The sequence below is a fragment of the Plectropomus leopardus genome, chromosome 4, assembly GCF_008729295.1.
Source record: "Plectropomus leopardus isolate mb chromosome 4, YSFRI_Pleo_2.0, whole genome shotgun sequence".
In the NCBI taxonomy this organism is placed as follows: domain Eukaryota; kingdom Metazoa; phylum Chordata; class Actinopteri; order Perciformes; family Serranidae; genus Plectropomus; species Plectropomus leopardus.
In genome coordinates this window covers 30,013,663-30,157,274 of record NC_056466.1, presented here as the reverse complement: position 1 = coordinate 30,157,274, position 143,612 = coordinate 30,013,663, and the positions used below count along the sequence as shown (strand labels likewise).

At 39.6% G+C, this 143,612-nt stretch overlaps 10 protein-coding genes across 16 annotated transcripts in view; 3 read left to right on the top strand and 7 right to left on the bottom strand.

Moving 5' to 3' along the window:
- The window catches only part of chic2 (cysteine-rich hydrophobic domain 2), an 8,200-nt gene extending 481 nt beyond the window's left edge, over nt 1-7,719 (bottom strand). Inside the window, exons 1-6 of the mRNA XM_042485039.1 lie at nt 7,426-7,719; nt 6,205-6,259; nt 5,751-5,906; nt 5,559-5,615; nt 5,394-5,453; nt 1-3,127 (exon numbers count right to left, since the gene is read on the bottom strand). The exon at nt 1-3,127 is cut by the window's left edge and continues 481 nt beyond it. Coding sequence (XP_042340973.1) covers nt 3,077-3,127; nt 5,394-5,453; nt 5,559-5,615; nt 5,751-5,906; nt 6,205-6,259; nt 7,426-7,559 — 513 coding nt within the window. The 5' untranslated portion in view covers nt 7,560-7,719 and the 3' untranslated portion in view covers nt 1-3,076. The remainder of the gene's footprint in view (nt 3,128-5,393; nt 5,454-5,558; nt 5,616-5,750; nt 5,907-6,204; nt 6,260-7,425) is intronic.
- Nucleotides 7,720-9,028: 1,309 nt separating this feature from the next.
- Nucleotides 9,029-11,065, top strand: rhbdd2 (rhomboid domain containing 2). Its single transcript, XM_042485038.1, has one exon. The coding sequence runs from the start codon at nt 9,316-9,318 to the stop codon at nt 10,357-10,359; it is 1,044 nt and encodes a 347-aa protein (XP_042340972.1). The 5' UTR covers nt 9,029-9,315; the 3' UTR covers nt 10,360-11,065.
- Nucleotides 11,066-12,359: 1,294 nt separating this feature from the next.
- Nucleotides 12,360-16,899, bottom strand: LOC121942450 (OCIA domain-containing protein 1-like). The gene is made up of 8 exons (XM_042485664.1): nt 16,739-16,899; nt 16,424-16,508; nt 16,271-16,324; nt 16,131-16,178; nt 14,756-14,885; nt 14,493-14,671; nt 12,639-12,788; nt 12,360-12,505 (listed from the first exon to the last, which is right to left on the bottom strand). Exons 1-8 carry the CDS (start codon nt 16,790-16,792, stop codon nt 12,468-12,470), a joined length of 738 nt encoding a protein of 245 aa, XP_042341598.1. The 5' UTR covers nt 16,793-16,899; the 3' UTR covers nt 12,360-12,467.
- Nucleotides 16,900-21,094: 4,195 nt separating this feature from the next.
- slc34a2a (solute carrier family 34 member 2a) lies at nt 21,095-28,872 on the top strand. The gene is made up of 13 exons (XM_042485518.1): nt 21,095-21,118; nt 22,323-22,383; nt 22,513-22,617; nt 24,037-24,165; nt 24,708-24,851; nt 24,985-25,096; nt 25,503-25,695; nt 26,206-26,301; nt 26,383-26,503; nt 26,793-26,960; nt 27,051-27,167; nt 27,585-27,709; nt 28,306-28,872. Exons 1-13 carry the CDS (start codon nt 21,095-21,097, stop codon nt 28,870-28,872), a joined length of 1,962 nt encoding a protein of 653 aa, XP_042341452.1.
- A 5,193-nt stretch (nt 28,873-34,065) lies between these two features.
- Nucleotides 34,066-35,847, bottom strand: bglapl (bone gamma-carboxyglutamate (gla) protein, like). Its single transcript, XM_042485829.1, has 4 exons — nt 35,717-35,847; nt 35,137-35,628; nt 34,931-35,033; nt 34,066-34,700 (listed from the first exon to the last, which is right to left on the bottom strand). The coding sequence occupies exons 1-4, from the start codon at nt 35,775-35,777 to the stop codon at nt 34,598-34,600; spliced, it is 759 nt and encodes a 252-aa protein (XP_042341763.1). The 5' UTR covers nt 35,778-35,847; the 3' UTR covers nt 34,066-34,597.
- An 8,767-nt stretch (nt 35,848-44,614) lies between these two features.
- On the bottom strand, nt 44,615-53,297 carry LOC121942628 (endoplasmic reticulum resident protein 27). Its single transcript, XM_042485887.1, has 7 exons — nt 53,112-53,297; nt 51,073-51,158; nt 49,738-49,875; nt 49,503-49,619; nt 48,054-48,179; nt 47,699-47,896; nt 44,615-44,707 (listed from the first exon to the last, which is right to left on the bottom strand). The coding sequence occupies exons 1-7, from the start codon at nt 53,167-53,169 to the stop codon at nt 44,666-44,668; spliced, it is 765 nt and encodes a 254-aa protein (XP_042341821.1). The 5' UTR covers nt 53,170-53,297; the 3' UTR covers nt 44,615-44,665.
- Nucleotides 53,298-67,815: 14,518 nt separating this feature from the next.
- Nucleotides 67,816-69,056, bottom strand: LOC121942583 (retinal cone rhodopsin-sensitive cGMP 3',5'-cyclic phosphodiesterase subunit gamma-like). The gene is made up of 3 exons (XM_042485835.1): nt 68,969-69,056; nt 68,260-68,381; nt 67,816-68,165 (listed from the first exon to the last, which is right to left on the bottom strand). Exons 2-3 carry the CDS (start codon nt 68,367-68,369, stop codon nt 68,048-68,050), a joined length of 228 nt encoding a protein of 75 aa, XP_042341769.1. The 5' UTR covers nt 68,370-68,381; nt 68,969-69,056; the 3' UTR covers nt 67,816-68,047.
- A 4,575-nt stretch (nt 69,057-73,631) lies between these two features.
- Nucleotides 73,632-74,008, top strand: LOC121942627 (retinal cone rhodopsin-sensitive cGMP 3',5'-cyclic phosphodiesterase subunit gamma-like). The gene is made up of 2 exons (XM_042485886.1): nt 73,632-73,741; nt 73,891-74,008. Exons 1-2 carry the CDS (start codon nt 73,632-73,634, stop codon nt 74,006-74,008), a joined length of 228 nt encoding a protein of 75 aa, XP_042341820.1.
- Nucleotides 74,009-75,694: 1,686 nt separating this feature from the next.
- Nucleotides 75,695-123,342, bottom strand: rbfox2 (RNA binding fox-1 homolog 2). Of its 6 annotated transcripts, none has more exons than XM_042484826.1 (13): nt 122,272-123,340; nt 113,100-113,150; nt 94,190-94,396; nt 91,108-91,272; nt 90,525-90,578; nt 90,308-90,400; nt 86,434-86,521; nt 85,003-85,059; nt 84,737-84,881; nt 83,676-83,712; nt 80,501-80,589; nt 79,908-79,980; nt 75,695-78,715 (listed from the first exon to the last, which is right to left on the bottom strand). In XM_042484826.1, the coding sequence occupies exons 1-13, from the start codon at nt 122,521-122,523 to the stop codon at nt 78,671-78,673; spliced, it is 1,356 nt and encodes a 451-aa protein (XP_042340760.1). In that variant the 5' UTR covers nt 122,524-123,340; the 3' UTR covers nt 75,695-78,670. The 6 variants fall into 6 exon arrangements, with proteins under 6 accessions (XP_042340760.1, XP_042340758.1, XP_042340759.1 ...); XM_042484824.1 differs by lacking the exon at nt 83,676-83,712 and adding an exon at nt 84,139-84,184 and having other exon boundaries at nt 122,272-123,339; XM_042484825.1 differs by lacking the exon at nt 83,676-83,712 and adding an exon at nt 84,139-84,184 and having other exon boundaries at nt 91,108-91,269; nt 122,272-123,339.
- Nucleotides 123,343-126,153: 2,811 nt separating this feature from the next.
- Nucleotides 126,154-140,771, bottom strand: LOC121941554. Of its 2 annotated transcripts, XM_042484378.1 has the most exons (19): nt 140,328-140,771; nt 139,029-139,187; nt 138,153-138,271; nt 137,882-138,065; nt 136,530-136,642; nt 134,753-136,130; nt 133,258-133,382; nt 131,563-131,818; nt 131,179-131,306; nt 130,982-131,078; nt 130,738-130,860; nt 130,287-130,459; nt 129,097-129,194; nt 128,772-128,899; nt 128,331-128,511; nt 128,015-128,159; nt 126,567-126,643; nt 126,293-126,339; nt 126,154-126,201 (listed from the first exon to the last, which is right to left on the bottom strand). In XM_042484378.1, exons 1-17 carry the CDS (start codon nt 140,737-140,739, stop codon nt 126,569-126,571), a joined length of 3,894 nt encoding a protein of 1,297 aa, XP_042340312.1. In that variant the 5' UTR covers nt 140,740-140,771; the 3' UTR covers nt 126,154-126,201; nt 126,293-126,339; nt 126,567-126,568. The 2 variants fall into 2 exon arrangements, with proteins under 2 accessions (XP_042340312.1, XP_042340313.1); XM_042484379.1 differs by lacking the exons at nt 126,154-126,201; nt 126,293-126,339 and having other exon boundaries at nt 126,420-126,643.
- Between the last annotated feature and the right edge of the window lie 2,841 nt (nt 140,772-143,612).

The window sequence follows — 143,612 nt, the reverse complement described above, 5'->3', positions numbered from 1 at the left end:
TTTACAATTGCTCAGGAACAATGTGTAATCTGTACAGTATACTTGACCCTCTGGTGTAACTTTGGAACATGACAGTGAGATTTTTTTTTTGTTATACTCCCCTGAGTGTGACCCGTACGATCACTGGAGCTATGTGACCTAAAAAACTTTGTTCAATCTAAGTCTCTGCATGATTTTAGAAATCATAAGGTGTACCGAGAGGGAAAAGCTAAATCTACACCATCACCTTTGTGCTGGCAAGTGGTTGTTATGTTTCATTAAACTGAGATGTGCTTTGTGTGACTTTAACCGGCTGACAGTTTTAAAAAATACTCTTAGGTCTTAATGATGAAGCAGGATTGTTAGAAAGCAACATAACTGAACTGAGGAACAACCTGTTTGGTGTTTCCCACAGAATTAGAATCTATGTGTAGCAGTAGCAGATCACATCGATGGATGGGAAAAAACCGTTTAGTTTCACTTTGACTGCGCCTGACTTTCACCTGCTCCATCTGTGCCCAGAGTATGCTCTGCAGTATGTATGGTGTAAAACGGTGTATATATTTAAACAGTGCTCCACATTAAAAGTCCAGCTCCAAAAATATAAAATCAATAACTTGTTCTAAACATGACAGGCCACCAAAAATAAATGTGTGGGAAACCCTGTTTTTAGTGAACAGTTGCCTATTTTCACATCAAGTACACAGAGTAACATTAGTAGTTATTTGGCGTCACGTTTTTGGCCACCTGAGGACCGCAAAATCAAGATTTACTCCCCCTTTTGTTCTTTTGATGGTTTCTCTTAACTACCGCAGGAGTTATCTGGCTCTTCAGCTGCTATATGCTCCACCACATTCACCAGGTGGTTGCTAACTTTGTCTGTCTGCTGTCTGGTGGTGTGCAGTCAGAATACAGAGGGTTTACCAGAGTCAGGTGATAACTCTCTGTAAACAAACCACAAATATATTTTCTTTTTTTGGAGCAGGTTTGTTCATTGGGAAGCTATTAAAATAAATATACCATTTGGTTATTCATTGCATCACACTCTAGAGGGGCAAAGTGCACTCTGGGCAAAAATATTTCACTATACAGATGAAGCAGCAGAATGTCAGGCACATTGAAATTGAAACTTAACCATTAATTCGACTGGGTCTTCAAGTTTGCATTTACTCGCAGCAACTGCTTCTCAGCTGTGAACAGACCGACAGATCAATAATCCACCCTGTGACTCACAAAGTGCTGCTGAGGAACAAAAAGAACTGATGGAGAGCTCCAACTGCACTGTGTTCACAGACCCACAAAAACCTCTGAATTTAGAGAGGGGACACACAAATATAAAAAAGGGACACACGCATTTAAAAGAAAAAATTCAGCTTTGCTGTCAGTGTTGTCGTCCACTCACCCTTGTCATCAGCTAATGTCACACACGCACTCGGATTCTGTGGGGAAAAACTGGTACACATATCATTACAAGTAACTCCTTTCATATTACAGTCATTTTTCATGGTTACTACAAACAAACTGATTAGTGCATCTTTAAATTTGTGTTCCTAAAGTGGGAACAGCCTGATTTTACTCAGAGCAGTTACCATATCAAGCTACCTTCAGTAATCCTGCTTCATGATACGAAACCCTGGTATTACCTAATAAAAAGGACCTCATACTCTTGGTCACTCTAGACCTCTGAAAGAAATGAGTCAGATTATACTGTATCTAAAGCAGAGAAACATTCTCAGAGGAGCCACATCCTTAACACTCATTTAAGCAAGCCAAGGTCAGCAGATAAGGACGAGAGGCCATGTGAAGGTGTTAAGGACAAAGCTATTGTGTGCTTTAGTGTTGACACGGCCATTAGGACAAAAAAGGAAACAACCCATGGCATAACTTTGCAAAAAAAAAAATAAACAACTGAGGCCTATTTTACAAATGCACAGATTATATGCGCACCTGCGCATTTATAAATTACTACAACAAAAGTAACAAAGATCGGTTATGGCAAAAAAAAAAAAAAAACATCAAAGACAGAACCCTGAAGAGCATCTCTTCGTGTCTGATTTGTCTTTTTTTGCTTTCATTTCTCTCTCAGAAACACACACAACAGTGAAAAGTTTAGCAAGCATTAACTGCTTCTCTTTCACCGAAACAGTAAACAAAAATTTGAAGAAAAAAAAACATTCCTTCCCTTCATCACTAGTGGTTTTCTTTCCAGCTTACTTGTTCCACTGTGACTCAGACGCAGTTGCTAGGCAGCAAGTCCATCACCTGGACACACACACATAATGCTGAAGACAAGATGTTCCAGGTAAACTGTGTAGCATTAAGACCCCATTCATACAACGGAGAGTACAGTCAGAGTGTGTGATTGTCACTGGGTCAGGGGTGACGCACAGTGAAGTGTGCGGAGATATGAAAGAGGATGTCTGGGAGTTGATACGAGGAGTGACATTGTTGAGTTCAGCTGTTCTGGCCACTGGCCCAGCGTGCTCCTGTAAGACCAGTCTGTCTGCTACAGAGTTGATTTGGATGAAGGTTCCTTTGGAGTTCCATGTTGAGCACAGCCTCTAGTGCTGATCTAGAGCACCAAACCAACTGTTACAAAAGCACTGGGGTGTTTTTTTTGCAGGCGAAGTTGGCGGCGTGACAGTAGGTGACGTGAAAATGTTTTATCATGGTCTGACTGTGCCATGTGCTTAGGTTAGGGAAAATACAAGTGACAAAATTCCAGTCGAAGCTCAAAGAGTTTCAGAGTCCAGTCGTCAGCTCTAGTTCCAAAATCCATAATGCTGCCCATGGCTGGTTCGCTCTGACATCCCACAGGCTGGTGCCGGTTAGCATGGCTTAACAGTGAGCCAGCTCGCCCCGTAGGTCATGGTTCAATGGTAAATTCCCTCCAAAAACAAAGTGTTTGGGGTGCTGGATTTGTAAACAAGGGTGAAGAGAAGGTATGTGTGGGAGAACGGGTCAAAGAGGAGAGAGGGAGGATCAATGCTACCCTGTAAACAAAAGTATTGGGCTATTTATTCAGGAGCTTGACAGCCATTGTGGTTCTGTGGCAGAGCTGGGCAGCAGTGGAGGTTTAAGATCAGCCGCAGTTAGGCTAGTCCGGTCTGAAGATGGGGATCTTAGGTAAGAACTCTATTAGGATTACCTGCAGGGAATATGAGAAAAAAGCTTTTACTATGAGACAATACAGATTTTTCAAGTGGTACACTTTTTTGCTAGTGTTTCTATAAAAGCAGCTATCACTTTACTATCTAAGGGCATATGTTGCAAATCAGTGTGCAGGACTGCTTTATGGCAATACTGGATTTACAATTTTTTTGCATCATCACATTGATGATACCCAACTTATCAATGTACTTTATCACATTAAAGTACATTGATATGTTGGGTGTTTCATTCATTAGATTATCTAATATTACAATTCTACATCTGATAATACTATCTATAAACAGTTTTTGGCTGACTGAGTGAGTGATAGTTACACCATTGGTCAGAGTGAGTGATGACGCAAATCTTGGTATTTTCCCATTGGCCATTGCTTGCACGGAAAAAACTAGGGATATCCTGATCAAGTTTCTTTTTGCCCCCGATCCTTGTCATTTGCTATTGAGTATCTGCCGTTACCAAGTCCCGATTTGATTATTGTATTGACCTGGATAGTACAGCTGCACCATGCACACTTCAAGTGCTTTGAAGTTATAAAAATCAATCCAGTGTATATGGTTAGCAGTCTAATAGCTCTGCAATAAATAAAATAACAATGTGTGCATCCAAACAGTTCCTTATGGTTTTCTTTTAGTTTTTAAAATAACAAAGTAATCCAACTAAAAATATTTCATATAGCTCTTGTCACAATTCAATTTAGGGCAGCATTTGTTTTTACAATTAAAAAAAAACAAACAAAGTAGACAAACTAAAATGTGTCTTCAGAAATAGCTCTCAAATCTGCTAAGTGTAGCATTGTCAAGTGCAGAAAACTATAAATTACTAACAGAATCACAGTTCCACTTCAGAGCAGTGTTACAGCTGAACTTCAACGTCACCAGTGACAACAAATACAAATTGGTTACAATTCTACAATTACAATTAATGTGGTGAAGTATCTTAAGTTGAACAATTAAAAGGAAAATCTGTTTCTACTTACTGGAGTAGCAGCATTACAATAAATCCTGAAAATCTGCTTTTAATGGTGCTCTTCATTCACAACAACTGTGTGGCAGTGTACTTGAACAAAGCACCTAACTGGGAGCGTGTTCAAAATTACCGATCCTGATCAATTCAAAATTGTGTTGATCGAGCCAGGTACTGACTGTTATGATCTGACCAGAACATCCCCACAATAAATATTAGTATAAAAGCCTGGCAGAATTAGCATGCTAGCTAGCTAACTACTGTTGAAATAGCAGTTCTGAATGGAGAAACAGCTGATTAAGGGACAAGCCTTAGATTTATTTAAAAGTTACATATTATTACATGATACATTATCAGAACGGGTGCTGCCACTGTTATGAGGAGAAAAATGTGAATAAGACAGGGACTGAAATTTAAGTGAATATTACAAGTTACAACGTGGGAGCGGGTGCCACCATCATAATAGAGTTTTCATTTTTGTAATTGGTACTAATAGAAGATTTTACCAAACTATGAGTGTTGGCAGGACGTATAAAAACTCACACACTGCAATTTATACCCCACACCTTTGTGAAGTGTGTCACCAGGGATTAACTTGTAAATGGACTGTACTTGTATTTTCTAGTCGCAAAGCGCTTTTATACTACACTGTCACATTCACCCATTCACACACACATTCACACACTGGTGGCCGAGGTTACCGTACAAGGTGCCACCTGATACTCAGTAACTATTCACACGCACTCGCACTCTGCTGACGTAGCATCGGGAGCAATTTGGGGTTCAGTATCTTGCCCAAGGATATTTTGGCATGTTGCCCCGAAGAGCCGGGGATCAAACCTGCTAACCTTCCAATTAGAGGACGACCCGCTCTACCTCTGAGCCACAGCCGCCCCTTGTAAGGCCACATTTGAACCAGCATCAGTATTGTGAGCTCCGGCAAAAAAAGTTGAATAAAAAAGCATAGTTATCCATCAAATAAGCTGAACGTAGCTTAACTTTTGTTACAATGCAATGTGACATCAATGGCCACTGCGCTGAACAATCAAATACATCCAGGCACACATTCCACTGTAGATTACTATGCAACATGAACATTGCCATTGTACTACTTCCTTGCAAATGTTGCAATTCTGTACAAAATTATTGTAGCCCTGATTTATTTTGAGATGTAAAATGTTTGTGCTGTGCAGTGTATTGGTTTCAAGTAAGCCTTCAAAATCTCCAGTCTACAACTCACACCAACTTTCTTGTCCTGTATGTAATCAATAGATACTTACATATTCCATCATGTTGTTGGTTTCACACTTCCTTTTGCTCAGTCTCCAATGCAAACACAACTGCGAACAGTGTACGATTGTGATCAGATCAGATAGTTTCTAATACATGTTCTCATGAGACAGAGCTCTAATACACACATATTCCTTCATGTCTTCACTGCTCACCTTGTGGTAAAGTCTGCTGTTTTCCCACTCCAGAAGTTTCTCTATAGATCTTCTTGTCTGAAAAACAACAGTGACATTTGATGACATTCTTTATACCCACCAAGAATCGACACATTAACCTCTTAATGAACTGCTCATTGAGTTTGACTGACTGTGATGGTGTTCCAAATGCAACAGGGATGGGTATCTTACCCTCTTGCTGAGGCAGATGACAGGCCATAAACTGAAGCCCAATGTACAACAGCAGCAGAGGCAGCCACACAGGAGCCACCGCACATTCACTGGCAGCGTCTTCCTCAGGCAGCTGTTAACGCGGTTGATACTGGCTTTGAATTCCTCTGGTGCCACCTGAGGTCGAGCACATAGACGGTACAGTTATAATAGTAACATTAAGTGTTCTGAGATGGGAGATTTTGTTGGTTTAAGTAATGCTCACATCAATTTATCTACACCACAGAAATTTTGTTTTGTATTTGTGATCAGGTGAATGAACACAGCATTACTGCACTACCGAATATCAAGCAATTTAAAAATATAAATAATAAAAATTTGCATCACAATGTCAGCTGGATGGTAAATCTTGTAGAAAGTGATGTGAAAATTGCTTCAGTTAATATGCATTTGTGAATAACAACAAGACACTCACCTTTCCTGTAAGTGCTGAGGGAAATTCCGACTCAAATTTGTTACTAAGCCCGAACCTGTAAGGGTGAGAAAAAACAATTATCCATAATTATACAGACATACACTCTTTTGAGATAACTGCTTTACATAAACAAACACTAGTCAAAAGGCCAAAATTTACCACAATTTGCCATCCCAGGGCTCTTTTTTTACTTCACTCATTACAAAGATAAAACTACTGATACCAGCAAGTATCAGGGGTAAATTGTTACAAATTCTTCATACGTTAGGATAAAACGCCATCACAAGAATGCATCATCTCACTTTTGAAAGAGCCCCATAACACAGACACATTATGTCATGTATATTACATCATTCAAAGATATTTTTTTAGATTTCAAGTTTCTTATTGTGTCAAACATCTAAAACTGCCAACATAGCCACGTGCCCTAGACCTAAATCAAACCAAATGTGTTTGCCAACGGCGTGATACATTTTTGTTTACTTTGGGTTGATTTGCACAGCCACGTGTATAATGCAGTAACTAAACTGTGAGAAAGGGGAATGAGGAAAAACAATGTGATAACTCACTCAACACTGTTGATTTGACTGTACAACAGTAGTATAAACCCCAGACTTCTGAAACTCTCCGTGTGGTCCTCCCCACCTAACTGGACCAGACACAACATCCGGTAACATGAGTTCCTACTGCTACAACAACTTTGTACTGAGCATTATTTGTCTGTCGGTAGCGTCACTGGGGGTACAATCAGTACTTCCAGAGTACTCAAAATCAAACAGTATGTACTTCGTGACCAGTGGTAATTAGTCCAGGTTAAAGGTATCGATTTGACGTTGCACTCACTATCGAGCTTAGCACACAACACGAGTTTAAACCCATACTGTAGTCCCGAGATAGTTGAACAAATGACGAGGACAAACTGCCTTGTCAATTCAAAAGCAAACACAACATCATACCGAATTACGTGGTAGATTAAGAAATTGTTTATACTTTAAGGTCATGTAGCTACTTCATCTAAAACGAAAGCTAAATCCTATCAGCCACTCCTCGCCACAGTTAGCTCACTGCTAACTTGGTAGCTAACGCTAGCTGCTACGCTAGGTCACCAGCGGCAGCTAATTGAGCTAGCAGCCAGTTATCCACTGAACCCGCGGCTGCTACTCATTTAACGGTGACGGTAAACTTCTCTCTCGGTGTCCGCCAGTGTCGCCGTTTGCTTACACAGTGACGTGGCCGGACCCTCGCACCACCACCGGGTCCGGAGCATACTTGAGGAGCTGCTCCTCCGCGGCCCTGTCCTCGTCCTCCTCTTCCTCCTCCTCCTCCTCGTAGATCTCATCAAAGTCCTCCATCATCGCACGACTCGGTCTCGCGCTACCCGGGAGAGGCACCGGGACAGACACGATGCCGACGAACAGCAAAACCTTACCGAGAAAAGAGTACAAAAAGAACCGTGAAGACGACCACAGAAAAATATCAACCCGTCCCGCAGACGATACAGTTCACATCGTTCAGTTCAGCTAGCTCCGACACAAAACATCAACATCCGCCGCAGCAGCCTTACGACACCGGAAAGGGGGTAGACGTGCTTACGTCTGACGTTTTTTTTTTTTTTTTAATGGAAAAAATATGTTGTTTGATTGCTTTGGCCATAACGGTCGTATCTACTTGATACATTTTGTTATGAATATGGACATATTTCGTTTTCATAAAAGTAGTTAAACAAAAAAAGGAAATGTCACACTCTGAAAAAATCCTGTTTCATATATATATGTTTTTGGTTTTTTTTTTAAACTATCTGTACTACTGCTTACAGTGAAAATACAGAAGTTGTAAATACTGATATCATCGTGTGTGTGTGTGCATGTGGGGTCACCATGTCTTTATCTGTGCCTGACAAAAATCAGGGCAACCTATATGAAAAATTTCATTTACTGTGACCCACTGACTAGATGTGATAGAAAAATGTATCTCTACACTTGATGCATGGGACATACTTCTTCATAATAGATGTTTGTGCCATTTCTGTTTTTTCAAAAACATTTATATCAAAAGTCATTATATTCTTCAATAACTTAAGTGTAATGTGATCCAGTGACTCAGATTTAAAACCAAAATGTATCAGTACACTGGACACAGGACACATCTCTCCATATTGGATTTGACTTTTTTTCTCCACCTATTTTATATACCAGTATGCTTTATAAGATGATCATATGTTCTGCATTAAAAATCTTCACAAATCAGATAAATGTTGTTAAGGAGAAAGTACACTTTACTCTAAATTGTGGTGAAATGTAATTATAAAGTAGCTTTAAACGGAATGCCTCACTTATATAGAAACACATCAATTATACCCACAGCACTTCACAAGTTAATGCAAGCAGCCTGAAGTAGTTGGATTGAGGTCTGCACTGCATTGTAATGAAATAATAATAATATAACTTAAAATAATTAATCTTCATTGAATACATACATTGAATGGAGTATGTATGTTCCAATGGTAGTTATTATAACTGTCGAAAATATATTTCATAATATAAAAATGTTGTGAAATTAAACAAGGCGAAAGCGGAGATTGAGAAATGTTCCTTCAAAATACATTGACATTAGGAAATACCTGCATTTCACCTTTCTTTTAACCCTACACAATTTTGTAATACTTGCTCATATGCAGCGTAGATGCTTTGAATTTATATCACATTTTCACACATACAAAAAAATGCAATATGCGCTTTTATTTGTCAATACCATAGACTTTATGCAGTCTACATATGCAGTCTATGGTCAATACACATTTTATTCTGAAAGATCTGATCGGAAGTTGTATTTTCTTGACACTGAAGCTAGCCTGCTTCCGCAACTAGCTTACTTCTGGGAGCTGCGACTACACAAGGGTCGTACAAAATAATAAAATATTAGTGTTACTGCCAAAAGTTACTAGATTAGTGTAAACGTTTTAGTAATCCATCAAAGTCTACATCAATTCAAGAGGTTTACCGGGGACATCCGAAATCAGCCCAACGCAGTCTGGATATGACAGTAACGTTATTTCCGGTTTAGGATAAACTTTTGCTTTAGTTTATAAGCCGTGTAAAGTTATTTTGCAAGATGATAGGAACTGATACGTTTAAAATGAGATTTGAAGTGTTCAAAGACTTGGTTCCTGTCCTCACGAGCGGGATTCTAATCGTGACACTTGTATCGTGCGTGTTGTTTGGCATCCAAACATACTTCAGCTTCACTGAGGGGGTCTTCAGTGTTGGGGCCACCGTGTTTCAGCATGGACACCTCCACAGACTCTTGACGTACCCTTTCTACCACAAAACCTCTGCTCAGCTTCTCCTGAACATCACAGCCCTGGTGTTTCTGAGTGGCAGTCTGGAGAAAGGTGTTGGCACTGTCCGCTTCCTGTTCCTGTTCCTCCTGCTGTCCACCACCACAGGCTTGTTTTACAGCTTCCTGGATCTGATGCAGAGTGACGGCAGCCACAGTCACACAGAGGGGTTGGTTCCTGTGGTCCTGGCATGTGTGGCTCTAACTACCATGCACACAAAAATGACCAAGAGCTTCCTGTGCGGAGTGAGTTTCCCCACCATGGCTCTCCCTTGGGTGCTCCTCATGGTCACCACAGCCCTCATTCCTCACAGCGTGCTCCCCTGTAACGTTGTTGCTGTCCTGGTCGGGTGGATGTATGGGAAAGGATGGCTCTCTTTTCTGGACATGTCCGAGGCCAGGGCTGGCGCTCTGGAGAAGATGTTGCCTTTCAGGATGTTGAAAAGCATCAGGGGTGTAAAGTTTGTCCCTGCTTCCACGGAAGAGAGGAGGAAGACACTTCTTCCACAAATTAATCCAACACCTGGTTCCTACCCGGTCCAGGCTTACGCGCCATCATTCAGCGTTAACACTGCCAATACTAGGGCCACTGTTTATGAAGGCTGGTCCAATTCAACCAGTCCTCTGCCCAGTCCCACACAACCTCTCTATCCTCATGGACATGGCCCTGCACATAGCTTTGGGCTAAGTCATGGACACGGTTCAGAGCAAAGTTTTGGCCAAAGCTGCAGCCACAACCACAGCCATAGTCATGGTCATGGTCATAGTCATAGTCATAGTCATAGTCATAATCATGGTCATGGTCATAGTCATGGTTAGTCATTTGACTGCTTTACTCCAACCATAAATGACCCTTTATCTACAGTGTTTTTCATTGTTAAACACGTAGGCACGTGCAGCATCTTAGGTCATTGGATTGTGCCGTCTACAGTGTCAAATGACAGGACCAGGAGGCAGTTTCCCAGGCAGAAAAATGAAACCACTGGCCAAAACCTGCAGTTCATCTAATGACCACAAAATAGAGCCAATAACCATGTTAAAATGCTCAACTTAAAAGCAGAAATAAATCAGATCCATCCCTCGCTCCTCCACAGCCTCAGCCACTTGTCTAAATATTGTCACTTCTGGCTCAAAACAAAAAAAAAAAGCTGGCAATGGCCAAAATGCTGAACTCAAAGCTTCAGAGCAGCAGTCCACAGACCAGTGGCTGACATCACAGAAGCTACTTCCATTATTTATCCAGTCTATGGGTTGGACACATTGTTAAGCTAATATTACAGTACACTTCAACAGTATTCATAGATTGTCTGTCTTGCTGTATAACTTTTATTGATATTTTCATGAATGTTTAAATGTTACGGGTGACTTTTGTACTTACATTTAAAAATATACTTATTTTGTACTATTTTGTGCAAATTCAAGACTATATTTTCAGCATGTGCAGGATAACATATTAAAATGTTTTCAAACAACAGATGTGTGAATGTATGCAAACTGGAATAAAGTTCCCAAAATTTTCTTGAAATAGAAAAAGATAATGTTTTTGACCCTACCCTTGATCAGGCGTAACAATGGACGAGGCGTATCTGTATATGGGCACAAAACTAATTGTATCTGAAGAGATCAATCGACTGTCACTTCTTTAAATAGAATAACAAAAATGTAAAATTGTTGCAAAACCGTGTAAGAGTCACAAAAAATTATACATGCAAATTGTTTGAATGTATTAACCCCTTGAAACGTGGAGCAATCATTTTTCTGGCGCTGCTATCAGACGCCTTTCACAGGCACTTCACCTTTGAAACCTGAGCAAAGGCAGTAAGTAACTTGGTGTTACAAAATTATGTTACAAAATTATTGCTAATTTTTGGGTCATTTCTTCTTTCATTGCTTTCTTCCCACGTTTTTGAAAGAAATCAAGTTATTTACTACGGTTTCAAAGGGTTAATAGGGGAGCACATGGACGGTCGTGATACCTTTTGTTGCAGCACCTCTTACTCACTGAAATTTTGCTTGGGCTCTAAAATTTGGACACAAAATACCCAAATCTGTCTATTTCTGACAGTGATATTTCCAACTTTATCCTACATATACACTATATACTACACATATAGCCTGTATCCCAGTAAGAAAAGGATTCCCTTTAAGTTTTAGTGCTAAGTTTGAACTTTTTTGAATCAACTAATGTTTATATTGTTATTTAATTTATAATACCTGTTTTTAGGAGGTGCTACTGCCAACTCAGCTGCCCTACTTCCTGCATCCATGCTGTGCATAAAAAAATAATAGCCCAGAGATATTTTAAACAGTTTCTGCATTTTTGTAATACAAACTTGTTTCAAAGGTCTTCAAAGGTTTCAGGTTTTTTTCTCCCTAAAACAGAATTTTGACAGTCTTAAACAGGGTTACTTGATACATGAATACTAATTTTGTAGCCTGTGCTGCAAAACTTTCAACCTCTTCAGAATCAATGTTATGTGCAAAAACTGTTCACGTACAGCTCTGTTTAAAGAGCTTTTGCAGCCATGAATTAAGACATAAAAATACTCTGCTTGGAATGTGACTGTTATAGTTTTGTCCACTAAAAAACTTAATTTGCCCTGTAAAACCGTAGTACTTATGCTTTACTTTAAAAAAAAACTATGAATCAATAAGCTAGAAATACAGAGGTAGTTTTAGTTGTGTAATTTGGTTTAATTGACTCATTTACAAAGACATATATATATATATATATATATATATATATATATATATATATATATATATATATATATATATATATATATATATATATATATATATATATATATATATATATATATATATATATGGCTATATCAGAAGCACAACAACTTCATGACACATGAATCACACTGGCACAGCCTACTGTACTGCAGTATCAGAGATGCCAGCGTACAGATAACGTCTTAGTCCTCCCAGGTGTCTCCATAGATGTTCTTCTTCACTGTAACATAAGAAATGTATGAGGAGAAAGAGCTAAATTAGTCTTTTAGTTTCTGCAAAGACAGCAGATGTACTCAGATATTAACCCTTGACAAACCACTGTGCATTTTTAACACCTCGACAGTAAAGTTTACCTTCTTTCTTGGGTCTCCCGGGCTCCTTCTCAGGTGAAGTTTTGAGCAGTGTCTCGGCCTTTTGTGTGAGCGTGACCTCGTAGTTCTCTCTGTTCTTCAGCCTGAGGTCCTCATAGAGGATGGACTTCTTCCTGGGCTCCTCTTCTTCCACTGAAAGGGGTCAGGACAAGGAAAGGGACAGAGGGGTTATCTGGGAAAGTTGATATAATAGTTACTTACTGACAATAGAACTTAACAGAGGCAGGAAGGACATTTCTTAATAGGAAAGATTTGGTTAAATGGTGATTTCTGACAACCCCAGTCAGCATTAGTAACCTTTAGGAGTTAAATTTGTAACTCAGTTATGTATTTCCTTTGTGAAGGAGGCGTGCATCACAATTGTTAAATTTATGATTTCAAGAAGTAAAAGAAGAGTTTGCAAAACCAGATCCACCGAACGCTCTTACAATGATTATATGATATTGGAGTGTCTCTGTTTAGCACCGGAAAGAAGGTGTTTCACCACAGCTGCACACAGCTCTTTCTTCTTCTTCTTCTTCTTCTTCTTTGAGTGCAATGTTTTTTCTCCATTAACTTCATACAGCAATGCTTTTTTGAAAATGTTAAGCAGTATCAATATCCGACTGCAGAGCTGGGACTGTATATTTACCTTTAGCATCAGTACACAGTGCGTCGACTGTGTGCGTGACTTTGAAGATTTTTGTACAAATATCAGTATCAATAAAAACATACCAAATAATGCTATCAGCTCAGAAAAAAATGAGCCAAAGTGCTTCTTTCTTTTTCCTAGTTTGCCAAATTAAAGCTTTAGAACTAGCAAAGGCGAGGCTTTTATCACCCAAATTACTGTTTAACTAGAAAGGCATTCAGACATCTTCCACCACGGCCGATGTACCTGTCTTCTATGATAAGCTGATTTGCAAACACAACAATATGTCTGGATGTATTTCCAAAACTACTAGAATTATGTCAAAATACGGTTAAATAGCTAAATCCTCATCATCTCATCTCTGCATTTTCATGTAATTCTGAAGCGAAAATATTTCAAATACGTTACATTCATTTGTGAAAACCAGAAAACACTTCTCTCATGTATGTCTGTTCAAATATCAAATACTTAGACTAAAATAACATGTGTGTTTGCGTTTTTATAGCCACACTTCAGTTTGATACAAAAGCTTTGTTACAGTTGTGGTGGTGCTACAGATGTACCAGTTCTCTCATGGAACCACTGAGTGCTCCATAACGACTGCTTTCTGTACCAACTTTGAGCAACTACATGTTTAGGCTACCCCAGAGGACTACTAGTACCCTCTAATGTAGACTGTGATATGGTGTCATTGTATTTCTACAATTGGGAATGTTTTGTCACCATTTAACTTTCCTACCTATAACTGGATTTTAAGCCATATTGTATGGCACTTATTTCGCCAAGGCAAAATGTTAATGCAGTGTTGATGAAAAAAAATCATTGTGTGTTGGCCATGAACTGGATCTGCTCCAAAATGTAATGAATTCTTCCTTGACCCATGCTACAACAATCCACCAAAACCCTACCAGAAGAGCACCACTGTGAGGGAAGCATGTTGCTGTCTGACTCAATCCAGAAAACTGAGCCAGTATTTTTTTAACGTAATGCTGCAGAACAAAACCCAAATCGAACCAAATACATAACCTCCCCTTGGTGCTCATTATAAGTGCAAAGATCATAGTACTTATTTTCAAAAATTACTGTCCAAATGTTGGTTTACACTGGGCCCAAGATGTTGCTTTTCTCTCTCTCATGCATATTTGCAAAAAAGGATGGTCATTATCATGTGTCTGAAAGATGTGTACTGTAGCTCTCTGTGGTACCTGGAGCGCTGAGGTCATCTGCTTTGCCCATTGGCATGAGCGAGTCTGAACTGTGGCCATATCCATAATCTCTGTGGCTGATGGGCATCTGGCCGGGGGCCTCTGCTGGCGCGAACATGGCGTCAAATGAAGGGGTGTCTGGGTCACTCAACTCTGACTGAGGACCTTTGGAACTGGGACTGAGAGGACAGCAGAAAATTGGTCCAGGAGTTGTCGATGGATGAAAACATATAGAATCATAATCAAGTGTGTGTGGTACTCACTACTGAGGAGGCAGCCCTGTCCTCTGTCGGAGGGCCTCTCCCAGAGGGGAGTTCTCCAACCTCTTAAACTTCTCCTGGCATATCTTCATGTAAGACATTTTCCCAGCCAGGTAGCCACAGAAGCCAGCGACTAGAGACACAAACACATTGAAATTATCATTATTTTATATACCAATACCCCAGTAATAACTGGAGACAACACTGAGGCCATGACTATTTGCTCTATCATATATTTAATTTTAACTGCAGGAAGGTGATCGCCAAGATAAGTCTTGTTAGTGATGTAAATATGATACTGTAGCTAAACAGGTATGGGACTGTTCATGCAACTTAACTGGAGAGATAAGTTAAAAAATATGCACTATTTTACTGTAAGTCTCATATCATACTAACACATATTTCGCTGATTTCGCTTGTTAAGTACACCTAGTCAAAGAAACAGTGTAAGATTTAGGGAGATTTAGTGGCATCTAGTGGTGAGGACTGGAGATTGCAACAGGCTAAAACTTCTTCCACTCAGGCCTCTTTCAGTGCTCATTGTTCAAGAATTTTTTGACCAGGAGACAAATTATTCGCAAAGGTCTGATTAAAAAGGTGATTAAAAACGGGAAAAACATTCAATAAAGTAGTTTGACGTTTCATATCAGTGTTCTCCCACACTGTTCGGCACATTGGACATGGAGCGCTAGACCAGTACCTGCTAATGTGTGCTCACCTCATTTTCCCTGTTAATTTAGGAGCCAAGTTACCTACAGAGGCATCTTCCTCTCCAAAACAATCAGACCTGGTTATTTTAAGCGGTAAATCATGTGTGTTTTTGAACTCTCATCACAGACTGGCTTTTAACTAACAGGGCCAACAGAATCACCCTACCAAGAATCAGTGTTAGGCTTGTCTGTGCTAGTGGGCTACTGTAGAAACATGGCGGGGCAACATGATAGTCTCCATAAACAAGGACCTGCTCCCTATGTAGATATAAACAGCTCATTCTAAGGTAATGTAAACATAATGTTTCTTTTTTGTTTGTTTTTGTTTTTTACAGGTGATTATACACTAAAGAAAACATACTTATTATTCTATATTCCATTTCCACCAATATATCCCCCTAAATCCTACACACTCGACATTCAAAACTTATGCATTAAAATGCAACAGTTCTGTAATAAATCCTACCGTCATACGTATTACAATGTTTAATTTTAATTGAACTCTTTCAGAGGTTCTGATTCAGCATCACGTTTTTTTATAGTCTGTAGTTTGTATTGTTGTTGAATGTTATTTCAATATAGTAAGAGGTGTTTCCAATATTTATTCTACTCATTAATATGAGGCAACTGAGTGCATCATCTCCCAGCTTTAACAATCATGAACTTACAGACCACTTTGGGTAGCGATCCAAACCTTGGAGATGCAGACAGAGTCCCTGCAACAGAACAGGTCAATTTAAAATTCAGGATGTGTTTATTTTTATTTTTACAGTTATGTTGGTGATTCATTTACATTATGCACAGTTACCTTTGGCAACTAGGGCTTGAGTGATAGCCATGCTGACCACAGAGAAGGGCACCGCTGTGGAGGAAGCATGCTGGCATTAGACTCAAAACAGAAGGGTCAAGGGAGTAACATTTTTTTACACAAAATAACATCATTAACCTGAGCAAAACTTACACCTGTACCAAAAGCTCTCAGTGTTGCACTCCTGAAACACCCTCCTCTCCTCCTCTGTGGGGACGTACTCCATGCCCACTGGAGACTGCACATGAACACACACGAGCACACACAGCACCACTGCTAATTTTAATTCACTTCATTAATTAGCGCTAGGCTTGTTGGCAAACCACACAGACAGTCCAACCTCACAGTAAAACTGTTGCTATTTAAAACGGCAGACAGCGATAATAGCTGCAGTTCATCCAAAGTTGACGCTAGCAGGCTAACACGTTAGCATCCTGTTTGATAATGGCTGCTCATCGGTGTGTTTACCTGTGCCCCCCTGTGCTGCGCCTCCTCTGTAAAACCCGTGCTGGTGGGTGACATGTCGACGCTAATTTAAAGTTTCAAAGCATGAGAAATTACAAACTGTGAGCCACTTCGTGTCTGACTTGCTCTCTGTTTGGTACAATGTCATTGCTCCAGCTAGCCCTGAAATGACCCGGAAGTTCTTTTTTTTTTTTTTTTTAAATGAATTTTATTGTTGGTTAACTGAAACGAGAAAAGTGATGCTATTATAACAGTACTCGGAGCATATTATTTTTAAATAATCGTACGATACTGTTTTGAGGGTGAAACAAATCCAAAAAGGAGCATATCAGTTAGACGATTTGGCTTTAAACGGAGTCTTTTATTTTGGAAGTTCAAGACTCATTGCAAAGCTATGAGAATGTCGACTGCATCATCTAGTGGTTGGAAAAATAATTGCATGACAAAGTGGATGACTTTTACATGGCAATACAGAATAATAGTATAAGTACCAGTTACATAGCTAACACTATATTACAGTACATTCTGTTTTTATAATTTATAGGTTGTCAGTGTACAATATTAGCTATGTTACTGCTATATAACTTTTTATTATCTTTCTATATTATATTGTATGCTATACCATGGTAGTATTTTTTCCACTCTTATTGCATAGGCTACATTTCAACAGAACTGTTATTGTATATTTGTATGACATAAACTGAAAATATATACACACACGTATGACCTGATTAAAAAAAGTAAATAATGTCATAAAATATCTACTTGGGATTTTTGTTTGTTTGTTTTTTGTTATTTTGTAGCCTGTCACTGTGTTGCTGTAACATGTAGGACTTACTTTATATCAGTTGAGTTTACATAGTATTGACTACTACAATCCATGATGCTTTCCAAGTCAGGAAATACAGTAAGTTAGGTTATTTATTAGGGGTTAGAGGAAAGATCGATACAGCATAGTTTTGCAGTATTTTCTGTGGCAGTACTGAAGTATAGCTGAAGTATAGTTTTGTTTTTGTTTTTGTTTTGTTTTTTTTAGAACTATATGAATTATTAACATTGCAAATAAAAATGACACTTTTTGGCAGCCTATTATCATAACTAGATAATGCAGATACATAAATAAATTTTTCTGTATTAAAAACTAGTGAAGAGAGATGACCATACTGAAAAAATCATCTTGTTGGATGCAAAGGATTTTGACAAAATTTTTATTTGGTGACAAAATTTACAGTTGGAAAAGGGTAGGTAATCTCAATAAATCCCATCACATAATTACAATACTTAGCACATCACACAATATTTAAAATCAAAATAATATCGTATTCTGACTTAAGATTCCCACCTGTTATTTGTATGTCATTAATGTCAATAAGTTGCCAATAAGAATAGATTGGTACAATGTTGTAATGGCATTGTATGGTGCCTAGGTGATGCTGTTGTACTTGTGCAGTCGATAAGGAGACTTTGACTTCCTCTCATACATCATGTGGTTGGATAAAGTCAAAACAAAAAATCTTCTATGCTTGAAATCACATCTTGGTTAAGATAGAGCAAGTGTTTATCCACAAAGAGGAGGAAACAGAGCAGAAAAGAAGAGAATCAATAGCCTAACATTTATTGATTAAACTAAAAATAGGGGTGTAATTTTCCTTTGTTGTCCCAGATTTCACCCATTCAGATTTACTGGCAACATGACATGACAGGAAGCACCAGACCTAATTTCATTTGTGTCTGATCTGTGTCTGTTTGCGTGACAGAGGAGGGTTATGGTTCATTCGGACTGCAAAGGGGCACCTGTGACGGTCAGTTTTGTCATTCAGGGGTCAGTTGAGCTAACCAGGCACACTTATGGTGTGACATGTTGGGGCACTAGGGGTGCAAATTGCCTAATAGCACATTTTACATTGATGCTTTCAAAATGTAAGCGTTCAATAATGTGCACTACTGCCCCAAATAAACAAATAAATGGTCTTTATTCAACTTCTTGGTGATTTTGGAGGCTGTCATTTGTGGCGCTGTTTAACTGTGAGTGTTTCTATTATTTTGTCCAGATACCCAAATAACAAAAACACCTCTCTGTAAGATACATCAGCTCAACAGCATCACAAGCTATATCCAGAACATTATATATATGTATATATTATGAAGGCAGGATGTAATAAAAAGCTTTTGTACTGCATAGGTTTTCATTTGATGTACTGTACTTATAAAATGACAACTGAGTATAATAAAAGATAATTACACCCATTTTCAAAATGTACACATGGTATTCCCATGGTCAAAGACCTTCCGAAAACTAAAGTAAACACAAATAACTATCTCCCAAATCCAAAAATTAGATTGCTTAAAGTCAAATTTGGTATTTCATAGTAAATAAAGTCTGGAGCAGCTCCATGGGCAATAAATGGTGAAAGATGTTTTAGGTGACAATGGGAGCAACCAAGGGGATGTTCTGAGTATAGCCTAAATCACAATGTTTATTTACAATAACAAAATCAGTGTGTCATGTATTTTAAATAAAACTGCAGTGAGCAAAGCCTGCCACCTAAAAAGGCCCACCCCCCAAAAAATAGTATTGGCCAATATGTGTGTATGTTAACCTATATCTATAATATTTTCACCACTTGACCTTGCCGTTAGACAGCCTTTTTAGACAAGGACTGAAAAGCCACCAGAATCCATCCACAAAAACAGTCATTTATCTTTGCAGAACACTGGAGATTCAGGTCTGCCATAGCACTATTGGTTAATGTGTAAGGTAAAACTGAGCAAATATTCAAATACAGTGTAAACTTACATTGATATTAATTTTTATAGGTAACTAAAATACATTTTACTCCAGCCCCGTCTACACACTACATTGCTAAGCTTCCATGCCAGTTTGTCAAAGATGCTAACAAAGCAACCAAGGTCATGCTAAAAAAAAAAAAAAGCATAAAAGAAACATCGGACAGGTCTGATCACCGTGTTTAACTAGGTATCTTAAAATTTACAGTTACAGCTCAAAATGACAACAACTTTGCCAATTTCACATATTTCCACAATTGTAATTAACTGCCAGCTGTCAACTGGAAAGTGACTGTTGTTGTTGTTAGTGTGACAGTGTGGGATTCGGTCTATATGGGAACATTTTATATTTCATAACTGGGAACACAACAATAGAATAAAGCTCATTTGGGTTCAGCTAGAGCTTAATTTTATGGGTCCACAATCTATGGAGTCTATGGAGCAGCTCCAGACTTTATATCTCATGACATGGTAAGTTTGAGACTTACTTATCTGGTTTCTGGCTTTGAGAGAGGAGCCCATGTTCACAAATACTGATTGAACTTTTCTAGAATATTGAGAAAACATATAGGACTTATTAATTTAGGTGGTGTCCCCGTTTAAGATAGACATTAAGCATGGGGGTTGCTTTTTTATCAGGACTTGCCCTGGATAAATAGTGTTTTACAAAGTGCACTTGTAGATGCAGATGTAAAAGTGCAGTGCTGATGACTGTCAGTGGGTGAACCCTGACAGAAAGACAGATAGAGGTTGTAAAAGAGGGTGTCCTCACCTAACATTGTAAGGTCACAACTTCCATGGAAACTCAATGCCTCCATGTGGCCCAGGCTGACTTTCTCTCCTCTAAGTTCTCTCAGCTATCAGCTACACTTTCATAGGCCTCATTGATATGTTGAAGTATTGAACAATGGGTAGCTGTATTAAGAGAATCAATAGATTGCTACAAAAAGTCTCATTGTGTGCCAAAAATAGAACATCCCCACACACACTGTAGCACACAGTGCACATCCGGCAACCCGCCCCCCCACCTCCATGTGGTCTATCTGTTAGTGGGATAAACCTTTGCTAGGGGAGCCATTCTCTCTGCCACTCATCTCCCATGGGTTCACCAGCTGGAGCTATCATCACTCTGAGGGCTGCAGAGTGCTTTTGTTACAACAATACAGGCATTTCTCTGCAGGAGTTTCTATTTCACATGGATGGACACATTTGCAAAATGGAAGAACAAACATTATTATCTTATATGGCGTAAAACCGGTAAGGTATTCACAGAGATAGCAGGTGTAGGTGTAGGTGTAGGTGTAGGTGAAGGTAGATACCACCAACTCAAGACTTATCAGGTACCATGTGATGTGGATTGCACAAGTTGCAGAGAGATTAAAACTGTTTCAGGTAAGACCAGTCAAGGTTTGCAAGGTGTGTTCAGCTTATCTATGACACGAAGGTGTCTGCGATGATGTGAACGCTGCACATCACACTCTCCTCTGCCCTCCACGGACCCTCCTCCCGCCCCCGTGGAGGAAGCATTTGTAAACCTGAACCCCAGGTGAGCTCAGCACACACAGAGGAAGCATGGACTCACTGCGCCTGCCACAGGTAAGGACAAACATGGCTTCAATCGATCTGCACGCTTTATTACGGCTGTCACATAAAGAGCTTTGTAACTTTTTTTTTTGTTTGTTTGTGAATAATTATAAGATAAGTTTTAAAAAATTAAATATAAAGCCCATATGCCTGGGTACATTAAACAAAGAACTAACTAACTGCTATTATTAAGTTTATAATTAAAAGATACCCTAACAGATACACCAATTTCTTTTTTTTTTTTAAAGATTTGTATATGATGTAATTATTTGTGTTGTTATTATTCTGAATTACCAATTCATATATATATGTATATATATATATATATATATATATATATATATATATAATTTTATTTTACTTAGATCAAAACCAATGACATGACAGACTGGTAGAGACAAAATATGTATTATTATTATGATGATGATGATATTGATGATGATTCTTATTATTACTATTATTACTATTTATTATTATTATTATTATTATTATTATTATTATTATTATTATTATTATTATTATTATTATTATTATATTATTATCATCATTTGTTAATTTGGAATTGAAACATGAAATTATTGTTCATTAAAACTGTGTAATGATACTATTATCAACATACGTCATTACAGGAAGAAAGGGCTTCGGTAAATCATACATACAAGAGAATAATATGTATTTTAATATTACATATGCAAGAGAACTGTATCAATACTTTATAAACTATTCAAATATCAAACTTATTAAACATATCTCAGTCCAAGTGTAATACACTTTTAATCGATTTAGACTGGTCGCTTTCATTATTCTGTGTCATACTGTTGTGTGAATGGAATTTTACTGCAGCTGCACCATGTGATGATAAGATCAATACCCTGGCATGTGAGGAAAAGTGTGTGTGTTTCTGTGTGTCTGTGTGTGTGTGTGTGAGAGAGAGAGAGAGAGAGAGAGAGATTCCCAAACCTGATGCCCTGACAGTCAAACTTTAATGCTGATTTTATTATTCAGCCAACCACTAACAATGATCATATACAACTTATAGCTGTCAAATTGTAATCACTTTATACAGAAAGATTTTACTTACAGACAGGTCCTGGACAGAATCCTCTGTGACCTTTAAAAATTGACAAAACAAATGTTTGCACAGTAAGTTTATAGTATTGTGGAGTTAAATCCTTATATAATGTTTTTACTCTCTTTCTTTTTTCCTTTTTTTTAGCCAATGGCTGCTCAAAATTGTAAGGAAGACCACAATGAAAGGCATGGAAATATGAGTAAAGGTATGTTTCATATAATATGTCCTGCAACAGAAGGTTATTGATTCTTTCAAATAACAGTTACATATAATATAGTATATAGTTATACCAATAAAGGACAGTGAATGTATGAAGGCTTGTTGTCTGTCTTAGAGGTCAAAGCGAGCCCTGCACACTCCACTCTGGCTTTGATTGAGGGGGAGGACACAGACCCATGGGACCTGCCAGAGCTGAAGGACACAGGGGTCCCCTGGTCAGGTAAAGACTTGCAACATTATTACTTGAGCAAGTGTTGTCTTATCCTTGTATTTTACAGAAACGCGCGTGTCCTGATTAGATATGAAAAGTCAGTAAGAGAAGCACAGGCTATGATGGATTACATACAGCCTACTGTCAAGTGTCCACATAACGCTGTTGCATAACCCCACAGGAGCTACGGCTGTTTGTTTTTTTCCTTGCTGTAGATTGCTGTACATTACATATTAATACATTTATATTATATATAGGGGAGAGTGGGGTCAGCTGGGACAGTGCGTTTTTAGAGGTTAGACAGCAACCATGCCAGTCACTGTACTCATACCACTTCTTCATTTTCAACCACAAATTTGAGACCTTAGAAGTATTCTTAGTATTTCTTCCTAGGATTCCTAGGCATCCTTTAGTATGTCTAATTCCATATGCCAGTAATTTATGAAAGCATAATCTTTTTGCAAATGTTTATGTATCAAAAGACATTAGTGAATAAGTGACATTTTAAATGAAAGTTGTTTTAATTTGGACTACAACATTTGCAATTAAAATTGGTTGGTCTCTAAAAAATGATAAATTGTTAGCAGATACCAGTATCTACTCATGGATGAAATTATTTTTTATTACTGTTCAAGAAGTCTGTGAGAAATGGAAAGTTATATCATATCAATACAAAAGTGTCTCAGCTGAACCTGTTCTCCCCTACAGTATAAGTAAGTCTGGATGGAAAGTATTTTATATTTTTGTAAATAATTTAGATAACTTCCTTGAGAAAGCATTTCAATGTGACACAAAAATGATTATTTTTCAGTGTAAAAAAAAAACAACACAATTAATATGCTTTGATCCAATGTCATTTAACAATAAAAAATCAAAACGTCTGACAATGACATTACTTTCCTCCTTTACCTCTTTAGATGGACAATAAATCTAATAATTACATTTGATCAAATTATTTAAAAAGCATAGAGATCATTAATAATAGTGGATGTGATGAAGACAGCAGCCATACAGACAGCTGAGCTACCAACATACTGCAGGCACAGATCTGTTTCATATGACTCAACTCTGTGGGCTGTGCAATATGCATATTTATACAGCTGAGATTTTGGAGTGATCGCAAGAAAATCATGTGTGTGATTACTTATATTAATAAAGACTGCAGTCCATTTAGGTTTACCAATTGCAGGATCCCACTACTTTGCACACTGGCTCACTAATTAGCCACTCTTAAATAGAAGGAAGCCATTGTTTCTATTAATCACACTTGTGTTTCCCTGTTATAACATATGAAATTGTCTGCCACAAAAAAAGGCCCAAAATGGAAATGGATGAATCTGTAAAAAAAAAAAAAAAAAAAAAAAATTAAAAATGTCCTCCCCTTTTTATTCTGCGTCTAATCCCACTCATATCTTGTCTCTGTCCCAGCTCTGGATACCAAAGGGAAGGTGTTGAGAGTGTTGGTGTCAGTTGCAAAGCTGGCCCTGCTGTTGGGTTTCCTCTACATGTTCATCTGCTCTCTCGACATCCTCAGCTCCGCTTTCCAGCTTGTTGGAGGTAAACACACTAACTAACACTTGTCTGGAGCCACATAAACTTGCATGCTAAAGGCCTTTTTGACAGCAGACATTTTGACTTGTCAAAGTGGGAGTTGTTTCTAATAACATTAATGATTGTGGCGTCCCTAGGAATTTGTCATCGGGGTGGCCAGATGGGGCCACTGAAAATCTTATGGTGCCACACTAAAACCAAAAGCCATAACTAAATTAAATGGATTCTGTTATGGCGTTTAAGTATACAGCCTAGCTAAAAAGAAATATGTGAGTTGAGGAATCGCACGCTGATAGACTGTACTTTGAATTCAGATTTTAGAGTTAATGTGATTAATGATCTGATGTGCATATATTCATACTGGTACAGTTTACATTTTAAGTTCCACAACAATGCTGTTTTGATGTGTTAGGTATCTACTTACAAATGTGTTAGGGGATTCATTGTTCTTCAAACTGGCTGGTTGTCCTAAAAAAAGACAAATATACACCTTGAATTTGACAATGAAAACAAAACAAAGCACATGTTTCTGTATTCACTTCATCCAGGTAAAGCTGCAGGTGACATCTTTCAGGACAACACAGTTCTGTCCAACCCGCTTGCTGGCCTGGTCATTGGCGTTCTGGTCACCCTGCTGGTCCAGAGTTCGTCCACTTCCTCCTCCATAGTTGTCAGCATGGTCTCCTCTGGACGTGAGTGGGCCTACATACACACGTACACACACAGACACACATCCACACACATGCAAAATATGTATATATGAATGATAATGAAGTTAGAAGTGTGGAGGACTGATGATCAAGGAGACATGTGTTGCTTTGGCAGTGCTCACCGTCCAGCTGGCTGTTCCGATCATCATGGGCACCAACATCGGCACCTCTGTCACCAACACACTGGTTGCCATGACGCAGGCTGGTGACCGCAGCACCTTCCGCAGGTTTGTATTTGATAGATTGCTTCCTGTGACTCCCTTTCACTGCAGTTCAGAGGACCCACAAGACATCTCAGGAACACTGTGATGTGCTGTGAACTGCAGGAATACGCAGAGATAATCTGGGCACAATGTTACATTCACATGCAACAAAATGAATGACCCTGATGAATGATCTGTTATCATTGAAGTAAACAAACTGACCTGTTAAAAATAGACACTGAAATTCTTTTATTTATACAATGGTAACAAACTCCTACAACAGATGCATGAGAATATGCAGTGAGTTCAGCATTTAAGTAACACATCTCAGCCTTTTTAAGGTTTGTGGCAATGAGTCTTTTCCTGGACAACAAAAATGTGTGGCTCAAAATATTTACTTGCATATTTCTTCCTTTTACAATGTCCACAGGGCTTTTGCAGGGGCCACAGTGCACGACTTCTTCAACTGGCTCTCTGTGCTGGTGCTGCTGCCTCTGGAAGTTGCCACTGGTTATTTGTACGTCGTCACCAAGCTCATCATCGACTCCTTCAAAATTGAAAGTGGAGAGGCTCCGGACCTGTTAAATGTGATCACTGATGTCCTCACTGAGTCAATTATACAGGTCAAACATAATTTCTGATTATGGGGTTTTCATTTTTTTTTTTTTTTTTTAGCTAATTATTGGTATTGTTCAAATCCGAAAAGCAAGTTTTTTGCTTGCAATTAAAAATGAATTTAAAATGTCCAAAACTAAGCTTTGCAATTTTTTTTGTGAGGAAGGACATGCACTCAATATTTGTAAGACCTTGAGGATGCACACCATGTAAACATAACTTTTGTTTGTTAATAAGAAAACTCTTGTTTGCCTCAAAAGTAGCAAAAATAATGGAAACAGACGCCTGTGGTTTTTGCTCGCAGGGATTACTTTTACATGTTCAGCTCATTATTTGAAACTCTCGTCCTGTTTGATATGAACATCCAACACTAACATTTTATATATGACAGAAAATAAGGAAAAACATGATAGGTCCCCTTTAAAGAAATGACAAGCTTATCAGAGAGATAAGCTGCCTCGTAGCATTATTATCTTCTTCATAGTTTCACATTTCTGTTCTTTTCCCCTCTGACTTAGTTGGATCAGTCTGTCATCAGTGGGATTGCCACCGGGGACCCAGAAGCTAGGAACAAAAGTCTCATCAAGAAATGGTGCCAAACCTTCACCAACACAGTAAGAACAAAGTCAGCAGCAAACCAAATATTCAGAAACATCCAGATAAAAACCTTTTTGTCAACTGTCTTTGTGTTTCAGACCTTAATGAATGTCACAGTTCCTGGTCCAGAAAACTGCACGTCTCCGTCTCTGTGCTGGGTCGATGGCAACTACACCTTCACACTGAAGAACATTTCTGACACGCACAATATCAAGAAATGTAAGACCAGTTTTCACAGAATATATACTTTTTTTTTTTTTTTGATCTAATTTTCAAGAGCAGAAGACTGCTGCTTTTAGCAACAAAAAAAAGAACACAATACACATACAATCATACCTTTTTTTATGAGGTGAATGTAATTTTTGTTAGGTTGTTCCGGAGTTCTTCTGCCCCCAAGTGGCCAGAAAAAAATAAATTGACGCAGTTTTAAATCATGAAGGATAAAGGACATCGCCCGCTTGAGTCATTTCTGTAGAACTTCCTTATGTGTTTTCTTCTGTGTTCACAGGTACGCATCTCTTTGTGAATGTGAATCTGCCTGACCTGGCGGTGGGTCTCATCCTGCTGGCTCTTTCTCTGCTGGTGCTCTGCTCGTGCCTCATCCTGATCGTCAAGCTGCTCAACTCCATGCTGAAGGGACAGGTGGCTGCAGTCATCAAGAAGATCCTTAACACTGGTGAGCAGCACTGCACACTGTATGAATAAATTAAATGTGATAGTGTTGGTTAGTGATACATGAATGTTGTGTGTTTGTTTGTGTGTACAGATTTCCCATTTCCATTTGGCTGGGTCACAGGTTACATTGCCATTTTAGTCGGAGCTGGAATGACCTTCATTGTGCAGAGCAGTTCGGTTTTCACTTCTGCTATTACTCCACTTGTTGGTGAGGTCATCATCCATTCAACCATCCATCCATCCATCCATCCATTTCAGTCATTTTAAAAATCAATGTTCATGAAATTCAAGTAAATAGACAATCTGATTCTTCTTTTCTTAAGGTTACTGTAGCCTCTGTTGTTCTTCTCTCTGTGACATCTTAGGAAGTAAAACGATATACAAACACTGTCTCTTTAACAAAGATAGGTTGACTACACTACAGTGGTCAAGGGAGCACACATATTTTATTTGGATGGGGTTTTTTTTTGTTGTTGTTTTTGTTTTTAAACTCAAATTAGCAAAAATTGAGGTTTAGAAATGTAACTGACTTTCTGTTAATATAGGAGGGCCAAAGGATGTGATGGTAGACAAAGAGATGGTGTAAAAATATGTATTTTATTTTGTGTCCTGTTTGTTTGTATAGGTATTGGTGTCATCAGCATAGAGAGAGCATACCCGTTATCTCTGGGTTCAAATATTGGAACAACCACCACAGCCATCCTGGCAGCTATGGCTAGTCCTGGAGACACACTAGCTAATTCTCTGCAGGTCAGTCATTTACTTTCACACAAAAGGTGCAAACTTGTGGGATGACTATATTGGCAGGAACTTTACTTTATAAATGTCATTCTAAATGTATTTATTTTCATTGAAAATATGTCTTATATTTGCATTCACATTAAGAACTAACAAAATCCAAATTACCAATTTTGAACTGATACTTTTTGAAAGGTATGGCACATGAGGGATATCAATAATTGCGAAATCTAGAAGATATTTAAAAAATGAGGTGGTTTCCTGAAAATGGCATTTTGGTAAGAAGTACAGGGAAATCTCCTTTATTATTATTATTTCTAATTAGGGGATGTAACTGTTTATTGGAAAGTATTGCACTCTTAGAAACAATTTATGTTTTTGTGAATAGAATAAAGTTTTGATTTTTTAAAATAAATCCTGTCCTGATACTTATAATTACTTAGAGCAAAATACAGCATACATAGTTCTTACTTGTTCTGAGATTACCAACATGTAAAGTAAAATGTTAAGTAAATGTTTTCATATGTAAAAGAGTTCCTTTTTTTTAATTTTTGAGAGGAAAAAAATGACTGAATCATATCAATAAAATTTTTTGATGTTGTCTCCAGATTGCCCTTGTGCACTTCCTTTTCAACATCTCTGGCATCATTCTGTGGTATCCAATCCCCTTCACCCGCATCCCTATCCGGCTGGCTAAAGGCCTGGGAAACATCACCGCCTCCTATCGCTGGTTCGCTGCCGTCTACATCATCTGCTGCTTCTTCGTTTTACCACTCTTCGTCTTCAGCCTGTCACTGGCTGGCTGGCAGGTACTGGTGGGTGTTGGAGTACCTTTAATTGTCATGTTGATCATCATCGTGGTGATAAACGTATTGCAGAAACGGAAACCCGGGTGTCTGCCTGCAGCACTGCAATCCTGGGATTTCCTCCCCCTTTGGGCCCACTCCTTGGCTCCATGGGACAAAGTAGTTGGTGTGATTACCGCCAAATGCTGTTGCTGCTGCAAATGTTGCCAGCTTGCTGCTGACAACAAGGAACACAGAGACAAAGAGTCTGTGGAAAATAACAAGAAATCACACACTGCAGTGTATGATAACCCTGCAATGAGTGCAGAGAAGGAGGTGGAAAATGAAATCAATTTAGAGCTGAAGATTCTGAAAATTACCCGGATTTAAGATTTTATACGCGTGGGACTATTTGTGTATGAGGCAAAATAATGCATTGGTCATGGCACAAAGACCAGCCCCATTTTGGCAATAATCTCAAATTTCCATGATATTTAAGTTATTACTCTTACTGTAAGATGGGAAATGGTTATGTGTGGAATTCCGACTCTCAGCGTACCACAAGCCAGACAAAGAAATACACTGTGTTAACTGGAGTGACCTTTTAAGGATAAGGCTGGCAATATTCTTTTTTTGTGTTCTCATTGTCAACAAATCCCACAATGCATCAGTCATTTTTTTTTAGTACTTTCTGAGTTTCCACACCTTCTCTTTGGCTTTCAGTCTCGAGACATTTGGCTCCTGGTGAGGACATAAATGTTAGAAATAGCTGAAAAAAATGTGGTTTCGTTTTTAAAAAGGCAAAATAATTTCCTAAAGCAGCTGGGCGCTGTAGTTTATAATAAACATTACTCAAACAGAAGGAAATGGTAGATTTGTTGGGCATTATTTTTAGCTGTGGATTACAACTGTTCTTGTGAATATCTCACTGCAGCAGCAACTTTGTTGGACTGAGTAATAACAAACTACAGTGCCTCAGTTCATCATGATGAAAGAAGTTTTTACCCAGTGCAATGGTGTATTTACCCAATTAGCAAATACTTTAAAGTATTTTTAACTAGTCTACTTATTTTTTTAATTTTCTTTTTATTGCTCAGCACAAAGACTTTATGAGCTCCACTGTGGTGACAAATAATTTTGTGCACAAATGTAGCATATTTAATAATATACTGTTCATCATGACTAATTAGAAAATTATAGCATGCTAATGTTGGAAACTAGGAAGATAGTAAACATTATGCCTGGTAAACATCTGCATTGTCAATGTGCGTATGTTAGCATGCTAACGATAGCATGTATCTCATAGCATGGCTGTAGACTCTTAGGGCCATCTCTTACACACAGCATAGCGCATTTGTAATTACTAGTTTCTCATGTTGTGTAACCACCATCACTTATGCCCATCTATGCACTCATGGGCGTGTAGGTCTTAAAATGAGGTGTAATCAAGCGCATTGTTGGCAACAGAAACCTGATCAGAAGTCAAAATGGCGCAGTATTTTCCTGCTGTTTAAAGGGCACACAATTTTGCGTGTACTCTACTTACAAAAACAGGGACACCTACATTCTGTTCAGTGTGAACATAGCAGAGAGCAGAGCGGAGCAGCTGTCTAACTCTCCATTAAGAGAGACTCTGCACATTTATACACAAGGAGCAGATCAACTTCATTAATTATTACAGAAGCTAAAAGTTAAGTTCTGTTTCCCCTGTCAAATTTATCGTTACAGTCATGCGCAAAACACACCTATGATTAATTAAAGACTAATTGCCTTACTTTGCACCTTGTTTATGCACCAGTTAAGTAAAAATGGAGGTGGACATGCCACAAATGCACTTTAGACCATGCACTATAGATTGTTAATAGATAGATAAATAGTGCCCTTAGTCTTGTTGGACACAGAGTTTTACACGCAGGAATAATCAGACTTTGGCTTCACTGTTAATGCCTCTTTGTTTGATCATTTTTTTGTTATATCTGTTATTTTAATGGGATTTTCCTCTAATCAGCTAAACAAATTGTCACTTAGATAGCATAAAATTTAAAATTTTCCACATATGGTTATTGGATTTTATGTTTTAATGAGGTTCATAAAGTGATGAAATACAAACTGTGTGCAATGCAGAGGTTGTACTATATTCTCTATGTTGTTCAAGTGTAAAAAAACCCTGAGGATGCCATGGCCTTTGTTCACTAATATACAGTAGATTCAGTCGATCAGGATCACATCTGCAAAAAACCTTCAAGGCAGAGAGCAGGTTTAATATGATACTGACTGGAGAAAATGTTGATTATGTTTCCACAATTCTATCAGATTTCATCTTTTGCGCATTTAGTTGTTTTTTACATTGAACACTGTGTATAAAAGACACATTGAGATCCTTACCACATCGTTTTAAGGTGTAAAAAATATTTTATAATTGAGACGGATAATTGTATTCAAGGAATATGAATTTTGAAATTTGATGAATGTGCATCTGACTAAATGTTTTTAACTTTGAATGCTTAATGTTGAGTTGTACATTGTGTCACTGTAATACCTATGTAAACATTTAAAAATAAAAAAATTGAAAATAATACCTTATAGAAAGATTATGTTTTTTTTCTGCTCACCTGACAAAAAAACCCCAGACTCATCATTTTAAATGTACCTTCATTAGCAGAGCTATTATCTGACTCTGTCTAATGGGTACGATAAGAGACAATTTATTGCCCTTCTATCTCGGTTATCTGAATATTTTCTGAGTAAAGCATGTTGGGAATGAACAATTATGATAAAAGGGAGTAGATCAGGGGAAACACAGCCAGTGTCCAGGAAACAGTTGTGCTGACCGCTATATGGTCACATGTCACTAAACCATGTGCAAACAACAGGAGATGGATTATCAATATGTCAATATGGAGGGCGCGCAAGCAAAGCACACGGACAACCACGAGACACTTTCCACATGGCAAACTGACACTCAATCAAAGTATATGTACATTTATTCAAGTACTGTACTTCAAGCACAGTACTTCACTCTGAAATGCAGAGTAGTGGTATACTTTAAATGTACTTATACTTCACTTGAGTATGTCAGTTTAACAGGGAACTGCACCCATTTTCATTAATGTGCACTGCTGCCCCAAAATAAATAAGTAAATGGTGTTTATTTAACTTCCTGGTGATTTTGGAGGCTGTCATTTGTGGTGCTTTTTAATTGTAGGCGTTTCTATTATTTTGTCCGTATACTCAAATAACAGACACTTCTTTGTATAAAACAACAGTTCGACAGCATCACAAATTACCTCAGAACATTGTAACCTCCATGAAGTTAGGATGTAATACAAGGCTGCTGTATTAGACTGCATAGGTTTTTAGTTTGGTGTACCTACTAAACTGGCAACTGAGCGTATTAAAGGGAAACTATGAACATTTTCAAAATGCATACATATTATTCCTATAGTCTAAGACAGTCCAAAAACTTTAGTAAATCTCAAAAACTCTATTTAAATCCAAAAAGCTAAAAGAGCTAAAACTTAAATTTGTGATGTCATAAGGCTTATAGCCTGGAGTGCCTCTACAGAAAATGAATTGGTAAAGATGTTCTAGATAACACTAAGATGGGGATGTTTTGAGTATATAGGAACAATTTTTATTTCAGAACTGAGAACAGTACAATATAACATAGCTTATTTGGGTATTAGAAATATATACTTGGTGAGACTACGAAATTAGTCATCTAATTAATTCATTGTCTATGGAGCAACTTCAGACTTTATACCCTATGACATTGCAAATTTGAGACTTACTTCTCTGGTTTCTGGCTTAAAGAGAGAGTAGCTCAAGTTCACATTTATTGATTTAGCGTTCCTAAGCCATGGAAATAACATATCAGAATTCTTATTTTAGGTGCTTTCCCTTTAAATGAAACTTTATACTCCAACTCCACTGCATTTCAGAAATATTGTACTTTTTACTCCACCACATTTATTTAACACCTGTATTTACAAGTGACTTTACAGATTAAGATTTGAAAAGAGTGGTTTGTTTGGCCAGTAGTTAAGTCCCACTGAACCCCTAACCAAAAGCCTCAGTATTTCACAATGCGACTCAACACTCAACTATGTTTCTCCAGAGTTACATACTGCACTTTCAAGACCTTCTCAATATACATCATTAATAAAAAAGTAATTTGTCAAATTTCAGGTCAGATGTGTTTCGCACTTGACCTGTATGCTCTTCACTCTACCTGTCTATCATTTATTGGCATGATGTTAGTTTGTCAGTTAGTTTTGCCAATTACACTGCTTACTTGCTGTAATTATTTAAGTGCACACTAATTTCAGGGGAACTAGTTTGTCTGGTGCATCTGTTTTACTTTAGTGATCAAGTAATACATAAATATCCACTTGGAAAACATTTATTATAAGCAGGCCGATTGTTGAACTACAGAGGAAAGCAGGTGTAATAAGCTCCTGGACTCTTGTTCAAAAATCAGGAGCATGGTCTTACCCTGTTAATGATAAAACAGTGAACCCACCCACAGAGTCATGGTATCTCAGTGCATGACAGGGTGTGTCATTGCTACTGTATAACATCACAATCAGTGATTGAGCAGAGGGCACACCTGCTGATGAGGCTTACGCGCTGATAATATTATCGCATCAAGCTGTAACCGTTTTCATTATTAGGCATCTTTGAGGCGTACCCTATATTTAAGTCTCCAACATTTAGTTTAAGTGATCAAATGAAGTGAGAGAATGATACTTGACCGCAGTGTCGGCAGTCAGATTGGTCCAGCTTATTTGGCTGATTCTTGGGTGTCATTCAGTCTCAGCTGAGTCGGGCAAACAGAAGTCGCCCGATTTATTTCCTCCTGCCTACTGAGCTTGGGCCAAGGCTGAGCCAGGTCATTTTTATGACAACAGGCGTTGTTCAGCTGAAACTATTGGCCCAATTCTGGTGCGTCAAAAATAAGTGACGTTTTGAGATAAAAACACTTGAAACGTCACTTATTTTTCACAGAATAAAATCCTTTTAGGGGAAGCTCCCTGGTGTAACGACCTTTATTTTTTCATCAGTCATTTTTTGCCCATTGATTAGCCAGATAACTTTGGCTGACTGGGGTACTTGTAGTTTCCCTGCAAAACTAAATGAAATTTGCTCCAAAGCTTAATATTTTTTTCCAATTATTCCTTTTGGTCTTAGATGCAATGGCAACATTTCCGTAACCATAATACTTTTAAGTTTGGGGGTACTCTGTCAAGTTTTAAGTAAGCATATATCAACAATAAATTTCTGTTAGCACTGTAATTTGGTTATTATTATATTATATTCTTTCGGAGGGCTGAAGCGTTTTCATATATTCTCTATAGATACAGTCCAGATTGGTGGACTGAAACCTTGAGAAGATACAACCCGTTTGACTGATCAACACTGTCATCTAGTGGCAAATATGAGAACAGCATAAATGCTGACTGAAGGAGAGGTAAAAAACGAGGAAGATGCTGTTTGTATTGTGCATTTCGAAAAGGTAATGATGATGTCATTCCTTACGTCAGCTACCATAAAACATTTTAGTCATTAAAAACAAAACAACAATTGGACAAAACAAAATAATTTATTATTTTTAAACCCAGAGGCAATTTGTGGTTACAGTCATTACAGATTACAGACTGTTGTGCATTTTAAACACACTGTACACTACGACCACTAAACTACTAGAACTACAGTACCTCATTACTACATCCACTACTCACTAGAACTACTACTTCTAGTAAAAGTAAGGCTAAAGTACAACATACAGTAACAACATCAATACATTAACATACAATACATCTGCATTGTAGCACCATTCATTGCATTATACGTCAGACGTGAAGAATAATTTAAATCTAGTGTGGGCTACTGCATACTTCACAGGCTTGTGTTTCCATGTGCCTCTCTCTGAAAGCCTGGAAGAGGCCATTTCATACAGGACCGCTAAAGCTGGTCACTTGTGCAAGAATTTGGGGCAGGACCCTTATTTTTTTTGATTGTCTGTCCCATGTCTGTATTCAGGGGAGTTGTTGCACCATTCTATAAGAAAAAGACAGAGAAAACTTCTCATGTGGATGAAAGAGGAGTCTTTAACTTAGAAGGGGAGGGATCCATAGTGGGCGATATATGCAGCGACAATGCCTGCAGTGTCTGCCATCTCGTCGCAGGCAATGTTCAGCTCACACACCTCTCTCAGGCTGGATGGAAAAAGGAGAGATAAAAGGTAAGAAAGGATGTAAAATCTCTTCAACTTGAATTACGTATTTTTGTTCTGAGTTGGGTTTTTAGCGCCAGTCTAAAATGCAAGATGATGAATTGACCCTATGTTCGAAATAAATATATTGCAGCAAATGTCGAGTCAAACAATAGCTGTGCAAAAAATATTTTTGCTAAGTCTGTTTTATCCAATTCAAGAACATAGCTGTACCTCTCCAGCTGCAGAGGGGTGAGGTCTCCTGCAGGAACAGCTCTCCTTCTCCTCAGGAGGACAGAAGCCAAGTCTCTCTTCTTCACCACCTTAGCCGCTGCGGCTATAAACATCACAGACTTTCTTCAATTTTATTGTTTCACAGTCAAACTTGTCATTTCCGAAAGCATGCAAAGTTTCTTTCTGGAGGCAAAAATGTTGATTACCCTCAGCACTGGCTGACTCTGATGAAGATGAGGAGGAGGATGAAGAAGAAGAGGAAGAATCGGAGGAAGAGTCGGATTCGGAGGAGTTGGACTCGGAGGAGGAAGAGGAGGAGGAGGAGGAGGACTCAGAAGAATTAGATTCAGAAGATTCAGAAGAGTCAGAGGAGGACTCGGAGGACTCAGAGGAGGAAGAGGAAGAAGAGGAGGAGGAGGAGGAGGATGAGGAGGATGAGGAGGATGAGGAGGAAGAAGAGGAGGAGGAGGAGGAGGAGTTAGAATCAGATGCTGAGTCTGAGGAAGAGTTGGAGTCGGATGCGGAGGACGAATCAGACTCGGAGGAGGAGGAAGAGGAAGAGGAAGAGGAGGATGAAGAGGATGAATCAGGGGCGGCGGGGTCAGCAGCAGCAGCAGCAGGGTCGGCAGGTGCAGCGTCAGCGGTAGTGGCGGCAGCAGTGTCGGCAGCAGGGTCCACAACAACCTCTGGTTCAACAGCTGAAGGTCACGGAAAGTAATACTTTAATATACACGTTGATGCTTACAATGTTCCAGTGCCATAGAAGTCAACAGAGTTTGTCCTTACCTCCCATGGACCAGCACACAGACAGAAGAGCGCAGATGGCGAGGAGAGTCAGAGTCTTCATGATGCCTGGTAGTTAGGTTCTTGCTGTAAATGAGTTGCTTCCTTGAGTGCTTGCTCTTCTTAAGCTTTCCTTCGATGGATTGCTCTGCTTCTCTCCCCAAATTCGAGGTCAATATATACTGAAGTCCACCTCCTATGTCAGACCAGTCACGACCATCTGATTGGCTGGGGAATCAAATGTCACCGTTTCCGCTTCCACTTGTCATGACAGCTCCCCGAAACACCCACGCGGCCCTGGCACCAAAACTCCAAAAACTCATTCACCCGCGCATTGACTTACATAGCCACAAACATTTCTGGCATGCAGCTGTACATACAGTGCATGTATTGTATGTTAACCTCTATGTATGCATGTGGCCCACACTTGACATCAAAGACAGCCCAAGAAAAACAGAGTTACACAGGGAAAGACAGATTAACTTCAGGGTATTCCCCCTGAAATGTCCACACGCACAAATATTTTACCTTTAATTCTGAAGAAGTCTTATGATCCATAGATAGATGGCACATTTACAACTGAATTGATCTTAAAATAGCTTCTCTCTCTGGCTTTTGGGTAAACTGAACTGTAGTTTTCTTCTACTTTCTTCAACAAAAGTGCCATCATTTCCCTGTCAGTCATTTTCTGAGGTCAAACCGAATGATTTTTGTACTCGTCGTGTTTACCACTCCTGTAAATCCCCTTCTCGTCCGCTCACCCCTCATCGCTGGGGTAAAAATAATACATCAACCCCCTGAGAGTCCAAACCAGTGGTGTTACTGATCTCTATAAAATACCCTTCACATGTGATTGAATTTTAATCAGGGAGACCGTTGCAGGGTTTCCTCTTCAACATCAAGTTCCTCCATTGCTGTTATGTTGCTATACTCCTTTGCCCCAAATGTGATCTCCCACCCCCACAAACCCCAAACTATAGCCTGGGCCAACCTCAAGCTACTAATCGAGTGACACGGAACAGCAGTGAGCCTCGTTACGCGACAGAGCTTAATTAGTGTGTTGCAGAGTCCCACCAAAACCGCAGTCAGTCACTATTTACAGATGCATCTCGGTCCAGCTCCTGGCCAGATCCAGGCACGGCCACGGCTTACCAATGCTAACCAGCGGGCTCTATGCACGGCCCCAGGCTGGATGTATTTCAGCAGATATACGGCTAAATATAAGCAGCCCCTTTATGTGTTGGATGCACAGCGTTATGCATGCGGGTTTGGATGCAGCTTTGTGTTTGTGCGATACAGTTTAGACCTCAGCTGTGGTTGTTGATAAAAAAAAAAAGGTATTTGCAGTTTGCAGCTCGGTCCTAGACCATATTGCAACTTAAATACTGCCTGGATAACCGAAAGTTTATGCACACATATCACTTCACGTATATATATCTCAGAGGGCCCCCAAACAGCTCAATCTATCATGTAGGGAGAGATTCAGTGCTGCTGCAGGCTGCAGGGTGACCTTGGTGTCCTTCGTGTTTCATATAGTCTAGCGTTATTCCTGGTGTCAGGGATTTGTCTTGGACTGCATGACATGTAATTTCAATGTCTGGTCCAGTGTCCATTTTTGTGGATGCATTTCGGTGCGTGGGGGAGACGCACTTGAAGAAAACAATTGCCACTGCGTGTCTGCATTTCTACTTCTTTTTTGTTTTTGCATCTTGGCTCGGAAGTCACTTCATCTAGACAATGAGTAATGCACACTTTTATATTTGCTGTTGTCTGGGTTTACACACTTCCTGTTTGTCAAGCAGAAACTGGAAAACTTAGACGCACAGGTGCAAACATAGGGTATGATTAACAATATGCTGTGTATGATCTTAGCAGTCAGTAACATTTTGTCTTCTACTGTTTTTTAATGAAAAGGTCTGAGTTTCAGAATTTTGGAATATAATATTCATAACTAATACAATAATAATAACTTAATATAGCACCTTTAAAAGCACAGTTTACAAAGTGCTCTGACAAGCAAAGCAAAGCCAAGGCAATAAACCTTGGCAAAAACAGTAACAAAATAAAGACAGTAGACACCGAACATTGATAATAATGATAATAATAAGCAGGATCAAGACAGAATAAAAAAATAAGTCAAGAGTTAAATTAGAAGATAAAATCAAAAGACAAACTAAAAAACCAAGTTAAAAGGTGAATTAAAAGACAAAAACACAACAAAACTAGGTTTCCATTTGTATTAAACTACCTAAAACTAAAAATCGTTGTGTTTTCGCTACCTTAGTATGAGACAGTTTTATTTATCTAAGTATGGAGCATATCCTGCACCCTGCTGTATCTACAGTAGCCCTGAACGGACAAACCAAACACTGGCTCAAGACAAGGGCCATTCACGTTTTTGCATTTTCACACCAGACACCAGTTCTCCGTACACCCTTGGCACCCCAGAGATGTTTCAGTTGTTTGCAAACTGCAACCTCACCATTAGATGCCACTAAATCTTACACACTAGACTTTTTTAGTTGTTTTTTTTTTTTTTTTTTTTTTTATGTTTTTGCCTTTAATTGATAGGACAGCACAAGTGTGAAAGGGGGAGAGAGACATGGGGATGACATGCAGCAGAGGGCCGAGGCTGGAATCGAACCCACGCTCTATCCACTGAGCCATCACGCACCCCTGCACATTAGACTTTTACGGTACCGACTGAAATAACTCAGCACCAAGTAGTATTGAAACATCACCAGTCAAACGATACCTGAGTATCTAGTTCTAGATACTAACTGTATTGTTTGATTGGCCAACAACTGCAGCAGCCACAAACAGGTTGAGTCAAATATGGTTTATTTGATGGCGTTGGCAGTTCTGCGTTTTTAGGTGCCACCCAAAATAATCTGAGTACTTTCAAATCATATTCATGTGGAAATCATTTTGTTTGGAAATCGTGCTGGTGACTTTCCACACAACTGAATGCAGTTTTTCTACTTTAAATGAAGTTTCTGCTTTGAATTAAGTAGACAAGAAGGTGTCAAATTAAGTTTCTTCTTATTGTTATCCCTGCGTCTGTAAGGTTACTGATATTTGTACTGGTGTTCTATTTTTTTTAAAGGATACCTAACCCCCAATGAAAAGGCCCTGTCTGGACTACACCAGGACCCAAAGGAGAGAACATATGTTTTGAAGTCGCTTCATTGGTTATCTGTCAGTTTGTGTATTGATTTTGAATTTCTTTTTCTTTTTTTAAAGGGACTTCCCCTGAGGCCTGTCTTTTTGGTGCAGCAGGACAGAAACATTTGTTTGGGCAGCTTTTCATTTTTATCCCTGAGCCGTTGAGACATCCTGCCAAAGGACGTTAGAGAGGCGAAAACTGTTTTTAAACATAAACTTGACCTCTTCAGCCTGGATATTTCATTGAAAACTGAGCCTCTCCTTTACAGACATGCCCACTTCATGCTATACAGTTTGGCTATGCACATCTCTGCTTGCAGTACAGTTGTGTCTTTTTCACCTATTGTATATTTCTGCATACTGGTGTACCTAAACAGTCTTGGAATTAAGTGGAAAGCTAAGACTCTTGTGGTTTTTCCAACAGTTTTCAGAACAGAACAGAAGAGTTTGCCATCCAATCCAAAAATCTCCAAATATCAAACGTTTTTGATACCAAATCACAGCATGGATTTTTCTTTAGTGTTCCCCAAGGTCTCTGTATCTTAATGTGCATATTTTAGAGAGATGTTTTACCTTTTTTTCAATCCTGGAGTGGTAGTCAAGCACCAAAACTGTGTAACAAATGGTATCAAAGAAAAAATTGCTGAAACAACTTATGAGAAATAACTGAGCATGGGAATGGTTACCATATACGCGCTAAACGTTCAAAGTTTGAACAGACATCTAACCAAAACACAAAAGAAAGATAAAAAGATCCCTGTCCCCTCTGAAAAAAACAAAAAAACAAAATGGGTCTTTGGTGGGTTTAACAAATCACCAAGATATTTAAAGGACAGATGAGTGTCTTCTAAAGCAGTGGTTCTTAAAGTGGGGTATGTGGACCCCCAAGGATCTGTGGCACTCTCCCAGGCGGTCTCTGAAAAACTTTCAAAATCATTCATCTAAAAAAACAAGATATAAAACTGTTTTTTGTTTGTTTGTTTTGAAAAAGGCTTTATAGTTCTATTAATAAGATTTTCATTTTAAATCTAAAATAGTTCATAATGTCCTAATCTGGCAAATTTCATATTATTGAAACTGATCAGAATCTGCATGTTATTTAGCACATTCTTATATTTGAGTGTTCTGAAAAACATTTCAAATTAGCTCTTTTCTCTTGATTTACTTCAATCAAATCAATCAAATCTTTATTTGTATGGCATTTTTCATACAAAGAGTAACACAAAGTGCCTAACAGAGATTAAAAACAATAACAGAAATGAAAAACATCAAAGAAAATCAAGAAAAATACAGACATCCTGACCCTCCCACCCCCACATATGCGTACGCAACAAAACACACACATTCATGTAGATATTCCCACACATATTCGCAAAGGCACCCGAACACCCCCCCTCACCACCCACACACACGCACACATACAACAACACACACCAGCTGTTACTAAAGAGACATGGCTAGAGAGACATGGCTAGGCACTGAGACCTGAGGCGAGGGAGAAGCTACCTTTGGGGGCCAACCTCACTGAGAGAGGTCACGGTCCAGCACCGCCGGGGCGCAGCCACAGAGACCATCCCAACCCGGACAGACAGGAGTGCCCGCACCAAGATGCCGAGCCCTCTAGCCACCCGGGCCGAAACAGTCCATGGTACAGCACCCCCAATGGTGGACCAGAGACAACTCCCAGTCCGGTAGGCCCCGATGAGGAAACACTGGAGCTAAAAACTAACACAATAAAATAAGGTAAAGACATAAAAGCTAAGAACATAAGGGACTAAAACAGTAAAATAAGACAAAGAATACAAGTGCACAGTAAAATAGTTTAAAGATTATAACCGCTAATAAATAAATAAATAAATGGGAGACTAAAACAGTGGAATAAGATAAAATAAAAAAAGTAGAATAAATAAATAAATAAATAGTTAGTTAGTTAGTTAGTTAGTTAGTTAAAAGCCTGATTGAAAAGATGGGTCTTGAGCCTCTTTTTAAAAAAAAACTTGTCATGGGTATTCTGTGTTGACAGTTTTTTCTTATTCTTTCTGATCTTTTTACCTGTGTAGTTGCTTCACATAACTGAAAGTAAAGATAAAGAAGTATTCAAAAAAAAAAAAAGTCTGTCAAATTATTACAAGGGACACATATGATGGAGTCATAGTCTTGTAAAGGGTCCTTGGCTGAAAAAAACATTGACAGCCTCTGTTCCAAAGTGTATTATGCAGTCTAGACTGAAGGGTGGATAACAGATGCTGCTTTACATGTCAAAGCATCTCCATTGTACATGTCCTTCTTTTGTCCCTGCCAGCTTTGTTCCACTTTGCACAGTACACACGCATCATATCGTTTCAACAAACAACCTTTAAATGACCAGTTACAGGAGTGCATTTAGACTTTTTCTATTTAAACCATTACCTCACTGTGCGTGTGAATGCTCGTAACTCAGAGAGAACACTGACTGTTGTAGGTAAGTGTAACCGCAGCAAGGTGTCAGGGACGTCAGGGAAACATGCTGCAATACATCAGATGGATGCTGTTTTTAGAATTAAGGCATGTGAATAAAACAGAATTTAAACTTAATCAAGGTAGGAGGCATAATGCAGCAGTTTGGCTTCCTTGTGTTTGGACATACAGAACAGCACAGAGGTGTTTAAGGACACTGGACCTAAATGCGTCCCACATATTTTTGCTTTTGGTAAAACTTTATGAGGTGTCTTTGGGACTGTAAGAGCCAAGTTACTACTTAGTTTAGAGCAGCAAGAGCAAGAGATCTGCAGCATTTACTGTGCTTTGGAGCCTTTTGTGTTTCATATGAGGAGATGAAGGATTAGAGTTATTTTATATGTGTCACAAAAAGGTTTGGTATTAGATCATTTACTTACAGTAGCAAGTGGTACAAGTAGCAAAAAAGACTACAAGTAAAAATCCTGTTTTCAATGCTACTTTAAGAGCGTGTGAGTATTTATCACTCATCATTAACTTTTTCATACTGTTGGTTACATCTATAGCAATGCATCTTATTTTATAAGATGATCATCTAATCCAAAGGGAGTTTAAAATAGTTTATATCTGAAGGAGTGGAAGAATTTTTGCACAGGAGGGGTGTGAAAAATAGTAATCTGAAAAGTAACTAAAGCTTTCAGACAGATGAAGTGGAGTGAAAAGTATAATAATAGTCTCTAAGATGTAGTGCAGTAATAGTGCATAAAGTGGAGATACTAATGTAAATGTTACATTTCTCCAGAAAACAACACCTGTTGTGGGTTTTGGTTTGGGGAAACTAACAAAACACTGCGCATGTACAAGAAGGTGAAAGCAAAATCAGGCCCTTTGATTTCTAAAAGTTGCTGTGGGACTAAAACTCCCCACGACCACCCACTGATTCTATCAAAATGAGACAAATTAAAGAATTCGTCCCAAAACGAAAGTAAAGCGGGACTCACTGAACAGGAGAGAAACAAAATGAATGGCCAAAAGAAGAATCACACTTCCAACACACACTCAACTCAGATCCCAACCCAAAACCAGAAACACAGAAAGCCAACTGAAGGTGTAGACTCTCTGGAGACAAACAACAAACTGAGCAGGGGAAACCTCCCTATATAACCTCCCAGACAGGCTGATTGCAGCAGCTGAGGGAAAACAGCACAGGTGCACCCAATAGCTGCTGATAAGAGAGGAAACCTGGGGCCTAGATTTTGGATCTCTGACCATAACATATAGTATATACATGCTTGGAATGTGACGTACTTATTTACATTCCACCATTGTTACACACCATCAGTCTAACTGTACCAGCCTGCACTTGTAAAATAAGACCTACAATTACAGCATACAAGAGGCCGAGCCCATCACGTTTCCACTGTCAGCAGCAATTAAGCTACGGTAATATTGTAGCATTGTGGCTAAAATATATCCCATCATGAGTATTTTTCAACATTTCTACAGCCAGAGGAATTAAATACTATACCATTAAATAAATGTGATGTAAAGTAAATGGTTAAGAAAAAACATACAAACCCACTCAGAAGCACCACAGTATAATATGTACAGTCAAAGCACAACCGCTGACATTCTGCTGCATTACTGCCTAGTGTTCAAGTCTATCAGTTAACATCAACACATTTCTATTTCACTTTTTTTGGCTTTGTTGTTTTTATTAAAACATAGGGAAGATGAACCCTTAGGACCCGCTTTAATATCCCACACACTCATATCACACTGCGCACAAAATGCGCTTTTCAAAATCAGGCTATAAAAAATATTATACATTAATTTGATTTTCTGATTTCATTGAGTTTATTTTTTAACCAACATCAGTCCTAATCATAACTATCAAATATTCATTCATTTTCACAATTTTAACCCCTTAATGCTAGGTATTTGTCATAATGCCACTATGTTTTTGGATTTTGAAAAACGCACAAAAATGAAATATTTTCAGTATGGGGGCATTATCACAGCCTGGGATATGTCACTGATTTGCAGCAACATTAATTGTGATAGTGCATCTGTGGAAATAGTATGTTTTTCTTTTTTCCATATGCCAAATATGGTTAAAAATGACATAATCAGATGGAAAATAGTAAAAATGACCAATTCAGAGGCAAAAGCCTAAAAGCCAAGACAAAATTTTAGAGCTGTAACACAAAAATTCAGCAAGTTGTAGGTGCCTTTAAAAAAAGTGTAGCAATCATCCCCAATCTTCCCTACTTTTTTATTAAAATCACATCAAGTTTGCATGAATCAGATTTTTAATTACCAGCAAGTAGTGACCATATTGTTCCTGGTATGAGTTTGTAATATTACTCAAAATCAGCTTTTATGGTTGTTTAAACTATTTGATAAAAGGGCATGATCTCACAGTTTGCCTGTTGATGATACAAAGTCACCTCACTTTCACCTCGATCAGTGCTTTATGCAACACTGTCTCATCTGTGGACTGTCTCGATCACAGCCGTAAACAAACTCAGATGGCAGGCGACACATGCTGTATATTTCCATCTGGTCTCTGAGAAACGTCCACCTGCCAGGCTTTCCCAATTCCTCCGGATGCATCCGCTTGGCAATGCAACACCACTAATTACACTGATCCCAGTCTGGGCCTTGAAATTCCCTTCTTGCTTGAGAGAATATTTCTGGGACAAGCCCAAACATTTTCACTCTTGATGTCTACAGCCCATCTGCTGTTCTTTTTTAGAGCTTTTATTGCCAAATCCTCTCTCTTTTCTCTACATTTAAAGCCCGATATGTCTTTTAGTCAAATCCCCCCGACTTGATTTTGAGTTTGATGCCCTCTATCCTTTAAACAGTTTGTGACTGCTACCCTGATCCCTGACACTTTGCTTTTCCACTTTTGGGTTTTATTCACACACTTTTCTGTCCACGATGAATTATATAAGAATGTTTTCTGCTATGGTTCATATCCTCTCAGTCTGCTCTCTGTCACTCTCTCTGAGGTCGGTGTGTTGTGGTCCTGACAATAACAACACGCTGACAAACTCCGCCAGATCCCTGTGCCTTGTGGCCACCGACCTGTGGTCCGCTTACCAGACCGCAGACGGGCTTGCACTCGTGTAAAAGCACAAAACATAACAGACACGGTTGAATAAGCGCGGACGTATGATACACACATGCACACATGCAAATGATCACTTTGCATTGTTTCCTTTGTGTTGGAGGGAAGAAATTGCAGGGTTTGACGGTCCACTTCACAGTCACAAGATTTCACATCAGACGCTGTTTTTCTGTTTATTCTTTTATTGAACACGTATTAACATTTGCTTGAGAGTCCTACAGCTCTGTTTTAGCCTCTGCTCCCGCCTGCTTCACCTCCTGAAAAACATAAAAGTGCGATAAGTAAAATGCAGCAGAGAGGGAATATATGACACCAGTTTACCCCGATTGTATTTATGTAGCCATCCACAGACAGACACAATAAATCGTCTGTTGGATTGAACTCCCCTCAAAGGAAAGCTCAAAAGAAATGCCTTCATTTATGTCAACACTGCAGGTGCATTATGAGACGTTCTTTAGTCTATTTTGGCTCGGAAGCACTTCTGGTTTTATCTGTCAAGAAATTTAAATTATTCAGTTTCAGAGGAGTATAACATTTTAAAGATTTAACAGGAGAGAGAAAGAGATAAACACTAGGGTCTAAAGATAGAAGGTGTCGTGTGCACAACAGACAGAGAAGTCTCTTGAGACCAATTTGTGATTTTGGGAAATATAAATAAAATTGACTTCACTTGAATTTGTAAACCACACCTGCCAGGTATACTAAAAAAAAAAGTGAGTCACACTATTCCTTCTCAAATGGCAGTCCTGCAGGAAGCTTAAAGGGGAACACCACCTAAATTAAGAGCTCCAATATGTTATTTCCATGGCACGGGGAAGTTCAATTTGTGAGCATTACCTACTCTCTCTTGAAGCCAAAAAGCAAAGGTCAACATACTTTTGCACATACTTTTACATACAGTAGTATGCATCCTCTCTGGCTCACTGAGCTGTAATTACCACACCACTTCCCGAGAGCCTCCTTGCTGGACGAAGAAGCATATCCATGGTAACGCGTGCAACCTCAGCTCTATACTGCAAGCATGATGACCCTCTGGAGATTTTATGTTTTCATAACGTCTGTATGAGTAACGTTACTTTGGCTGCGACCCACAGGCGAATTCGTTGTGTAATGTTATGTCACCATCTTCATTGCCATATTATGCTTAAATTAGCTAAATGCTAACAAGTCCATGTTCAGCAGGTATTATATGTTCATGTGCTTAGCAAATTTCATGGCACGCAATCCAAATAATTTTTTGTTATATTTCAGTCTGGTTCAAAGTGATGGAGTGACAGGCCATCATCCCTGGAGCCACACAACTAATATTTCTAACAATACACCCAAACCATCTTGTACCCATATGTAATGTTATCCCTACCACAATACTTAAAATAAGTGTTTTCTAACTTGCATGTGCAACACATTCTCATCCCAGCTCCTCAAATACTGCCAATTTGTTAGTGGACGTCAAAAAATGATGCACTAGGTAACCTCCTGCATCAGTTTTGGATGTACAGGGATGCCGTGTCAATTTATGCTTGTTACATGCACTATGTCTTTGCAAAATATACTTCTGTTTCCACAGAAAATGTATGGTTTATGCTTGTGCGTACAGTCTTTTTCAGAATAAAATTACAACATAACACACTGTTTTTAGATTTGCTTCCTTAAGTTTAGGCAACAAAACTCTGCGGTTAGGTTTAGAAAAAAAACATCATGGCTAGGCTTAAAACAAGTATGGTTGTTACTAGTGTTATATGATGTCATATGAAGTATAGCATGCTACACACGCCAGCATACTATGCTGTTATTAAAATAACTGCATTGACTTTAAGTTTTACAAGGGCAACAAACAGCAGGCTGCCAGGTGGCCGTCCACAATTTCTTTACCCGCTGCATCAATAACTACCCTCACCTGGTACTTATAATTTTGCCACGAAAGGTACCTCTGTATCTGACGCCAAGATAACTGAGAAAGCAGTGGTATTTTACAAGCTGAGAGTGGCTGGCATATCAGTCAGCAGACTCAAAGTTTTGCACCTCTAAAGAGTATTTTTTACAAACTGACATCACAGATCTGCCATGGTTGCTGTCCACTGTCTGCTTATGAACGTCACCACTGCATTGCATTGTGGGATATTTTGCCGATGTAAAGTCCAGTGTTTGCATAGTGTACCATTTCACTGAAAGTAGTATGCAATTCACACATCATACTAAGGTTTTGGACATTCTAAAAAATCTCTACCAAGAAGCATGCTAGCATCAAATTTCAGATGCCGCCAATGTATTAGAGTCTGATTTTTCTATAGCCACAGAATGTTGTCTTCTTTTTTATACACAAACAAGCTTTATTCTATTGTAGTGTTCTCAGTTCTGACACAGAAATTGCACCCGAAGACAAAGAGCACTCCCCGGGCTGCTCTCTATGTCATCTAGAACATCTTTTACCATTAATTGTCTATGGAGCAGCTCCAGACTTTATTTACTTTACTTTATTACTACGTTAAGTTTTAGGAGCATTTTAATTTGGAAGAGTTGTTCATGCTAACTAGTATTTTTTGGACTGTCTTCCTAAAGACCATAAAAATAATATGTAGAAATTTGAAAACGGGTATAGTTCCCCTTTGAATAAAAATCTGTTGTTGGTAATTGTACGGAAACAGATAATGAACCTCTAAAAGGTATTTTAAAGGAGAGCACACTTGTCTGTTTGTCCTTTTCTTCTACATAACAGCTGCCTTGCACTGCACAAAACATCACAATCTGATTTATATCAGTAAAGTTTGTTTTACATCCAATTTATATGTAATCTAGTGTCACCTAATCTGATTTATATGACATGATTTGAGTCTTGATGCTGGCTCTGACTCTGGTCTGACTCTGAGTCACACCAAGCTGGAGCGCTCTGTGCACTAATTTGCTCTGTTACACCACAGAGTGAGGTTTCCTGTCTTTTGTGTGGCACACATACTTCATAGTGACAGCAACAAGTGCTTTCATTCTTGTTGTACATTAGTGGTGTGCACCAAACTCACTGCCACTTTCCTTTCTGCCACTTGATGAGTGAACGAGCACTACTGTTTGGTTTAATTGTGCTTATTTTAAATCACTTCACTTAGCTGCTTTTTTTTTTTCTTTAAATTGTTTTGGATCAGTCCACGTCACCAAAAATAGGTCCTTTGACTACAGCTGTTATAGAGACCAGGTAACAATACACCTTACTATCAGTACTGACTAATTTTTTGCAAGCCGTAAAGTCCGCTCACCTTCAGTTCCCCTCGTAGGAAGGACTGGCAGAACTCCCGGACTCTCTCAGTAGAGATCTCTCCCTCAGGCAGCAGCCACTTCATGTCAGTGTCGCCATCGTACAAACCAACTCGCGGCAGGTTGTTAGACTTGAGGCCGAAGTAGGCCAGTGATCGTAAGTTGGACTTGACTGCTCCGTTAACCAGCACGAACAAGAACTGGAATACAGTTTTTAATAGTTTTTAGCTCATTATTGATTGAATTACTCATTGAATTAGATCAAGCGACCACAGAGATGAAATTTCTCCTTTAGTTTAATAAATTCACTTTGTTGTTTTTAAATCTATTATTTTGTAGAAGTAATAATATTCTCACCTTGCCTGTGAACTCGGGGGCCAGAGCTCGCAGTTTCTCCGTCAGCTCGGTGTATTCTTTAGTCCCCCTGTTGGCGAAGAGCAGCAGGTGGGTCTTCACCTCAGAATTGAACAGGCCCACTGCTGTCTGAGGAGAGAGACAACAGCAGAGACACAGTTAATGACAGCTAAGAAAGACACCTCTGACCTGAGAAGCTCCAACAGTGACGGACCGGTCCTTCTCAAATTACATCATGGTCTTTGTGGGTTTTTTTTTTACTCTTTGCGCTGACATTCATGTGCCTACTTACTTATCCTGGATAAGCCTGCACTGTGACAAATTGCTGTAAAAATACGGCCAAATTCTAACAGTGATGTACCATTTTTCAAAAATACAGTAAAACACCATAAATCTTGATGTTTTTTAGTGCCAAAACAACAGTTAACAGTATAAACAATTGGCTGCTTTATGATTTATGGCATTAAGTGGTATTTTTTATTTTACCAAAAGTAATGGAGAAACAGAAACCACACAAACCTGAAACTGTAGAATACTGCAATGAATTTTACAGTAATATAATATTAAAGTAATTATACCTGATAGTTACTTTTCATATCAAACCTTAAACTTATAAAAACAATTTCATATTTTACAAAATAACTAGCCAATACTACTTAATATAGCAAACTTTGGTGAGACACAGCATCAAAATGCTGCCTGCATATTGATATGTTAGGGATAATAATCTGAAAATATTAATATAACATGGGACCAGTGCCGGACCTAGCAAATTTGGCACCAAAAAACAAGCTACCCCCACACACCTACCCCAAAGAAAAGTAGCATTCCTATTATTACTATTATTATGTTAATGATAAATAGCAAAGAGAATTAAGTATGTGAACATTTGCATAATTCTTCTTCTTCTTTTTTTGTTTTTAACTACATCTCCAGTGGCTTTTGCCTTTTTCTTACTCTTTTCCCTTTCATATCCCTGTTTGATTTTTTTAAATTTCAAAACTGAGTTCGGTATACTTTTGATACTTTTGTTGATAATATATTCTGCTTCAAATAAATGCAGGACTTTAACTTGTAATAGAGTTTTTGTACAGTATGGCATTGCTAATTTTACTAAAATACAAGATCTGTGTACTTCCTCAACCACCATGTGGAGGTGGGAAAGTGATGATGGAGTGGTGGGTGAGAGGGGAATGTCAAAATAAAGAAAGTGTTACTTTTACTCTTTTTCAATTCTGTACTTGTCCTCAATAAACATATATATTTTTTTAGATGAAAGAAGAAGTAAAGCTTTAGGGGGGGAAGTGATAGGACATAAATAACAGTATGACAGATAGAGGAAGACTGTAGGCTCCAGAAAAAAAAAAAAAAAAATATATATATATATATATATATATATATATATATATATATATATATATGATGATAAATAAAAACACGAGTTGAACGTACCACTTGGTTGTATTCTGTGATGTATCGGACCTCGTTGACGGTGATGAAGTTCACAAGACCGTCAGCTTCTAATTTCTTGGCATCAGCAGTAACAAGGTTCTCCTGGTGGTTATCTGCCTGGATCACATGACAAACATCATCATCATCATCATCATCATCATCATCATCATCATCAAACTGACATCACATTTACAGTACAAAAAAGTTCCTCATGTAGAGAAGAGGTGCAGCATACCTTTCTGAAGAGGGTGATGGTGTCTGAGGAGAGGCCGTAGTCCGCCCACACCTCTTTCTCAGTGCAGATGGCTACAGGGACTGACTCGACTCGCTTTGCAGCTGCAACCAGTTCCTTATAGCCTTTGCTCTCCTCTCCCTGAGACACAAGAGGGAACAATAGGTTACAAACTGTTCAAAAAGTCTTACATTTAACGGTTTTCAGGAATTTTTCTATAGTCTATGGAATGAAAGCAGTGTAGAGCAGCAGCGATGAGCTAGTCAGTAGATTACACACATATCATGCATACAAACTGCCAGACTGGTTAATGACAGCAAACCAAAGACAAACTCAGATTACAACACAAACAGAGGGAGCGTGACTTCAATCTCTGTTCAGGACGCCATTAGTCTGCTAGCCTATGTCTTTACGAGCAAATAGTGGTTTGATATGACAGCGCTCCAAATGTCAATAAAGAACCCTGTATTTCTTACCTTAAAATAAAAGGACATTTATCATTTCCATTTAATTGTTAAGTAGGTGTCTAGGTTGTTATCCACAACCACTTGGTGTATCTATATATATATATATATAATGCAGTGATGGGATGTATCTCTTCCTCTTTAAAATGTCCTTTTTCCCTGAAGAGGGTAGAGAGTAAGAGTCAGAGATGGAGAAGCAAAAAAATAAACCGGAGAAAGAGAGCGGAGGTTGACTCAAAGGAAGGTGAATCATGTCTATTTCTGAGACAGCATTGCATGAGCTCTGGCAATCCATTTTATTATTTTGCAGTCTGTAATATGTGTTCATTCCCAGTGACTCACAGTACCAATATTTTGGTCTCTTTTTGCCTCCAGCATCACAGTCCAACTATGCTTTATCCTTGTGTGCTCTCTCATCCGCTCTCCTCTCATGAACCTTCTCCCTGTGTTTGTTTACGAGATGGTCAATGAAGCCAATCCCACAAGGGCTCAGATACGCATGTATTTCCTGTCAAGTGGTCCGCCATCTTCCACGGCGCACAGAGTCTGGCCAAAGGGCTCGCCTCTTTGGAACAGACAGCGACTCTCTGCCCCGAAGCACCAGCGCTGCCAAAGGTGTGGCCACAGGAAATACATTCTTCTTCCAAATCTATTCACGACAGCAGCATCACCAGCGTGCAAACAAAAGCTGTACTTTGGGAGCCTTGCTGTCTCACTTTTAGCTAATTTGTCTGATCGTATCTGGTACGCCACATGCATGTTAGCATAATAAAAAAAAGCCATAAAACAGCCGCTGTGGGCTTGTTTGAAAGATGTCTGAAAGCTGATTTGACCCCATGTTTTCTTTTCTCTTCAAGCAATTTTCATGTCTGACCTCCAGGAATCCGATGACCACCACATCAGCAGAGTCGATGAAGGCCTCAGCAGCTTTGGTGTCGGTCAATCTGGGAAGGGCACTATCTGAGGAAGAAAGAGATGCACATTTCAGCATAGTTTGTACCCAGTCCCCGTCGCTGTCTCAACAATACTAAGAATCTACAGCCACACTTGTGGCTCTGCGACCTGCTGTACTTAAGATAGAGCTGTGGGCAAAATGCTAATGTCTGCATGTTAACACTCTCACATTGAAAACCATTGTTTACCGAGTTCATCATTTTTTTTAACCTGCCAACATTTGCTAATTAGCACTAAACATGGAGTACAGTTGAGATTGGCTGTCATTACTTTTGTAAGTATTTGTGACAATATTGTCATGATGAATACCAAAGTTGTTACGGGCTTAACTCATCCTGAGGGAGGAGGGTTGCAAATTGTAAGCTCTTTCCTCAGTCGATTACTGGTAAAATTAACGATCAAAATATCCATTAATCGTTATTTGAAGAAAACATAAAAACTTTGCTTATTTCAAACAATAGTAAATGTATTTTTACTTAATCAAAGTTCACAGTAACATATTGCATATACTTTGAAGGCATTGCATAGCCTATCAATTAATCGATTAAATTTCACATATTCTATTAACTTCTTATCGATTGTCAATCCCTAGTCTATACCAAATTTGATGACAATCTATCCCATAACTTTCTTTCAAAACCGCAAGGTGAACCTCAAGTAGCCCTCTTCTATGAACATGGAACCAGTGCTGTTCTGGTTCCCTCACTTAATTTTAAACCATTCTGAGTATTTCAACCAAAAATAAATTGGTTTAGAACATGAAAAGTTGGTTCTCAGCTGGAACCAAAAAATATACCAAAACCATGACAACATTATGTACATCATCATCTACTGGTAGAAGCGATATGATGGCAAAGTCAAGTCACAAATCATCACACAAAAGTGTGTGCAGTGTTCTCATGTTAGTTGGTCCATGCTTGTTTTTTGGGTAAAATCAAGACTAAACGTTTGCAGGTGACCAATGTAATCTGCTGTATTGCTACTACTTACTTCTGTTGTGCACAGAGCAATGACCTCCATTAATGATCCTCAGGTTCAGGTTAAAACTAGTGGAAACATAGGCTGGTTCACTAGATAGCACCAAGGTTCCCAAAATCCTGAACACAACCAATTCAAGAACCAGAGCTACTTTAGTGGAAAAGGGGTAAAGGCGGTGCTAACAGAAAAGTCAAGGGATCACCACAATGGAATTCATCTTCTGGGTACCATGAATATCTAGACAGTATTTCATGGCAATACATCTGGTGGATGTTGAGATAATTTACTAAATAAGTAAAAACTTTGACCTGCTGGTGGCAACAGAAAAAAAGTCACGCGACTGCAATTCATTCTCTGGGGACCTTGAAAGTTTGTACCATATTTCATGTCAGTCCATTCAACAGTTTTCAAGACTTTTCACCAAAAAAATGAAATGTCAACCGCATCGTGGCTCTAGATGTAAAGGCAAGGGATTATCAAAATAATAAGGATTCATCATCTGGGAACCACGAATGTCTGTACCTCAAAGCAAACCATCCAACTGTTTTCAACCTCATGGTGGCTCTAAAAGGTAAAAGCAGGGACTATTAATATCCTAATGTGCACAACTGTACAACATTGCATGGCAGACAAAAGTGATGAAAGACACTTTCATTTTCAAAGTCAGGCCAAAAATAGCTGAGAATCCCACTGAGGACACGTGGCTGAAGGAACGAGATGCAGTGGGTGCCGTTCAGAACAGCACCTCCATCAAGTACGATCTGGAAGTGCCAATGGTTAATGTACACAACTGCACAAAATGTCATGTCAGATAAATGGTGAAAGACTGACCGACCAAAAATAATGTCCAAAAAGCTGTATATTAGCAGAGTGGCAACAATTTAAATAAATTGAATATGAATTTTGATTTTCTGCATTGAACGTAGAGAGAAGAACTCCAGATTTAAACCGAAAACACACAGCATACTTAAATCGATTTACCTTTCTCTGTGGCAACGACAGAAGACACCAGAAGGGAGAAAAACAGAGTGGTCAGCATGTTTCTAATGATTAACTGACAGGCAGCCAGGTAGAGAAAGCAGACCAAGAAGACTTTGTAGCTGTCAGACTCTGTCCGAAGAGCCGTGTCACCTCTCCTCTGTCTCTGACGGTCGCCACATGGCAGCTGGCAGTGGCTGCTGCAACTTCTCTGGGATGTGATTGGAGGCTTTCATGAGAACCAGCCAGGTGTTCTTGATAAGTGGGGGTGCTGGGGCGTTGATCTACGTGTCACTGTGCCACAGGAGACAGGTGTGGGTATCTATCTGCTGCGCTGTGGTGTGGAGGCAGTCTGAGGTTGAAAGGGACAATAATGGTCCAATTAGTCCAGCTGACCTTTGCTTTAGTAAAACATCACACAGCTTTTCTCACAACTCATTAGTCGCTTCTTTTTTTTAACAACTTTGCTGTCAAAATGCCATGTTCTGCAGTGTCTGTTGGGGGTTGGGGGCTCTGCTGTTATAGCAGCCTGATTTAAACTGCACATATCCAGTTAACAGTCCTGTGTGATCAGTGAAGGACCAGAGATTAATTGGGGTGCATTTTGTTACATTCACCACAGGAGGGACACAACTCCCAGCACATCCATACAGCACCATGCAGACACCCGGGAAAGTCCATTTTGCCTGCCAGAGTTTGAGTATTTGGAGACAAAGATTTTTTTATTCTTGGTATTATCAAAAGAAACCAAGGTGAAAATAAAAATGTTATTGCCCTTGATTTTCTTTCTCTTGTTTTTTTGGGGGGGGTTTTTTACAATATTTTTCACATTTTGCCTTAATATTTTTTATCTTGGAAATCTTTTAGTACATTGAAAAGTATGTTTCTGTAAGGGACTATACTTCATTCATAAGAGGTAGGGGTAGACGGGTGGGTTTTTTTTTTTAAATATATCTTGACCAAAGCTACAAATATTTTTCTTTGAGCTTTCCTAAAGTGATTGGCAGAAAATGCATCACCCTCCTTCCACCATTAAATATATTCACACCAAATGTAGGCAGTATAGGAAGCAATGCAACAGCACAGGAGTTAGAGTCATCAAAAAAACAAGCTAATTTCTCAGCAATATGCAAATCCTGTTTGAAAATGAAGTGTTGTAGGACCATCAGAAATTTCAAAACCTACAATCTTCTGTTTTAACAGTTTCTGGTCATAATAAATGGTGTGATTATGAAAACATGGCTTTTAAGTACACCAGTGGAATTTGGGGTTCAGCGGGTATTTATTCAAAATACAACCATTTAAAGCTGTATATTCCTCCCCTATGCCAAAATAGGAAACATGTTCCTCTCCAGTGCTTAATAAAATCATTTGACATGCCACCCCCTCCATGCACCACCCCCTTCTCCCTAAATAATGAACAGTTCATAAATAATCTTAAAATAAGAGGTATGTATTTCCTACATTGAGTGAGTGTAAAAGTCTGGAGAATTCTCAGTAAACATCCCAAAACCAAACTGTTTCAAGATTTTAACATAAACTGCCTAAGAGTGACTGAAAGGTTAATTAATCCTAATTTCTTTTCTTTCTAAAGTCACATAGCACTATAAAATCCTGTAATCAAAGTGTCTAATGCAACATTATAGGAACATTTAGTTTTTCCACCAGTACAGTGAATGTACACTCTAAGAATATCCCAGTCTTTGCAATATCTTGATGGCAAATTTGTTTTTAAATGATCTAAAACCTATGATGTAACCATGAAGCCAGAAATAATAATAGAGGAGCAAAAATTAAAATATAAAGCTGTGAGCCAAGGAAAAAGTTACATAAGCGTTTTCTCACGTAACTTAGAGAGGCAGAAAAAAAAGTCCACAAACTTACAGCAGCTCCCACAAACCACCACAGAAATGTTGATTTATGTGTTGAAGTTAAAGCAAAAACTAAAAAGCCTCTGAAGTGCTGATTTATTTATAACAGCACTGAAGCAATTATTAAATGAAACTCTACCTTTTTTCTTTTTTTTTTTTGAAGATGTTTTAGTCAGTGATTTTGAACTTTTTTTGTTTGTTTTTTTTAAATGTAAAGAATTGCTGGCAAGTTACAGTTCGGTCAGCCACAGAGCTGAAAAACCAGCAGGATGCACAAAAATACAATGAATTCTTAAGAACAGGATGGTGTGAACCCTGTAAACTTTCTCTTATGTGTCAATAAAATCCAAATACTCTTCACATATACTTCTAAAAAAAAAATACTGAAGATTAAAAAAAAAAGGTTACTCAGAATGTGATCATAAAAATACCCTCATAAAGCTTTTCTTAGGATTATATGTCCTCATGTGTTCAGTGCAAGGAGGAGGGATAATGAAAAACTCACACAGTGGGGAAATTATTACTGTGGATTCATCATTTGTATGTTATCACAACACAAACAAACATGTTGATCCAAGCTGTGAAGAGTCTCTGCTTATTTCCAGGGCTGGGGAGTGTGATGTACGTCCACATGGGGCTTAAGGTCAACACTAATTCTGCAAATCACCCAACGTCACAGACTTTAAGTATGACTCGGCTGAAAAGCACATGCAGTCTTTAGCCGTGACTCTGCAACTCCTCACAGGAGAGAAATAAAGCTTCTTACAAACACTCATTCTGTCTTTATAACGTGACAGATTAGACTTAGGTTGAAACAGAACATATGACTGTCCAGTATTTAGTGTGTGTATCATACCCATGAAATAGCCTAGTTTATATTATATTTATTGGATACATACAGTATGTAAGTACAGGGAAAAAAGGGGGAAACAACTTTGCGTTTTCTTTAGGAGGGACTTGGAAATAAATTACATTAGAAGTATCTTAAATTTACTGAGTACAGTATCAATTTAATAATTACAACATACAGTACTAGTATTATTTCATTCATGTTTAGATTATGACATAATTAAGGAAATAAAACGTTAAAACTTATTTTAAAATATGGAGAACTTGTTTCTATTAATACAGTTTTAATGTGTATCTCTTTACTCATTTATTTATTACATTATGTATGATCTATATATCATTTATATAGCTTTCTAGACATGTGTTACCGCATGTTTATGATTGATGATGATTAATTCCTGTCAAATGTACCATTGTTCTCCCACTTTTAGCTGCAATTACAGTGTATTTAAAGATTATGTTAATGTTTATTGTAAAGTTTGGTTTTTTTTATATAGTAATTTAACTGTAATTTGGCTCCTTTTCATGATGTGAAAATAATTCTGCTGGTATCTTGTTTGCACTTTGAAATTATTCAATACATTCTGGGTAAAAAAAAATTTAAAGAAGGACACACATTGTAATTTAGTTCTAGGTCCACCAAGACGCAAATTCAGTGTCCCCTTTTTTTTCCTGTACTTGTTCATTTGTACTTTTATCTAGGTGTATGTACCTTAGAATTTCCCTGAGTAGCATTTATATGCAAAATTTTATATAGTAAGTTCAGTCAGACAACTCACGTTTTTGTTTGGGTTTTTTTCAGCAGCAGAACATAGTCAGAGTTTAGGGTCTAGACTGCAGCTTCATCGCTGGCCACAGATATGTTTACATGACGTGACGGGAGCCTGCAGGTGGATGCTGGGATGGAGGATGGAGGCAGCAAAACTGATGCAGAGCAGCAGCTGCAATAACAATGCAGAGGGAAAGCTGGGAAATTTTTGCAGCTTAAATAGACCATCAAATTGGGAAGGTGTGTTTTGTTGATGATGTTTGAAGAGTAAGGTGTGACGTATGAATCAGTGCAGCTTGAGTTGACTAACTCGCAGGCGGCGCTCCATTTAGGTTAAACTGTAATCAAAATGATTTCCCAGTGAGAAAAAGTAACGATATACTGTAACTTTAGAGACATAAAATAAAAATCATTACAAAAAAACTGTAACTTTTAGTGACTTTAGGTTGGAATGTCGTTCAGCACTGACAAACATTTTAAGGACCGTGTCTGTTCTCTACTTCAATCTAAATTTAATCCATTTAAAAATAGCCTCATATTGTCTGTATCTATGAATAAATGTCTCCTTTAAGATTTTATTTCACATTGCTACTTTAAGACTCTCTCATTCAGGCATTTTCAGACATTTTTACCATCTTTAAGTTATAAGAGCGCTGGCATGTATAGTTTGCAGTAAGGTTGGTGTTTATAGCAGTCCACACAAAAGGATGCTGGACAATGATAAAACAATGAAAAGGAAAGAGAGGGAAGGACAGAAGTGAATTTTAAAATGTTGTATCTGGCCATCTCTGACTCCTTGTGGACGAGTGTTTAGTGTTCAACAGGCTCGGAGAAGAAGCAGTTTAAGTTCAAATTACAGGCTCAGTCGCTCATATAGTTGGTGCTGCTGCAAATAAACAGAGCGAACGTGATGATTACAAATCACACAGTGGCAAGAAATAAAACATCAGACTCGGCTGAGCGATGTGTTTTCTCTAAAAGGCTTGCGGTGACACTTGATCTTTTTCAGGAAAACTACAAAGCTATAAAGTTTGCAAATACTGTCCAGCACGTTTTACCAGGTAACAGGTTAATCCGCTGTCTTTTTTAAATTTGTGGTGGAAAGTCAAAAATTAAATCAGAAAATAAAATAAAATAAAATTAGTTTGTGTTAAACAATGAATAAAAATAAAACAAAGCAAAAGTGGTCCCAGCCGATGCTCCTTAAGTATGCATGCAGACAGTGAGTTTAGTGGTGAGATCAGTGATGTAATGCAGGTAAAGCTGAAGCTGATGGATTACTGGTATTTACATTGCGGCCAGGTTAAATCAGTCTCAATTTTCATCGCTTACACAACCTTTAACCCTGTTAGGCTTCGACGCAGCCTCGGACGCTGGTGCTGAGCTTCTCCTCACACTGACACCGTCATACTTATGCAATGTGCATGATGTGGAAACGTCAACATTGGTCATGGAGAATTAGAAACACTCCAAAACAGGATGCGCATTAAAGACCATAAAACGAGAAGAAATAATTTAAATAATTAATTTTGCACTAACATACTGCATCTACTAGAAAAGACGAAAGAAAAACCTTAGGAGCAAAACAACACACTGTGAAATATATCATTGAAAAAAAGTGAAATATTTGTATTGTCTAAAATAATATAAGATAATATCAAAATTGTCTCAGATATTTTTTCGAGTGGGTTGTTTGGTCTGGAGAGTCAAACTTGCTGATCCTGGAGGATTAATATGATGTGGGTCACAGTTACTGTGTCAGCTGCGCGGGGGTGTTTGCCGTATGGATTTCATGTGTGGGTTGGAAACAGCTGACAGGCTGCCTGATGGTGATGTCAGGGGGCCACCGAGGACGGGGAAGCCCTCTGACACATTAATTACCCATACGACACTGTATAATCCTTCATCTCTGCGGGGGATACATACAGAATCTGTGTCAGACAACACAAGTACACAAGGTAATACACGGCCCAAAACGGACAAAAAACATGAGGTGACCCTGTAAACTACAGAGTGCCGACAGCAACTGATTTAGTATGTAGAGCAGGAGCGTCTGCACAGGTTCGGTCAAACAAAACAAGACTTTCACTTATTGATGCAAAATAAAAACTAGATACGGGATCCCAAGATGGGTCCAGCGGAGTTGCTCATCTGGTGCTTATGAACAAAAAAAGTTTCTAGCTTCCAGTTTAGCCTCCAGGGATGCGGACCACCGAATATGACCAGTAGTGATTCTCCTGCTGGCCCCAATCCATGACCTCCCACTCAGCTCAAACTTTTTAAAGTTTTAAAGATAAAAAAACCTCCATGGTTCAAAAATTCTGAATAGAAGGATTCATAATTTACTTTGTTCGCAGTTCGAGGTGTCCTGTCAACAGTTTCACAGACGTCTCTTATAATGGTGATCTATAGGGAAAATGCTTTTTGGGCAGTGGGGGATTTTTTCGCTGCAATACAGTAGGTGGCCACTGGGAAAAATTGGCAACAAGCCTGAGCTGCCGTCCTGGGGGACTGCTTTCACCTAGGAGATTGCAGTTCATGTCCCATGTGAAACCAAAAGTTATTGTTTTGATGCAGACAATACTGTTACATAATATGTCGCATCATGCATGTTGAAATCCCTTGTGACGCTCCATATTGTTATGAAACTGCAACTAAAACAAGTTCTAAAAATGCTGCATCGCCACTTCCTACCACTCAACAACTACGAAGCCGAAATGTCCCCCATACAGCGCTCATAACGTCATTTGGAGCGCTTGAGATCTCTGCAGTATCATGTTCCTGTTCATACACCACCACTGAGCAATCACGAGCAGCATCACTAATCCTGGGCACACCAATTTACACACACAGCTGTCAATAATGATGTCAAACCTGCTTTTTTATAGCATCAAATAACAGTTTAAACTTCTCGGAGAAGTGAATACTTGAACGAACAGCAGGGTAACACAAACTAAATAAAATGAAAAAAAACATGTTCGGTGTTTGATGTGAAATTTGAGTTTTTAGTTTGGCCCACGTTCCATTCAAAAACATGGAGGGGGCGGGATTTATGACCTATACTGCAACCAGCCACCAGGGGGCGGTTGAGATGTTTTAGCTTCACTTTTGGAGAGCCGTAATGTTTTCCATCTTTATATACAGCCGATGGGTTTACACGTCAAACTGTGTACAGGTGTTGGGGAGTTAATAGTGCATCAGTTGTAAAAAGTTGTATTAGGTGTTCTGTAGCTCCAGGAGGAGCTTTGTGAAATTTGGCAAACTGCCTCAAGTGATGTCACTCGAGTCAGCATCGGTTAGGTCTGAAGACTACAAATCTGAAAATAAAAATTATCTGCAAGTGAAGAAGTGACCTTACCAGGCCCCTGTAGCCTGTTGCTCATCTCTGCATTAACTGTTGAACTGTCGGTGGTCATGTTGCATTGTGGTTAATGTAGGCTGCAGATTTTGACAAGGAAGAGGAATGTGTGATATAAAAAAAGATGATGTCTCTGGTTCTGCTGCATTGAATTGGATCCATTTTTTAAACTTTTCATTGTGACTCTGATGTTATAGGAGTGCATAGGTATATAAAGTAGCCTACATCAACATTACACTTGAATATATCAGAATCATATATAACATAGAGTATACCAGAAGCTATTGTATGCATCAGTTGCACATATGTTGTTGTATTATAAAGCCATTATATTGGTTGCATTAAGTGCAATATTTTAAGATGTGTGAAATTGCACAAAATTCCATGCAGACTTCCTCTCATTGTGCACACAGCAGTGTTTAAATATGACCACTAATGCATGATCATATTTCAAATAACACCTTTTTCCCTCTTATTCTAAGTGAATGAATTTGGATCAGGGTTAGAGGGATAGTGTTGGCTGATAAAACTCACACACAGCACTCAGGCACTGTATCAGGCTGCACTGACCCATATGGACGAGTCCCAATCCTGTTACAGCCTGTAAGCTGCCAGCTCGTCAAGCCTCACAGTGAAGAGTCGAACCTTCATGCCAGAGCAAACAACAAAGTGGACAGGAAACCAGCGGACAGTACCTGACAGGCGCCTGAGGGATTCCTGGTTGTGCATTGAGCTTTCTGTGTACTGTCAGACTTCAGAGTTGTTTTTGTTTTGTCTGTGTTGGAAACCTGCCCCTGGGATTTTACAAGGATTATATTTGTGATGTTAGACACAGAGTCTACATGTTGCAGTCACAAACCCATGGGCTTTGCAGATCAACTCCCTCCTTCCAAGAACTGTATTTTAAACCAGATACACACGGCATGGTTTGTGGGTGATTTCCTGGATGCATAGGTTGCAATTTGAGGAAAGATTTGGCTCAACTGGCCGCAGTAATGTGACCCCACACTGTGGTGCATATGCACTCATGACATATGCAAAATGCTTCTTAGAACTGTTTACAATTCATATTTCAGGTCGATGAGCTGAGCTTCTGCCGGTCTCTGAGACTCACTCCTGATACTGCAATGATACTGCAGTTTATGTACAAGCAGCTGAACTACTTTTCAGTCAGGAGAGCAATATTTCTCACTCTGTACACTGGAAAATCTGATACCTACTAAAAAAAACTGAAATTGTGGCAACAGTTTGCAAAGATTTTATTGATTTAAATCAACATGTTTTAGTTTTAATTAAAGTGAACATTTATATATTTGGTTACACAGCTAAATAACTTTAACTTAATTGTGTTAAGTATATCCATTCTTTCGTTTTCATCATCAATCAGTTTCATATCATCCATTTTCTACATTTCTTTTGTATGAAATCATGTCTATTTTATCATAAGATTTCACAGTATAAATTATGTCGAAGGACTTAATAAGTGGTGAGTGAACAGATGAAAAATAGGGGTGAAAGAAAAGAGTGGCGGACTGACTTTAATTTGTTTGTATAAGGAAAAGGAAGACCAGCTTAATTGAGGAACATCAAAATACAACGTAGCTTCAATAAGCGGTTCATATCCTTCAGTCCTACGAAGTAGCGACTCACGCATAATGTTATGTAGGGTACTTAGTGTAAAGTTATGCATTTTACGTTAAGTTACATCCTTTAAAATGACTGAAGTTCAAATGGTTCTGTACACCTGTCTCCAGGGGAAAGTCCCATGTTTGTGACCTTTCCACCACCCATACCTTCCTCCTCATGAGACAGCTTCTATCTTTCAGTGAATTGGTCACGTGATTGCAGCCTTCCAAAAGATGTTGGCAATACACAAATTACTGGCTCATGATTATACGGGATGGATGCCGGCTTATGAACATGTACAGATACACATTAGAATAGGACTTTGTGAAACTCAAAATGTTAACTGTACTGGTATTAGTCTATGTTCATCAGACAATATCAACTGTAAAATAATATACATAAATAATATATATAATATTAACTGTAAAATAAAAAACAAAGTATATCAGTATGCCTGAGTCCTTAACTTTCATATCAACATAGCCTATATACTACAGCGGCATGATCAAATCCCTTAAAATTCAGTCAGGGATTTTGGTTTTGATATGCCACCACATTTTTGAGCCTGCAGAGTTGTTTCCATATATTACATTTTAAGACAAAAAAATGCCACTTTAAAGCATCACAACTGCAGTTATCCGATGAGCATGAAAGGGTCACCATATATTTACATCTTAAAGAGAAATCTTCAAACCACATGTAGCCTGATAAAGATTCTAAACTGAGTCATTTGAAATTATATTGAAAATTACAACAAGACAAAAAACACGACGCAGTAGGCAGCAGTTTGAGTGGCAGGGTGGTGGTGACTTATATCTGTGTTATTTGAACTGTAAATATGTGATTTCACTAATCCCATTACAGCAGTCAGAACAGTCAATATATCTCAAAGAAAATAATGCAACAGATATACGCCATACCTCATCCATACCTCGGCCTAAATAAAACACCAAAGCAGTTCTAAATTGTTTGTGATAGCCAGATATGTATCTGAGCATAACGAAACTGAATGTATAGGTGTTTAGATAAAACAGGGACACAAAATAAGCTATACAGTGTGATTTAGTCAAGATGATTACTGTGCATGTGCGTACTGTGACTTTGCAAAGTCTAATCCCACAGCCAGAGAGTAAAAATAGAAATTAGAGGATAATTTCACTCCAGGTACCAGGTACACTGGTGCAAAAATGTTTAAATAAACTAAAAAAAACATAATGCACATTAGTCATAGCTCGGAAGGTTTTTAGGTTTTTGTTACATCCACTCACCTCTGCAGTCTGTCTGTATTTGCTGTCATAAGAAAGACATCACTCTGGTCCACCATTATGATCTGATTCTTCGTTCTCCCAGTAACCAGCAGATGCAGCTGTTGCAGCTCTGCACGCCACGCTACAGCCACACTAAAACTAAGGAAAGACAAGAAAATTGGAAAAGAGTGCTCTCGTCAGCCCTGACTGATAGTTTCTTTTCTGAGATGACACACCAGGTGCATTGACAAACAATGAAACAATTAACGCAGGAAAGACTTAATTATCTTACATGGCACAGTCTTTAATCAGCCTACAAATGGAAATTATGGAAAAGTATGTTGTTTTTTTTCACCTGTAATCAGTGGCAGTTACTGAAAAGAATTATCTGTTTAAGAGGGAAAACATTTTGTTGTTATTAGAGAGTTTGTTGGTTTTACGTTATCCATACCTCTTTAAATGTCAAAAATTTAAGAGAAAGCCAAAGGTTGGAGACCACCGCTCTACAGAAAGTTGCTGAATTGGCTTTTTTTACATTTCCCAGAATTGGAACCACAGCAATAACAAAGAAATTATGTGAAATACAGATAGAATGCAGCAGCAGTAAAGACACTGAGATGCTCAGTTTGTTATTCAGATTGGATCTTTTCAAAAATACACAAAAAACCATTCAACCATCTATTTACCTGAGCCTAAGTTTTTTGTTCAGTCCACATATTAAGTTCATAAAATAGTCCTTAAATCCAGCTGTCCCTTAATATCTCACCCACCTAGTATTCTATATCAAGAAGCATCCTACTGCTCACTATCACCATTGCACCAGTGAATCACGGCCCCTATAATAAAATAATGCAAATTACAGCAATACTCCACTGTACTAAAGACACATCTAATCTGCAGTTATTCTGGACTTGCACACTTTGCAAATAACCATCACTCAGAAGAATATAAAACATTTTCAAAATAAGACCCACAAGGCCATAACTAAACTTCACTTATAAACTGTACCTTTAAAATGTATACATCACAATATTGACACTAACATATATATTAATATACATAATATTGTATTACAGTATTTACGAGTTGCGAGCACATACACATCCCTCCAAAGTTGTCATTTTGAGTGGGGAATTGAAAAATTTCTATGATACACGAGTTGTGACGTTTACATGACTTTCAGGGCAGCAGAAATGACGGAAAGCATGAAAACAGTGTCAATAATTGACAGTAAAATATATATATATATTTAGTTATTTTGTCCAGGTAGCTATCATTTACTTGTAGTAGTTGCACATTTTAGTGTATTCATCTATTAGCTGCAGCAGGCAAGCAAACCTTTAACTACAAAGCATGCCAGGCGAGCTTATAAACAAATTCAAACGTAAATTACATACCTGATGCTCATCCTATGTGCTGCATTTTGCCGCAGAAGCACAAAGGAGCTCTGTGCTACTTGCTTTTGGTGAAACAACAGCCGCATAATCTACTGCGTGGGAGCCAAAATTAAACAATATGTCAAGTAATTAAATCAAACATCTAGTGACCTGCCTGCAAGACAACACACAGGTAAAACAAACACGTACACCTGCAGCCTATCAGCCAGCACTGAGGCCGAATTTTAAAGTTTCTAAAGTTCAACAAACATGCTCAAAGCAATCTGAAAACATCTCCAGGACACTTTCCCAGGTCAAATTTTGCTTCATTAACTTGAAATTGGTAATTTACACAAACTACTGACTTGAAAAACAGAGATACAATGCAGCAGCAGCATACCGTGTGGGCAGAAGTGTCCTCCATAATACGAACCGGTGCGCAACGCTCCCGTGATGAAAGTTCCACCTAAGTGCTGCTGATTAACACTAATTATCTTCTTTCACGTTATATTTTAAAAAATAAAAAATAACGTGGTTGTCATGTACATTATTGTCAATAATAATAGGCTCTGAAAAGTACTGCCCTGTTAATACTAACACTAAATAACAAAAATAATAGCCTATATTAAAAGTTCACCCAAATTACAAAACATGTTTCTTTTACTTAGAACCCCCAATTTTTCCTTAATTTTTCCCACACCAGTTAATATCGTCATATAAATTATATCAATTCTGTATATATTTTTTAAACTCTCAACAGTTCAAAAAAATTGTATCTTCTTTTTTAAAAAAAAAAACAACTCTTTATATTGTTCTTTTGCTTCATTTATCTTGCACATACCTGCCTTGATGTCCCTTTGCTGCTGTAACAATGTTAATTGTGTGTCCCAGTTGTGGGACTAATAAAGGATTTTCTTATCTTATCTTATCTTGTCTTATCTTATCTTATCTTATCTTATCTTATCTTATCTTATCTTGTCTTGTCTTGTCTTGTCTTCTTGTCTTGTCTTGTCTTGTCTTATCTTATCTTATCTTATCTTATCTTATCTTATCTTATCTTATCTTATCTTATCTTATCAACTAAGAGCCATGTGAAGCCTTTGATGATGTGGAGCTCAGCAGTGTAGTTAAACACCTCACATTTCACTTTTTTCCTTCCATTTCAAACAGTCCTTGTAAAACATTTTCCTCCTGTGTGTTCACCCACTGCTCACACGTCTCTCCCCTCAGGTCTCCGCTAATGAAGTGAACAAAGGTTCTGAACTGATGTTTGCTATATTTATGCCGCATTGTACGAGGCACTGTCCCTTTGTCTGCTCAGTGTTTGGAGGCTCCAACAGCTAATTGGTGCAGTGACACAAATGATATCTGGAGGCCACACACACACACACACACACACACACACACACATTAGCACCACCATAAACGTTGCCAGAGGAGCTGCTAAATATTACATTGAGTAGAACACATCAGCAGTGGGGGAGTAAATGTAAGTACTGAGCTTAAGTACAACTGTAAGATACTTTTACATGAATTAAGTACTTCCTTTTTGTTTTTCCTTTTTGTTTCCTTTCCTGTTACTTTACCTCCATCCTATTCAGAAAAAGATATCACACTTTTTACTTCCCTACATTATTTTGACAGCTATGACTAATAATAACTCTGTCATGATCTGCTGTGATCATCTTCTTGAGGTCAAGTTTTTCCTTTGTTTAATAATATTCTTCAGGCATGCTCTGTGTTTCTTGTTTTAGATACATAAAAAAGTGGAGTTATGTGAGAGTCTTTTTGGGAAAACCATCTTTTGTTAAGTAGTTTCTTACTTCTTCGATAACATCTTAAAGATGCTAGATTTCTGTCAGAGCGGATAACATGATATTTATTGGTGTGTGTTGTGTGTTGACATTAAAACATCTTCTCTGTTAAACTGTCTTTTGTTTGTGGAGAAAAAAAACAATAGATTCAGTTCTCACTGTGAATAAGCTGATTTGGTTGCCATGGCAACACTAGCTTTAGTCATCTTCCTCTTTTCTCTTTCAGCCTCCATCCTTGACACCAGATTTATTTACAATGTGAGTGAATAGTATAACATCTTTAGAATATGCAAGCGTGGGTAAGTCAGTGAGTTACCAAGAATAAATTAAATGATTATGTATTACTATATTATGTATCTTAAGATGATTAATGGAGCAACCAAATACAAAGAGTTAAAGAAAGAAGATGCCAAACTACATGCATGTGGGGCTTTTTCCTGGCAGATGTGTTGAGTGTGAAAAAATTAAATCATTTGAAACATTAGTGTAGCATGTGATGTTAATTATAACCTCTTGAGCTGAGCTTTGGTTTGGTATGCATTTTTAATATCTAATGGCTATTTGCAATAAGTAGGACCATATAAATGTTTTTAAAAAGCATTGTTTTTGAACAGCAAGTTGTTTTTTTAATTAAATCCATACATGCGGACACCAGGTTTATTTTTTAATACTCACAAATGTGTAATGAAGTATAAAGCTGTTTTTTTCAATGCCTCAAAAATAGCGTGTAAAGACAAAGTTGCAAGCGAAGCGACATTTGCTCAGTGTTTTATCACTCTGTGGGTTAAAGGTCACTGTTCAAGTTTAAAATTGTTTAAAAGTGTCCATGACAATGCTTGAACATGGCTGCACAAAAACAAAATAGCAAATAATGCGACATATCTTAAAGCCTTGTGATTGTGAATGTCCTTTTTGTTTGTAGGAACAGTCTGTCACACCTTATTGGCCCAATGTCCCAATGTCCTCAAACCAGTACTTGCTTATTTACAGCTTGTTATTATTGCTAAAATTGGTCAAATCTGTACACAGTAAAAATGAAGTTGACTGAATTTAAAAAGACAAGTTGAATCGTTACAAATTACCCAAATTTGACTTCTCAAATTCAGCTAACTTAGAATTTTTAAGTTAACTCTTTTTAAAGTTAAAAACATATACTAATAATTTTACAGCATATGCCATATAAAACTAAAAGCTTTATCAACCATAAATAAACAAGTTTTAACCATAACACTTCATCAGGCTGTCCACTTCTGTGTCGGGATTGGCTGTAGACTGATTTTGCAGAGCTGGCTGCCGCCTTGTTTCCACATGGATTAGAGTATTGTGTTTTGGCTACCACAAGATGGCAGATAAAAGTGTCCACAACCGAAAACAACAGGTCTAAGTTTAGCAGAATGAAGTATAAGGAGCCACAAACCCAAAACGTAATGTCCTCTCATGAGGTCGCAGGAGCATAAGGACACAAAGACAGATTTTGTATGGAAAATAAACATTTATTGTGTTTCATTGTTTTTCTCTACTGACAGAGTAGATGGATGATCTGTTTCACTGAGGAGTGAAGGGAATTATAGACTTTCTCATAAAAATAAAATTTGACCTAATGCACAACATAGACATCTGCGCATGTTGAATCAGCAGCTTTGAGGAGAAGAGGAGGAAGGAAGAGGAGGACAGCAAAACATTACTTGGACATCACAATAACAGGCAACCAACCTTCTTTCATATTAATAAAATATATACATTCATTTAATTTCTTTTATTTTGCCTCTGTGGAAGGTGCAAGCTCAGGTCCGGAGCTGCGTGCTGACACCACTTGTTTTGAAGACAATGCTGAATTGGTGGAAAGGCAGGGGAAGATAAAGTCCATGAGACGAGAGAGATTTCTCTTTTTCCAGGTCAGACCTCTAAATAATGGAAAGCAGCCTCTTCTCTAGAATACACAAGGACGAAATGTTCAGCCGCGCAGTCAACAGTTGGAATACACGAGGGAAAATGGTAGCAGTGGGGGTGAAGGCGGAGGGGAAGACGGCTAAATAATTCCATATTTCGCCAGGTCGCTGAGCTCCATGTCACCGAAGGCTTCCCATGGGCAGATCACTGTGATGTCTGTGCCGAGACCCTCCATGCCAGGGATGTCGTCTCCGAATCTAACAAAAAGACAAAATAATTATTTGTTTTTACCCGCCCAAAATGGCAAATAAAGAACAGATGAGTGTGTATTTTGTCTTAAAACTATCGCACCCCTTCTGGCCTGGTTTAGGCGCCTTGCTCTTGAAGGTGCGGACGGTCCTCTGCTTGAATTTGGGAGGTGCCTTCTTCTCGGCGGGAGCTGCGACTGCCACATCTGCCATTTCGATTAGTTGCTGATAAAGGAGAACACACAAAATAATTTAGATCATTCCAAATATTTTAAAATGTACTGCTTTGTATTTGATTAAATATAGGACTATTTATTCAAATCTTACACTGAACTGTAACTTCACACAAGTCTTTTTATAAGAAGAAGATATTGCCTTGAAATAATTTAATAAACTGTCTTTTATCTTGCCTAGCTTGCCTTTGCTATCAACCAATGATCTACCCCTTTTTAGAGATCTAATTGCAGTAGATTAAATACAAATTAAAAAAGATAAAAAGATGCAAAGAAAGTAGAGAAGAGGAGAACAACTAGTGAACTTCTCTTTGTTCATCCAAATCCATCAGGTAAAAAGAGAACATTTTTTAAATGAATAAATAAATAGATAAAGGCCTCGAGCAGCACCACCAAGAGAGGCCGACACAAAGGACTCCTCAGTAAAATCCTCAGATCTCATTTCAGCTCCTTTCAGCCACTATACTCAAGAAAAAAACCCACAAAGCCATCAGTCCGCCTGTCTCTCCTCTGGACCATTACATGCTATCAGAGCAGTAAAAACCTCCCTGCACCTAGAGCCGAGAAAATTGCAGTTACCTTTTTTTACTGAAGTCTTAATCAGAGTCTTTCTGACGGCTGCCTGATGAGCACCGCTTGTTTCTTGCTTGTGGTTCTTGTGGTTTTTCCTCTCCCTGTCTGACTCTCCCCTTATAAAGGCCTCCAGGGTGCTAATCCCCTCAGATGTACTGCAATTGTTTAATGTGCCAAGTCTTCTTCTGTAGCAGCTCAGCCACGAATAGACGAGATAAAGAGAAGCGAGATATAAATACGAGTTGCATTTCAACTTGCTGTCGATATATCTGTCAGCACGTGAATTCCAGTGAATTGTGGAGGTGTCATTTATTGGCAGGAGTGAGTGGCAGTAATAAGACGGCTATCAAGCTGAAGCCAAAAAATCTGCTGAGAGATAGTCATTGTCTGTCTGTTTATCTGTCACAGCCCACCACATACACAGCAGGACTTTACCCACACACACTCTACCCCTGTGCATCAAATTCTACACTACAGTACAAGGAACTGCTCATTATGGTTTAGACACAAGAAAAACTTCTTTACAGTAAATGAAGACATTTTGTCATTTTTTTGCATTTGACAACTCTCGTCCTTTTCCCTTTGTTTCTCCTATGATTCATTCCACTCCCAAAAGTAAGTACATTTACTCAAGTACTTCAGTGCGGCTTTGACATGCTTGTGCTTGAGCATTTTCTACTACTGTATACTTCTACTCCATTACATTCTGGAAGGAATTATTGGACCTTTGACTACACTTATTTGACTCTTACAGTTACTTATTACTTTTACGTTTAAAAGAAAAAAGATATGCTTATATGATATGATGCAATCATGGATGGATTACTGAATGGGCCCACTGAGCACAAGTCCAGGGGCCCAAAATGTCAGGGAGCCTCTAGCAAAATGTCAACATGTCACACAAAATTACAGACACAAATCCACAAAAAGATGCATAACAAATACAAAGAGATGCATAACCACCAAGTCTGTGTGTTTTGCTCCTATGTAGGAGAGGTGGTGGGGCCCTTTGCATATCTGTGCCCAGGGGCCCATTGTCTCATAATCCGCCCATGTATGCAGCACTATACTACTAATCTACCCAGGAGTATGAGGTGTCTAAAATTGGCCAACATTAACCAAATACAACATTAAAAAACTCTTTTATGCATTTGTGTGCATAGAAATGTACTGCAGTTTGAGAGGAGTCATTCTACATAATGAGTACTTTTATTTTTGATACATACATTTTGCTGATGACACTTTTGTACTGCTGCTTAAGTAACATTTTAAATCCAGGACTTTTGGCGCTGTACATTTCTGCCAACCAGATATGTTACACATAGACAGATAATGAGACAATGGACCCCTGGGCACAGATATGCTAAGGGCCCCACTGCCTATCCTACATAGTAGCAAAACACACAGACGTTGTAGTGATTTCGCGTCTCTTTGTACAACATAATAAACAAATCTGCTGCGTGTATAAAAAGTACATACTCGTGGTTTACAGAAATGTACGATGCCAACATTTATTCGGGTGACTGGGTTGCTTTAACTTGTCCTACGTTAATTATTTTTCACACTGTAGTATTTCTACATTTACAAAAGTACAGGATCCAAGTACTTTTTCAAATATTAAATGCTACATTTGATGGAATTCAACATGTCTATTTGGAAGAGGGTCAGTGCCACGTGAAGTTTGAATTCTGAGTTTAAAGTCATAATACTTTTATTATTCTCAGAACCTCAAATCACTTTTTAGCATGATACTTTTTTGCAGAATTTATATGTAGATGTTAGTTTTATATATGTAGTATATTTACTGCCACAAAAACAGCAATTTCAAAATAATGCATGAAGCCCCATGACAGTTCTAGTCATAATATGACACCGGCCCTGTGACTGGAATGATAAAATACTAAAGACTGAGATATACTTTCACCTTATTTGTAAACAAACACGTGTTGACGTAGCTGGCATGAGGATCTGAAGCATGTGATGTAAGAGCACTGAGCCCTGTTCAGGTGATCAGTCACTTAGTGACAAATAAAGAACACTTCAGCTGTTAATCCCCCATCGCACGGCATGGACTCAGGTCAGAGGGAGACCATATTGAGACAGTCTCTGCCAACTTCACTAAACAATGTGACATTAAAAGAAATGTCTTAGGCTGTAGATATAAAAGAAACAATCTGTGATTTTGTTATAGCACCGAATTCAGCCCCAGTTTGTCACAACTTACAGTATGAGTTATATGACAAAGATAGTCTTAAAGTCCAGTTTCTAGATTTGTCTCTTTTTTTGATTAGCTGATGAAGACTGTGAGATATGGGTAAAAGAGCCAGAGGAGTAAATGGACTTTTAGTAAAGATTTTTCTTTAATGTTATTGGTTTCAAGATCAACAATGAGCTTCTTATTAATTTCATAAAACTCATCTTGGAGCTGAATTTAGTGTTGTTGTAGAATAATAAATGTTTTAAAATTATATGAAATTGTTTTTAGAAATATGCCTCTACAGAACATATATCTATCTCTATATCAGGTCCCAAAACAACTCATATTGTTCAGTAAATCCAGTTGAGTTTTTGCTTCATTATGTAATGTTGACTTGGAGATGTCTTCACATGGCATGACACACATTCTTGAGCCCCCTCCTAATCTCATAGAACAGAGAGGATAGAAAATTATAGAGGAGCATGTCAGGGGGATTAGTAGGGGAAGTATATAAGAGACCACAGGGTGAAGCCCAGAAAGACAACTGACAACTGACTACAGAGACATTGTCCAGAAGTCAACTGTGACTGCAAAAGACAAGGTAAGATCTAACTTCCATCTTTTCTCAGCTGCAGTCATTGGCTAACTTTCAATTCTGCTGTAAGGATTGATTTTAGTATGGAGTCCCCCAGGGGCCATGGTTTGAGTTCTTTTTATTATTAATATTAATGAAATTATTATTACTCTTTACTTTTTAATACTTTTCTTGTTCAATTTGTTCTGAGCTATTCCACATGGTTGCTCCCAGTACAAGGCTCCAGTATGTATCAGCTAATTTAATTTCACTTGAAAGTTTTAAGTATGCTGACATAGAAACTCTGCTTCATAGGACAGTTGTGTTTTTAGTGAGAGTAAGGTTAAAAAACTGCTTGTATGTGTTACTTAATGCCAGGGCACCAAATATGATGTGACAATGTTGAATGAGGATGCAAAACTTTTGCAAGGTTTTGAAAGTGTTGCAAGAGAATGTAAAATTTGTTGCAAGAGAACAAAAAAAACAACAAAAATCTTGCCTGGACACTTGAGGGCTTCCGTAGATTAGAGCATGCCCTAGAGTATAGAAAAGTGCTGAGACAGCATGACTTAAAGTAGATACTATGAGGTATTTAACTCATGGATGTGATCTTTCAGATCTTACATATACACAAGAGTCTTCTTTTAGAAGCCAAATAAATGTTTAATTTTGACTGCTGTCATTTTCAGCTCAACATGTTTGATTATCAACACACCGGGGCTTCCTTTACAAATTTCTGTTCATGTGTTGTATGAGGGTTTTATTGCATGAGTGTAAAAGACTAAGGATGCCTTCTAAATTTCTTGCTTTCAGTTCAGTTCAGTTCAGTCTTTGTTGTCCTGGATGGGAAATTTACTTGCAGTGTAGTGAAGAGAAACATCGGACATCAGTAACATGATATAGCAGTAATAACATAAGTAAAACTAACTAACTGACGCTAATATTCAGAACTAATTAATACTATTTGGTGCCGATACTAAAACTTTAAATCAATATGTAAAAATCATTCTTTTCGTGCTTTTTTCTCCTCCATTCCTCCTTTCCTTCATTCAGTGAATGTTGGATCTCTGTTACTTTATGTCAAATAAATGGGCCACCATTTTGGTCAAAAAAAGAGATTTAGATCACAAGAGTAATGAAAGTAAAGAAAATTAAGCAGAGATGACTTTTGGTACTTTAAGCACTATGTGCTGGAGATAACACAGAGGCTACTGTATTAGTTTTGTTGACTGGAAGAACACTATACGCACATATTATGCACACTGTATATCTCCAAATAGTAACTGATTACATAGTAGCTGTGGCTGATCAGAAGCAGGAGCCTACTGTATCTACACTAGGAACGCCAAAAGAACATTTATCGGGGTGTGAACCTTATGGCAGACTTTGTGACTTTATGGCAGATTCCACCAAATTACACTATTTGTTTGCGTGTTCAAAAATGCCACCACAGAGGTCAAAGTCCACAGTAGTGCTCAGCTCTCCTGTAAGATAAGGCTGTGAGTGAGGTCAGAGAAAGGTTAAAGATTAAAGCAGATTGAATATTAGCTGTTAAGGGAAATCTCCTTAGACTTCGGGTTTATCATATACAGCACACAGTGTGTGTGTTGACTTCAGGCTAAATCTGGAATTAGGTGAACTTAGTGGTAATCGCAAGATGTACACTCTGTAACTTGGCCAATAGCAGTAATCTTTAAAGTCAAGGTGTAAAAATAGACAAAGCTGTTTGTGTAACAGGGTCTGAAGGAGCTTTATGACAGAAGCTTTAGCTTAATATTTTACCTAACCGGAAATGTTATATCATCCAAGCACGGAGCAGTGGGGCTTAAAGGAGAGGAAGGGTCTTATGTTAAAGGACTAACAACTAAATGTTTTTTTTCCCCCTCAGAGAATAAAAGATGGCAGACGCAGCCGTTGCAGCTCCCGCCGACAAGAAGGCACCACCCAAGTTCAAGCAGAGGGCTGCTCGCACTTTCAAGAGCAAGGCCCCTAAACCAGGCCAGAAGGGGTAAGATTGATTTTTGAGTCACTTGTGGTGCTAAGTACTCAAGTACTCCTACTTACGAACTTTAGGAAAGAATCTGAATATTTCTTCCACAACTGAAAGTCATATATGAAATAACAGAAAATAATATTTATTATTTTTTTCTTATTCAGATTCGGAGATGACATTCCCGGCATGGAGGGCCTCGGCACAGACATCACAGTGGTTTGCCCATGGGAGGCCTTCGGTGACATGGAGCTCAGTGACCTGGCGAAATACGGAATTGTCTAGAAGCCCTGTTGCATTTTCCTTGCTAATATTTTACCTTCCTGCACTTTTTTCCTTCACCTGGCTCTCCCTTCTCGCCCTGTTCTCCTTCACCCACCGAAATACCTGACCTGATAATGTTGTTGTTGTGTTAGGCCCAATTAGTTTTGGGAAATCTTGCACAAAAAAAATGATACCCAAAGATGATATCAAAATGTTAAAATTTGGAAAATGTATTTTTCAAAAAGTTATATATTATAATTATTTATACACGCTTCACTGAGGTTTCAGTGCTCCAAACAATGACTCCAAATTTCCTCCCCCATACTTTGCACTTGGCGTGTGAAATCTCTGAGAGACTATGGACTAAAGCTGTTGTAAGCAGGTTTGATCACTGTTTCGCAGTGCATCACCGCCAAAACTTTTCTCCTCCTCCTGCCTTTACTACTCCATGATCCTCCACCTCTTTGGAGCTATTCCTTTTTAATGTACAGATGTTTATTATATGAACATATATATATATAAATTTCTATTTTTATGAACTGTGAATGTAAATTGGTGCACACTATCGCCAGATAGTGAGTAGAACAGTCAATAAATATTTTCCCCAAAAAAAATGTTGTCTTCTTTCAGCACATATAACTTAGTGGGAACTGATCCTGAAGAAGATAATGGATGAAAAACAAATAATCTAACAATATCTGCATCAGTAAAAATCAGTATTTATATTCGTCTGTTGGTCCACCACTTTAGACTGAAATCTCAACACCTGGGCTTCAGGATGGACTGCAAGGACCTTTTTCTGACATTAGTGGTTCCCAGATAACAAAGAGTACCCGAACAATACTGGAAATCTTTTGAGTTTTCCTCTAGTGCCACCGTGAGGTTACCATTTATGATTTGGACTGAAATGTCTCAACAACAATTACATCAATTGCCATAAACTTGGTTGACATTTTGACAAAAATTCTAGTTGTCCAGTATGATGGTTTATGTCCATATACCTGCTAAACAAATGCCATTCCCACCAGCCTGAGATTTACTTCGACTTTTGTGCAATTTAGCAAATTTTAGCATGCTAACATGCAATCGCTTTTAAGGTGCTGCACATAAGCATGTTAGCATTTGTCATTGCACCATTAATGTATCAAGAGAAGCATACAGCAATAATGCGGACCTGGCTTTGAAGCCAATTTGATAGTGGCCAAACTGTGGAACAGCAGTCCGTCACATGATGCCACTGGGCCCAGAACACTGTCTTAAAATAGTTGAACCGATGTCTGCAAATCTGTGGATACGTTTTGCTCACAATTTTTTTGTGAGCATCACAACCTCTGAAAAGACATTGTGTTTTTGTCAGCCTGCCTTGGAATTAGCCATTCATATCTACAGATCAGTTCTCTTCCATGGAGTATGCCAAGTTGTTTCTAGAGCAGCCCAGGACAGACAAATCTAGCTGGCTCTAGACGGGGCCATTTGTGATTTTGCATAGGCCATTGTAATCCTCCTACAAGCTTGGCACATGGGAGAAATTTCAGTTCTGCAACCTTACCAATAGATGGCACTAAATCCGATACAATGGGCCTTTAAATACCCCAATGTCTGTGTGTACAGTAATGTGGGCCATTACAAATAAAATGCATCAATTTTTCTAAAATACAAAAAAAAACCCTGAAAGCTTGATCACAACAAAACATTTTATATAAAACATTTTATATGGACATTCAATAACAAAAAAAACAAACAAAAAAAATCCATAATGGCAGTCAAGGGGGATATAGACATGACAGAGGGAGGGGACTGTTCATTGAGAAACCATAGCAACTATGAAGAATGGCCACATAGTTTACTATAATACAGCAGCAAGAAAACCACGACAGGAAAATGACGCTGCCACTTGTTATTTTGTGCGGCAACCATTTTGTTTGTCGGTCGGCCTTTTTGCCAAACAGCACTGTGCTCTTTGTAGTGTTAGCTAGCTTCAAACTGCTAGCTGCCTGTCATTCTCCAGAGAGTTTAGTGGTAAAGAAGAACGCAACTGGGCTCGGCTGCTCAGGAGTCAAATATGAAAGACACAAGATTCATGCAAAACTTTTTTTTCTTCTTTTTTTCGTTTTAACTTGACAAGTATCGCTCATGCTGGTTTGTCCATGCCTTCAGTGGCTTCGTAAGTCCATTTTTGTGTATTTTGTGTAGCACTTCTCAGAGCCAGAACGTGCTAGGGACTGTTAGTTAGCATCTTTGGCTAGGTTTCTTTTTTCTTTTTTCTTTTTTTTTTTGCCCAGAGCACATTCTATAGTAATTTTGGAGATATTACAAAAGAAATGTTAAATGTCATGAGAAAATCAAACAGCAGCACATTTAATAGAAAAAAAAACATCTTATTGACCTGTTTTTCCAAATGTGAGAAATGGAAAACACAATGGTAGCTTTGAAATTAGTTAATAGGAAAAAAAAACAAACAAACATAACGCCCCCATTTAGCACACAAATTAGATCATATCCCACAATGACATATTATTTTTCACCATGTTGGAATATTAACCTGCTTATGTATGTATGTATAACACTTTCAGACATTTTATTGGATATCTTCAAACAAACCTGGAGCGACCAAGCTGGCCCAGCTGACAGATTTAACCACTGAAATGTAAGGATTCTGCTTTAAAAAAACACACAAAAAAAGAGAACACAGTTGGTTTTAACCAAAGTGCTACACGCCTATGTTCATTCATTCCAAATGTCTGAAATATGGACACAAAGAGAAAAAAAAATACAGCCGTTCCTGTAGATTTTAAAACATAACCAAATGTCATGCCAACAGATCCTATAATCAACCCAAAACAAAACAAAAACAAAACAAAACAAAAAGCAGCCTGGATTGGCTGAATATTTAACCAAAAAGACAAAAGTTTGGTAGTGTTACATGCATACCTTTAGTTTGTCACTTCTCAGGTACGCTCTCAGCTCAAGAACTTTACTCCAAAGCAAAAAAAACATAAAAATAAAAAAATTGAAATTCAACTTGCACCTTACTGGAGAAGGAACAACACTTACAGATATTTTTAAAAAAAGACAAACAGAAAATGTAAATAAAGACAGCCATAGGATTATCAAGGATTATGATATATAACAATAACAAAGATAATATATTTATACATACGGCAGAAAAATGTGCTTTCTACAAATCTTTGGAACAAAAACAAAAAGCCAAAATAAAAAGCCACGTTTTGGAAATATAGAATACAACGGTATAGAAATATGCACAATAGTAAGGTGTTTTGCATTTAAATATTTTCTATTAACTCGCCGACAGAATCTCTCTCTTGCTCAGTAAATCGCTGCTGGCAGCATCTCGAACACGTTTGCCGACTAAAAGTATGTTTTTAAGGAAGACTCATTCAATGTTGGACTTTGCTCTATAAAAGATGGAGCATGAGGGGAAAATCCAAATAATAAATCTCTACATTAAAGGACCAACAAATACCTGAACCTCAGGGTTGTGGGTGGATGATTTTGTTTATCGGATCTAAAAGGAGGAGAACATTTTAGTGTTGAACTCTGTTAGTAGTGTTTCACTGGTGGTTGCACACAGAGTGTAGTGAAATCCAGTGCATGAGAAGCATAATGTGCGATTGTAGTTGTGTCATATAGTCAAAAAGGTGGAATATTTGTATTACAGATGCTCATTTTTCTGGATTTAACCCCAAGGTTCACTATTGGATCTACATGTCCCCTAACAGCAGTGGCTGCTGAGTCAAACAAAATAATGGTTTTATAAGAATAATAATGAGAATCATTACAATAATAATAATAATAATAATAATAATTTGGTAACTTTTTTTCTCTAAACTAATTTCTTTGCATATCATAACAATTTTAAGTTTAAAGGTTCACCATTTCCACATACTAAGAAAACTTGAGGTAAGGAACAGCTCTAATAACCCTCCCTCCCTTCAGCTTTCGGACGTGATTTCTGTAGCGTTAAAAACCGTCACGCATCATCTCCCCATGCCGCCATGTTCAGTCTCCCTCTACCAGAACACAGCAAGAATGGAAATCCCCTCTCATGACTATCCGCCCACGTTACGGAGGAATTATAAAAATCCATCGGTGGGTGTTTGTTTTTATCATTTTAGTGACTCGTCGTTCGGGTTCAAAAGGTTTTTTAGGTGCTCTTTCTGAGAGCACTTCCTGCTTCCTACCGCTCCTCGGACACTTTAGATTCCCTCTCTTTTTCCTCAAGTGTTGAGTGTGTGCGGGCCACACAGCGCTTTCACACACATGGTTGACAGCTGTTTAAATGTCAGTTATCCACACACAGCCTTTGGAAGAACATCTGGGCTCCATCACGAGTCTTGTGCTGCTGAGTGCCGAGGGATTAAGAAGGGGGGACTAAAATACAGCCGTGCAATAGGGAAGGTGGCCATTTTAAGTCTTTTTTTTCTTCTGTTTTCTTTTTTTTTTAATGTAAAGGCCATCCGTCAGTCTTTAATACAGCATTCCTCTATTTCTGTAGTAGCGTATATAAGAAAAGTGGGACTGCTTTGGGGTGGGATCTGAGATATCTTTGTTGTGGTCGACTCCACGCTTTAAAACTGGGTGCAGTCCACCTCCACGACAACAGAGGGAGCTCTTTCAGAGTAATTCAATGGAAGAGAGGAGCTCCTGGGAAATGTAGTGTCTTTAGTAAGGGGCAAATCTACTGTAGCCTCCCCTGTACAGTGTGGCCTGTCAAACACGAAAAGACAAATGGTTAGTAAATACTTCTCTCTTGTCTTCATCTCATTATTAATTAAATGATCATACTGGTGATAAAACATAACTGGAATACAGTAAACATTTCTTTTTCATAAAAGACAAAAAAAAATGGATACAAGAATTTTACATGTAAGCAGTGTCCCAGAGGTCCATTTTTGTCCAAAAACTATCACAAACACACCTGCGATCCACACCACTGCACTGAGCTACATGTTCCCTCAGCACTATGAGCGCGGGCTCTGTGGTTTTATTGTAAAATAAATCCCACATAGATAACCCAGGTCAGAGCAACATTAACCTGCAAGAGACCTGTGAACAAAAATCTTCCTACTATTATATTTCTATGCAGGAATATTACCTGGCTTCAGATTAGCTGTGTAGTATTATTTTGAAAACACAGTAATTTAGTCTAACAGCTAGATTTTGACACAATTATCCTCTTAAAAACCCACATGCCGCCCACATCAGGTCAGTGGATATTGTGTTTTTAAGGGATAGTAAGCTCATTTTCATTCGTACAGTCTATGACAGTCCAAAAATATATGTAAACATGAGCAACTCTGTCCCAAATTCAACTACAGCAGTTATACTCGATGTGGACTCCCTGAAGGATGTCTAAGCCCCACATGTCCTAAAATCCTAACAACACTCCTCTGTGCACCACCTCCAGTTGCCTTGTTCATTTATTATCTGATAAGTATTAATAATTATTACTAATGTTCATTTATTAACTGGCCCCCCAGCCTCATGTTATTTTGTAAAAGTGGCCCCAGGGCAAAGCAACTTGAGTATCCCTCAACTAGAGCGCTAAAATTCAAACTTGCTACACATTCCCAAACAAAATTGTAATTAACTTCACAAAAAACTGCTGACAAACAGAAAGCCTCAAGCTAACAAATGAACTATTTGTTCTTTAAGTAACAACTGCTGAAACACGACAGCCTTTTAATAAAGTTAAATCATACGTGTGTGATCCGTTTTTAAATATTCACGTCTTCAGTGGGAAACTAATTGAGGAATTAAGTTATAATGTGCTAACTGATGGATAAACACATTGCTGATTTTGCTTTTTCTTTTTTTTTTTAGGGAACTGCTGCACTATGAAAAATGTAGACTATCACTTCCCTCATCCTTTAAACGCTTGACAATACACAAGACTTACCATAGCTCCAACACCGTAAGCAGCCGGAGCGAGCGCAGCATGGTAGGGGTCTGCCGTGTAAACTCGTCCGTAGCTATCAGAAAACAACAAAAATATGAGGTATTGTACAGTATTTTCAGGAGGGATAAAGTATAAAGATGGCCTTATAGACGTGCTGCACCGCCCACTCAAATGCAAGGTTATTATAGCTAATTTAAACAAAACTAGAGAGTCAAAGTAGGTGTGAAAACATCATTTCAGTTAACTAAAATGAAAATAAAAACTAAATTTTAGGGAAACTAACTAACTAACTAAGAAAATATATAAAACTAAACTAACTAAATTAAAAATAAAAAAAATATGTCTTTAGTGTTTGTCAATTTGATCAAATTTGTCAATACTACTAAAGTGTTGTGCTTTTATTGTAATACCTATACTGAACTTTTTAAATCTTGTCCCTGACAATGCCCCCTTAATAATAATAATAATAATAAATAAATAATAACAAAATTACATTAACATTTGAACTGAAATAATACTGATTGAAAACAAAAGCTGAATAAAAATTAAAATAAATTATATGAAAAAAGCAAAAATGTATTAACTCTGCTCACCTGTCACTGTAAGCTGCTGCTGCAGCCGCCGCTGCTGCAGGAGTCGCTACCGCAGCTGGCTGTGCGTAACGATACGCTGCATATCCGCCCTGTGACGAGGCGATGAAGGGGAGGGAGATGGAAGGGGGAGAGCGGGGTAGTGTGTGTGTGATTGAGGAGAAGGATGCGATGAAAGGAAGGCGGGGAAAAAAAAAGAAACGAGAGTAGATTATTGTTAAAAGTTTGCTGTACTTCCTCTGCACACTAACAGACTAGTAGTTAATCTAAAGGGTTACAATGTGAGAAAAACTGCTGAGAAGAGAGCGAAAGATTAACAAGCAGACAGTCAGCAAAACTGGCTAATCTGGTGCAGTACAGCATCACAAGGATGTAGCTCAGGCTCTGTGTGGGTCTCTCCCTCCATGACTAACACGGAAAAAACATCTCTTACAATACATTATGTGTTTTACGGCTTGTAGCGTTCCCCTGTGCAACATTACAGTGCATTATCCTTCCCATCGCGTGTTAGACATGGAGGGAGAGAGAGTTCATACCCGGAACTGTGCCCCACCCCGGTTCCCCGACCAGAAACACACAGTTAAAGAGAGGGGAGGGGTTGGCAGGATGATTGTGTCATTATTTATGTTTGGATGGACAGCTGATGGACAAAACGACTACAGGTGTAAGAAGACAGTCAGCCAGTCGGATTAAAAAGGGCACACGCGCACACACATGAACACACTCTCACGTGGCCAGCGACCAATCACTGACAGGACACAGCATGCTTTCCCAAACTCAGAACGTACAGCAGATTAGGCCAAACATCCCTAAAAAAAACACAAACACCGCTGCATTTCTACCCTAAAGGATCAGTCACGACCAAGTCCCCGCATTCAGGACCACACAGCTGCTGCTATGGGAGGGAGGCTGGACCGGGGGGAGGGGAGGGGTGAAGAAAGGAGGGATAAAAAGAGAGAGGTGATGTAGAAAATAGGTGATGAAGAGTCAGAACGAAACAAAAGTGAATAGTAAAGGGAATAGAGAAGGAGAAAGAAAAGGCTAATGCCAGATGACCCTCGGAACAAAAGGGCTTCAATTATTGATTTATGGGGGAAAAAAATAGACAGAATGAACAGAGCAGAGCGAGAAGGGAAATAAAGAATGACAGAATAAAGGAGATTTATAGATGGAGAGGAAATGGGGGAGGAAACGGGCCGGGGGGGGGGGGGTCAGCCTTGTAAATATGTCTGCATGCTGACATTGATTCAGTTAGCATGCCACAGGTGAAACAGATAGGGAGATTCCTGGAAGGGGTCTGACTGCTGGATAAGGCTCAGGTTTAATGTCATTATTTATGTCTTATTTATTGCCTGTCCTGCTTATTATTTCTAGCATGGCAACACAAGCACAAAAACAACACAAAGGCGGCATATCCTGGCTTAAAAATGGTGTCATTTTATTTACTTTCTCTACCTGTTATTTACGCAACTTGACTAATTAATAATAATAATCATTTATTTTATTTGTTAAGGGAATTCCAAATATGTGCTTAATTTGTTATTATTGATATTTATATCTTTGTGATATTGACAGCAGTTTTTGCTTGATTTATACCTGCAAACTGTGTTGAAAACAAATAAAATCAATTGGTCAAAAAAAAAAAAATATATATATATATATATATATATATATATATAATAAAAAAATTTAGGAATCCTTTCTGAACTTTTTCTGATTTGGTAATAAAAGTGTGCGCTGAAAAAATTATGTACGAAAATGTGTTTGAATGTATCTTGCAGTCACAACACAAATGAAAAGTATTAAATAATGGATTTGCTGTGGGGTGTCGCCTAGGGATGATGCCAAAATGATGGGGATGCACCAATTTAGCGGTCGAGCTTTGACATGTTGTTGACTGCCACTGGCTTATCAGCAAATAAGATAACATACCGACGCCCGCGAGCGATGCTTTTTCTGTTGTGTCACAGAAAGTTTGTGCAGGATACAAAGCAGAGCTCAAGACTTAAACTGTCCCCGTCGTCCTGAAAATTACAGAAAACGTGTTTGGGACGAACAGAGATCATTCCCAGGACTCCTTTAGGACGAAAGGACACAGTAAATTCACTGTTCACTCATCAGAGGACGCACCACAAATTTTCCACTAATAGTGCTACAACTAATCCATGTTGACACGCTAACAGCTAACAGAGTACGTGCTGAGTTACACTATGATTGTTTACGATCTCTTAAGCAAAAAGGAGTATTGGGTAAAGGTAAACTACTACTGTTCTAATGTTCAAATGTAATCCTGTAAAGAAATATTTTCTGGTGAGAAACTTGGATAAATCCAATTGTTTGAAGGAGAACTTTGTTGATGTTTTCACAGCAATATAATATATAGATATTAGAGAAGGAATTATGATGTGTGTGTGTGTGTGTGTGTGTGTGTGTATAGAGAGAGATTTATATATATAATCTATATGCATTGTAAAAAGGTTTTGGAGATTTTTTTTAAGATGTTCTTCAAATCAAAGTTTATTCAAATGTTGTTTCAAAAATTTGCATGATTGATTTTTTGCTCCTTTAAAGTTTCTATAATAACAAGCTTATTTACTTTAAAATAGTTCATTAAAAAAAAGATTTTTTTTTGTTTCCCTGACACAAAAGGGGGAATAAATAACAATTAAATAAACAACAAAAAGTATCTTCCAATGGCTACATTGTTATTTAAACTTCATGTCAGTAAATTTCACCATCAGTGCTTCCCTACAAAATATGCCAAAACATCTTTGTTTTCATGCTGAGGAAAAGAATCAGTTGGTGTAAAAAGTGTTCATAGTAAACTGGATGTATTGTCATGGAAAAGACTTTGAAACTAAATCACGAGTACAGATTTTTAAAGTGTCTACCTTCAACACTGCATCTAATTTACCCTAAAATATACATCCATCTCTCCCGTAGATCATTTCTGAATTGATGTTTCATGTAATATATTCTTCACTAATTTAAATCTAACTGTTCTTTAAGTTCTTTTCTCCCCCTTCCGCAACTCCACCCATGTCAGAATCCAGTGAGTTAGTAGAAGAAGACAGAGAAGGCATTTCAATCTCAGATGGTCAATAATGTCTAGCAGCACGCAGTCATTGGAGACGAGGAGGATGCACACTGGCTCTCACACAGAGTGTGTAAACCCTACCTGGGGCAATCTGCCACTAATGTCCTGAAACACTAGTCTACAGAGAGAACAGAAACAGCTATTGTCAACCTGGTCACACACGCGCACACACACACAGACACACACTCATAATCACATTGGTACAAACTAAAACTCACAAATGCACACAGACAAACCCAAGAGGAGTCTACTCGGGAATGATAATGTGTCTTTTATATTTATATGCATCACTGAAGAAACATTATATATGAGATTGTAACAAAAGTGATGAGTTCAATTTATTTGTACTTTTAAAAAAATAGAAGATAATTTACCATTAAGTGAAAGGCGATAAAATTTCTTTAACTGTGATGAGTTCTTAACACCCAAAAGTACACGTCTCTATGGGTTTGCTCCGTGCCGTTTCACACTTGAAAACCCACAGGCAAGAGGGGGGAAACGTAGGTGAGGAACGAGGCAATAGAGGAGAGAGAGGTATACTTACATAGAGATCAGCTGCACCGTAAAAGCCATCCTGATAGGCCATCACACTGAGAGAGAGGGACAAGAAAGGCAGGAAGGAAGGAAAAAGGAGAGAGGAGCGGTGGTGGAAAGTCGAAAACAAAAAAAACAATGGTGTGATGCGCCACCATGTGGGCATTGCGGAGAGCAACAACATTAAAAAAACAAACAAAAAAAAAAGAGTGACGATTGGGGGAGAGAGAGGTGAGAGAACGGTGCCAAACAGATTGTGAGAGAGAGAAAAGAAAGAAGGGTGAGATTATTACACACCGTGCAACATGCAAGACAAAATACCACCTCTTTGTATGCAAACGCACCAACTTTAGAGTGATACTACTGTTACTTCAAATTAAAGGACTACACTACTTAATTTAATCACAAAAGTGCTATATTATTATTACTTTATAAAAGTACAAGGAAATGGTATTTCAGTTCCGCAAACTGTCAACATCTCAATAAAAACATATTCAAACACACAGCATGCACAATTATGGAGTATTATTTTTAACTACATGAAGACATGCATTACAGCATCAGTACAGTATTTAGTTCACTGTTTCTATTTATGTGTGTGTGTTTACCCCGGGTAGGTAGGGATGGCAGGTTGTGGCACAGCTGCCCTGACCGCGCTGTAGACGGGCCGGGCTCGACCCCGCAGATGAGCGCCTCGAAAGGTCGCGGCGGTGGAGGCAGCTGCTGCTGCTGCTGGGTACGGAAAGCCCGGTACTGAGAGACAGAGGAAGGAAAGAAGAACAGCTTCGTAAAAACCTTCAAGGTTAAAATATTGTTTTGTGCATCTTGTCTCTGTCGGTCTCGTTGAGGATGAAGCTGATGCTTGTCGTCGTACCTGTGTAGAGTTCAGGGCTGTACATGGCTCCGACCATGGGACTCAACTTCCATCCAGCTGTGGTCGACAAAAAAAATGACACTGTTCATTTAAAGAAAGGTTTGACTGACGCAAAGAGACATTTTAGGACTTGTGCTTTTGTTCTTGGTGATTTCTGCGGTTTGTTTTATTCTTTGTAAAGAGAGGATGTAGAAAGCGTCCTGACAGTCTGTCAGCACAGGTCACATCTGTGAGAGCTTTCACTATCAGGAATACTGTTCAGTATTATTAGAAGATAAGATAAGTTAAAATGCACCTTTATTGATCCCCAGTGGGGAACTGACCAATATATGATATGATTAAGAAATGGTATGTTTTTCTGGAATAATATAATAATGCAAGAGGCAATGGCAATCAAAATAGCATAAAAACGTCATAGTGCAGCAGGTCATCCAAATTAGCATAAAAAAGCCTTTTTTCATGATATCTGCAGGGCTGGTATGATGTTGGATGTAACAGAGACTGTGATAAATACAAATGCAGATCTCACTGTTCTGGTTGCATAAATCAGGGGTCTTCAACAATTTTCAGGACCACTTAGCTGAATGAGAGATGGAGCTGGGACTCCCTACTACATATAATGTATAAAACTGTACTGCATATTAAACTGGGCGGATGGAAGTTGTCGGGCAGAGGGCCGAATCAGCGACAGGCTGCAGTCTTTACCTGTATTTGCTTCTCTGGTGGTGAGGGTGGAAACTTTCACACAGGTAAGTTGTTGCAAAATGCAAAATCTATTGGATTCATGTTAATATGTATTTTCAGACATATTTTAATTTTTGAAAAGAAAAAAATAAAACACTTTTTTTAAAAAAAAGTATTAGTATTAATACAAACAATAATTTAGCGCAGTGGTTCCCAACTGGTGGCTCATGGTCAAAATGTGGGTTGCAGGTTCATTCTGAATGGACCGCAAGTGAAAAAAAACCCAGAAGTGCAGTTTCTGTTTACTCTTGCTAAATGTTTTATTTCTGTGTTCCACATCATCGCATTGTTTACATTTTGTGACATTAAATGAAATGTGCTGTAATATATCATATGCATGGACATTGAACTATTGACTACGGAGAAAACAGACCCGTGCAGTCACTCTGAAGACCCGGTAGGGGTCCTGGACCCTCAGTTGAAATCCAGGGCATAAAAAAGAAATTCTCAATACATATTGCGGTGTGTTCTTTAAACTATGACAGCTTTCTAAATTCATGACTACAAACATATAATATTATTGTTTTACAAAGTTCTGTTATCCAACTTTAAAAAGAGTAATTAAGGGTTTTGTTTAGCTGTGTAATAATAATAATCATAATGCATTACATGAAAAAAACTATCCATATAGATATGTTTTGAAATAAAAAGGTGGGATCGGCTCTTGTTAAGTTCAAAGTGCATTACCGTATGGCAGCGTCGCGAGGCCCTCTCCGTTTGAGTAAGGAGTGGTCATCTTCTTGTTTGTCATCACTCTGGCTGTGGCATTATTCACCTGGACACCAGAAGAAGAGGTCAGCGGCTAAATTGACGCAGGTCAACTGGCAAACAAGCACTGAGGAATTATCAGGATGATGTATCACATTAGATTTTGTGTTTTGTGTTCTTCTACTGAATGTATTCTGTGAAACAGGAGGGAAATACTTCGGTTTTCACACTGAATTTTAAGTGTGAGGTGTCATTATACTTGAAGCAGTTTTATCTTTTTTTACTTATGACAGAGGTTAATTCTGTTGATGAGCAGCAATGGTATTTGATGCATGCGCTTCTTTTGAAGGAGAAAGACATTGAAAACAAGGATCCTGGTGAGTAAGTCAGGCAGTTTTTGCACACAAACAACGCAACCATTGGCACACGGAACAAAGAAAAACAACGAAATATTTCAGAACAAAAGCATCCAAAAAGAAATCCAAGACCATTATATTGCTACCTTTGGAAAAAAAAAATAAAGAGGAGGGAAAAAGAAGGTGAATTAAGCGGCAGATTCATCAGTTGAACACAATGCAAAAAAACGTCAATCGAAAGAGTTCATACACAAATTACACACAGCCAGTCAAGAGCACATCACATCACCAGGAGGTGAGCAAAAACGAGCCAATCAGCAAGCATCAGATGCAGCAAGAGACCAATCAAAAAAGGTTGGCAGCCCTCCCAGTCCAATACACATCATACAGAAAAAGGAGAGAGGGGAGGGAGAGAGATAAGACAGAAATATAGAGGGATGCAGGAGGAGGAGGAGGAGCCAGTCCACATGAAGAGACACAGAAAAACACATACATGACGTGGAGAAGAGAGAGAGAGTGAACAATCCATCCAAATGTGCAACTCGTCTAATGAACAAACAGAAACAACAAGATGCGACACACAAAAAAGTACATCCGACCATTTGCCTACGTTGGATCTAACCGTACAGGAGCAACAATGGAGAGAATGATGAATGGAGCAAAAGACAGAGAAGTCTATAGACAGAGAGGATGAGGGGGGGGGGGGGGGGGATGCAAATATCATTCCTCAAAAACAAAAACAAACAAAACAAAAAAAAGAAACAAATCAAACCATGGTGGTGAAACACTGCCAGGCATTCCAGATCAGTGTCGCACACCAGAGAGACCTCGAAGCACACAACCACCAACACACACCATCCAGAACCAAACTGATCAAAAAGTAAAACACCTCCTTACAGAAATCAGAACAAAGAGAAGCTGCCGTTGCTTAAGTTTTTTTAAGTTTGCATTGCTGGGGTCTGCAAATGAAATCATGGCAGCTTTTTTTTTTTTTAACATTCTTAAAATGCTGCTACATATGAAGATTTGCTTGCATCCTCTTCGGGGCGCACACTATTCACTGTAATTGGAGTGTTGAGTCTAAACAGCCATACCTCTACAAACTGTCTGCGGTCTACAAAGTGGCACAGAAAGTGATCATCAAGTGCTACAGTACACCATGATATACACACAACTATTATCCTCTCTCCGGTAACGCTAACATAGCACTCATGCTTCAGCATGCTGTCCCACTAAGGTGCAAAAATGCAGCTATTGGCTGACACATGACACAGAGAGATGACATAGTACTATATGGCGTCATACAGATGACGAGAAAGAGAGTAAACCATGCAGGATACAGCTCTGAATTAAATGCTGAATGCAGTTAGAGAGGTGATTGGAATGAATGCATAAGAAGTGGTAGTCATAGTTGTTGCACTTGCAGATAGATGCAGTACATTCAGTTATACAAGTGGCCTTTGTTTTATAATGCCATGCGATCAATGGCTAATCTCGTAATCGTTTCATTCACCACCTCCCCAATCAATCACAGGATTAGCCAATCAGGTTCTGTCAATCAATCAATCAATCAATCAATCAATCAAAGCTCCCTCCAGTAGAGGAGTCCTTCATTTGGGGTGTTGGGTGCATTTCATTTTACTTTTTTTTTTTTTTGACGGATGGGGTGGGGGGAGGGGTCATTCAAAGATGATGCCATGTGTACACAACTTACCGTTGCCAGGGAAACGGCGTGAGGACACGCGAGCAGTTACCGTGGAGACTGACAACAACAACAACATACAAAAATCATCAGGGAAATAGAGAAAATATATGTAAGAAAGAAATGATGAACCAAATCAAAAAAACTAAAATTAAAACATAAACAAAACGAGGTAATGAAAAGCAACCCCCACCCTGTGGCAGAGGACGTGATGTCACTGGTCACGTGTCACCTACAAGTATCAGCCGTTTGACAACGATCTAGCCTCTCTACTGGTTAAAAACCCGCTACAGACACAGATCAGAAAAAAAAGGTGATAAAAGGAGCAAATTAATGGAAACAGAAAAAAAAATCTACCTTATGAGGAGGGGGCTATTTGTTATTATTGCCCAGATTAAATAAAAAATAATCACTGAAAATCAAACTTAATCTCCAATGTTTATGCTAGCTGACTACATCACAGGACAGAGAAATGGACAGAGATATGGGGGGGAGGGTGGACAGCAGGAATGCAGGTGCATATGGGGACACACAAACTGGGAGAGACAGACAGACAGACTGGCCTGGCGGAAAAGAGTGGAGAGAGATGGAGGAGAACTGATAAAAATTAAAAATAAAGACAAAAAGAAAAAGAAAGGAGAGGGAACGACAGCTATCTATTGCATTCTCTTCACATGTTCATTCTCTCTCCGCCCTCCGTATTTTTAATCCTGCACACCCACACACAGAGACAGAGAAGAGTGCAAGACATTCCATGCAGAGGAGCTTTAGTAGCAAGTAGAAAATAAAAAAAGCGTGATTTGTTTTGAATCAAGAGCCAGAGCAAATGGCGAAAGCATGGTGTATCTGATCTCCAAGGCCATTTGCAACTGATATCCGAGCTCATGCTGACAAAAAAAAAAACATTTCACAACAAAATGCACTTCCATGAGATCTGGTGTTCGTTTTCAGGAGTGGTGGATGCAAGTGTGTGTGTAAATAAAACATTTTTTTTCTTTTTTTTTTACCATCCATCTCGCACATCTGAAATTAAACAGCTCATCTTGAAGCATCAGAAATGACACCACGCTTCTCACGGCAGTCTCATTCCAGAAAAAAACTGCCCGCTCTGAAAATGCTCCCCATCATGCATCAGTCCGTTAACACATCAAACTGCTCCCCCGGAGTCACCCCGTGTGGTATTAACTGAAAAACTCCAATATCTGACCTTCCATCCATGCAACATACAGTATCCTCTTACAGACACCAGCAAGCACTTTTTTTTTTCTCAGAGGAAAATTAACTTTAGAGGCTTTGAGCTGCCCGTCCGGTCATTAACACAACCGTAAACCAAAAAATGGCCACTCATCATGATCATGGAAGAAGTGATGATGGTGATGGAAAAGGTGCAGGAAAACCAACGAAACAAAAGAAGAAAAGATCCTACATGCTGTGACAGAAGCGGTCAGCGACCCCGTGTCGTAGTGACGTCCCACTGGCCATGCCTGTTGTGTAGCCACTCCACCCAGCATGCTTTGCAAACCACACAGCTTTAAAGATCAAGGTGCAATGGACAGCCCACAACATCGACGACGACAACAACATCGACAGGAAGTGCCGTCTAAAGAGACGTCTGTGTGCACCACTGCACCATGCTATAGTGAAGCCAGAGGGGTTAGAGTCGGACACATACAGCCACCCGGGAACCTTCTCTGGGGCTAGAAAACGACCAGCTCGAATTGTCGGACATGGAGGGGAGGAGAAAATGGTCGCCGTTTTTAAAAAATAAAGGAGGGGGGCGAGGGTGGTGAGTTACCTCGATTTTACGTCCTTCCACCAGCGTACCGTGGAGCTTCTCTCTGGCTCTCTCTGCATCCGCACTCGTCTCGAATGTTACAAAACCGAAACCCTGTAAACAGAAGAGACGTGATGGAAAAAAAGGAGGGGGGAAAGGAAGAAAAAAATTGAAAGTAAAGCTGTTGCTCAGCTCACTTTTGTTAGCAAGTTTTAAATACAAAGCTCCAACTCCCTACCTTGGATCCCCTCTCGTTGAAAATGATCTCCACGTCGAGGATTTTCCCAAATTGCTGAAAAACGAAAAAGATAAAGAGGCTGAAGATGCATTCAAGTCTTGTGCTGCGTCTTGCCACGGGGTGTCAGCACTGTTCAGCCATGATGAGCTGGCACACAGCCAGCTCTGGCAGTCTTTTCTTCCACCATATCTTCCTCGCCTCTGCTCTTTTTCACTGCACCACATTTTAGAGACATTCCTCTAAAGGAAAAAAAAAGCCAGAGCACGCGAACAGATTTCTACACCTGGCTTTAAATAATCTTTCTACAAGATGACAGGCCAAGTAAAGGTTTTGTTTTTCATTAAAAAATGAACTCCTTTCAGATGAAAAGAGATATGACAGGGCCCTATTTTCACTTAAAATCCCATTGGAGGACAGGAAACAAACAGTAAATTGAGGACACAGTGCTGATGTCACCGCATAGCTCCTTTGAGTCATTATTTTTACTAACTGCATGCTTTTCATCCAAAGCTATTTTTCTGGGTTGTTGTTATGGGATGATGCAGAGTGGAAAAAAAGGGGGGGAATACTGCAGTTTACGTACCCCAAACATCTGCCGTAGGTCTGGGTCTCGGAAACGGAAGGGGATGTTGGACACGTGGAGGCGTTTGGGGGTCCCCTTGGAGTCTGAGTCATCCCCGACGTTCCCTCCGCCTCCTCCTGAGCCGACGACCGACTGGCCGTCAATCTGGGAGGACCCATCTGACTGCTGGGACAGGGAAGAAAGGAAGATTGTTATTGTTTACAAGGTAGCTGTGGGCCTGAAACACACAATTATTTCCTATCTATTATTCTGCCAGTTTTTTTTTTCGAGATCAATCAATTCATCTTTTTGTCTCGGTCCATGAAACTAATCTTCAAATTGCTTGTTTTGTCCAACCAAAAGTCCAAAGCCCAAAGACATTTAATTTATGATGATAAACAACAGAGAAACACACACATTTAAGAAGCTGAAATCAAAGAATATTTCCCCTTTTTGCTTGAAAAGTGAGTTAACTTCACTTAATTTAACACTATTATATGGAAAGGTGTGTTTGTCCTTAATTATTTAAATAGGGTGGACAATACTACAGTATTATGCAGTATTGCAGCCCCATAAACTACAACTTCCAAAATGACCGTACAGTTGAAATAACAACTGTCTAAATATTTATGGATAAAAAAATGAACATTAAAGCCTTCACTATGGCTGCATTTATTACAGGACTGTTGAGTTACACTGTATGAACCTTAATCAGTAAATATTTTTATTTTTTTGTGGGTAGATTCTCCCTACCATTCATTCACAGCCCCTATTCCAGCGGTTCTCTACCAAAGGTCTATAAACCTTAAGGGGTCCTTGAGGGAGGTCCTAAAAATAATGTGGAATAGTTTATTTACATTATTCAAACCACTATAGAAGTGAGTTTAATGCAAGTATAGTCATAAGTCCAGTACAGTTATTATTGTACTTAATTTTGCACATATTTTGTGTATTATCTATCCTTTTTTCTTGTTTTTGTTGATTTATGTGGTCTGTTTATTATTTTGTTTTGCTCCTTTTTGTTGTTTTCTTTCCACTGTTGATGAATATGTTTATCTATGTTATATTTTATGCCAGTCAATTTGTTTTGCAAACATTAAAACAATAAAATCTCATGGTCACAAAAAAGGCAGAGTCACTAGAGTTACTAATCTGATCACAGGTTTCACCTCCTTCACCATTACCAGCTCAAACGTGACGACAGTTGACAGCTATAGAACTACGGTCTTAAAGCTACACTCGGTAACTTTCACAAAAATAACATATTTGTTGAAACTAGCACTATGTTCACACAAAGAGAGGCACACAAAACAAAATCTTTCTCCTCCACCTCGCTTCTATGGCATCATCATCAGAATCTACAGCACATGAACAAAACCAACAGCCAATCAGAGCAGACGAGTCTTTAATGCAGCTGTCAGTCATGTCAATCACTGCTGGTAAACTGCGGTCAAACTGTCAAACTCTGCAGCGCTGATCAAATATGAAACAACATTCTGGTACAGCATTGCCTTTAGTGTACTGTAGTGCACTCGTTTTTTTTGGTTTCAAACACGGTGGCCAGGTCACAAATATTCTCATTTTACAGCTACAATAAAATATGTTTCTGAAAACATTTGAGGTGAAGAAAAAGGCAAAGACCAAATCTTGATTCATATTTAACCAGCGCTGCCTGGTTGAACAGTTTGGGTGCAGCTCACGAGCAGTGACTGACATGACTGACAGCTGAGTAACAGGATCCTTGGCTCTGATTGGTTGATTTCGTTCATTGTGATAAGGCCATTAGAAGAACTATGAGCCAGCAGAGAAAGCAGAGGAATGTTTTCAAAGATTATCTGTCTTATGTGGATATAGGGACAGTTTCAGTCATTATGACAAAAAGTCATAATCTCTGTCATTTTTAAAAGTTACCTGGTAATCAGATCTAACAACAAAAATCCTTTCGAACACAGGCCCCTGATGCAGAATCTTACTAAATGAGGGTTTGTGGATGATTGTGTAAATAATGTCAGAGTCTTTGAGTGGAAAGGTTGTTAGTCAGTGCCCTGTTCTGTCCCTCTTCACCCCTGCTACATCTGCTGGAGTCTCTCTGAGATAAGCTAGCAGGTCAAACTACACTGAATCATAGTCTCAAATGCATGTTTTGTGAAAGGGGGGCTGCGTGCTAAATCTAAAACCGGGTGTGAATCTGCTCTTTCAGAATGAATGTATAATCAGTTACAGCTTTATGTTACATCACACTGAAATTAGGAGAGATCCTCAACAGTCTATGTTAGAGCCACTTAATCACATATTTTATACTTGATAAAAATGCTTGTGTTGGTGCTATATGGCACTTTATACAGGTTCTGATGTTATCTGAGTTTACACAACAGTTTTTGTATATTTTGCATGGTGTACAGTATTTGACTATGCTGAGGTTACGTTTATATTTACATTATCTATTGTATAATTTCTGTGCTGGACTACATTATTATACATTATTTATGACCTGTGTGGTGCTGTAAGGTAGTTTAGTGTGCATGACCAAACAGAATGTTGTAGTGTTGTGCTTGAAGGCAAAAGGAAGTCTGCGTAGATGTGGACTGTTGTTTATGTGAGTTTTCAACCAAGTGATGTCGTGCTATGTAATGTTATGTAGCATTATGTAGTGTTATAGGGTATAATAAATGGTGATATGTGAAATTACATAAGAATGGGACATCAAGTTGGTAGCTGACCAGACAAGATGTCATTTTGGAAGGACCTTTCCTGCTGTGTTTTTTTGTTTGTTTTGTATTCTCAGATTAATCTCGTTCAAGTTTTTGCTCGCCTCATGTGAGTACTTAGGATTTAACAAAACAAGTAACTGAAACTCAGATTAAGAGGCTGATGAACTTTGGTATAACGGCCGCTATAGTCATCTATGCAGGGAGATTTACAGATTTTTATTTGGGGAAAGAGACGATGATGATATCAAGAGATGATATCAGATCTGTAATCGGTACAGTTTTTTCTTATTTTTGAATCTATCACACATATATTTCCTCACTCTCGCTCTCCGTGCCCTCTGAAGGTAAAGCCCTGCTGTGGGCTGCACACAGAGGAAGAGGTGGCCACTCACTTGGACACTGAGGCTGTTGGCAGCGTTGGCGGCGCTGTTCGCTGCTCCGCCGGCTTCCACGGGGCCCTGGACGGCCCCTGCTGCATACAGGCTGCCCCCGTAATCCAGGGCCAGGCCGTTTTGGGGGGGCGGCGGCGGAGGTGGAGGGAATGCGGAGAAAGGTGGAGGTACGAGTCCCTCCTGACCGCCAGCACTATCCTGAGAGCCCTGTTGGAAGAAAACGAGAGGAGAGTGAGCAAGGAGTGAAAGCTAAAGTAGCCGGCTGGCTAACTTCCACAGTATCTTTTACCGAGAGCATCACCCGACCACACAGGGACCACTTTCCAAAGAGCTCCGGTCTAAAAGTCATACAGGCGTGGATATTATATTTCCATTTCCCTGCGTATATGTCTGTGTGTGTGTGTGTGTGTATAAATGCATGTATCCACACCCCCCACCCATTAAATATTCACTGCAGCCACATCTATTATTGAGGGTCAGATGCCTCCGTGCTCCGTGTTGTACAATGGTGAGTGTCTAACGCCTGCACACACACTCACAAACGCCTCTGCACACAAACCACCTTTGACACGCAAACACCCACACACCTAAACGCTCACACAAAGACCAACTGTTAGTAAGGAAGCCTGCCCAAGGATTTTGTGAACATTATAACCCCCTGAAAAGAAAAAAAAACGGTACCAACGTTTGAGTGCGTAGGAGAACAATACAGGCACCCACAAACGCATGGTGGAACACAAACACAACACACACACACACACACACACACACACACACACACACACACACATTCCTAGCTGTTGGCAGTGGGGCATGGATACCCTAAATGGTAATAGTTAGAGAGCGCAGGGAGACAGCAGGGACGGGAGACAAAAGGGGGGATGGGACGATAAAAGGTGATGACTGATAGAAGAAGCATGGCCCTGGCTCTGAGCCACAGCTGTAGGAGATAAACCAACCATCCCCGTCTTTCTGGTCTTTTTATAACTCGCTAATAACTGCACTGGATGGCCTATCAATTCAAGACTGTAACACGTTGAGAAAATCTTGTTAGTTTGGGTTATGACTACATTACAATATCGTTAAAGTCGTGCGTGATGATATCAGCAGATATTGGCTTTAAAATGAAATATCGGAATCAGCCAACATGCTGCTTTCTGACAATATCCCAAACCAAACCTCTTTTAATTGACAAAGTGAACATGTCCGAAACATTGACCATAAGTTGACGTGTTTTTCTTATTTTGCACAATGAAAAATACACACATTGTGTTTGATGTCTCCGTCTGCTGGTGGACCATCACAGCAAGAGTATGAATAATATGATGTTAATTCCACTACAAAAGAGACTTGATGATAAAATAAAATGATAAAATTAGTTGAGGGAAAAAAAGTGGGTATGTCACTATCAATATCAGTTATTGGCCAAATAAGTTGCTATATATTGGCATATCAGATTTCAGCAACAACTCGTGCATTAGTTTCGCTGTGAGGCTACCCACAATGACAATGCTAACACGCTAACATTTAGCTGGGCTTAACATTCACCACCATCTTACTTAAAGGTCCAGTGTGTAGGATTAAGTGGCATCTAGTGGTGAGGTTGCAGACTGCAACCAACTGAAACTTCAGTGTGTCAAGCATGAGGCCCTATCTTAAGTTTGGTTTGTCTGTTTTTGGCTAGAAAAAATATGGCAGACACTATGAAAGAGGACCCTCCGTGTATGCAGATATAAACGTCTCATTCTACGGTCACAAGAACACAATACTTATTTTCATGTGATTGCACACTAATGGAGACAAAGTTATGAATATTACAGTTTTTGGCCATTAGAGGTCCACACAGTGGACCTTTAAGGGTTTTAGCATGCTACTTTTAAATTAAATTATTAAACTAAGCTAATGGCCAAACTAAAAGTGCAGCTGGGGTTGATGGGAATGGACCATAAACCAAAGTATGGAAAAATTTAAATTTTGACCTGATGATGATGATGATGATGCATTATGTGGAAAGTAAAGGGGTCCCAATATATATATATATATATATATATATATATATATATATATTTATATATTTATATATTTATATAAAACATTTAATTCAAGGTGGGAGCACAATGTGCTGCATGATGCATGAGCTACCACAGAAGCCCAAAACAATATGTAGATAGTGTAAAGATAACGCTGTAAACACACTTAAAGCAGACACATAAACAATTTATGTGAGCTAAAACCATGATGAAGTCAGAATTGAAATTTTAAATGAGAAGGTGGTGTGTGTCAAATTTCATAGCATGCCACTAATAAAAATACAACAAATCTGACTTTGACTCTGCCAATATGCAATTTTCTACTGCAAGGGATCTCTTAATCAACACAGTGACTCAAACTAGAAGTCTCATCCTCTAAAAAACCATCAGTGAACACTTCATAAAACGGTTTCATGTTAAAATCCTTGTTTCTCTGACGCTGTTTTGGCATGTCAGGGACTGTAGCCATGTCCCCACTAACATTTGCACAGCTTGCTTCTCTGATAACCTAAGATCCAGATCCATATATATACTTAAAAATGTTGAAGATCCAGAAAAGTGTGACTTAAAAAAGAATAAACAGTCAGTTTGTGAAAGTCAGCTTCATGCAAACAAGCATGACTGGTGACGTCGCCCAAATGACACAAACTGTGTCCTTCATTAAAATTAAAAGTTGAAAAAGGGTACTTGTACGCACATCACCTACGTGCAAGGCTATCAAAAATTGTGCATGAGGAAAAAGGTCATGCCTGTACACTTACTCGATCCACACCAGTTCATTTGAGACACATTTTGATTGGATCTTCATCAGGTCAAAGAACCACCTTGATCAAAATTAGGCTGCACATTCCTCTAAGTTTGAACATTGCTGAAAACATTTGGGATGATGTAAGTCACGACTCACTAAAATATCTAGAAGGTCTAATTGTATTCAGACATTTTAATGCAATAACGTTAAATATTTTATCTTTAAATAGTTCAATAACAGAGACAGAAACAGGCAGCCACTGTCCGTTACTATAATATTAGAAAAAAATGAATAAATAGCTGATAAAAATCATTTCAGAAGCAGACGAAGACACCCAGAAAACAAAGTCTCATCATAGACGACTGTTATGAAACAAGTACAAAATGCAAATAGAGGGAGATTATATTTGCAGGTAGAATATATTAAAAAGAAAACAAACATATAGCTGAACAACGGCTGCTGTGTCTGGCAGGCGCTTCTTGTTCTTTTTTTATCTTCTTAATCTCCTTATTCGTCGTGCTGTTCGCCTCCTGCTTCTAATCATTGTTATCATTAATATTTTCATTATTATTATCATTATTTGCTGCGCAAGTAATAACAGTAGCATTGAAAATAGGCAGCAATAATAGTAATACATTAAAAAATAATTTGTAATAAGTAATATGTGGTTTTCTTTTTCTTCATCACCAAAATGGATATCACCGCTCAAGAGACTGCATGCTTACTAGACATCTGCTTGGCTACACTGACTCTCTCTCTCTCTCTGTGTGTGTGTGTGTGTGTGTGTGTGTGTGTGTGTGTGTGACAGGCTGCAGCGATGCCCATCTGAGTTGCACAATAGATCTCTGTCCCTTTGGGAGTGTTATAAGTGTGTGGGAGGGTGTGCATGTGTGTGTGTGTGTGTGTGTGTGTGTGTGTGTGTGTGTGTGTGTGTGTGTGTGTGTGTGTGCACGCGCGTGCATGTGCACGGGCATGCCATCTGTCTCCCAGCTTTTTGACCTTTCTCAGCGTCACACCTGTGACACGGTAGCCAGGCCCCTGGACTCAGTGACAAACCGGGGGATGCACGCGGTCAACACGGATCACGTCGATATTGTGACATGAGAGCAGCGACGGCGGAGCAGCAGCGGGTCAACAGTGAGAGGGAAACTTAGTCTGGTAAACAACACAGGCACACACAAGTAAACACAACCGGACTTTCTGTATTATCCTGGATATTCACAAGATTTAAAGTAATCGATGGCAACAGCAACAAGCGTTTTAAAGGTGAAGAGGTCAGAAATATCTTTATAATATCTTAACAGCTTGAGTATGTGTGCCATAAACATCCAATTAGTTCCTTCTCTGTTTTGAATGTGATGTATTTATCCTGAATCTCACCTTTTCTCTTCTAATCAGTCGTGTCAGGTGGAAACCGTTCGCAATCACAACTACTTGAATGGTGTTCAAATAGTAAATAGTATTCGCCGCAGTTACTATAACAACTATTTTGTTATTAGATGTCACTGTCAAATTTTAAGAAACTGCCGCCCCATGTTCGCCCCTGTCAAGACTCATTAAATCCACATGATCAACAGGACTGAAGGCATCAGCATGCCAAAGGAAATAATGGTGTCATGTGTAGGTCTGTCACTACTTTTTTTGGATGATAAATAGTCCTAGAAATAACTGCAATAACCGACATTACTGTCATTTTGTGACCCATGTAACAATAATTTAATAGAATAATAATGCAAGTACACTCTTTCAAAGAGCAATAAACCTTAATTATTAATCATATTGCAACACTGGAACTGAAATATGAAAACAATAAATTTATCATATTCTTTTTGACGTATTTAACACTTGCTGAGGGTTGGGGATGGATATAATACCCAGTATTTTTGCTTTTTGGTTACTTATTTTATTTGTAGTGTCATGTCCAAGCTGTTTTGGTCTGTGTTGTATATAAAAAAATATAATATATCTAATAAGGTAACTAACACATAATAATGTATACAAGAATACATATACAAGAAACTACATGTAAAATTGCTGTGCCTTTATAAGGGCAGCCCAAATTACTAGTTTGAGACTTAAATTCCTATTTATTAACCTTCGAACTGTAAATTATGTTCCAAATGTAAAACCTGCTAACATCTGTTCCATTAACAACACAAAGTGTTTATTTAATTTGTACTTTAAAAACATGGGACTAAACGCAATGAGCAACACGGCAAGAAGTGCAAATTACAAGAAATTAGATGCTAGGAAAATTATTTTTACAAAAAGAAAGGAAAAATTCCCCCAAAAAACTATATAATTACAATACCTATATATCTCAATTAATTTAACAGAATTATTTTTATAATCATTAATATTACTATTTTTATTGAGCACTTTTTCAGTTAATTTCCTTGTTTTTTTGTTCTGTTTTCTTTTTTTGTTCTGTTTTCTTTTTTTTCTGTTAATTTTTTTTTTGTACTGTTCTACAATTTCTTTACTAACTTACGCCTCTTTGTTTCTTAAGCTGCTCATTGCCCCTTTCTCATATTTTTGAAAGAAGTCAAGCCAATTTTGCTCAGGCTTTCAAAGGGTTAATAATTTAAATAATTAAAAAGAAATCAATATTTGGTGCTTGTGAATCAATACAACTTAAACGACAGAAAATATTGTGATACAATGTTGTGTCAATTTTTGACTCTACATTGTCCTCTGACTGGCAGTGCCCTCGTCTTACAAAAATCAGGAAAACCCTTCTGTCTATTCTGAAATCATGTCAGCTAAAATGTTTCTAACTTTCCTATGTAAACAGACACGTATGTAAACACAAGAGGTAATCAAGGTCAGTAAAATGATTGACGTTGTGTCCATATATTGTACAAAGCTGATAACGGAATCTTGATTTATGAATCAATCCTAACTTCCTTTGTAAACCCAAAACTGCAGCGTTTACTTTATCTTGGAATAATAAAGTAAATATAAGATATAACACATATGTTTTTAATTTGACAAGCATCAAGTTGGGATGCATTATTGTGTGTAGCTTTTGTCTTCTGTGTTTTGTAAGTGTCTTCTTCATATCACTCAAAGTCATGTGCAGTTGTGTGTATTATCTGTCTTATGTGTGTCTTTTTTTCTCTTCTTGCACAACTTTATATCATCATGTCATTGCGCTGTGTCATTGTTCTGACCTGCTGAGGGACTGCAGATGTGAATTAGCTCTAAGCAACAATCTGGTATGATACATCAACAGTAACACTTATGTTTTTAAACTGTACATGTTCCAGTTTAATTAAACTAATAAATAAATAAATATCAGAGCTCGACAATTTTAATAAATAAAACTGGCACCTAAAGGTCAAGGGCGACTGGTTTTGGTTTTTCAGGGCTGATACCGACAACGATAATTAGTAATCAACGAGACTGATAACCGATATTTGGAACCAATATGCATTTACAATAAATATCAAAATATTTCTGTCAAAAATTTTAAATTCCGATCACGACAAACTCCAACACAAACTTTGTTGAAATGCCTTTAGCATATATTCAATCAAAACATCCTATAAAGCAAATTCTGTGCATTTTTTATAAAGATCAGTGAAAATTTAAATTAAAAAAAATAGCTCCCTGATGATTTACAAAGTAACAGTTCCTTCCATAGTTACACTTTCTTTGCATGTATAGCAATCATTAAAATAAAACACCGATACAGATAATCTGCAAAATGTCAAATATCGACCCCGATAATTGGCCAGGCCCAATAATCTGTCGACCCGTGATCTGGTGCGACACTTTAAATTGTGATGAAAAATATGCGACGTTCTTGTCTGTTTTGTTTATTTAAAAAAAAAAAAAAGTAATACAGGAAAGACCATGCGTTATATTACTTTCATCTGAACTGCTCTCAGCAGCTCGAACTGCAGCGCAACACTGTAAATCTTTGGCACAAACATCCCGTTAATCACCAACACTTTTCAGCTCCATCCTCCATTTGTGTAATTACTTTCAAAGAAAATCCCTCATGCCGTCAAAAGCTGCTCTACCTGGTGGCAAATTCCTCTTTTTCCTGCCGACTCGAGAGCAAAGAAAAACCTCATCAGATGCTTTAAACTCAGCGTTTTATGACTGCGGCACTGGCCTGATTTCAGCAGGGTAATCACACAACCAGCAATCCTGTTATCTCACTCCCTCCTCTGCCTGATAACATACAGTAAATATGTGTTCATCATTAATCTGCCGCCCCCCCTCGCTCACTGCAAACGTCCCCTTTTCATACCTAAACTGCTGCTGCTTCTTCTCCTGCCAGGTGAGTAGTCTCCACCTTCCTCCAGAACAGAAAAGCGTGTCCTCCGTCTTCCGAGCGTGGCACTCGAGCCAGATTACTGACCGCAGAGTCCAAGTTTAACTTCATTCACATTTTGAAACAGCAGCTGTGTCCGCTCCTCTAAACCCCGCTGCAGCTGTATGAACCTCTTCCAAAATCTCGTCCACAAGAATCCAAATTAAGGTTTTGATACGTGATGGCATTCCTCACATCCTCGCCTTCCTGTCCTGCCACGGCTTCACGGCAGTCTTACTGTACACTTTCAGAAAATGTTTGCTCACTATTTGCACAGCCTGTTACAGTCATTCTGAATGTTTTGATTATGTAATATCAATATGTAAGTAAATACTCATCCAGGGCTACTAAATGTCAATCTCTTCTTGAGTTTTCTGCGTAAAAAAAACTTCCAATTATCGCATTGTTTGGGGTAAATCTTCATTTAAAGGTGTTTTTACACGTCAACCACCTATCATTTTAGAAGTAGTTATGATCCGCTTCTAATTTATGAACAAAGGCTTAAAAATAGAGCAGAGATTTGTTAATATGTGAAGAATATTCTCTCTGTAACAGTGTTACATCACTGATGGTAATAATGTGAACATGAGCTGAAATCCTCTGATGAGACATCCTGAATTCATTATGTTGGAGAGAGACAAGAGAAGGAGAGCAGAGACGAGGGAAATTAGTCAGTTTAGATCAGGCTTTTAACTGCGGGAGACAAAATACATTATGTGCTAAATGATACACTGGTTGGCATCGCCTTGCATCAGCTCATCCTGGATGAACTGCATTAGCGGGAGGTAAAAAAAAATGATAGCGGGTGGAGCCAGTCAGCCCGGGTCACCAGGTAAGAGCTAACCTGGATGACGGGCAGGAATACTGAAACCAGAGCCGCCGCCGTGTCGCTGTGCTAGAAAGGGAAAGCTGATCGCCCGGGCTGGGTCAAGTGGTGAACTGGGAAAGGGGACGATACAGAGAGACTGAAAGTGCGCACAGAAAGTTTTACCTCGTTGCTGCAGAGTGTTGGCAAAGAGCTTATTATGGGATTGAAAAACCTTTTAGTCACAGTGGCAGTTCTGTGGATGACAAATGTCGGTCTGTGCACCACTGTGGTGCAGACTGAAATATCTCAACCATCATTCTGACTACATACTTATTCTAAAACTGTTTTATATATGATCTTAAATAATCTTTGCACCTCTTGTCTGCCCTTTTACTGTTTTCTAATGTTTCTCATTCGTGACTGCAAATATGTGAGAGTCATTTTGTATTTAGAGATTTCTTTTGCTTTATGTTTTTCATTGTTCGTAATTATTACAATGTGTTCGAAATAAATAAAAAATCAAATCAAAATCAATTTTTTTATTTATTTATTTTTTAATAATTTAGAAAGTAGATGTACTAGTCATTTTTTTTAATGTTTAAAAACAAAATTACATTTGTCCTTGATCCCTCTACATCTCTGGAGTTGAAGGATGAGTTTACCAATTATTAATATTATTTTTATTAAGTAACTGATTTTACCTTTTACATCTTATCTCTTTACTCTTTTATTGTAAATCTGGATCTTTTAATATGTTTTTATATTTTATTGCACTGTAAAGCACTTTGAATTGCGCTGCTGTATGAAATTTGCTTTACAAATAAAGCTGCCTTGCCTTATTAGATGAAATTTGGTTAAAACATTCACGTCCCCCCCCGAATGAATTGAAGGAGTTTTGGTGAGCCCGCCCAGTGCCATCATAAGGTCAAATGTTATATCGTCCTGTATGTTTTTACAGAGAGCCTGCAGAACTAATGACATTCCCATCAGCCTCAGCTGTACTTCGTGTTTAAAAATTATGCTTGTGACTGAGAAATCTGTAGATTATTTTTTCGATTGATCTTTTGGTGCACAAAACGTTAAGAAACAGTGAGAAAAGCATGTTTCAATATCCTGGAGCCTAAAGTGACTGCATCAAAGGACTGTCTTTGTCCAATTAAAATTTCCAAGCCCCAAAATATTCAATTTACTGCCATGCATGAACAAGAAAAGCAGCAAATTTTCACAATGGCAACGTCACCTTTTTTGGCATTTTTGCTTGAAAAACAATATAAAGATCCAGTGTATAGAATTTAGTGGTATTTAATGGTGAGGCTGCAGATTGAAACCACCTGAAACTTCTTCTAAAGTGACGAGCGTGCGGCAGAACTACGGTGGCTGACGAGAACTGCAAATGGCCCTATCTAGCTCCATTCTGAGCTTCTGTAGAACAACATGGCTGACTCGGTGGAAGAGGACCCGCTGCGTATGTAGATATAAACGGCTCATTCTTAAGTTAGAAAAATACAGTACTGATTATACACTAAAGACAACTTAGTTATTTTTAGTATTTTCAGTTTCTGCCAATATATCCCCCTAAATCCTACACACTGGACCTTTAAACTATTATTAAACTATTTTTAAAATAGTTGCAGATTTATATTATGTTAATCAAATAATTGATGAAACTGATAATTCATTGCAGCTGTAATGCAGACATCAGCATTTTGCTGAAAGCACTGCTGTGCTGAAGGGTCGAGTTACGTCTGGAGAGAGGTAGTTTGCATTTTGTGCCATCCTCTGTGGAAGGCTTGAGTGTTTGTAGCTGATCCAAACGGCCACACTACATGGTGAGGTGAAAAGCCAGCAGTCATGGAGAGGTGGGAGAAGCAATTAAGTGTAAATACGGGGATGCCGGTGCACAGTTTCAAATTCTTTCTCCTAGTAGGCATTTATTGTGTTGCACTCTGACGTTTAAATGAAAAGTGAGGGTAAATATACGTGCGGCGGACGAAAAAAAAAAAAGGTTTGGAGGGAGAAGTTCAAACCTGGCTTACTTTCTCACTTTTGCACAGCCGGTGAATGACGGCATAAAATGGTTGCGAAGGCCAGATTGTCAGTTTTGGAAAGTTACAGAAATGCACAGCAGCCCTGATCCAGTGTTGGAAAGGTTTTGGAGGGAAGGGGTTTCTGAAGCTATTTGATAATATGATGAGCAGGTCTGATCATGCAGTATAATCCAAGTCTCATTTATACAGCTGTATGCGCAGTACTTCCCAAACACATGCATTTTTGCTAAAAAGTTGCAATATAAAACACTCGTGCAGTCATGTGGCGCACCCTGAGCAGGAAACTGATTATCTTGTAGTTTTAAATCTCAATGTTTTGGTGAAAATGCATTTCTTTGAGAAGCATAATTCATCCTAAATGTTTGTCTTTTTTAAATTTCCTCTTCACAGTAGAGGCATGCGAGAAAAACAAAGTTTTCTCTGTTTATTCAAGGTAACGTGCAGTGAGTAATTGAAATAAAAAAGGTCATTTTGTGGCTGATGTATTCCTTAAAGTACTGCCTCACAGTAGCAGACTCGTAATCCTGTTCAAAATCTAAAGCTACCATGTGAGTTATGTGTGCTGCTTGCTGCGTAATTAATTGCCTTTCATGGGACAATAAGTCTGGAACTTGAACAATAAGCAAAAATAGAGGAAGGAAAACAAACTGGAAAACTTTACTCAGGGATCTCCCTGCCGCAGCGGTCGCTGCAGAGAATATTGTTGGTTACAAAACAGAGGGAGAGCAGAAAATAATCTACCTTTTGTCAAATTTGTTAGGAAACCTACCCTCCTACTCTGCTTTTAAGTGTTCATCATGGCCGCAGTGTTGTCATACTCGAGTCCCAACATTGATGACTCATGACACAACTCACTCATGGACTGATGAGTCAGTCTTGGACTTGACAAGTTGTGATGCAACTCAGACAGAATGATAGTGACTTGAATTTTTAATACCGCACACTTGGGACGTGCGGTTTTGATGTCTTGGCTGCAACACTATATAATATCCCTGCAGTCTATACTGCCGATTAGATTATATCCCCATCAATCATAACATCCTCCTCTTTGTTGTTGCTCATGCACAGAAAACAGACTACAGCCTAGCGGGAGAATGGACAACCCCGGCTGTTGCTGTTCCTTCTGCCAGACCAAAATAGAAGCGGGAATACGAGCCAAAAACAACCTTGTATTTGTGTTCGACGAATGGCCTTTTCAGAGCAGATCCATTTTAGCCGCATCTCAACAGCCCTCTCTCTACCTGATACACTGTGTCAACAGCCCGCTATCTGCAAAAATAGCGTGTGCCTGCTTTTTTTTTTTCCTTTTCTCTCTGCTCAAACCGTCAAGTTATGGGCCTTTTGCTGACTGCGAGTGGCCTTTGTGCTCAGCGTCGGGATAAAAGCATCTGCTGAATAAATGCACACAGATAGCAGGATAAGAGGAGGAACACAAAGACAAGGAGGGGAGGGCATTCCTGGTCAAATTGAAGAAGAGTGCTGCCCTGTAGACAGGCAAACTGTACGCCAGCACTCAAGTTTGTGTACGTTTTGTTTGTGTGCATGTCGTGTGCAAATCGACATGCGTGTCTGTGTGTCTGTGTGTGTGTGTGTCTGTGTGTGTGTGTGCGTTTCCGCTCTCCTGGCGTTGGGGCGTTAAGGCATTAAAGGTTGTGTAAGTGTATGCGTTGGCCAGGCAAAGCCAGTGACTCAGAGCGGTAGCTGTAGCTGGCTTACTTTCGGGTCAGTTAGCAGCAGCAAGTGTGTCTGAGGAGGCATGTTATAAAATGTGCTCGTCTGCAGCAGTCTCACTACGCTACAGGACGAGCCGGGGAGGAGGAGGAGAGGAGGAGAGGAGGAGAGGAACATGGCTAAAAGCTAACTAGGGCAACACTGGGTCATTTCACATGAATAATGACATTTCACTATCTTACTTTCCCGGGCCTCCAGCCATTAGTCTATAGCCTAATTCAACAAACTTGACGCTGGAAAATGTGATTCATGCTGTTAGCAGCAGCTCACATTTTGGCTCAATAATCGTATTAACTGGGGGAAGTTGTGCTCAGCTCAGATCTTGGCTTCTGACTCGGCGCCGATGCTGCAAACAGCTGGAGAAACGTTTAAACGCCGTGTCTGTGGCATACCGATGAGCCAGGAGACACCCTCTTGTTAAATTATTCCATCCCACGTCAACCCCTCCTCCTCCTCCTCCTCCCCCCCTCCTGCTCTTCTCCTCTTGCTGCTGTTCTCCCTTTCCTCCCACTCTCTGCTGCGCTTCTTTACGCTTCATAAAATCCAGACGGGACCCTTGCATACGTCCCGCCCCCACGCATGTCAATCAAGCCCATTCGCTTCATAGCAACAAGATGCCCGGGCTCCTCCTCCCACCCGCTCCTCTATCTCCTTATAGGGTAACATGTGTGCTTGTCAAACAAACCCCTCCCTACTAACCCCCCCCCCCCCCTCCCCCATCCTCTTCCTTGTAGGGTCTCAGCATCTCTGGGAGACCCCCTTTTTTTTAATATACATGTGCGCAGTGATACACACACGACTGTCATCCCTCCACAAGCTGTGTCAATGCTCCGCTCGGCTCCACTGCAGCATTTTATGAAAGGTAAACACTCCCAAACATAAAGACGATGACATTATTTGTCCACATTTGCTCCTCATTACAAAGCGCACGCAACCCGTAAACAAACACATGTGCAGGTGATCACACAAGCACGCAGATGGACGCGTGTTTACCCAACACGGACACGCCTCTTTCAATACATTTATGTACGTCCACGGAACGAGTTGGTCTTGTTCAGAGCTCGAGCAGGGCTCTGTGACAATGAAGCACTCGAGTGTGGTTTTAGGATGTACACACGGCAGCCGGAGGACGGTGTTGTCACTGTCAACCGCGCCATGCGAAGAGTCAGCGAGGGCAACCCCTATCTATTTCAAAAGGCAGGTTCTTTTGAAATCCACGCAGATGCCTCGCAGTGAGTGCTTTTAGAGCCATCAGAGATGCAAATAGCTGCTAAAAAGCCAGAACTGCAACTCCATGTTTGGGCAATTTCATAACCAGCTCTTTTTTTTTATTTTTTTTTTTTTTTTTATTTTTTGTGAGGCATAGTGCAAAAGGTGTTTACCTCACATGGCTCTCCCGTCGACATTTTCCTCACTCCTCGAACCATTTAACAATTCGTACAAAACGAATGACTCATGCAAGTTGCCACGGCAACACAGCTCATTGGGATCATTTACCGACCATCATTGTTAACCCTGCGAAGAATCAATAACAAGATTGGTGGAGGGGGGTGGGGCTGAAACCTCATGACCCGTTTACAGTTTTTGAAAGCGTGGCAGTGTGCGTGTGTGTGTGTGTGTGTGTGTGTGTGTGTGTGTGTGTGTGTGTGTGTGTGTGTGTGTGTAGTTTTGCAGCAGGTAGGCGTCTCTCCCTCGCCTTAGGGCGCACACTTAGGTGGGGCTTGAGAAAATATTTCATTCTTTCGCACCCGATCTGCTACTCCAACTTTCCTGTAGCAGCAAGGGGCCAAAAGACATTAGCATGCACTCTAAAAGAGCTAATAAATTACCGCGTCAGAAATCTGAATGCTTATACACATACGCACACACACACGCGTAACTGCAAAGTCAGCTCTCCAGTCTGAAATTGCGTCACAGAGCAAACTAGCTCTCTCCAGTTGACCTAATATCACTGCTCTCAGCCTCTTTCCTGTCATTTGTCCGTCTCTGCATAATTTCATCTCCCCTCGTCCTGCACGGGCTTCCCTGGCATCTGCCCGAGGGTGTCCCATCACCTTAAAAATCAATTTTTCTATTCTCCCGTTCCCATTCTCTCACTCTTTTCCCAACCCCCCCTCTTCCAGGGGCTCTTAGAGAAAAACATTGAGATAACAGCTGCCAGGGCCCCAGGGAGAACGAGAGGAGGGAGAAAAAGAGGTCAAACAGTAAAGAGAGCAGGAATCCAAAAGGTACAGCTGAAAGAGACGCAAAGACAGGAAGGAGACGACACACAGAAAGAGCCTGACTCACAGCGAATGAAATGCAATGATACGAACAAGACACTTCGCAACTTTGCAGCCCACTGTGTGCTTCGGCTTCTGTGTGTTTGTGAAATGTGTGACACAGAAATTACAGTGAGGAGGTGTTGTTAGCTGAATAGAAGAGATGCAGAAGGGAGGAGGAGAGAGAAAAAAAAAAAAAGGACAGAGACAACTGTTCTGGGGACACCTGTCCCTTTCGCTCACAGGGCTTGAGCGATGTACAGAGACAGCTGCAGAGGCAATAAAGAAGAAAGACTTTTTTTTTTTTTTTTTTTTTTTTAAATTTTACCTCCCCCTATTCCTTCCACTCAGCAGAGAGTTTACCGCAGCTGCACATGCTTACATGCTGTACTGTATGTGTCTTCTGAGCATACATAATACATGGCAGCTTTCTGGCAGTGGCGGCTCTTGATGTTCATGCGCTTCTAGCTCCAGGCAGCAGAGCAGATGCCACAACAACGGCGTTACAATAATACATTTCACCGTGGCGAATCCTAACTGTCGCGATACAATCTCCCAGCCAGTATCTCTGCTGTCATCTACGCCTACTACGCCAGTTTTACAGTGTTTATATCCCTCATGGAGTCCTAACACGAAATGCCCTGACTGGACCACTCCAGCAAAGGGGGTCAAGAAGAGTCCTCATCTGTTAGCAGTTAATTAACATTTCATGCTCAATGACAGTGCTGCCCGCGCTGATGCCGCCCCGCGTGCACAGTGGAGCCTCTGCGATGCAGAGATACAGCAGACGCACGCAGAGGGAGGATATGAGAAAGATATCGAGATAAACACTCACCGACAACACGGAAGGATAGTACAGTCCCATCATCGTATTCTGTGCAACAACTCAAACTGTCGTCGCTCCTCTCTCCTCTCTCCTCTCTCTCTCTCCTTTCCTCTTCTCACGCTGCCTCGCTTTCCTCTCCCTCTCTGAGCCTGTGTCACCTCACCAGCTCAGTCTCTCTTGTCTGTCTCACAGATTCAAAATCTCCCTCTCTCTGCCCCCGCTTGCTCTGTCTGCCATGCCAACCCACCCCCCATCCCCTCCTCCCCTCCTCCTCCTCCTCCTCCTCCTCCTGTGCTGGCCTCTGTCCCTGTCACTCTCCCTCTCGCTTGCTTTCTTTCTTTTCCTTTCCCCTCTCTCTCTCTCTCTCTCTCTCTCTCTTTCTCTCTCTGTCTCCCACTCACTCTTTTCTTTCCCTCTCCCACTCGCTCCTTGCTTTCCCTCTACCCCCAGCCTTCTGTTTTGCTGCTGTGCCCTTGCCTGCTCATCTCTTCTGTCTCTTCTCCACTCCTCCTCCTCCTCCTCCTCCTCCTCTCTCACCCAGATAGCCTGACGCCTCCCCCCTCCTACTTCTCTGCCCCTGTCACACCTGCAAACTTTCTCCTCCCCTCTGCTCCACTCTCATGTCGCAGTCCCTCCCTCTCTCCCTCTCCCTCTCTCCCTCTCTCTCTCTTTTCTTCTTCTTCTGTTCTCTTTCTCCATGTAGGTGAGTTAACTGGGGCTGCTGGCACCACTGGGAGAGGAAGTGAAGACTCTCCCTCTCTCTGTCTCTCTCTTTCTCTCTCCCCTTTCAGAGATGCACCTTGTTACATAAATGTGCTGATTTACATGTTTTGTCTCATATTTGAATGAGCGCCCGACTCATTTTTCTGCTAAAGCGGCGTCAGGTTAAAACCTAGAAATGTTTTCATAACACTTCTAATCTAAGTCACATTATAAATTATAATCCTTAAAGCTGCTCTAATCAATATTATTTGTATTCAGTGTAACAATGGATAAACATTAGCCCTCTTCCGTACACATGTGCTGATTTGGCTCAGCTGGGTTTGTCTCAGTCAGCCCAGTGCAGCAGGGATTTTCATCTTCTTATAGCTGGGCTATACGCTTCTGTGTCTTAAACTGATGGCGTGCTTGTCATGAGTCAAAAGCCCTTTTCTACCGCCTGTTAAAGGCAGGAATATGGTGAATTTTGCCCCCTTGGCGCTGCATATAAAAGGTACGATCGCGGAATGGGAGGACAGAGTTGTCTCGTCTTTAAGCCAGCAGTGGATGCTATGTCAACAGGACAGCGGGCAGGATCAAGGGCGGGACAGGTGTGATGTTTTGACAGCATGTTATGTGTGTGTGTCCCTGCGGGAGATTCACAAAGCAGCAAGCAGCAGTTGGCAGCTAATTTAAAGAAAAAGAACTGCATCTATAAACGTCTGCAAATTGGGAATACAGTAAAATTCGGGAGCTCCTTACCCTCTGAGCAGAGGACAAGATCAGCGGCCATGTAACAGAGACAGTAAATGGTTGTTACTGCCATGTTATGCCGTTGTTTTTGTTTATTAAGTGCTGCAGATGCATATGTTTCGTCCTACAAGAGGCAAACAGTGTTGCGTTAAATGTCACGCCTCTTTTGATTCCGCGATGCCAGCATGCTATTGAAAAGTAGCCGTTGTTTGGTTCTAATTAAAAACGTAAAGGAGGCATAAAGAAGGGCCCTATAGCTCCGTCTCTTTGTTAAATGGGCTATCAATACTCATTGTCATCTTTAAGATTTGCCTTTATTTTGAATTTTCCATTGCATGTCTTTGACACCATTCCCATCCAGGCGTACCTCCTTCCTTGACATTTAAACAGTGCTTGCAGTTTAACGGCAGACAATGGTAAGAAGCCAAGAAAAAGACAATGAGTATATTTTCTAAAATCGTATCATATCAATCACAGGCTGCTGAATTTAACTGAATCGAAAACATATGGTGGCAGACTTTGCGATATTGGCAAATATCGTATCGTCCAGAGAATATATAATATAATATTGTGATGAAATTTCTGACGTAAACCCCTAAAACCAGTGCAGTACAGTTTGACCCGGCTCATACATAAGTGCCAATGGAAAAGTCCTAAATGGGCTCCATAAAGCCAGATCAATACATCTGAGCTTAACTGAGTGTTTTGGTATCTTTCAGCTCACTGTTTTGATTTTAAAGCTCTAAACTTTACTCTTCTGGTTTACTCTCAGTGTTCCTATCAACCTTGTTTCCAGCAGCAGCTGTTTTCATTAAGAAAGCTCCAAAAAGCCTGCACACTACCTGCTCAGCACCAAACTGCATACACACACACACACTTAGCGGCTAGATATTGAACACAGTGTAGTGGAGCATTCAGCAGCTTAAGAGCCAAATATCTTTCTCAGACACATTTAATGACACGTGCATCGACCACTGGGGACAGGAAAACACGCCTCGAGCAGCCACTTTATCAGAAGTGCAACAGAAGAACGACTCGTGAAGCAAAGCCGAACAAACCTCAAGATGAAGGGATTCATCATGTCAGGTAATTTTTTTAAAAAACAAAACAAAGACAGTCAACAATGTGCTCCAACATGGTAACACTGAACTCACACACACATATAGTATTTGTCATCAGCGTGACATCCAACAGATGCATCCATCATTGAATTTCTTGTGCGTGGGTGGGCAATTTAAATCTCGCACGGGAAAGGCCGACTCCGCCAGGAACAATGGAAACTACTAGAACTACTAGAACAGCAGAATGTAAATAATCAAATTGGAATACTGTATTTTGGCTATAAATGGGGTTTTAATCCAGAAAGTGGATACGTGTTGTGCACTTTACAAAACCTTCGTAAAGCGGTCTGTTCATTTAAAAAAACAACAAAAACAACATCTTTCACTGATGCAGATGCGTATTGTGCTTTAGGTCATATTATCTCTGCACCTTTTTGCAGACTCTCACCCTTCAGCTGGCAAATATCACGAGCCTTGTTTCTGTCATTTTTGAATGAAACCATATCTGGATAATCACGTATTTACATAAAATGACCCAAAAACATGACTTTAACTGATAGCAAAAGCCAGGAAAGTTTTACATCCCGTGTGTGAAAGGGCTTGTCCCTCTCTTCACACATCGGGCTTCTGCTGCTCTCCAGGCTCTTCCTTTCAGGAGCCTTTGATCACATCATTCTCACACCACTGTTGACAGTTTAGCACCTCAGTGTTGTGGGAGCCTCTGCCGCCCGGCATTGTTTTTCTTCCTCCTCTGCTGTTTTTTTTTTCCCTGGTCAGAGGCCGGTTCACACTTCCGAATCCCTCAAGTAAACCCCTGACTTTCTCCTTTATAGATCCCGACGTGAGATTGCTTGAACTAGGTAACACTTCAGCCTTTAGGACCATTCTTGGAACATCATCATTAGCGAGGGAACGGTTCAAAGCTGTATCATCTTACTGTGACATAAAAAAATAAAAAAAAACCTGGCTAATTGGCTTCCCGGCTTCCGCAAGATCCGCCAAACAGTATTGCCAGGAAATAAAGAAAAATCTCTCAAAATGAGAGCGCACAAGTGAAGCCTTAAGTCAGATGAAGCGCAGATAAGCAGCCAGAGGTTGCTGGGCATCGCGGAGAGCGAGGGATGAGGGGATTATGGGCAGAGCATGAGAGGATGAGTGGATGAACGAAGGATGATCTGAGGATTAACCACATAAACTGAACGGTCTAATAACACAATCAGGCTAATACAAACACCAGTAAACAGATTGTTGCCTCGCACACACACACACACACACAATTGATAGCTTTAATATGGGTGTGTATTCGTTTGAGGAGAGGAAAACAAGAATATCTGCATGTTTAAACCCCCCCAAAAAAACACTGGATTTAAAAAGCTCAAAGATGATTAATAGTATTGCTGATTGTTGCGAGTAGAAAGAAAAGTGGTGGGAGGGCAGGACTGGAAGAGTGAAGGGTGTGGAGGCATGTCTTCTTCTACACAACGGATGAAGTATAATCTACACCCCCACCTTGTGGTTTACACTGCTTCACTGTTAATGCTTCATGAATATGAAAAAATATCAGAAGATGGTGGAATACCCTTAAACATGGAGCATGTTAGAGGTGAAATCACATCCTTACCTGACTATGAGACGGGTAGCCATGATAACCAAGGGTCAAAGGGTCGTTGTTCTGAAAGAGAGCAGATTTTTTGGACACAAGGTCAATGCTTTGCGAAGCAAAAAAAAGACACTAGTTTTGAATTCTTTCACACTTCCTTCACACTTTTTCATTTGACTCTGCGTGGTGTTTTTGCCGACTCCTAATCAAATTAACTCGCCCGGTGACACACTCCTGCTATCTCCTCCAGAGTTTTTTTTCTACCCACCGGATCTTTTGTCTGCTTATAAAGACGTGATAACGGGGGCGAGTGAGATCATGCGAGCAAGGGAGATGAAAGACGGGGCAGAAAAGAACAAGCTCTCACCATGGCTCTTAAATCATAAATAGGTCAGGGGTGTCAGCGAGCATGAAGCCCCCGTCGGTGTGAAATGGCATCATGAGCCCTGATGCAATCTCCGACACATTCCTCTCAAATGTCTGCGCGGAGCTAAGACGGATGCATCAGACATCTGGTGAGTAATTACACTTTAACAAGACGCGTTGAGGGGAATTTTGTTTGGAGCCAAATATTAAACAGAAATCATGTCCCGAAAATAGTTTGTAACTCACTTTATTTGTACTCATAACACTGTGTTCCAGCTTTTATGCTAATGTGCGCCATTAAAATGGGAGTTTTACGCAGCAATTACAGCACTCTTTGAACGGGGGGAAAACAGATTTGCCTGTCTCTGGCTTCATATCACTAGATTAGAAAACAACTCCGCTCCTCCCTCCCTCCCTCCCTCTCTCCCTCTCTCCTCCTCCCATGATCTTCCTTTCATCTGGAACCAATGTCCCTCATCTGCTCTGTCCCCAGGGGGAACACTTTGCTCTGCGCGCTTTAGTTCGCCTGATTAATACTGTAGCCATCTAACTTTGGACCCCACGGGGCCTTTTTCGCTAAAACTAAGCACAATGTTTCCAAAATGCTTAGAAGCTCAGGACGAGGAGGAGGAGGAGGGGAAGAAGTCTTTGTCTCCGATCGAAAAATGCAGTTTGTGTGAGTCTATCTCAGAGCCAAAAATGTACTTAGTGAACTGGCTTTGGGAGGCAGAAGCTCTAAATAATGAATCACCTCTTAGAGGCTTGAATAACATGAATAAAGTATAAACCGTATTTCGCAGCGAGGCCAAACTCTAAACACAACGCACTGGAGGTACGAAGCAGAGGAGGATCAAAACAACATAAAAAAAAAGAGGAGACTTTTGAGGCAAAGTGATGGGGAACACATCTGGGAACATCTGGATTTCATATCAAGAGAGGCTGAGGGAGCTGGAAATACAACAGGAAATGGACAGCAAAGGGGAGGAAAAAACGAGATGGAGGGAGCAAAGACAATGACTCATACATGAGCGGAGTCATGTGCTTAATTTCCTTAAGGAACTGGGAGGAAGGAGAAGAAGGAGGGCGAGTCGAGTGTGCCTCAGTCTCACTCTCAACACCACAGTCGTGAGCACGGAGCACGAGAAGATTCTGCACGATTGTTAATGAGGTTTTTTTGGCGATGATAAATGAAGTTCCTGGGGTTGGCGTCCGTGGTGGGTTTTGAGAGGGGGGGTGGAGGGGCTAAAACAAGAGACTGCAGGGGAAAACCGGGTGAGCAATCAGGAGAAAGTAACAAAATGACTTAAAGTCAACAGATGGCAGAGAGGGGAGGAGGGGGAGGGAAGGCGAGCTCAGGGGGGGGAAGGGAACAGGGCCGACCCTGCGATAATAAAATCTGGAAACAGGCGAGAAACTTTCTCCTTCACAGCATCTTTGCACAAGGTGACAGCGATCTGTTTAACATACAGGGCCTGCTGCCCCCCCCCAAAAAACTACAGCAGTCTACTGGAAAGCTCTATATGGCAAATACTAACCCTAGAAATGTTTCCTCTCAACTCCTATGATAGAAATGTCATTTACAGTGGGGGAGATTCAACCTGGTTTTTCGGAGTTGCATGTTGGGAAATTTGCATAATAAGCAAAATAATCAAATTAAATAAGCTAGTTCAGTTTAAGCCGCGTTCTCCCAGCTCTGCCTCACTTTCACTTTAGTGCCCATCGTTTGTTACAATTTTACATCACGTGTGATAGTGTTTGAATGCGTGTCGGTATGTGTGTTTGTTTGTGGGTTTTTGACTTGTGCACTTTGTCACTGTTTTTAATAAGTGCTAAACAAATTAAGTTATTATTATTATTTAATTACAAAAAAAACAGAAATGACACCAGCCTTGCTTCTGATTAACTTAGACAGTTGATCTAAGAGTCTAAGTCTGTGTTTGTGGTGTTCAGAAATCCACCCGTTATCACGGTGCAGTCACGCACCCTTTCATCTTTAACATTATTTACATTAGTTATGTATAAAAATTAGGCCAATATAGGGAAATAGCTATATTTTGACTTTTAGTTGACTTCAAAAAAGGTGTTCTGTCAGTATAAACTTATATTTTCATGCCCAGAAATGCATCTTTTGCCATAACTAAGTCATGTAACCTTTTCTCATCTGCACAATTAGATGGTGTGTAATGATGCATAAAGACACTGCAACATGAGACTGGATGTTTGCATTTAAAGACAAATTATAGCTATTTCCGTTTTTGAGGAATTAATAAGTTCATTATGTTAATTACACATTTGCCCGACATGCAACTCACAGCAGCCAAGTTGAATTTCATCGACTGGACCTATGGATGACATTTCAATCATAAAGGTTTCTAGAAAACAACATTTCTGGGTCCAAGAAATTTCCAGTAGACTACAGGTGGCGGTAGGTGTCTGATTGTTTTTTGTGTCTAATTTAGTCACAAGACTCATGTCTATTCCTATCGTGCCTTGGGACCGCAGCTCTTCTGAGGAGGAGGTGGAAGAGGAACTACATTTCACCGCTGCGAGAGTCATCCTACCTCACTGCAAAGCAGGGCGCTCAGGAGGATGTGAATCCATTTCATCCACAGAGCACTTATGTGCTAAGCCTCCAAACAGTCAGCCAGATGATCTCAAGTTTATTTTCCCTCGATGTACTTCACATCCCTCAGACTTTCCGCAGTAAACCTACACACGCTTTTTCAGGGGGATGTTGGCTACAGGCAGAGTGGATTTTGGAAAGCGTCTCGGCACTTCTGGCATAATAATAATCATATAGCAGCGGTATCTGCCAGCCAATCACATGCAGCATAATCAAACCGGTGTCCACTGCGCTGATCTGCATCTCGAGATAAAACTGTTATTTTTATCCCCCAATTTATTTCACATCTGATTGGAGGAGATTAGTATTCTCATGTAATTATTTACTGCACAACATAATTGCCCATCATGATTATGCGCCATGATTATTTCATTGCAACATCACTCCACTGAAACTGGAGGCTGATACTGGACTTTGGGGAACGTGTTGATGCCCATTTTTTGGTAGAAATGTTTGGCTGCTGTTCATTTTTAAGATTTTAGCAGGGATTCATTAAAATTGATGAGCACAGGGCACTGATAACACCTGGTCACACCATGTAATGATTAACACATCATCATCTGAGGCACTTTTATGTGAATTATGTATATGGCTGCTATGAATAATAATTATTATTATGAACCTGCAGCATATTTTCTTCATTAAACAATACATCTTCAGCATAAGCAAGGCCGTAGCCATGGAGTCAACATTTGGGAGGGTACCAAATTTCAAAATTTGAAAACTCATTCCCTGCTTGTTATACAATTTATCATAAACAAGAACAGATATACAGCATACTATATGTGATAAATTAAAGCTACTAATGTCAACATGCAGCACAACATAAGTAACTGACATCTTATCTCTGACAGAATATAACATAATAAAAACATTAACATTAGTTGAATACACAAGGTGTGTTCTGCTGGGGTATGGCAACACCACTTGGACAATCCACATGCAGAACTGCAGTACAACATAAATACTAGAACCGGTAGTAATTGTAGTTGTAATTTGGTAAATTTAGTCATTATTCAGATTACATTTGGTAATGACGATTTTAGACAGCAGTGTGGTTTCCTGTCATAGAGTAGAATTTTTATCAATATACTGAGGAGACAATTTTTTATCATTTTTAAATGATACAGTATATATTATAATTACCGCCTTGGGGCTAAGTAGCGTCAGAAAATGGAATAAATAACATACATCACAATTTCCTAACGCTTAAGGAGATGACTTCAGTTTAGTTTTTTTTCTGACTGAGAATCCAAAAACCAAATATATTTAATTTACCATCATGTTTGCCAAAAGTAGATAATCCTTACATTAGAGAAAGACTGACAAAAGCAAAAATTATTTTTTAACAATTACCAACATGGTTGGAAAGAGGTTTCCTGTTTATATTAATTCATTATTTGAGTTCTGTTAATGTTGTGCTTTTTTTTAATTACAATTACCTTTGTCAGCTTTGTCAGCAGACCTCTTCTTATATATACATGACAGATTTGCTATTTCACAATAAGCAGCCAGGCACCACTCCAAAATAATCATTGGTAAATGTAATCATGATCATAAATAAATATGTAATCATTATTAATATCTGTTCTAGTATCAGGGTGTACTGGTGTTTTGTGTGTGGTTTGTGGTTTCGCCGTAGCCCAGCAGAACGCACCTCGCTGGCGTATTCAACGATCATCAATGTCTTAATTACATTATATTTGTCAGATAGCTCATGTGAAATCTGAGCTAAGTGTCAATTTTTTAATGTTGTATTGCATGTTTAATTAATGTAGACAGTAGTAGCTGTACTTGCATTTAATAAATAATATAATATAGCATGAATGAATTTTCAAATTTCACTTTTTTTGGGGGTTGGGGGATACACCCAGACATCCCAGGAGATTTTGTCCCCCCAAATGCAGACTTTAAGCCTACTGCCCAGTACAACGATGTCCTGTGAACAGGATTATGATATGTCAGCCACAATAATATCCATCCAAAATATATATTATTCTGTCTAATTGTCAGATAAATTCTGATTTTTTTTCCCCCAAGTCAACCCCAGAAATACTGTGGGAGTCACAAATCACTTAACTGCAATTGATCTGCGAGGATAACATTAAGGTCATCAAATCTGCCTGGCAGCAGAGCACCAAAACCCGCAGGCTGCTCTCTCAAACATAATTCAGTCAACCGACCTCTGCTGGCAATTTATCACAAAAAAACAGGGGCCCAAAAGCTAAATAAATATTCTCAACTCGCAGCAAAAGTTCATTTTTCTTGCTGACGTTTTCTTTCTATTTCAGTGGCGGGCCAGAGATGAAAGTACAGAGGAGTGATCCACCTACATTAATGTCCGAATCAAGTCATTTGTCCTCGGCGCTGTCACCCCCGGCAAGACCTTATTAGGTTAGAGAGGGCCCTGGTTTCCTACGCAGAGTGACAACAAAACATGAGCCGCTCAGCAGCACGCCGGATGGATATTGAAGCAGACAACCTCCTCTCAACATTTCCAAAAATCTGACTCGGACTGGAAATGCAGGGTGTTGTTATGAATCCCCTGTGCAGGACTTCCCCGGTGCAGCACTGGAATGCAAAATAGACTGAAAATGTCTTTTTCACTGGGAGCACTCTAGCTGGTGGTCTAACTTAATATTCATTTAAAATCTATACTATTGGCTGAGCTCAGTGTCAGCGGCAGGAGGTCAGAAGCTAATTTGTACGAGCAGCCGTGAACGTTTGAACTCACACTGTTGTGTGGATGCACCCAGTGAGCTTTATTCGCGCGCATTAGCCGAGCATTCAGTCACGTACTGCATGCTGCACTGATTTATATATGCATTGCTGCTCGACTAAAACTTTTCAGATTTGACTCGACGGTGCACTTCCAACCCCCACACTGTGATGACATCATGCCCTAATGAGGAAAACAGCAGTGTCGATGGCCAAATGGGAAAGATCCCATTATTGGGCTGCAGTGGTACAAATGGATTGCTCTTTACCACGACCACGCCCCATCGTGTTGGCTTCAGTTACAGGTCAGAGTTCAACTCCTGCCATGATGCCAGCAATAAATGGTTTTAAAAAGACATAAAGGATGGAAAAGACGGAGGAAGGGAGACGCGGTGCTTTATAAGCGCCAGGATACTGCTCGCTGTAATATTTTCCATCCTTTACCCTTCTGGAGATTAGCTTAACAGAAGTGCTTGTGTGCATTTTTATAGAAGTTTCTCTGAAAGCTAAGTGCTCAGGTTTAAAAAGTAGGAAAATTGGACGTCACTCAGCCAAACTTGTTTGCAGAATACTGTGTTACCAGAGGCGCACCACCAAATCCTGGGTCCTGTGCATAAGCAGTCTTTGTGGGTCCCCCATCCTTCCTCTCTGGATTCATATCTCTCTCACACAATTTAATTTTTTTTTCTTTTTTAAAATCAGTTGGGTCCATTTTGTCTTTCTGTCTTTTTTGGAACCCCATTTCATTTTCTCTTTCTACGTTGGTGCTCCAGCAACATAAGCAGTCACTTACTCAGCTCTAGCTATGTTCAGAGATGACTAAGCCATTTTTGTCTTTAAGGGACCATTTTTAATATAAAGTTTGATCTTTCAACTGACTAATTCAGCCAATTTAATTTAGTTATGGCATTAAATACTAAAAAATTGCAAACAAAACCAGACTTTTTATTTCAGGCTTTTCGGGGGCCCACCCCACCCCTTGGGGCCCCTGGTTAATCAGTCCCACTTTTGCTCCCACTATGACACTTTTGGGTATTACCATCTTAGATTTAAAATATGTCAAAGTGTTGTAATGCATACATACACACACAAAAACTGGTATTTAGGGTGGAGTGAAAAGGCTGATACAGCACAGTATCGCAATAGTTTTGCATGACAATATTGTATCGTTACATGGATGCCTTTTTTTTAAAAAAAGATAAATCATTAATATTACAAAGAAAAATTTAACTTTTGGTAGCCTACTAGAATATTAAAAACAATTGTTTTTTAAGCCCAGTTTATTTGATTTGCTACCATAAAACTGATTAAAGTGAAATGAACAGACTGAAAAATTTTATCCAACTAGATTAAACAGGAATGACCAAAGTTACAGCATCCTCTGTGGTAATTTACAGTACAAAAGAGGTAATAAATAGCAATATATCACAATATATGTTACTGCAATACTCGGCATAATGCAACACATTTTAAATCACAATAATATCGTATTGTGACTTTGGTACGGGGATAATAATGGATATTGGGGCCTCTAGTGATTCTGACCCCTAACTGCTAGATTTGAAAAGCTCAAGGCTGAGCTTGCAAACTCACAGCCAGCACTGTTTTTGGAGGTGTGAAAAATAAATTTAAGACTGACAAATATTTTCATTCTATAATCCTGTCGATTCATCATTTAGTCTATCACAGTTTCCCAAAGTCCCAGGTAGCATCTTCTTGATTAATCATCAATTAAACACCGGCAAAGTGTAAACAATTTTTTTTTTAAATTGCCAATCACTGAATCCTAAAATCTAACATGATGTCATCAAACAGTCCAAAACCAAACAGATTTCAATTTGGGATTAAATAATGCAGAGAAAATAGGAAACCTTTGTATCTGAGAGGATGGAATAAACATTTTGGGGGCATTTTTCACTTAAAAAATAAGATTAGTCGATTATAAAAGCAATCATTATCTGGATCATACTCATGCATGAGTGTGCGTCTGTGCATGTGTGTTGAATAAACCCCTCTGCCTTAGATAAGGATCTCAGGATCAGTGTGGTTATAATGCCCCCTCCAGTATGAGATGTGATCCCATTAGCTGGAAACAAAGCCTCTTTACTGCCAGTGATAGGGCAAATCTGTTCCTGCACCAACTGAGAGAGAGGGGGCAGGGATGCAGAGAGTGAGGGAGGGGGGCATCTCTCCCACTCTCGTTTCCGGACTGTCCAGCCAGCTCACGTTCAATACATTTTAGGGGCTGGAGCTATTGATCTGCACATCTCTCTCCTCCCAACACACACAAACACGCACACTCTTCCACTCACATCTGTTTTTAAGTGCATTACGTTCCTAAGCCTGTCTGTCAGCACTCTCGGCCGGCATGACGATGTAAAGCCAGCCATTTAGTTTTCCAAGCAGGAGCAAACAGGCCACTTCACCTCCATTACTGGCGCTTTCAGTGGTGGAGAAATGGTTTTCTGTTTTCCAATGGATTGCTTCACCCTACACAATATATCATAATGATGTCCAGAGCATCCTCCTGCCCTCCTACGGTGCTCTATTCAGAAATATTTCAATATTTCTGGGTCACTGTTGGTGGGGATGGCGGGGGAGGGGGCTGAAAATTGATTTTACTGACATTGGAAGAAAATAGGTTAAGAGACTGTTTCACTTTTGCTGATTCAAGCACAGAATGGGAGGCTGCAGCAGCGGTGTTGATAAAAGGTAATTAGATTGATTAGGTTTGGTCTGATTGCCCCCTAATAAAATCTGAGGCCTTTTGTTTACCTCTAATCCCCCCTCCTGTGCGCCCTCTTTTACTCAAAGATCACACAAGCAAACAGTGACATCAATTTCCATTCGAAACCAAATGTTGCCCACACCATTATGCCACATGGCAGAGAGGGTTTTTTTGCATAATAAAGGTCAAGTTTGTTTACATCCCCCACCCTAGGGTGAGACTGGGCTTTACTGATATTCATACAACAGAATATGCTCTTTGGAGAGATTTGAAGCTACATGATGTCTGAGCAGCAATGTCACAAAAACTGGATTGATTGGTACAAATTGGACAGTTGCAATTCTTCAGTGGAAATGTCTGAGCTACAATGTAGCAGCTACAATGCTATAGGCTATTGTAGCTGAACAGCCCATTGCACACCACGAGCTGCATGCATACTATTGCAACCTGCCTATAAAACTGAATAAACAGCATGTAGAGTCATTTGCAGCTGTGAAATGTGGTGGTATGTCCTGCAGTGCTGGTAATGGACTGAGCAGAGTCTATGGTGGGCCATTTGGGGCCCTTCTGCTGTAGCTACTGTATCTGTAACTGTGACTTCCACATGGAAACATTGCAAACGCAACCACAATTTAGTATTTAAAAGATACATGCACTTAAATACTGCCACCATGCACCAAAACACCAACAGATCCTTGCATCACGAGAAGTCGTGCCTACTGTATTTGGACAAAAGAGCCCCCGCTCCTCCTCCTCACCTGCCCAACCTCGCCGATCCCTCCTGATCCGTCGATCCGGGGACGCTTGCACTCAGCGCCGGTGGAGTCCACCAGAGTAGCCGCTGTCTGTCCGTCGGGCTCCGGGTCTCCGCGCTTCATGCCCCGGACAGCCGCAGAAGCGCCGCCCGCGTTGGGATGCACCCCAGCCATGGTGTCCAGCTCTCTATCCCGGTCCATGAGACCCCGGGACACAGGCAGCATGATGGATGCAACGTCGGTCGACATTAACATTTAAAAATCTTCTTTTGTCCCCTGTCTTGAGGTGGAAATAAGACTACCTACTCGTGTGCACCTTTGTGCTTACAGCCAGCCTGTGGACGGGTTTCCTCTGCAGTTAAAACAGTCTTTAAATGCTGCAAAGACTGTGTTTTGTACTGGGCCTTTGTATGAGCCCCCTGAAGAGTTATCTGGAGATGTTTTGGCTCCCTGGTTTCAGAAATGTAACCACCGCGGTTGTTAAAAAACAAACAGCTCATAAACGCCTCTTTTATCTAATAAAACACAGCGGCTCAATTCACACAAATGTCCCCTAAAACACAAGCAGGTTTGTCGGGTGAATTTGTAGCCCCCGTTTGCTGACCGTGTATTTATTTACTGCGGGGCTGCCTAAGAGGCCTACGTTATTTCAGATCATAACAAACCAATTAAATAAGCACCGATCAACACAATGGCTCCTGAGCATAACCTACCGCCCAATTTCCATTTGCCCTCGTTTTTTTGTTTCCACGAGGAGCCGTCGGCTTTTTTTTCTTTAGGAGCACAACATCAACATCCTACCGCAACCTCAAGACGAAAACCCCCTCAACATGTCTTCCCTGTCGCCTTTTTTCCTCCCTGTCTATGAGCCACAGAGCAGAGGTTCACTGAAAGTCAATCCGCGTCAGGAGCTCTCTCTTCGCCCCATGTTAGTCCGCAAGTCTGCGTTAAGAGAAAATTAATGCCCCCCAAAAAAACAACAAGCAAACGGACGGAGGGGCTGCGGTGTTTCCTTCCCCTCTCTCTCTCTCTCTAATTTTCTTTCCTCTCTCCGTTTTCCCGGTGTGATCTTGTAGCGTGTGTGTTACAGAAAGGAAATTGTCCTCCCTCCCTCCTCCTCCTACTCTCTTGGTGTAGTCATTCCCCTCCTCCTATCTTCCGCTCTCCCTTTGAACGCTGAGCCAGGCAGCCATGCAGCCTGCAAAATACACGCAGTGTGCCGCAGTGCTTCCATACATTTCACCGAGGGGAGGTGTGTGTGTGTGTGTAAGCGTGTATGGATCTGTGTCTTATGGCTCCACAGAGACCACCACGCGTTCACAGAACACACTCAACCATTTATATCAAGTGTTTTTATTGCGCTTTACATCCACTGGTGCACGATTAAAACAATACTTTTCAACCAAGTTCGGTTGTACCTCTTTTAGATGTTAGTTCATATGTTTGATTTCAATGTTTAATTTAAAAGATCAACGCCAGCTCTGGGAGATTTCATTCCTAACTCATTACACAACCGAGGCCAAGGTCTTCACACTCGCCCAGCTGTGAGTCATGCAGCATGGAGTGCCTTATGTTCCTCTGGCATTTTTATTGCTTGGATGACACCCAGTGGTCAAAGGCTACCATGAGAGGCAAATACTTCAAAGGCAATTTGCTGTAGCAAATTACAGCCTATTACAAGCAAAAGCTGATTTCAAAAGTCTCCCTCTGACTTGCAGGGCTTTCAGTGAGTGCGCTCTCCTCCACGGCTTTAATCTTGTGCTGTAGCCTGCGTGCCAAAGTGCTGGTTATTTTAAAAACATCAAAAGAAAATCTGTGTCACCAATTGTTGATAGCTGATTTCTTGCAAAAATGTTTATTTGTTTTCTTGCTGAGACTTAGTTGAAAAGATCAGTACACCCTTCTTGTTTATCTGTATTTTATGTCACAACCAGGATGTAGTTAGGTTAGCTTAACATCAAGACTGGAAACAGGGGGATCCAGCTAGCCAAGTTTTGTCTAAAAACTGACAAAACCCACTTACCAGAAGCTTTAAAGTTCACACATTAAAGGTCCAGTGTGTAGGATTTAGTGCCATCTAGTGGTGAGGTTGCAGAACTTAAACTTCTCCCATGAGCAAAGTGTGTTGGAGAATTACGCTGGCCGATGTGGAAATGCGAATGGCCCTATTTATAGGCAGTGTTAGCTTTGTCTATTCTGGGCTACTGTAGAAACAACATGGCAGACTATGTGGAAGAGGACCCACTCCATATACGATAAATGGCAATTCCTCTTAACATGTGATATGCTAAAGAAAACAGTTATTATATTATATTCCATTTCTGCCAAATTATGCACCTAAATCCTAAACACAGCACCTCTAACATGATGAATCTTCATTGTCTGTTATACAAATCAGAGCGTAAAAACAACCGTTTCTTGGCCGTAAGCTGTGTCTTCTTTAAGTTTTTACTACTCACCACCCTGTAGGTTTTTATCTCATAAACCACAACACTTAGGTTGTTATGTGGATTAACCAAAGCGATGGGCCTATACAGTATGTGTTTATGAGCTTTAGCAGTGCTGGTGCTTATAACCCATTTACCAATAGACAGAGCCAGGCTACCTGCTTCCCCATTTTCAGTGTTTATGCTAAGCTAAGTTAACTGGAGACTTAAGGGGCAAAAATAATAAATCAGAAGTGATTGTTGGGTAGTCAAATAGCTTCTGAAAACCTCACCCTTCCAGCATTGTAGTTGGGGGCAGGTCTGTGTTTGAAAATTTCTCTAACTTTCTAATACCATCATGCTGACATTGCCCAAAAATATGACAGTGAGGAACTTTTTTCCATTTGTATCACGACTGTCTCCTTTCATGGAAACAACAGTGTAACACAATGAATGCCTTCCAAGAGCAGTGCCAAACAAAACGGTTTTGATTGGACATAACCATTTATTAACTTAATATAATATGTATCCATGGGTTAGGTTTAGGCAAGAAAAGTGGGACCGGTTAGGATAAGAATGTCAGCGTAAGCCAATCATAGGCAGAATAAAACAGAGTGGGGTGGGTCATGCCTTTGCTATCCTTAGAGAAAAAAATGAATTTACCAGACAGAAATTAGAACATTATCAATATCATCTAACTTTTGAAACAAAAGTGAGTAAGTGTATTACTCAAAATGTCAAACTGTTCCTTTAATTCTGTTACTGCTCCATTAACATTTTTACCTGTATGTTTGGTAATCTGCTGGTGTGTATGCATACTTGAGAGTTTCTTACAGCTGTGTGTCTGATGTTTATATATAAACCTGCAAAATGTGCACTCTTTTTGTAGTGTGCACTTAATAAACTGCCGTTGAACACCAAAAGCCCCAGCTTCACTCTACTGTGTGGGTGGCAAGTGGTTTGTGGTAATGTGATTAATTGTAATTTTAATTGGGGAAAAAAAAACTAAAGCACAACTAAAGACCTTACCTTGAAGAGAGACCCAATCGGGTAACACAGTACATTATCCTTGTATTTAATGAAATAACCACACAGTAAACCTGGGGCTCTATAATACTTCTATAAAGGGACACTTTACATATTGCACAGTGGGGGCTAATGTGGTACAGCTAATGTGGTACAGCAACTCTGGGCCCCCAACCAAGTTAATTTGTGTGATCAAATTTGGTTGGAAATATGCTTAAGTTCCCTTACAGACACCATCTCCATACTGATGTGTTTTAAACTTCCAGTTATCTTGCTCAAACATTTATCGCTGCATGTTCCACATACAGAGCAGAAACACAAGACGGTCTCAATCAGTCTACAAGAGCTAAATGTTCATGTAGACAATGCTGCTCCCACATTTTCATTGAGTGCCACTTCCTGCTGTAAAACTGGGTGAAACAAACACAGACACTGTCCTTTAAGAGCTTTTATTGTTGGTTGAACAAGTGATGTCTGAGGCCTGAAAAGGAGAAGAAGAGGAGATATGTTTATTATAGAGAAGTTACATTGCTGTATTTTTACATAAGCTGAACACATTTATTGCCGCTTACCAGATCATAATCATCTCAACCAACTTCAATCGCCTTCCATGTCGTAACTGGAAAACAGGAAATGGATCAGTCTTTATAAATAATTCAAAACCCTCCTCATTATTAAATCATTGTCCTGCTGTCATATGGAAGTGCAGCTACTACTGGCTCTCTGGCGGTTTCCAGTGAGGAGGACTGGCGTAATGGGGCTCATTCATGGGCGTTTTCATGCGATCCTCCACAGTTCATGAGGGTGTGGTGGGTTATCTGAGGACAGAGTGCTCATTTTCCTCACCGTCACTGGCCGAAGCATCCCTCGACACAGGGCCCATCACGCGGCGAGCAGATTTCAGTTGAGCACATGAAGTAGATCTGAGAGGGAGGGCAAAAGTAGAGCAGGATTTGATGTAGCGTCCAGTCTCGAGAGTGTGCAGCGTACTATGACTCGCAGTTGCTGCCAACTGAAATTTGGCCAGAATTTGCAGTTTACAAAATGGCCTCTCCACATGTCCTCGTAATGAATGCTGACTTGAGAGATTTAGAGATACAGCTGTCAGCGGTTTCATTTTCCACTAACTATATGCCCATGTGAAATTTAAAAATCAACCAGTGTTAATTTGCAATGAGAGGACAGCCATAAACTTTTTCTTTCCTTTTTTTTTTACAAACCTGAGCCAAGGAGTCTAAAGAAAAAAGGTCCAATGCAAACAGCCACTCATAGATAAGACTTCACTGATTCCCAGGGGGCAAATTCACAAGCACTCCAGGCAAACAGCTGCACGTTTTGAATTTCTTCCCTTGCCGAAACACATAAAAACTCTAGGGGAAGCTTGCTTAAAGCAACAAGGAGACATTTTGGGAAATACGTATATTTGTTTCCTTGCCAAAAGTTTGATGAGAAGATTGATACCCGCTCTGTCCATTAAATATAAAGGGAGTGCCAACAGCTGATTAGCCAAGCTTAGGCAGTGCTCATTAGCCTATTAAAAACATCTCTCCGTTAAGTCTTTTTAACAAACCACTGTTACTTATCAGCTGCGCACTAGGGATACACTCAAGATGCAACCACCTAAAATATGGGCGAGTACTTGCTGTCTATCTATGTTTGTACTTTTTAAACACACTTTTGATATTGTGATATTAACTGGAAATGAAATACAACACAGCCACACACAAGAGGGTTGTTATTAGCAACGGTCATTACCAGAAACACTCAACTCTGGTTTGTGGGTCAGGTTCAAGTGACTGATAACGCATATTGCTGAAAGCTTGCAACTGCTCTTTTCCTGTGAAGCCCCTCAATCATATGCTAATGCCCTAAACTGTCTCTCAGTCATGAAACCTTTTTCCAACCCTGGATAAACAATCAAGATCCAACAGCAAGCAATTTCACTGTTCCCAGTCCTGATGCTAAGCTAACTGTCTGCTTTCTGTCGCCTCATGTTTCTCCTTCAAGTATCAGAGTGGTACCACTCCTCTCATCCAGCTCTCAACAAGAAAGCAAAAAAAGTGCATTTCCCAAAATGTAGAACTTTTCCTTTATGTATTGCCATAAATTATTTTAGATGCCATGTCCTGATAGAGCATCCTACTTGTCTCCAAGATCAGAGTCTATACACTAAGTAGGACGTACTTAAAAGATGCCTCGAAAAATCATAAAAAGAACACAATAAACAGTTAGATGTTTCCAATTTCCACCCACTGTTATTCACAGGACCTCAGGGATCCCCTGCTGGTCTTTACCTCTTCATCCTGATCCTTCAGTTCACCATCAGGGAGGAACTGGAAGGTGCTGATGGTGAATCGGCGGGTTTGAGCCTGAGGAGACGGTGGCCGAGGATCCGACAGCACAGCCTTCTCCAGGGCTGGGTCCAAGGGGTTAGGACATCTGGGGAGTGACACTGAATTCGTGAGACAGTTGGATAACAAGACAATAAAGATTAAAAATAAACTTCCTTTCATTTCCCCTGTTATCTCCTCTCTGTGAAAAACACTTTAAAATACTGTTCATTCTGCAGCAAACCCCTCCTGAAATTTTTTTGTTGATGCCTGGACGTACCCGTTGTACAACAACAGCCACACAGCCTTTCCAGAGCGGGGATAGGCCACACAGTAGTGCACCAGCAGCACCAAACTGGGGTCCGGGGCATTCAGCAGACGCACTTCCAGGTACAGGGGTTTCCCAAGCAGCATCTGCAGGGGCTGGTGATACTGAGGGTAGTAGCTGCTGTACTTAGCGTCTGGGATGAGGAGTGTTTTTGAGTAGAAGGAGGTTATTTCTTGAACCACATTTCACCCACTCAGAGTTAGTTCTCCTTCAGCTGATCAGAATGTTTTTGAGGCATTCATACAGTGCTGATACACTACATATAAGATTTGTGATTTGATTATCCTCCGTTTACATCCATCTTGACTGGTGTAAACTTGTGCCCAGAGACACAACTTAACAAGTTCTTAAATATGCAAAGCAGTTTTTGATATTGAAATGAAGACCACGTACCTTTGGCAATCCTGAGCTGGACTCCAAACGTCCCCTGGGTCTTAACTTCAGGTCCCAGGCTGGGAGTTTTAACCAAGTAGCTCACACTCAGAACACTGCCGGGCATAAACCTACACTCCACCAACAACCTGAGAATAAGACAGGAAACAGTGATGGAAACTGCTTCTGTATTAATTGATTTATTGTTAGCATTTGTCTTAATTTGATGGTTGGAAGCTGAAACAAAATAAAGAGCTGAGAGCTAAACTAACCTAACAGTAGATTAACTAATTGATTAAATCAACTTATTTAGTGTCTAGTCTAATGAAAAGCAACATGCTCTGACCTGACAGGAGAATCCCTTGTGATGGTGCCATAGTTGAGGCTGATTGCTTGAACCCTGTTGACGACCTCCACCATGTAGATCACCGTTTTCCCTGCTGCCTGTCAGGACAGAATAAGACATGCAATTTACTATGTTGACACTGGGAAATACTAAATCGTCCAGGATCCACTGGGATTTGCATCATTGGGCAAAAAATCCTCTAACAAACTTTGAGCAGATTGTTAATCAGGGGATAAGAGAGAAAACCAGCTTCCTGCACCTCCCCTAGCACATGACTGGAGACCTTGGGCAGTTACAAGTCAGTGCAGAGAGGGTTCCTATTGGCTATTCTACAAATAATGCTGCACATGTTCATCCTTTCAGTGATTGCCTGATTCAATAACGGAGCATCCTGCAGAGAAAGTTGCTATTCCAGCATTGGCAACAACTGCCTACACTGCTCCATAACCCAAAAAAGGAAGACTTACTAATCAAATAGAGAGAAATGAAAGAAACCATGACAATGAAATAAAGCAAGTCATCATCTACAAAGCAGCACATCCGGAGACAGACCCCCAATTAGCAGCTGCAGCAACCTAAATCCAGCCAATACTTATCCCAGCTGTGGGCGACTGCGCTGCCCCAACACCCCACCAGATTGGCAAACTTTTTGTTGCTCCCATTACACAGGTGATACCCGGCACTGCTGCTGGCCACCAGCCTGCTGTGACACCTGGGGCTTGGGGATTCGTGATGGCTGAATTTAAGCCATTATAGGTCTTCAGAGCTGCTCCCCCCTCCCCTCTCAGGGAAGCAGTGGAAGGCGGTGCAAAGGATCCGTGGGTTGGTTGACATTATCTTGGTAATTCTTGTCTCAATTGTGGACTGATAGACAGAGAGACAGAAAGTGAGAGAGAGAGAGTCAAGGAGGGGCGAAGTGAATAAGCTGTGGGGAACTCTCAATGTATAAGAAACACTGGGTTATTATATGCAGCACATGCATAAGCCTGTGGTCGGGACTTAAGACAGAGAAGGGCAAGAGGAAAGCTGCAGAGAGGAAGACGTATTTTCATTTTCTGACTCTCTCTTTTTCTGCCTCCCCCAGCTTTAAGGCATTTAGGAAACACAGGAAATACTTGCACAATCAGTTAATTGTTTATTCTGGTATATAACTAATATTCTGGACAACGTTTTAACTCATTAAAGCTCACCACTCTGCGTGTACCACAGCCATCCATCGGGATCTTGAACAAGGCGTAGTCAGACGTCACTCTCTGAGGTTTGCAGGTGGAGTTGCCGGCGGCGACAAGCAGGGCAGGGGTAAGAGGGGGGTCTGTGAGGGAGGCCGGCACGGAGAAGACAAAGTGGCGGTCGATAGTGCACTCTGGAGGAGGACACAAACACGAATACACAGTTATATAAAGGTCAGATGAACAAAAGGTCAGAAATCTCAGGAGGCAATTGATAATGAGACCCAAGGTATCTTATACCCTTTTCCCATTCTGTGTCACTGCCAGCTTGAATCATGCTATGCGTGCTCTGAATGTGCCTCTTTACACACATCCAGCAGCTGCAGCGCTTATATATCCGTACCCAAAACAGCTCAACTGTACTCAACTAAGAGGCGTGAAAATGCCAGTGGGGATGCAAACTGCAGCTCACCATCCATGGGGTAGTAGCAGGCAGGGGGGTGCTTGCTAAAGCAGCAGCCCATGGAGAGGCACTGTTGCTGGGATAGAAGGCTGGGTCTGCAGGGGAGACGCTGTTCGCTGGGAAGGTTGCACTCTGAGGGACAGCACGACAAATGTCAGCCGCATCAGTTAAAATAACTCTGAATGGCCGGGAGAAAACAACCCTTTGGCAAATTGAATAGCCTTTCAGAGGTGTAAATATAAAAACCATTTACCTTGTCCAGACTTGAGGACGACGACTGGACAGGAAAACTGAGCCTCCTGTCTCCCGTTTACTGTCATGTAGACAACAGCAATGATGTACATTTTACCCTTTTAGAGAAAAATGTTTATACAGGAGTTAATGGCTACAGCAAATGGTCAATTATACGAAAGGTCATGTGCACAGTGTGAAATCTGAGTCAATACTTGCCTGCACACTCATGTGGCAGAGCGAGTGTAACTGGAGACTCAAACGGATTTTGCCATCTTTGCCTTTTCTTGCAGAATACCCACAGTGCCGTGGAGCATCCTGGAGGTTCATTTTGTCCCCTTTGATGTCTGGAAAAAGGACATGTAGAAACATACAATAAGCTATTTTTGTGTAGACTTTAAATGGCACAATTACAGCCCTCAGCATGGCAAGGCGCAGAGCTTTTAGTGCAGCCCTATCCAAAAAAAAAACATCTACCTTTCTCCCCACCCCCATTCGACTGTACACCAGAACGGCCCCCCTGAACCCTGCTAAAATTCAACTCATGCAGAGCTGATGGCAACCATATGCACCTGGAACATACACACCAACATACACACACACCTTTAACAAAAATTCCAGAGATGGGACCCGAGGGGAGCTCCACAACCATCTGATGGGAGGAGCAGATGACTCTCGGCTTTGGGACAAGAGGACTGGCCTTGCTTGTGGTGGTGCTGGGTGGGATAGGGGACACTGATGGGGTAACTGGTGCAGGAGTTTCAGGGGCTGTTTGATATGGACACTGCAAGTCCAGAGTCCTATACTGTGCAATGGAAAGGTCCCAAAACCTGAGAGGTAAAGACATGGTGGAAGGAGTCTAAAAGAGAAAAAAAGATTAATAAAGTCAGTTTGAACCACCACGCATAGTTTTGAGCTACACTATTTTTAAAAATAGATTCTGCGAGTTGAGCTCAACTCACAAAAAAAACTAAGTTCTCACCAGTTGGGCTGCACAGAACATAAAAACTCCACCCAGTACACATGCATGTAGAGCAAATGCTGCATAAAATCCATATGGGATTAATTGTAAATATGAGCTGCTGACTGGGAAAAACTGCTTGGCTGTTCTACGTGCAAGCAGGACTGGTGTCATAAATCATGTACAACCCAAGTGGCACAAACGACCAGTGTTGGCAATCTGAGATAATTCTGTACTTTGTGGTAACATTATATTGCACTGAGGCATATTGAGCATAACATCTGACATAAGAAACACTTCTCAATATAATGTCTTCTAACTTCAATGGGAAAAGTCTGTCTGTCCTTCAATTTTTTCAACAACTGTTCACCTGATGGACTTCAAACTTGGAAGTGAAGAAAGGAGGTGAAGTGTGCTCTTGAGATCATTGGTACATATTTATCAGTGGTAGCAGTATATTGAGAGGGGACCCCATTAACTGTTACACAGCGAAACGGCATGCTGGGTACAGCTCGCTCTGTGTTGCTCACTGTAGTACATTCAACAACAGATGAAGAAAAGAGAGACCGGAAATGTTACGTTGTAGCAAACATTTCAACCTTCAGCCATGTAAAGTTTGGAATGAACAATTTTGTTTCCAGGAATAGTTTGGTCCCAAATGGGTAGCTGTCATGAAAGGAGGCATTACTCTCTGTGTGTAGTGTTAGGTTGTTCAAATGAATGGTTCTCAAGAAAGTTGCAAGAAGCAGTGCTGGACACCAAGCAATGTGCCCATTCAGAACAGGAACATTTTGTATTGGCACTACACGGGTATAACTTAATCACCATCGCAAAATACAGATTACAAGATTATGATTGGCTACATCTCAACAAACATCTAATACAATATGTTTGTGTACACAATGTGTATATTTTCATTCAAACTGACAATGAGTATATATGTTTTCATGTGGACCAAACTCCATAAACGTCAGACTTTCAATGGCCCGACACATTGTGGATGTGTGTACACATGATAAATATGGTGCAGGATTCTCTTTTCCTTCCAAGTCAGATTTTTTGATCACACCCACCTGTCACCTAAGACTTTAAGGTGTCCAAGAGCTACTATGTTACTGTATATCTAGATTTAAAAGGCTCACAAAACACAATTTCACACCATTACATTTAAATGAGCGTTCCAACAAGCTCACCCTGTCATCACAACTAAACTACATCAGATACAATCTTATAATTAAACTATAACTATAAAATAACGGGAACACAAGTCAAATAGAGCAAATATGTAAAGATGACACATTTTTCAGGCAGTGACGAGGAATTATCAAAGTTCTCACCCGTGGCTGGCTGTGGCAGGCAGGCAGGGGAGAGTGAAGAATTACCCCAGAGCCCTCAGCCATCTGCAGCATGTACCCACACAGTGGAGACACAGCGGAGACAAACAGCCACGTCTTCATTTGGTCTGATGTGAGAAACAAGGATTGGTACACTGATGTCTCTGAGTTGGCATTTAGGAGTCTAACGCAGAGGTATTAAAGCATTTATCTCTACACAGTACCACAGTACAGAATACAAATGTATAAAATAGGAATATGGACACTACATTTAGTCTTAATGCGCTCTTACTTTGTCTCTTTGAGTCTACTCTTCCCACCACACTGCCATTAGAGGACAATCTGGGGATCATCTGAGTAATTACAATCAATCATTTGGGAACAATGTCTGTAACTAATTTTAAGCCAATCCATCGAGAAGACATGGAGATATTTCACTAAGATAATAAGTGAAAACCGGCCAACACACCAACTTTGCAATCACTGGAGCCATGCGGTTAGAATGGCTTAAAATTATTTACAGGCGGTAAACAGAAAGAGTTTGTTTGGGGCTCATTTATGTCCTTTTTTGCCAACAAAGCATTCGCTGACTGAGAAGGAAATATTATATGAATAGCATGAAAGCACTGATCCTGCCTGTTTTATTATTTTTATTTTAATATTTTATTTAATCTCCTTTTTTGTTATGTTATTTACCGATTTTTTAATTTCTTTTTTGTGTATTTTTATTTTATTTATTTGTTTCTAATCTAATTAACATTTGTATTTCAGTTGATTTATAATCTGTTATTATTAAAATTATTATTATTGTCATTGTTCATTTTATTTTCTTTGTCTGTTGAAACTTCAATAAAGATATTGTTGAGAAACTATTTTCAGAGCCTTGGAGAGTTTTTTGTTGATTTTTTGAGGATGGATATTTGGTAGCCTGGCATCAGCAGACTAGTCTGGAACCTTCTCTGTTCATTTTTGATTTTGCAGCAGGAGTTATCTACAGGCACAGACCAAAATGCCTCTGGGTACAATTGGATAGACTTGCAACCAATCAGAGCAACAAAATGTAACCTACAACCAATCAGAACAACGTAACATTTGATGCAGTGACAAATGCAAGCTAAGGGGTGCTTGCTCAAAACAGCCTAGTCACATGTTCTCAAATTACAACTAAACAGTACACTTAGGTACTGTTAAACACTAAGGTGGGAAAAAGACAATGCAGTAACAGAGTCCCGATTCACATTTCAGTTTTGGGAGTTTGGTGCAATGCCCTGAACAGAGCAGAGACCAGTGAAGCTGCTCTGTCAATCAGCATATCACATCTGCCCCATGATCTGGCAGGGTAGAAATCTGTTTGAGTGGGAGGGGGACCAGACGCATGAGAGCAAATGAAACATGAGCTCACAGATTTGTCTGGCTCCCAGGCTAGATATTAGGCTCTTTGCAATTTTTTTTTTTTTTTACTAACACAAAGTGCTCTTGTGTTTACACAAACACTGACCTCTGACCTGGATGGAGTTTGGGTGAGCAAAAGGCAGGAAGGCAACCATCCTCCCCATCAGACACTGGAGGTGTGGGGCCTGTGGAGTGGGTGCAGCTGTGGTGGACGCTGTAGAAGTGGTGGTGGTAGGAGTTGTAGTGGTGGTGGGGGAAGGTTTTGCGGTGGTCTCTGGTGGCTGAATCTCTGGATACTGGGACGCAGGAGCGTAATGTGGATGGTAGTGTGGCGGGTAGAGAGAGTGGTAATAGTGATAATAGTGGTAATAGGGATATGGGTAGTAGTTACAAATGGTGTGAGTATAAGGGGGGCAGACGGCTTGTGGAGCCACTGGTTGCTGAGTTTCCTGAGGGATAGTTTTAGCTTTCTTTTTGGCAGGGGGTGGAGGTGTGGGAATGTAATTGGGTCTTTGGGGATAAACCTGGCTAATGGGATAACTGGGACTGTCAGGCTGTTTGGGAACCATCAAAGTGCTGGTAGTTGTGGTGGTGGAAGAAGAAGGTGGAGCAGTAATGGTATGCACAGGAAGTGAAGGGGAAGCGGGCTGCACCTCAACACCAGGGTAGGGCCATTCATAATGAGAGGCATAGGGATAAAATGGACCACCTATGTGCTGGAGACCTACAGGTTGTTTCGGTGGAGAGGGAGGAGGTGATGGTGGGCTGGGAGGCAGAGGAGCAGGTGCTTGGGTCACGGGTGCTGCAGTGGGTGCAGGATAGTAAGGCATCGGAAAGTAATACTGATGGTAATAGGGACTTGCTGGAAGTTTGGGTGGGTGGGTGGCTGGAGGGATAGTAGTTGTAGTAGTTTTAGCTGCAGAGGTTGGAGCTGGCGTCACCGCAGGGTAGTAGAAAGGCACATAGGGGAAATACACACCAGATGCATGCTGTGGAGGCCCAACAGGTAATTTAGGAACTTGACTGGGAGAACTTTCCTGCACTGAGCCAAGATTTGGGAAGGATGTAGCTTGTACCACAGCAACAGGTTGGTAAGGAGAGGAAGGGGATTTTTCTCCAGGAGAAGAGGGCTCCGTGGGGTAGAGAGACCTCTGAGGCTGCTGGGGCTGGGGCCCAGGAGGACTGCCAGGAGTGGGTCGAGGGGGGCGGGCAGGCTGTGGGCCAGGAGGGTAGACCTGAGGAAGCTGGGGGTGCTGGAATCCAGGGTAGTGGGGGTGGTCGGGACGCTGGGCTAACTGCTCCTGGGTTGGCGGCTGAGGTGGGGGAGGAGGAGGAGGAGAGGTGGGTGCAGGGCTGACAGGATCTGGGATAGAGGGTAGCTGGGGGTCAACAGGAGACTGAGGAGGAGAGGGAAACTGAGGATTGGCTGGACAGGAGAGAATGTATTCCTGATCATCTGAGATAAAGTGAAGACGAAGATTGTCCTGAAAAAAAGCATAACATGAAAATATTATTAGTAAAAGACAATATCGTCCCAGGTTGCTAAATCTGCATAGAACTTTAGTCTTTTTCACAAAGTGACTCCTAATCAATGTGATTAACCAGATGATGATCAGCTGTAATAGAGGGCGGCTGGACTGAGTCTTTTGTCTCTTCAGCAACCAAGCGTGTAGAAGGGGATATTGGTACAGTCTTTGACCTCACATTAGACAGAGATTTTTTTTCTTTTTATTAGTTCAAAGTGACAATGAATCAGCCAAATTTAGGCAGCGACTGCGGTGCTGTGATGTGGACTGTTTTGAATATGTGAGTCAAGAAGCGGAGCCCTGTTAGGATGGCACAGTTTCAAAGACCCTCAAAAAAAAGAACCATAACAAACTTACACCACGGGTGATACAAGCAGCACCGTAGGAGATGAAGAAGGCGAGCTGCCCTGGATGGTAGGGGATGCGGTATGCACACACTTCAGATACAAACGGAGCCCAGCCTTCATCAACTGTAAAGCAGAAAGCACATTTTTTGTGGTTAGTCTCAATAATGATTTCAGACTCAGCACTGTTGACACCAGTAGAGTATTTATCTCAGGGGACTTTAAATTTTGCAGTTAAAAACATTCACAGTTTAGGCTAATTACAGCATTTAGACTAAGGATGCTTAAACTTGATTACCTTTACACCAACAAGATGATTAATTAAACAAAGGACCAGGATGAATATTATCCCTGGCAGTGTGAAGATGGCTTTGAAACAGCATGTAGACATTCATGTTGGGAAATAAAACAGTAACAGTTTATTTTACTAGTCAATGTACTCAGAGGTGTCCTGGAGAGAACTTTGTAATACCGAATACAGAGAAAGAATTTTTAATAAAATTAAGTGTTTTTCGAAACTATATTTTGAAAAAGTTGCCGCATTTAAATTAAACATAATGTCACTACTGCCTGATAAAGATAACATGTCAAATATTTATATATCTATATCCTGTACATTTGTGAACAGATACATACAAATAGTGTGTATGGCATAGCTGTAATTATTTCCTATAATATCCTGGAGCATGCCACTTTTCAAGCCCCTGGAGAGTTTTTAGGCAAGTCTGCCTCACATTTCTTTGCAAATTATAAACAGCATCTTTTTAAAAAAAAAAAAAAAAAAAAAATTACATACAAAACAATCCTGAAAATCCTCTGGAAATTTACAGCACATTAAAAACTCAACACAATGAACAAATGTGGAGCTAAAATAACAGCCTCAGATATTTAGTGCCAACAGTATCAGATTACATACTTTATTCCTTTCCGGGAAATGTTCAGAAGAATGTATTAGAAAACTGCTGACCCTTTATGTCCTTTTTCCAAAATGAAGATCTAAGTGCTGTTTCAAATATTCATCCTGCCAGGAATAAAATTCTGATGGGGATATACCTGATACAACAATATAAAAAAAATCCTTTATTTGTTGGCCTAAATGTAGTCAGATTTAAATACACGGGTTCTAAATAAATGTTATACAGTGTCAAATCATACCGCAATAAACCTTAAAATGAAGATGTATTAGTGTAAAAATTGGTAACTGTAGAATGTAAACTTTATGAATTGTAGCTACATCCCTACATTGTTAACATTTGTAACATAAATATGGATTCCCAAACACAACCTGACAAATATATATGATATATAGTGGAAATACTTTTAACAAAACAACTCCGCATTAATCCTCCAATAAAAACAACATACCTATGACTCCCAGTACTTGTACATCCTGCTCATGGCCATGTATCAGCACCGCCATGCCATAGGGGGAGCAGAAGACTGAGGGGACAGAGTGGGAGAGAGAGGGGACAGGAGTGGACATCTGCACAGGACAGGAAAGCTTCAATGGGCTGCCCCACCACAACAGGGGTAGCACATAACTTCCATTCTGAAGGGAAAAAAACAATAACAGGGTGATGAACACAGGACATGACTACTGGTGGAAAAATAAAACAGGAGCTGCTGCTGCTGGTACCTCCTGTGTAATGTAACATGCATCATAGGGCACCATCATCTCAAGGTCGCTCCATGACGTCCTCACTGAGTAACCACAGTATGAAGGTAACTGGAAGAGGGAGATGGGAGACGCTCCCTCTGGAGAGAGAGGATGTTGAACAGTTCATTTTAGTTCTGCAACAATTGGATGATTGAATGATTGATTTATCTGGTTGATCCACAGGAAATTAACTGACATAATAATAATAATATTATAACATTCACTTGCTCGAGCTTCTAAAATGTGACAGTTTGGCACTTAATTCTTTTCAGATCACTGTATTTGAATACCTTTGAGTGTTTGACCATTAGTTGCACAAAGGTAGAAATTTTAAGGACTTTTTATCTTGTGCTCTGGGAAATTGTGAAGGACAATTCGAATTTTCTGACATTTTACAGCACAACCTGTCAACTAAAAGTGAAAAAAAAAACCCCAAACACCCAAAACCCAAAATTCACAGTAAAGGTTACCTGCTGCTATATCTGATTTTAAGAAAGATCAAAAGTACAATATAGGTTCCAACCACAAAGTCTAGCATTTCATGTATATTTTAAATTACCTGCAAAAAAGACTGATTTAACATTGAAAGCTGCTTAAATCATTCCATGTAGTGTATAAGACAGACAGCAAAACAGACTCATGCATGTTAAACATTTGTAAACCCTCAACCTTTGTAAATATGCATTCACTGTCCTTGGCATGGAAAATGAAGGCCTCTAGTTTCTGCACTGAACCTGTGTGCCCCTTGCACATTTGTCTTGCAGACATCCCCTGCAACAAGCCTGACACCCAACATCCAAACAGCATCGGTCCAAACACTAAAGCTACCTTTATAAATAGCATCATGCATCTTACCTCTGTCCACTAACAGGTGTGTGAGTCCTTCTCCAGAGGCAGTGAAGGTCATGACACTATCATCACACTGCACCAAGGGCCTCATAGCCAGCCACTCAGAGAAATGTGGACTGGAGTCAAATGATGGGCCCACAACTTTCCCTTGGACTCCATGAAAACCTTAAAGGATTTAAAACAGCATGTTAACAAAGAAGGGATTAGTTTGGTTTACACTTAATCTCTATAAACAGATATTTGCATATGTATACAGATGGTTAGACTGATAGCCGATGGGTTTATCCTCTACTGCTCCCATGTCAAATCACTACTGCGCAGTGCTGAAAGAAGAATTCAAATCATTTACTTAAGTAAAATTAGTAATACCAAAAAATAAAAAATACTCCATTACTTTTGAAGTCCAGCAGTCAACATGTACAAGTACAGAAGAAGTATTATTATGCCAGCACTGGCAGTATAATGTAACTGGTCAAAGAGGAGCTAACTTGAAGTACTTCAAATACTTTTAGTAGTTTAATCTGTGGAAATGGACCATATTTTATAAATGGATCAATGTTTTGCAGGCTATGTCAAATCTTATTTTTAAAAGTAACTAATAACCAAAGCTCTAAAATAAAAATGGTGAAGAGTATAATATTTCTCTCTGAGAAGTAGCATAAAATAAATACTCAATACTCAAGTACAAGTGCCTCAAAACCAATAAGAAAAATACAAGTAAATGTAGACTGGACTAACAACTAACTACTAACTACTAACCTAACACTGCGTCCACTGCACAGTTATTTCAGAGATTTAACTGCCTGCCTGTAGCATTGTCTAACTTCAGGACAGACAGTTTAAAATGTATAAAATTTGATGCAGCAGAACCAGATGGTGTTTTTTTTAATACCAGATATGCCTCGTCCTTGTTTAAACCTGGCGCCTACATTACCCATAACGCATCTTGGCCGTTAATGGTTAGGTCAGAGCAGAGCCCTTTAAGGTTATTCTAGTGCACTAGGTCAGAAATCCAGATGTGTCGTGCTAGCAGCGGCTAATGTAGCGTCGAGCTACAAGCGGAGATGAGGAGCAGCTGAAGAGGCATTTAGCCTTACTTCTGTCTAACTTCACAACTTCAAACTTCAAGACAACAAATACTTTTATTTTTTAACTTGTAGCCATCAACTTCAACCGACGCCGATTCAAATGGCATCACCTGAGGTTTATCAGCAGCTTTCGCGCAGCCGCCCCTGAAGCAACAACACACCTTTGACTTTTCAATATGCCGCCCCACGTTAGCAGCAAGCTAAAGCTAGCTCTTACCTGTAAAATCTGCTTGATATCCACCTTCAGATCCTGGAGCCGAGGACCGTGGTTCCGGACTGATACGACCGACAATCCATGACAGGCTGTTGAGCTCGAAGTTATTGGTTTCATCAAGTGTCGGAGCACTGAAGTATGGCAGCGGCTCTGCGGGGAAGACGGCAGATTGAGGCCGGGGCTCCGTGAGACCCGGCTGGGTGAATGTGCGTGGATGTCCCGGCTGTGAGCGGTTGTCTTGTTTTATCTTTTCCCATCTAGCGGCGTTTGACTCTTGAATGTAGTGAGCAGTAAAATCCTCCTCCCGGTGTCCCAAACTTACCGAATGACTAACTTGAAACGTGTAAACATAAATGGTCACAACAAATAAAAAGACATTTTTTTTTGTTTTATCTCCTTTCTGTTTGCAAGACATCGCTGGAGTGTTGACGCTTTTTGCTCACGTGCGCACAGAGGCGTCACCTGCACATGAGGGCGATCAATTAAGAGTCATCAGCAATGGACCAATGAGAAAGCTGCACAGGTGGGAGGGCTCCAGAAATAATTGTTTATTATGAGTATGAATTGTTATTAATTTAATCCAGTTCAGAGGCTTTACTTAAGGAAAAGTACTAACACAGCACTGCGAAAATATGCTGTCTCATTGACAAGTCCTGCATGGACAATGTAGCCTATTAAAAATAAAGCCTACATTGTTTAAAAGTACAGGTACTAATTCAGAAAAATCTGACTTTTATAGACTACTGTTATATATTATATCATTTGAATATTGTCTCATGCATTAATGTAGATTCATTATGTGGTGATCCTTTTCTCCAGTAACTGACTGATTGTTTTGTTTGTAGAAATAGTGAAAATAGTGAAATAACAATAAAATAAGCCATCACAATTGCCAACAGCCCAAAGTGAAACCTTAAACATGTTTATTTTATCAAAACAACAGTCCAAACCTTTTTTAAAAACCATTATGTAAAAACTTTAATAATTAAAATAATTAAAGCAGCAAATCTTGACATTTTTGAATGAAAAATAAATTTTGTGATTAACAAAATAGGTACCAATTATTCACTAAAATATTTTGTCAGTTGATTAATCAACTTACCATTTTGGCTGTACTTGTAAATATTTTATTATTTAATATGTTATGTATGCAAAAATCTTATTTTGAACAGTAATTAGAAACTATGACGGTCAAATAGTAGTCATGGTGGGGTAAAAAGTCTAATATTTCCCTCTTAAATGTAGTACAGTATAAAGTAAAGTATAAAGTGGCATGAGAAATTTGGACTTAAGTACAGTATTTGAATGAATGTACAAAAATATATGAAAACATAACTTTTCAGATATGTCTAACATTTTGTTTTTACTTTTTAAAAGACCATGTCTGTTTTGACCATGTTAGTCTCATGAACATATTATGTCAGACAGTATGATTACCATGAATCCTAAGAAACCAACACACAGTGTTTTATTAAAAATCAGTGAACAATACTGAACGTGTCCTCTTTCATTCACATATTATATTTATCTGGTATTTTCCAAGAAGACTCCTTATCCTTGACATCTTGTGAGGTTATTGGTTTTGTACAAGGTGGAGGTGGCCTCTTGGATATAAAATTTAGTCCGGGATCAGTGGTTCCCAATATTTTTAGCTTGTGAACCCCTTCAATGAAGAAATGTGAAATGAAATAAGATTACTGAGCAGTTCATGCAAGAAAAAAAGTCAAGTCTGAAAAAATATATACACATTTATGTGGCAGAAACATTTTTTGCATTTTCTTCTTGCATACCCTCAGATTTATCACAACAGCATGTGGTGTTCCCATCAGGTTGAGACCAACTGTCCTACATTATAGTTTGGATGAAGAGGAAATTGGTTAAAAGTGGCAGTTATAGACCAACATGAAAGGTGACGGGATAGTCCTGCAGGTATGAGTCATGATGTGGAGGGCTAATGGGACTGTGGCGAAGCTTCTTAGGTATTGTGTTGCTGTAGATTTGCAATAGACTGAATCAGGATGGACCGGCTTTAAGCCTGAGTGTCTGGAGGCAATGAGAGTCTCTGGAGTTAATCTTAAAAAAAGCTCAGACTTGTGGAATTTAAACCCTGCAGTGACGGCTGTGGTAATCAATTTTGCTGCGACAATTCAAAAGAAATCGTGCAGAGTTTTGAGCTGGGGAGTGTGCGACAAAGGGATTCGTGTTGGGGAGATGTGTGCAGTGCTGTGTAATAATGTCAGCATATAGGCTTCTTGCCGCTGGGGTCATCCCTGTGTTCCCAAAGGGCCGGTCTAGCCTTGAGTTTAGCTGTGTGTGTTGATAAAAACCAACAATGTAAGAGTCTGGTAACAGCTATTTCACAGTTTGAATTGCAAAAACTAGAAGGATGATGGACGCTTCAATGCAGTTTAAAAAGTAAAAATCTGTTCAGCCACTGTGGAGATATCAATGCTTTAAGTCAAGAAAACTGCAAGGCTTTAGCCAATGAGAATCGGCTACAAATCTGGATTTTGATTTTTCAGCCTGTTAAAATGTCTTGTTGGGTAAGGAATTTCTTTGAGATTTAATATAAATTCTGGGGACAAAACACAAAATAGAAAACAGTCAAAGTAAGAAATGAGATTCTTGTCAGCATTTGCTCCTGGAAGATTTCACTACAGTCTTTTCAGCAGCAGCTACTTCTGTTTAATGTCTTTCCAACGGACACCCACAGTACAATGGATGTTAGATTGTACTTTCTGCAGAGGCCCACATGTTGTGATGGGAATAGAAAACTCCTGTGACTCAGATTTGGTGTATGAGGAGAAGCAGCACTGCGAAGCACCCACTCATCGTTCACTGTGAGGATATGACAAACCGTCAGGGGTCAGATATAATGGTTTCAAATTTGGCTTCTATTCAGAGTTACTGCCAGGAAACAATACTTCCCCCTGTCCACTCTGACATTATTACAGCTCTCGCAATGATTTTCATCTCAACAATACTATAATAAAACAGAGACTTACACTAATGACTCTATCAGCGCCCAGTCAGTATTGCACAATGTTGTGTAACATAGAGAACCTGTGAGAAATTTATTCACTCTGAAAGAGATATTTGATTTCAACAGGTTTGATCTAGAGATGCTTAACTTTAACAAAACCCATCCCCAGTTTGGGCCTCAAATGTATTACAGCACCAATACATTCACAAAAGTCACAAAACCACGCATCCAATATTCTGAAGAGAATTATTGTTGAGGAGTCTTTAAAACAACATTTACTGCTGTACTGAAATTATCTCCACAAT

Coding starts and splice junctions, on each gene's coding strand:
- LOC121942450 (XM_042485664.1), bottom strand. CDS start 16,792: ATGTCACCCACCAGCACGGGTTTTACAGAGGAGGCGCAGCACAGGGGG. Junction 14,886..16,130: donor ATCGCTACCCAAAGTGGTCT/GTAAGTTCATGA, acceptor TTGTGTCTCTAG/TCGCTGGCTTCTGTGGCTAC. Junction 14,672..14,755: donor ACAGGGCTGCCTCCTCAGTA/GTGAGTACCACA, acceptor CTGTCCTCTCAG/TCCCAGTTCCAAAGGTCCTC.
- slc34a2a (XM_042485518.1), top strand. CDS start 21,095: ATGGACTCACTGCGCCTGCCACAG. Junction 25,696..26,205: donor TCACTGAGTCAATTATACAG/GTCAAACATAAT, acceptor CCTCTGACTTAG/TTGGATCAGTCTGTCATCAG. Junction 27,168..27,584: donor TGCTATTACTCCACTTGTTG/GTGAGGTCATCA, acceptor TTGTTTGTATAG/GTATTGGTGTCATCAGCATA.
- LOC121942627 (XM_042485886.1), top strand. CDS start 73,632: ATGGCAGACGCAGCCGTTGCAGCTCCCGCCGACAAGAAGGCACCACCC. Junction 73,742..73,890: donor CCTAAACCAGGCCAGAAGGG/GTAAGATTGATT, acceptor TTTCTTATTCAG/ATTCGGAGATGACATTCCCG.
- LOC121941554 (XM_042484378.1), bottom strand. CDS start 140,739: ATGTCTTGCAAACAGAAAGGAGATAAAACAAAAAAAAATGTCTTTTTA. Junction 131,079..131,178: donor TCTGCCACATGAGTGTGCAG/GCAAGTATTGAC, acceptor TTTCTCTAAAAG/GGTAAAATGTACATCATTGC. Junction 128,160..128,330: donor TGGCTGTTGTTGTACAACGG/GTACGTCCAGGC, acceptor GTCACTCCCCAG/ATGTCCTAACCCCTTGGACC.
- LOC121942628 (XM_042485887.1), bottom strand. CDS start 53,169: ATGCTGACCACTCTGTTTTTCTCCCTTCTGGTGTCTTCTGTCGTTGCC. Junction 49,620..49,737: donor CCATCACCCTCTTCAGAAAG/GTATGCTGCACC, acceptor CATGTGATCCAG/GCAGATAACCACCAGGAGAA. Junction 47,897..48,053: donor CCCCCGAGTTCACAGGCAAG/GTGAGAATATTA, acceptor ACTGTATTCCAG/TTCTTGTTCGTGCTGGTTAA.
- rhbdd2 (XM_042485038.1), top strand. CDS start 9,316: ATGATAGGAACTGATACGTTTAAAATGAGATTTGAAGTGTTCAAAGAC.
- rbfox2 (XM_042484824.1), bottom strand. CDS start 122,523: ATGTTAATGTCGACCGACGTTGCATCCATCATGCTGCCTGTGTCCCGG. Junction 86,522..90,307: donor TGGAAGGACGTAAAATCGAG/GTAACTCACCAC, acceptor TCTGGTGTCCAG/GTGAATAATGCCACAGCCAG. Junction 78,716..79,907: donor CTTACGGTGTTGGAGCTATG/GTAAGTCTTGTG, acceptor CGTGTTTGACAG/GCCACACTGTACAGGGGAGG.
- bglapl (XM_042485829.1), bottom strand. CDS start 35,777: ATGAAGACTCTGACTCTCCTCGCCATCTGCGCTCTTCTGTCTGTGTGC. Junction 35,034..35,136: donor AGAGTCAGCCAGTGCTGAGG/GTAATCAACATT, acceptor TGATGTTTATAG/CCGCAGCGGCTAAGGTGGTG. Junction 34,701..34,930: donor ACCCCTCTGCAGCTGGAGAG/GTACAGCTATGT, acceptor TTTTCCATCCAG/CCTGAGAGAGGTGTGTGAGC.
- LOC121942583 (XM_042485835.1), bottom strand. CDS start 68,369: ATGGCAGATGTGGCAGTCGCAGCTCCCGCCGAGAAGAAGGCACCTCCC. Junction 68,166..68,259: donor CCTAAACCAGGCCAGAAGGG/GTGCGATAGTTT, acceptor TCTTTTTGTTAG/ATTCGGAGACGACATCCCTG.